At 44.7% G+C, this 144,179-nt stretch overlaps 7 protein-coding genes and 4 pseudogenes across 9 annotated transcripts; 2 read left to right on the top strand and 9 right to left on the bottom strand.

Annotated features, from left to right (window-relative positions):
• The first annotated feature begins 8,444 nt into the window (after positions 1-8,444).
• On the top strand, positions 8,445-11,607 carry LOC123043420 (transcription factor RAX2). Of its 2 annotated transcripts, XM_044465871.1 has the most exons (3): positions 8,452-9,002; positions 9,749-9,878; positions 10,416-11,607. In XM_044465871.1, exons 1-3 carry the CDS (start codon positions 8,867-8,869, stop codon positions 11,203-11,205), a joined length of 1,056 nt encoding a protein of 351 aa, XP_044321806.1. In that variant the 5' UTR covers positions 8,452-8,866; the 3' UTR covers positions 11,206-11,607. The 2 variants fall into 2 exon arrangements, with proteins under 2 accessions (XP_044321807.1, XP_044321806.1); XM_044465872.1 differs by lacking the exon at positions 9,749-9,878 and having other exon boundaries at positions 8,445-9,002.
• Positions 11,608-42,951: 31,344 nt separating this feature from the next.
• LOC123038928 (LRR receptor-like serine/threonine-protein kinase SIK1) lies at positions 42,952-45,102 on the bottom strand. The gene has a single exon (XM_044462306.1). The coding sequence runs from the start codon at positions 45,100-45,102 to the stop codon at positions 42,952-42,954; it is 2,151 nt and encodes a 716-aa protein (XP_044318241.1).
• Positions 45,103-47,454: 2,352 nt separating this feature from the next.
• On the bottom strand, positions 47,455-50,979 carry LOC123040354 (probable LRR receptor-like serine/threonine-protein kinase At3g47570; annotated as a pseudogene).
• An 844-nt stretch (positions 50,980-51,823) lies between these two features.
• LOC123043419 (probable LRR receptor-like serine/threonine-protein kinase At3g47570) lies at positions 51,824-57,664 on the bottom strand. Its single transcript, XM_044465870.1, has 3 exons — positions 54,656-57,664; positions 52,481-53,273; positions 51,824-52,407 (listed from the first exon to the last, which is right to left on the bottom strand). The coding sequence occupies exons 1-3, from the start codon at positions 56,609-56,611 to the stop codon at positions 52,037-52,039; spliced, it is 3,120 nt and encodes a 1,039-aa protein (XP_044321805.1). The 5' UTR covers positions 56,612-57,664; the 3' UTR covers positions 51,824-52,036.
• A 5,418-nt stretch (positions 57,665-63,082) lies between these two features.
• LOC123043418 (probable LRR receptor-like serine/threonine-protein kinase At3g47570) lies at positions 63,083-67,125 on the bottom strand. 2 transcript variants are annotated; one of them, XM_044465869.1, is made up of 5 exons: positions 66,752-67,125; positions 66,610-66,668; positions 66,109-66,501; positions 63,527-66,029; positions 63,083-63,431 (listed from the first exon to the last, which is right to left on the bottom strand). In XM_044465869.1, exons 4-5 carry the CDS (start codon positions 65,838-65,840, stop codon positions 63,085-63,087), a joined length of 2,661 nt encoding a protein of 886 aa, XP_044321804.1. In that variant the 5' UTR covers positions 65,841-66,029; positions 66,109-66,501; positions 66,610-66,668; positions 66,752-67,125; the 3' UTR covers positions 63,083-63,084. The 2 variants fall into 2 exon arrangements, with proteins under 2 accessions (XP_044321804.1, XP_044321803.1); XM_044465868.1 differs by having other exon boundaries at positions 66,109-66,668.
• Positions 67,126-68,467: 1,342 nt separating this feature from the next.
• On the bottom strand, positions 68,468-73,480 carry LOC123043417 (probable LRR receptor-like serine/threonine-protein kinase At3g47570; annotated as a pseudogene).
• Positions 73,481-74,629: 1,149 nt separating this feature from the next.
• On the bottom strand, positions 74,630-114,352 carry LOC123038927 (probable LRR receptor-like serine/threonine-protein kinase At3g47570; annotated as a pseudogene).
• LOC123040353 (UDP-glycosyltransferase 73C4-like) lies at positions 102,116-103,591 on the top strand (annotated as a pseudogene).
• A 3,188-nt stretch (positions 114,353-117,540) lies between the features above and the next one.
• Positions 117,541-121,472, bottom strand: LOC123043416 (probable LRR receptor-like serine/threonine-protein kinase At3g47570). The gene is made up of 2 exons (XM_044465867.1): positions 118,112-121,472; positions 117,541-118,027 (listed from the first exon to the last, which is right to left on the bottom strand). Exons 1-2 carry the CDS (start codon positions 120,744-120,746, stop codon positions 117,675-117,677), a joined length of 2,988 nt encoding a protein of 995 aa, XP_044321802.1. The 5' UTR covers positions 120,747-121,472; the 3' UTR covers positions 117,541-117,674.
• Positions 121,473-123,415: 1,943 nt separating this feature from the next.
• LOC123043415 (uncharacterized) lies at positions 123,416-126,622 on the bottom strand. The gene is made up of 2 exons (XM_044465866.1): positions 126,159-126,622; positions 123,416-124,062 (listed from the first exon to the last, which is right to left on the bottom strand). The coding sequence occupies exon 1, from the start codon at positions 126,516-126,518 to the stop codon at positions 126,168-126,170; it is 351 nt and encodes a 116-aa protein (XP_044321801.1). The 5' UTR covers positions 126,519-126,622; the 3' UTR covers positions 123,416-124,062; positions 126,159-126,167.
• Positions 126,623-133,560: 6,938 nt separating this feature from the next.
• On the bottom strand, positions 133,561-135,352 carry LOC123040352 (UDP-glycosyltransferase 73C4). The gene has a single exon (XM_044463223.1). The coding sequence runs from the start codon at positions 135,340-135,342 to the stop codon at positions 133,879-133,881; it is 1,464 nt and encodes a 487-aa protein (XP_044319158.1). The 5' UTR covers positions 135,343-135,352; the 3' UTR covers positions 133,561-133,878.
• Between the last annotated feature and the right edge of the window lie 8,827 nt (positions 135,353-144,179).

Below are 144,179 nucleotides of genomic sequence, written 5' to 3'. Positions count from 1 at the left end.
AACCATGGACAAGACCCATCCGTTAGCTTAGCATAATGATCATTCAGTTTTATTGCTATTGCTTTCTTCATGTAAAATACATATTCCTTCGACTATGAGATTATGCAACTCCCAGATACTGGACGAATGCCTTGTGTGCAATCAAATGTCACAACGTAACTGGATGATTATAAAGATGCTCTACAGGTATCTCCGAAGGTGTTTGTTGAGTTGGCATATATCGAGATTAGGATTTGTCACTCTAAGTATCGGAGAGGTATCTCTGGGCCCTCTCAATAATACACATCATAAAGCTTGCAAGAAAACGACTAAGGAGTTAGTTGTATTATGGAATGAGTAAAGAGACTTGCCAGTAACAAGATTGAACTAGTTACGAAGATGTCGACGATCGTATCTCGGGCAAGTAACATACCGATGGGCAAAGGGAATTACGTATGTTGTCATTACGGTTCGACCGATAAAGATCTTCATAGAATATGTAGGAGCCAATATGTACATCCAGGTTCCGCTATTGGTTATTGACCGGAGAGGTGTCTCGGTCATGTCTACATAGTTCTCGAACCCGTAGGGTCAGCATGCTTAACGTTCGATGACGATATAGTATTATATGAGTTATGTGATTTGGTGACCGAATGTTGTTCGGAGTCCCGGATGAGATCACGGACATGTCGAGGAGTCTCTAAATGGTCGAGAGGTAAAGATTGATATATAGGACGATGGTATTCGGACACCGGAAGTGTCCTGAAGGGTACCGGGTACATATCGGGTCACCGGAAGGGGTTCCGGGCACCCCCGATAAAAGATATGTGCCTTATGGGCCAAGAGGGGAAACACACCAACCACAAGGGACTGGTAAAGAAAGGGGAGAAGGGAAAGGAAAGTGTGGATTAGGATTCCCGCTTCCTTCCCTCTCCCCCCTCTTTCCTTCTCCCTTGGTTAAATATGGCAGGGGGGCGCCACTTGGGGAGGACCCCAATTAGGATTCGGCTACTTGGGGCGCCTCCTGGCAGCCTCCCCTCTCTCTCCCACCTATACACACACACACACACACACACACACACACATATATATATATATATATATGTGTGTGTGGGGGGGGGGGAGGGGGGGAGGGGGGCGAGCAGCCCCTAGACAATTGCCTAGGCCTGTACAGTGCCCCCTCCACCGTTTACACCCCCAGTCATATTTCGTAGTGTTTAGGCGAAGCCCTACGGAGATCACTGTCACTACGCCGTCGTCCTAACGAAACTCATCTACTACCTAGACATCTTGCTAGATCGAGAAGGCGAGGGACGTCACCGAGCTGAACGTGTGCAGAACGCAGAGGTGCCGTGCATTGTGAAAGAAGTGCGTTGTGAAACGCGAAGAAGTTTGATTGGTTGAAGCGCGAAGAAGTTTGACTACATCAACCGCGTTGTGAAACGCTTCCGCTTACGCTCTACAAGGGAATGTAGACACACTCTCCCCCTTGTTGTTATGCATCTCCATGGATAGATCATTGCGTGTGCATAGATTCCCAATAGCGCGACCATCGCTTGTCCTTCCTTATGACTCCGCCCCCCGCAACTTCTGCAGCTGCTCCCATGGACAGGGCTATGCGCGCGAGCGTACGTGCGGATGGGGAAACCCGGCGGTGCACGTTCGTGCCAAGGCCGCGCTCCCATGGGATCCGTGAAGGACTCGCGGGGGTAGCCATGCCTCTTTCGGCTGGAGCAGCTCTAGTTCTTGTCACGACCGGTTTTTCAATAAAATAATTATTGAGAAAATCGATCTTTAGATCCCAGTATAGGAAAAATTCATCCTCACTGGTAGACAAATACTTGATAAACAGAGGACCAGTAGCATTAATATATTACAGGGTTGAGCTGAGGCTGCTCAACAAATTATTACAAACTCGCCAATATCTTACATAAGGGCGGTTATGACACAGGGGTGTGGTGATATGCTACTAGCTCGAGATAAAAAGTGGTGGTGGATAACTTGACTCCTAACTGGCAGCTCATTGAGTGTCGAGGTGAGGCTCGATGAATTTATTTCTAGGGTGGCGGAAGCGGATATGTTACAGTGACCAAATGCAGGATCGCACGGGACTGACTGGAACTCCTACGGAACGGCCGTACGGTACGTCGATGGCAGAGAGCGCGTTCTGCGCGTGCCAGGCCACGGCGACGGTGCTGCATGCATGCGCTGGCAAGGAGATGGCCACGCAGAGCTCTCAGGAGGTTTGGGTGGTGCCGAACGGCGTTATGCCGCAGTGTGTCCCCCTGTCGGCCGCCACGGGGTTTCTGCCGCCGTGGAACACGCCGGCGCAGACGGGCCAGGGCGCCACCGACGCCAGGAACGAGCCAAGCGCGCGTGTGGTGCTCCGGACAAGGAGGAGGAGCTGCGAGCAACGTGCCAAGTGCACAGTCGACATGTGACTGAATCCCTGACGAAGAAACGACACTGAAATCTGAATTTTACTGAAGAAGCACAGTAACAGTGTAGGCCAGGTGTTCGATAGAATGATTCTGGCATGTAGGGATTTTTCCTTGAGCTGGTTTTTGGTGGAGTGGTCTCTCATTGCAACTGGGGGTTGCCTGAAATTTTGGTGGAATTTTTGGAGAAGTGTAGATATGAATTTCACCAAATTTGACAAATCTGGTCCAAACTTGCAGAGGGTGAAATTCGAAAATTTTGAAAGGGAGAAGAGTGGATCTTGATGGTTCCAGGTTGTGGGTGGTAAGGACCATCCAGGGGAGTTGTGTTGAGATCAAAAATCAAAGGCATTAAGGTACTTGCTTTGCAAAATACCTAGGCTCAAAATAAAGGACAAAATTGTTTTTGGAAAAGAAACAAATGAGATAAAATCCAAAAATGGATTTTATTAGTTGGGACAGAATGTTTGGGTTGATCCAAAGTGGAAGAAGGGTTTTTGGGATTTTTTTTACCATAGGAGGCATGGTAAAAACAAGAGGGATCAAAACCAAAGAAGAGCCCCAAAACCAAAAAGGTTTTCTTTTTAGAAGAAAATAAATCCAAGAAAAGATTTTTAGAGGGAAAACTCAGGTGAGAGGTTTTTAAGAAGGGTTTAAAAGACCTTCTTTAAACCAAGCAAGACTCTTGCTGAAAACAAAACCACAAATTTTTTTGGAGTGTCACAGTTCTACCTGCAGGTTTTTCCCTTCTCCGCGGCAGATAACCTCCTCACTGGCGCCATGGGTGCCTTGGCAAGACGGCGGCGCGGTGAAGCAGAAGAAGGAGCAAGCAGCGAGAAGATGAAGATGAGCTGGGGGGCTCCGCTCCCTCTCCCATTTATAGCTGGAGGAAGGCTAACTGCCGGCCTCTCACGTCCCAGGCAATGATGGCCTTTCTGCATGCGACAGGCAGTTGTCAAGTCGGGCAGTTGCCGAGACGGCATGGGGAAGTGTAGACGCCCACATCCCATCAAGCGCCACGCGTCAGCCTGGCCCGTAGGCGATTGGGGCCCGTGGCACTTCGCCCTTGCCCTCTGGCTTCGCTTCGAAGCCAAGTTCGAGCGCGCCTTGGGCCCCGGGGCTACGAGATGTCGGATTCAGGGCTCCGCAGACCCAAGAAAGGTTCGAACTCTCGGACGTGTGCGAAGAACTCAACTCTGCGGCCAACTGACCCGTCGCCCCATGACCTAGCTCGATGAACAAGGAAGTAGATGACGCGGCAGTTTACCCAGGTTCGGGCCACCTTGCAGTGTAAGGGGCTGTTTGGATTGATGCCGTGGAGTGCCCAGCCAAAAGATTGGCGTTGACTGTGCCCTGCGCAGCTGTTTGGATGGACACCAAAAATTTGGTGCACCCAGCCCTCCCCACCTCTGCTAGTTCACTTCTGCGCCAACTTTTTGGCAAGATGGGGGCGGCCAAATTGTCCGCCAATTATTTGGCGTGCCAACGATTGGTAGGGCCAGCTCGGGCGCAAGCCAAACAACCCTTAAGACCCTACTCCTACTTTGGGGTGGACTTGCCTTCCGGGGGGCTGAGGATGAACAAGTACAAGGGATGAACAACCTAGCGTGGTCTACTCTGGTGAGGGAAAGAGTCGAGGGGTTCGGTGGATCTGGCCCTCGGTGGCGGCTAACCTATACTTATAGTGGCCTCGGTCCTCTTCCCCTAAAACGAAGGAGGGAAGGGATCCCACAATGGCCCATTTGAAAGGGGACAAAGTAGTACATCTTATCCTGACAAAAGGTGGTCTTCTCCTGCAAAGCTTCTGGTCGTCACGCCGCTGTGGGCTCGGCGATGCCATCCGTCCTGCCGTCCTGGTAGTCTTGGTCTCGTTGCACCAGAATGGAAACCTTTGCCTGATTCCTCGGGAACCCACGCCTGTGCTTGCCTCCTTAGCACCAAGAGGAAAATGTCTTCTCTGCGCCCGCTGGCGCCCGCCTGGCCTTGATCATCATGGCTTGCGTCATCGCAACCTCATGAGGTTGGGCACCTGCATAGGAATCTCCGCTCGTCAGGAGCAGCCTGGGGAGGAGGCCGCTCCCTCAGGAGGTCCTGGCGTCGTTTCCCTCGCGAGGCTTGGCCCCTCGCGAGGGTCTTGTCTTGGTGGTGTCGTAGATGGGCCGTACCAGATCGTCGATGGAGCCACGCCGTGGACCACAGACAGGCAAGTTTGGGCATCCTGGTTCCCAGAACGCTGACAGCTTTCGTGGTGGCTGAGGTGGTGTTTTGGACGTTCAGAGGAGGCAACGGGCTTGGTACATGGCGCGCAGTCTGTAAGAGCGAGAAGAAAATATTGTTGATTTCTCCAAGGACCTATGTGTAATTTTTAGTTTCTATAAGGATGGCCTTGTAAGGGTTGGTCTGACTTTAATATAGAACTCCACTAGAAATGTAATGTCAGATTTTCGAGCATGGCAAATCGAACGTTTTTCATGGCAAATTATGTTCGTCGAGGATGAGAAGTTTAGTTGGCGAGCATGGCAAATCCATGTTAGTTCATTTTTCTGCCAAAAAATTGCCGTGCTTGCAAACTAAATTTGCCATCATCGTGCCAATATAAATTGCCATGAAAAACATCAGATTTGCCATGCATAAAAAACCGATGTCAGATTTTTAGCGTTTCTGTTAATACATATGGCAAATTGCAGTGTTCACACAAAAAAGTCCAACCAAATAATTTCACACGCACAAGTGGTCATAAATCTGAAAAGTTAACTGCAAGCATGGTTTTTACTCGCCGAAGCTCTTTCTAGCTAACGTTGCTCGCTCGTCCTCGTGTATAGTCCTCTGGATCTCAAATTTCCCGACTTAATTAATTAGAGGGTCCATTGCCGACCTGTGAACACGACGAGACAAAGACTCTGTGTTCCCGCACCCCATGGAGAAACCAAGCTTAATTAACCGTCCTTGCGCACACATCTTGCCAAAAGAAGACCTTTACTTTACCTCGTCCGTGCATGGACGCGTCCAACGGCACATGCATGCATGCACAAACGAGGTAGTACTCCTCATGCTCCTTTGTAGTGCAGCGTGCGTAAGCCCGTGTAAATGCACGAAGATTACACACGACAAATTAGGCAGGTACGGGCCTGCCGAGATTAGCTATCACTTTCAGGACAATGGAGCCTTGCTAGGCTGCTAAATGTTTGCGAGAACTTTTCTCATGCATAACGCGTGAGAGCGAGAGGTACGTACGTAGGAGTACTATATACGTATGAGGTATGACCACTTGTCTCATTGTCTCCTGCCCGCGTTTAATTTGCTGGGTTTTTAGTCTGCCGTCCATGCAGGAAAAAACGCACAGGGCGGCCAGGGTTTTCAGAGCCTGCTACCTACCTGCTGCCCACTGATGATTTGCACCACCAGGCTGTTCATTACTTTGCCCAGGTCGGATGATCTTGATTTTTGTTTACGGCTTGAGAATAAATCACCTTGGATTTTACAAAAATATCGAGTACGTAAGCAATGTACTTTGGATTGATTAGTTTACCCCTCTTTTTTTCTGCTGCCATGAAAGAAAAACTCGTTGGAATCTCAAGAATTAATGCCGCAACTGTGTGGACATATTTGTTAACCCTGGAGATTTAGTTGGCATAAAAAAGGCCACTCATTCATGCTGCAACTGCGTGGACATATTTGTATACTTTCGCTCTTTGATTATATTCACTCATGATTTTCTATACTTTTTTTGCTCACACGTTTGCAGCATGAATCAGTGGCCTTATTACCGAAGAAAAAATTTGGACCATTTTGCACTATAAAGAGGTCTATTGTGCAATTTGTAGGCGCAAGGGTCTACAATTTTGCTGATGGTTCAACAAAAATTCTGAAGTTACGGGGCAATTTTACAATCTTTTTTATCTAAAAACATTTGATTAACTCGTTACATATATTTACAAACTAATCTTACAATTTCTTTTAATCATAACTGAACGTTTCTCCCCAGTGGATGTCTCACAAATTTTGAAATCAATTTGCACTCTCCTTGTTTTACTATATTTATTTTCAACCGAGCATACGCATAGGGACAGTGGAGCACTAAATATAGGAACAATTTAATTAAAAATAATTTTAAATAAGTTATCAAAATCAGTAGTTATACCAAAAAATTAGATAAGGGAAAACTTTGGAAATATTTACGATGTTAACTTTCTCAATATATTAATTTATCATAACTGAATTTCTCGAGTCTAAGAAAAATTAAACTATTGAAGCAGTTAATTAATAATAGTAAAATATAAATTAATTAATAAAATTGAAATATTAAATATCTCTCATCATGATTAAAATGTTTAATGTTAAGCTTTGTTTAGATAATTGACAATTTTAACATTTCATAACCAACATCAACATGTTGGAGCAAATATCTACTGTGTATTTTACCACTGTCTTTAGCACGTTTGCCAAAATGAAATATGATTAAAATTTCTTTTTCAACATTGCGTAAAATATTTTCAATCACGACCCATAATAAAAGGACTAATGTACAATCCGAACATATTATTGGACGAATTGCGAAAACATAAATTTTTATACTAAAATTTAATACTTTATTAAACTTATTTTTTATTTAAATTAAACCGTAAACTATAAAATTTAATTATTTAGTTGATACATTTATTAAAAAATTAGCACAACATTATTGGTAAACATTACTAAAAACTGTTTTGCCAAATTTAAGTTATACGTAACAAGAGATTATTTTTTAATTATATTTTGACAATTGCATAAGTTATATATGTTGTACATATATGTTTCTGGTGTGACTAGTTTATTTAACCTATCATAATAGATATTTGTAAAATGTATTGTGTAACTAATATATCTTAATTGTAGTTCTAGACATTCTAGTGTATTACTTCCTATCTGTTCCCTATTAGTTGACGCTCAGACAGATGTATCAGATATACAATCGTTTTTTCTCTTAAAAAAAGATGTACATCCGTTTGATCATTAATTAATATGGAATGGAGGGTGTATTAGGTAAGTATATATATATATATATATATATATGGAAATTTACACCATGTAAATTTAACTTTTGGTAAATAGGTCTTGCGAGTTAGTTCAGTAATAGGTTGACAACATGTGCATATTATTTGGTACTCCCTCCGTCCCAAAATTCTTGTTGTAGCTTTGTCTAGATACGGATGTATCTAATACAAAAACGTGACTTGATACATTCGTCTTTAGACAAATTTAAGACAAGAATTTCAGGACGGAGCGAGTACTATAGTAGTTTTGCTTATGAGAACATAGAAATAATGGCAATTGTACTTTTTTCTTTGCATGTATGATTTTTTATTTGATATGACTATGCTTGGAATTATCTGTTGTATACATTAGCTCCTATTAGTCTCTCAAATAAAAAGTTCTGCATGAAATTTAGACTTATAAATCTAGTTAATATAGATTTCCATACAACTTGTAAGAAGATGTCCAACGGAAGAGAGACTACATCCTAACCATACCCAATGATGCCGATTTGATTGGATTGTTTCTAGATGATACATGCTACAAATTTAGTTAACCCGAACGAACGATGAAATATAAATGATATTTCTACAATTTATTGATATTGACCGTCTACTAGCTAGTAGTGATCTTCTCCGCGATTTACTACGTTGGTGTGAAAATTTCCATGGCACTACTAGACCAAAACATACAAATGTTGTTACGAAGAAGCTACCTAGCTACAACAACTCTCCTCTTAAACAATTTTCCACAATCAGTTACTATTTACTTTACGCGTGCAGGAGCTGGAGCTGGACTAGCACATCAAAGTAATCAACGAGCAGGCACGAAGGATTCCATGTGCAAGTGTACTTTGTTTACAGAAAGGGAGAGGCGGTGTGGGGGCAGCAGTACCCCGCTAGGCTACGAAATTTCGATTTGAAGCGGCCAACCAGCAAAGCGGAGGTGATTGAAACCAAACAAGCGCAAGCCAACACTTTGACTTCTTAGAGCATCCACATCGTCGTCTCTCTCATCTCTCTCTGATCGATCAACTGTCTGCTGTCAGTGTTATATATTTTTCTGCCCTCCTTTGTTGCCTTGTGCTGGCTTAGCTCTGGCCTCTCTTCCCCTCCCCTCAAGCTTAGCCATAGCCACAGCCATAGCCCTCCTCTCCCCCTTGCTTTCTGTGCCCTCCAACAATATATCTTCTCTCAGAGGCAGTGTTGCTCTGTCTTCTAGCTAGCCAAAGCTCAGAGCTGCCTGCCTCGACGCTTCGGCTGCTAGCTAGCTCAGGCTCGGAGAGTGTTTAACAAAGGACGGTTAGGAGGAGCAGCTAGCTAGCAGCAGTGGGATTCGGTAGCGCGCGGCTGCTAGGTGTCGCCGCTGCCTTGTATCTACCTTTGTTTCTTCCTCCTCATCTTCTTCTTCTTCGATATATCAATCGATCTCACCTGATGGGGAGGGCGCCGTGCTGCGACAAGAACAACGTGAAGAAAGGGCCATGGTCGCCGGAGGAGGACGCCAAGCTCAAGGAGTTCATGGACAAGCACGGCACCGGCGGCAACTGGATCGCCCTCCCGCAGAAAGCAGGTGTGTATGATCGAGCTTCCTGCCTTGTAGATTTATGATGCATGTGTGTGCTGGTTTTGGTACTTTGGTTTGTGTAAGGATATGGGTCTGGCCTGTCTTAACTTCTTTTGATTTATTTGCAGATGAGATTTCTTCTTCCTCTCTTGAATTTGTCCTTGATTTGCTTCCGTCTATTTTTCTTGACTTGGGGATGATCAGTTGAAATTTGGATGGATTTTTTTCTCACGCGTCTAGAACAAATGGTCCCTAATTAAGCATGTCATCATTGTCATGACCCATGAGTCTCTCTACTCTAGTAGTCTGGATAGAGACATCTCTCTCTAAGTCGAAATGCCGTCGTCTTTTGTGGCAACTTCTTCTTATCCAATGTATTCGACTTATCATTTCCCCCCTTAATCAATTAGAAGTGCATTCACTACATAATAGGATCACCAAACACTTGTTCCATGCTTGAGGAACCAAACAGGCATGAGTTAATCATTCTTTCTCTTTGTTTGTCTCTCCCACAAAACCGAGTTCTCCTTGAACTAATTAGCATACAATTTGCCAATTTGATGCACCTACAACAACTAATGCTATGACTCGCTGGATTCCCTTCCTCACACGCCTAATTTTATGTTCTTCCTGATATCTCTGGCTAATCATATGCTACCTATTGTTTCTTTTCCCCATTTTTCTAGTATTGAACAATGAACTTCTAGTTCAATTAGATATTTCCAATGGCCTTAATTTGTTATCACAATTAGGGTTGAGAAGATGTGGCAAAAGTTGTAGGCTTAGATGGCTAAACTACCTGAGGCCTAACATTAAGCATGGGGAGTTCACTGAGCATGAAGATAGGGTCATCTGCAGCATGTATGCAAGCATTGGAAGCAGGTACCCGAGACTGTTCTTCTTCTCTCTCTTAAGGGCGTGCATGTTCTCTCACATTGTTATGAGGCACACCCAATTTGGAAAACAATTATGAGAAAATCATGAATATAAAGCTATGCTAGTCCTCAAATTTTCAGCCGAAAATATGAATATCCATGGCCTGCTTAAAAGAATTGTTCCTGTCAATGTTTTCTTTTGTGCAGGAGGCAACAAAATGTTTTCTGGATGAAATTTTGCAGATTTGCATGTTAGAGGAAAAAATTATTTACCAAAATGTCCCTAACACATGCATGGCAGTTTCTGCTCCCTAGAAGAATCTTCCACAAAAAGGATATGTTTTCCCTATCTTGTGCTCAGAGCTGAAGATCCAAAACTACCATAGATCTAGGTAGAAGCATATACCCATTAACACTAGTAATGTGCGTCCTGTATGGAGAGAAGTAACCTCTTCCATTATCCTCAAGAAAGAAAGAAAACCTAGCACAGCTCATGCACGCAGCCACAAGCATTACTCATCATGTTAATGTGATTCAATTTCAGGTGGTCGATCATCGCGTCGCAGCTCCCCGGCCGGACTGACAATGACATCAAGAACTACTGGAACACCAAGCTGAAGAAGAAGCTCATGGGCTCCACCACCATGGCCGGTGCCGGCCCTCCGCCGCGCGCGCCACGGCAGAACCACCACCAACACCGGCCGGTCCTGCTGCCCTACTCATCGTCGCCCCACTCCAACTACAGCAACTTCTTCCCCGGCGCCAGGGCCCTCCTCCAGCAGTCCGCGGAACCTCTAACCTTACAACCACAGGACCACTACATGCTCGGTAGCTCAGGCTCCCTGAATCCCATGGCTAACAACAACGGCGCCTCCGCGGTACAGCTACAGATGCTGCACGCAACGGCGGCCCACCGGCAGCTGCAGGTGAAGGAGGAATGCGGCAGCGGCGGCGCCATGATCGCGTTCGGCTGCGGCGACCAGCAGAGCTGCAGCTCGTCGGACGCGACGCAGTACGCCGGCGGCCATTACGTGCACGGCGGCCGCCACCACGGGAAGGAGATGAGCTTCGACAACAACAACGGGTACAGCGCGTACGGAATGTACGGCGCCGGCGCCGGCGCCGTGGAGCAGGAGCACAAGCTGTCGTTTCAGCTTCAGCACCAGCAGGAGCAGCAGCAGCAGGCGCAGCTGGACTACAGCTACGAGGAGATCAAGCAGCTGCTCATGACAGCGGCGGCGAGCGGTGGCGACGGGAGCGGCGGCCTGATCCACGACCCGGAGCTGATCGGCGCCCACGCGGCGGCCGCCGCCGGGAAGCTGACGATGATGTAAAAACCAGAGTAATTAAGGATCAGGACGTACGTACGCACGTAAAGAAGGTCATCAATCAATCAAGATCGAATTGAAGAAGGTGTGTGTTAATTTCTACTGCCGCGCGCGCGATCTTTTTTCCTCGTTTCTTTTATGTTTTGCTTTGATCTGTGTAGTGAAGTGGATTAAAACGCTCCCGTGTCACGGCTGCATGCATGCAGATGCACGTGGCTGACAGCCTAGCTGCGCTGTGCCGCTGTGTGTGTATGTGGGTGTGACATGGGATCAAGATTCTCTCTCTCTCTCTATCTCTCTCCTTTCTCAATCTCTCTCTTACTTGCTGTTACTGTTGTTGTACCTCTCTCTCTCTCTCTCATCTTTGTCAGCAAAAGGTATAGTGTTATGAAGTTCATAAAAGTACTGTGAAAAACTGACAGTGTTTGTTTGGCCAGACCTTGACTCTCATAGCTTGGTGTGGTACCAACCTAGCTACTCCATCATGTGTGTGTCCATTTCTTCTCCATGCATGCATCCATGTGTGTGTGATAGCTTCGATGTGATGTGTCTGACACCCTGAATGTACTATATGACACGATCTCCCCCGGTCTCTCTCATTCACTCACTCACTCACTCACACACACTTGTTTGATGCTGCAATGCAATGCATAGGAGTACGTAGGAGTAGGACAGCGAGAGCGCATCTGAAGGCTCACAAGCTGCAAAGCATACACCGATTAAAGTTTGTCGAGAACGTCGGTTTGTGGTCTCGTGGAGTTTTCTTCTCTTACCGTTCGTCTTGTAGCCAAGATTCCATCAAACTTTGCCATGAATGTGGCAGTGCTTACTTGTTTCGTTTCACAGTGTTTGTTTGGCCATGAATATGGAACATCCATATTTTGTTCTAGCATCTTCTCTGACCTAGACATGTTTTTTCTAGTACCTCCGTTCCTAAATATAAGTCTTTTTAGAGATTCCATTATGAACTACATACGGAGCAAGATGAGTGAATCTACACTCTAAAATATGTCTATATACATCTGTATGTAGTTTGTAATGAAATTTCTAGAAAGACTTATATTTAGGAACGGAGGGAGTAGTTATTATAAAAAGGCTACATGAAATCACATGTTACTCGGTCGGTGGATTATGGTCCACCGCATATATAGAGTTTATACACAAGATTTTGGGATGTTGCCGCGAGAGACATCCTATGTGGATGCCACTTGGATCTGGAACCTACATGCTGATGCTCACGATTTCGATAGTCATACTGGCGATTTGGAGGAGATTTCTCGAAAATACTTTAGTGCTCATTTCAGGCAACTTTCCATTATCTTTCTTTGGTTGGGTGGCATGTTCATGTACTTTCATGGCACCCTTTTTCCAATTATGAAGCATGGCTAAGTGATCCTACTCACAGTCTTGGGTTTTTCTTTTCTATTTTTTGATTAAAGACGAAATGGCCACAAGAAGGTATCTATTGCCAAACCGGAGACAGCGGGAGCAGCCAATCGAACTAGATAGTGACAAAAACTCAGCGCAAAGTTTTCGCCTGTTCTAAAAAATTATGGAGATGCCATGAAAAATATGAAAATGAAAATTTACAAAACGGGAGCGGATTCAGAAAGTTTTTGTTTAAGTAGCACACGCCAAATCCACCCATATACACCTTTGGACCTACTCAGTCCTATCACCCAAAAACATAATCTTTCCCCAGCTCTGACTTCTCGAGATCCAGTTCTTCCCTAACAATTTTCTTTATTATGTTCAAAAAACTGGAAATATATGCACAATACTAACTCATTATATACCCATGATATATCATAGTATTTGTAGTCGTAAGTATTAGCATTGGAATCTGTTGGTTGGTTTTATTTTATTTTTGGTTCAAGAGGTTTTTGAGTTCCGACGAATTTAATTTGTTTCATATTTATTTGCACATCATATTCTTTTCCGCCACTACCCGCTTCCCTATTTTATCTGGGACTTTAGTGTTCTTTTCCAGCTCCGCTCAAAATGTGGAAGCAAATGTGGCAACACACAATTACATCTGTTTCTGCTCTCATTTTCATCCCGAAGTCATCCCATCGAATTTACCATGTGAAGCTAAAAAAGAAGACAAGTGTAGAAGAGAAAATAAAATAAGGAAAACACTCCCAAAGCTCTAGGAGAATGGGAGGGCTCCAGTTTTAGATGTCCTTTTGAGTTTTGTTAGGTTTGTGTCCTGCTTAGGAGGACGAGGCGGTGACGCCTCCCTTAAGATGGAATAAGATTTTTCTCACCTAGCCCCCGTCCCAATGGTGCGGCTAACATCCTCGATGGGCGTGTGGAGTGGTGTATCTGGTGGATCCATCCTTGGTGGATTTGCTCGGATTTGGTCATTGTTCATCTACGTCCGTGTGTCTTTAGGTTGGATCCTTCTAATCTACGCTGCTCTTCAACAATGGTGGTTGTTGTTCTGGTGTGCTAGTCCTCTGGAGCCTTAGCAAGACGACTTTCTGACGGTCTACTACAACAAGTTTTGCCCGGCTCCGGCAAGGGAAGGGCGATGATGATGGCGCGCCTTTGGCTCGTTTCAGTGCTTGTGGTCGTCGCTGGATGGTCTATGGATCTAGATGTATTTTTATTATTTCTGGTGTTTGTTGTACCGCTATTATTGAATTTGAATATCCCTGAAAATCCGTTTTTACTGCTCCTCACATACTGCAAGGACAAACTCTTTTGCCACGTTCTTTTATGCTGTCGTCACTGTTCTCTAGGGAGTACCTACCTATAGCGGAATAGCGCGCGCGTGGACCGGGCCGTACGTGGACAGGGCAGCGAAAGGCGTCTCCTATAGACTGTAGTAGTACTCGTATACTGTCTATCTGAAGCCTGGACTACTCGCCGCGAGAAACACGGCTGGGTGTGTCGTGTAAGCGTACGTCAGTGTCAGTGTCAGGCAGGCGCCCCATTGTTTTGTGGCACTTGCAGGCGCAGAAGCTGGCATGCATGGGCGCATGGCCATGCGAGCCTATTGCTTGCTTGCTTGCTAGGGCAGAGCGATCGATGAAAGATTCCGCGTGAGATCGGAGGCGGAAAAGATTCCCCATGCGTGAATGTTTGATTAGTATGCGCGCGCGGACAGGGTGACAGACATCGCGGAACGACGCGAGGGATATCCGCCTCACTGTCGTCGTCGTCGGTTCATGTGAATAAAACGTTTCTTATGGTTGAAACCTGTGTATAAAATTGTGTAAATCTCTTCACTCTGGCTGTCACTGTAATAGGTTCCCTATAATATCATGTCCACTTGTGATGTGTATGCTGGTTACCTCTGTCTGGAATTGATTTTTCCATGTCGATCAGGGCAGCAAAATACTCCAATGATTTCGGGTCCAGTGTACTCTCTTAGACTACCCATAGTGGGGAGTACCTTAGACTAGTAACATGCATATGTTACTAGTCTATGTTACTGCCTCTATAGTGGGGAGTAACATATGTGACTCATTTTGTTTTGATTTGTGTGATGTTACCCATAGTATGAGTGACTAGCCATGTTACTCAATTCGTCGATCTCCCTCCTCATTAAATCATTGTCACATAAGCAAATTTGCTGACTTGGACCATATATATTACCGCTGAAGTTGTTTCCACTATGGATAGTCTTACTAAAATATAGCAAAAAAAACCCGCATTTCTAGGTTTTATAAAATTTCATACTTACCAATATAAAATTCATGAAAAATATGCCAATCTGTGACCTGTGTAAAAATAGTGATATAGTTCATTCTCATCTTTTCATTTTGATACGGGTCATAAATGGTCATATGATTTCATGGAATTTTTTTAGATGGGCTTATGGAATTTACACAAGTACATTGCTAAGCAATACATATGTGCATGATTTTTTTTCCTGGAGCTTTTCCCAACACTTAACCTGCTTCCCCTCTCAAGGGTGCCCTTGACACACATCAAGTACCCTCCACAAGCCGACACACACGTCTCCCGTGAAGCGAGTGGTCGAGGTATGCCGATAGAAATATCCATGGTGATAGAGAGAGATTATATGTGTGGAAATTGATAGAGCTCAAAGCTCTTCTAGTCATGATCCTACCATGGTCTGGCTGGGGTCCTATCCAGCAAAACTTGAGCCGGCCAAATTATACTGGTTCATCCCACCTAGTCTGCCAAACTTCATAAAGGGGGTGTACCCAAGCAAACTAAACATCTCTATTTCCCCTAACAAAAACTAAAACAATAATTGCACATGACATCTCTAAGTAAGTCTTCCGAACAGCTATTACATGAAATTTTCCATGGGTACCACTGAAAACGTACGTTTTGCTGTCAAAAGCCATGCATGCAGAAACCAAGAAGGATCCGTAGGCACATGCTTGCAAGCGAGCCAATCAATCATTCCAAGAAGAAGGCATCAACTTTGCTAGTGCTACGGATGTAAAAGAGATCCCTGTCATTTGTCGGGTACGATCGAGCTGTGGGACGGAAGAGCACGTAATAACATTTTATAAAAAGGTTGGCACTGACAGTTCATGAATTGGATATAGCTGGTGTCGTCGTGCATCGTCCTAGCAGTCTCAAATTGGTCAACTTGCACATCAGTCATTCTAGAGTATCTTATCCATTGGAAAAAGGTCCCCTGTGATATAGTAGTAGCAAAGTTTGGTGAAAGGAAGAACTGTCGTCTTGGTAACTGAGCACTATTTTACTTGGTAGTACTAGATCTAGGTAAATATATTGAAAATAGTTTGAAAAAGTGCTATACTAGGCTAGTAGGCAAAGTTTGAAAATGGTAGTACTCCCTCCGGTTTTTATTTACTTCGCATATTAGCTTTGTTTCAAGTCAAACTTTGTAAACTTTGATCAAGTTTATACAAAAAATTATTAACATCCACAATACCTAATCAATACCATTAGAATCATCATTCAATATATTTTCATACCATATATATTTGTTATTGTGAAAGTTTAGATTGTTTTCGATAAACTTGGGCAAACTTTATAAAGTTTGACTTAGATCAAAGCTAATACACGGAGTAAATAAAAACGGACTAGTAACATTGGCAGTGTTTATAGAAAGAATCACTCATATCCACAACATCAAATATATATATAGGATGAAAATATATGCTATGATAAATATATTGAAACTCATTTGGCGTTTTAGATGATGGCATATTTTCTTATAGATATGGTCAAACTTAAAATAGCTTGACCAAGGACAAACCTAAAACTCAAGAATTTTAGAATGGAGGGAATATCAAGCAAATGTCTCATCTTATTTGAAAATGATAGTATTGAATAGTGCAGGTGTACATAATTTTATCCAATTGCCGCAATAAAATAAACTAATCCAAACTATAGTACAACTGTAAATCGGATCTATTTGGTCAAAAGGAAAATTGTAAATCGGATCTCACGTTTTGGGTCCCTACTATTGCATCTCTGATAAATATGTACCTCTTTTCCTTATTAACGAGACTAGAATAACTTCTCACAAGCTAATCAACAACATTTTTACAAATGTCTTGTAGGAGTAGGACTTAATAAGAGCCGTGAAATGGATTATTGTCAATCCAGGACCTTAGCTATTTCAAAATGTTAAACGCTCCAAAAGTAAATGATAGTACAATAATTTATACTCTAATTTTTATAGACTAAGTTGGACATTCATTTATCAGATCGTAGCAAACCATGTGCCATATGGGCTGCTAATTAAACTTCCTTCGTCGTGGCAATTACTAAATCACAGCTGCAATGGGCACGTGCTATACCAGTTCATCGCTGTCGCGTGTTTCCTCATTATCAATTTATCATGCTGCGTAAGTACGCTCTCTGACTGCTAGGCACAAACAAAGGTCACGTACAAGAGGTACAAAATGATGACTATCACTAGCTAGTTCTGGCCGTCTTGATGTTCCTTGGCTTCAATACCAACGTGGTACAACGCATGCATGTAAGGTAACTAAAGCTATGACACATGGGAAGAGAGGGAACCAGGGATTCTTGATACTAATATGGATGGAAGTCTTTTTGCCTGCTGTGGTACGTGACAATTCGAAGTCACTAGAGTGCAACTAATGATGCTCTGGCTCACATTTTCGAGGGTCGGGTGGCGAGGGGGACACCAATATATAGCTTTTACCTAATTGGGTCATAGTTTTTACCTCTCACAATATAATGCAACCTCGTGTAATACAAACTAGGCATATTACCGCGTAAAAAGAAAACTAGGCATATTGTTGACATGCCATAATATTAATTAATTGATAAAAGAGAATATACTAGTATCATATCATGGTACCGTAAATAAATAAGGTATTATATTCCATACAAAATTTTGAGAGATTTTACCTTCTGGAAAAATGTATGTACCTCTACAGATCGCGTGCAGATAATTATTGTTCCTATATCCAAGGAATAACCAACAAAACTCCAACGTTCCATAAATTTTTGGCTTTTTACTGTGTTGCATGTTAGCTAATTGCCTAATATGCTTACATGCGGATGCCGCAGGTTAAACTCTATTGCAATTGTATCATCCTAATGCAACGAGATTAGACAAATAAAAGCTTAATTATCTAGAAATAATGCGGTATTGAGTGCCAAAAATTTCATGAACAATGGCACCGATGCACTCCCAGATATGTTTTCCTTTCCTGGGAAATTCTTATGTTCCTTTACTTTTTCTGAAATCGAGTCAAAAGAAAACATTTTAGAAGAATGTGAAAGCTAGCTGCCTAGTTAATTAGGGAAAAACCGGATGAAACTGTTACAAACTCATCCACATGTACATCGCTGCCATGGATTACAACAGCAAAACAGGGCACCATCGGCCAACCTGACTGCCGAGAGGGACACCACAAAGTTGTTGAGAAGAAAAAAAGACCCGCCAAACATGTTTCCTTACCCACGCCCGAACAAACGGCTTCAGCTTCAAGGAAGTGCTCCCGGCAAACAACTACACGAAGCCCATGACTGCCCATGCCAGCAGCCGGCCACACACGCCAACAAGAGACATCTTCGACTTTGACACTGATCTTTGCTAGAGAGATAAGCAGGACCTGCGCCGACCGAGCCTGCTTCCACAAACGACCACCGAGAGCAATGCCATCATCACTGCATGGACTCACTCCTCCGCAGCTCCGACTCGCTCCACCGGCAGTATGTTCCTCTAAATGTATGAAAATAATAGGATTGCAATATACGGTGGCTGATGCTCTGATGTACACTCGCTCGAAGAGTTTGTTACAGGTTCCACCTAACCTAAATTTAGTTTGGCGGTGTGTTGCCGTCAGATACCAACCATACATATTCAGCCCGAACATGCACAAGCTTCTGTGAGCAACGCCGCATGTACGAACAGGTCAATATGCGTTGGCATATTGGAACCATCCAACTTAGACATCGGTGATTTTCAATGTGAACTGGTTTATATGCTTGTTTAGGACGACAGCCAACGGCAAACGATAGGTAATGTGCTTAATTAAGTTGTTAGATTAGACTGAGATCGCATTAAGAAGCTAAGTAACGACGACAAATTCCGAACAAATGAAAACAAAAAGATTATGATGACACGGCTACTCTACCTATACAACATACTGTAGTTGTTGGACAACTCTAATCCTCGAAAGAGACCCGGCTCAACGACGCATATGCATGAACCCATTCATGCCAATTTGCCAACAACATGATTACTAGCTAGTTGCACAACACACTTACATAGCCAGGTTCGTGCTTTAATTACATTTTTGTATATTAGACTGTGTATTTTTTCTTCCCATATTTTCATTTTTGCATGGTTGATCTTCTGACTTGGAGCAAGAGTCAAGGCATCTGGCCAAGGGCTTATACACAGCAACGAATGCAGCTAACCAAGCACTCCTCATGGCATAGGACAATGAGCAGATCTATTTGTGAAATTTTGTGCGAAACCATGCATGTTGGCTTTTGGCATTATTGTTGTGGGTGTCACCAATATACTCAGTTCCAAATTAAGGAAGAAGGAGAGAAGAACCTTGTGGTTGTTGCAGCGACAGCGACAGTGTTTTTGCAAGAGAAACCAAATAATATTTTACAAATGCTGTTTGCATTGACCTCTGACCTTTCCACATGTGCTTCGAGACTGTTGCCGGCCGTCAGCATTTGATTTAGTCTATGATCGATCAGCACTACTGTACATTATGCAACATCAAGTCCTGTCCAGAGGATTACTCAATTGATTCGATTCTCGGATGAATAGCTGATGACATCATAATAATATGATGTAGTCCCTGGTTTGGCATTTGTAGACGAAAAAAAACAGTCGCATGCAGAGCGTAAACATAAATCGTAGGCTTTTCTCCAAATTTGTGCTTCATGAGGATTCTTGCAATGGACATGCATATGCAATTCGGGGTTGGGGTTATTGCATCATACAGGTGCCAACTTTGTTTGACCATCCTTGAAACCGCAACCCACCTATGCAAGGATTGTTTTTTCCTCATATGCACTAAAGGGTTAGGTTTTTGCTTGGTCAACTGATATGACCTTCGGGAGCTCGTTATCCGCGTTGTTCCTGATTGTCTCTAACTTGCGTTGTTCCTGATTGTCTCCAACTGATGTGTGCCAACATGCTCAAGGCTACCACAAAGATTATGAGGCATCGACGAGGTGGTCTTTTTTTTTTGAAACGGAGGCAAAAAACTTTGCGCCGTCTCATTAACTAAGGAGTAAGACATAGTTTTAAGGTTACAGAACAACCCAGGCCCGAAAAAAAGGGATCACTCTCCCAGAATTAAGTTTCCCAATAATCTAGCCCCTGCGATAACCCAAGTTTTTGCCTCATCCTTAATCGTCGCAACCACCCTGGAAGGAAGTGTTGCTTTGGAGCGAAAGACCGTAGCATTCCTTTCGTTCCAAATTTCCCAGCATATGAGCATCTACAGAGAATTGTTGGCCTTCCTGGAGTTCCTTAGCATTCCATCATTTGGGATTACTCCAGCCCGGAGTCGCCGATTGTATTCCCAACCAGTCAAAGACCATGTTCCAAACTCTAATAGTGGGCATTCCTTGCCATTTTAAGACATCAACCAATGCAATTCAGCTTATAGCGGTGTGGGTTGGAGTTTTGTCCATGTTATTCTACATATAGTAAATCAAAAATTTATACAAGAGACACATCCACCACATTGAAGTTTCATTCGGGTTGCATGGACGTTGGATACATTCTCTTCTTTATATAAATAGCAACATATTAATATAAGCTAATATCCACACATTTGGACTCTACAATAACACAATGTCGAGAGTCCATTAAGACATAAATAATGCATATAATGAAATCCTAAATACCTAAAGAGTGATTCCCACTATTCTATTTATCTTGACAATGCAGTTTATCCACATCATTAAATAGGTCACTGATACATCCATTTTGCATCATGTTTTCCTACTAATATTTATAATGTTTTTGATCATTATTACATTTTGTGATGCAATTTGTAACATCCCAATTTTCGATTTGGATGTTTATAAATAGATCATTCATATGCAATCCATGATTTATGCATTTTTGCCTTCATTTGTTTTATTTGAATTTGGATCCAAGGAACTTTGAGCAACTCAAGGACCAAAAGAGAGAGTTGGAAGTTTCCCTAAAATCCATTTTGATATTTTCAAAGTTGGGAATTTGGATCAAATTTGGTTTCACCAAAGTTCATTGCAACTATTTCAAAAAAAATAAGAAAAATAAAGAGGGAAGATAAAATGACTTCTTCAAAAACAGAGGGGAAATATCAGAAATTGAATATGAAATGAAAATATTTGTATTGGGATTTATTTGCAAAATTATTTTGATGCAAATTTTATTAGCATAGCAAAAATGCTTGTTTTAAAAATTGCATTTTAGGCCATAAAAGTTCACAAGGTCATATATAAGACCATATAGCAATGTGATTTTTTCTGGGATTTTTAGAATTTATTTTTATTGTATTTTTTGCCTTAATGCTTCTGTAGAAAAAGGCAAAAACAATAGAAAACATTTGTATATATTAAAAAAGCCACGGGCCGCCAACTCCCGCCGAGGCCACGGCCCATCCCCGCCAAAGCGGTACGCCCCACCGCGTCTCTCTCTCTCGCCCGCCCCACAGCCACCAACGGGTGGGACCCACCTGTTCGGTTCTTCATTCCCAAGCCGACGCCGAGTCCTGCTCCAGTACGCCGACGCCGAGTCCGCTCGGGACTCTCTTCTTTCCTTGCCCCTCCTCCACGAAGCCCCTCTTTATATAGCCCTCAACCCCGGCCTCTTTTTCCCTCAAACACCATCGCCCGAAACGCACCGCAGCTACCGCACGAGCATCGCCGGAGATCCGCCGCCTTGTTCCATCCATCCTCGACACCCTCAACCGACGCAGCCTCCACCATCGGACGCGCCACCCTGCGCCACACCTCCCCATCTACTCAGACGTTGTCATCGACCCCGGAGCAGCCGTCGCCCTCGACGTCCGAGCCGCCGCGTCCATCTTCTCCGCCGTCATCGACTTCCACCGCCGCAGTATGTCATCCGGTCGACCCCATCTGTCCGGTCTCACTTCTACGGTTTGCATTAGACTAGTTTCGTTATTTTATTTTGAAACGGTACTCCGTTTTTTTGTCCGGTTCAACTAAATAGAGTCGCCTTGGTTTTTCTCGCCTAGCCGCCGCAGCCGCAGAAATCGCTACGGATCGTCCATCCGCCCACAGCAGTCAGCTGTAGCCTCTCTCAGCACACCACGTGGCACCTCAGCCACGGTTGGCCGAGACCTAATTTTTTTAGTTTTTCTTTTATTTTCAAATTTGTCCTGATTTATTTTTATCATATCTTTAAATCTATATATCCAATTTAATTGGTTCTTTTTCCTACAATTTCATGAAAATCCCATCTAACCAGAGTACCAAACAAAAAATATTTTTTGAAAATTTTCAAATTTGAATTCAAATAGATTTGTTTTCAAACTTTCATAATTTGAGTTTCATAACTCCCTTTTGAGTGATTCTTTTTGCAAATCGAAGCACATGACGTCTACTTTCTGTTAAGATCAAAATCACACGATTTTACTACTGTTAAAATTCCGTTCTGTACAAAAGTTTTATTTGGTTGTTTTTGGAGTTTTCTGAAGTCTTTTCTTCATTTTCTTTTGATCTGTTGCTTGATTACTTATGTGTGTCAATGTTTGCTTCGTTAGATCATCCGGAGTGCGAAGCTTGCTACTACAAATCCCTAGAGTTTAACGAGCGTCAGCAAGGCAAGTTCACACTTTGATCATACTTTTCTATACCCAGTTTTTACTATGCATTAGTTTCACCCTTACAAATTTGCATGAGTAGGATTGGGGGGGGGGGGCATTGCTATGTAGTTCATGAGGTAGGAACTTATGACTTTTGATCACCCCGGGAATATTCGTTATGTCATATATTGCTTAGCCATGCTCGTAGATGGGGATTGGTATGTGTGATTCATGCAAGTTATGAGAGACAAATAATAATTTTGGGTTAACCTTAAGGTGGCAACATTAGCACAACTCTGGGTGGAATGGTTTGGGTACCTGGAGAATCCAGTGCTTTCCCTTGGGGATCTCGGAGGACCCATTTGATCACCCTATGGAATGCCACCCAGGCTCAAAGGGATCATACGATACTTCATGCCTAGAAACTTCCGTGTGCAGCCACAAGCCAATATGGTCTCTGGCATAGTTGAGTAAGTTTGTGTGATCCTTTCCGGGTAGGCTAGCAGATGTAGGGGAAAGTAGGTGTACCGGCCTATCCAGGGTTAAGGGGAACACATTCAGAAAGACTATTTCTCGATCTTCCGATCATGGAGGTGGTTGAGTCTTGTGGGGAAAAGTATGTGCAAACCTCTGCAGAGTGTATAAACTAATCATGACTAGCCGTGTCCCCGGTTAGGGACAAATTTGAGTATCTAAAAGTGAATTATTGGTTGATCTCATCACTTTATTCCATTAATGCATTGGGTTATTAATAACATGGGAATTTTGGGATTGAGTTGTAGGAACCTTCTCAATAATGGCATGAACTTGGTACTAAATAAAGAAATTATTCTTTTGTTGTAGGGAACAATTAGTTTTATGCAAAATTAAACTTAGATCCTCCACTAGCCAAAATTTGCATATGGAGATAGCTATTTTCATTATTCTTCTATAGTGTAACATTGCTAGCATATTCCATGTGCTGACCTACACGGTTGCAACATCTCATGTTGAAGAGTTTTCCGACGAGGATTAAGGTGCGATAGGTCATTGTTCTGCACTCAGTTTTGTCGTGGAGTCAAATGGATTCATTTACCTTTGAAGCTTCCGCAGTTATTTTATTTAGATGACCTTCATCCATATTTATGTAATAAATACTCTTCTGAGGACCTCGATGTAATAAAGTGTGTGATTGAACTCTTTATAACTCCCCGAGTACTGTGTTTATCAGCATACCGATCCGGGGATGACACTTAAGCATAGAGACTGCGATCAGATTGCTACACAATCCTAATGCATTTTCTCTCTTAATTTGCAAGATTTACATGGAGAGGGAGATTACATGCAACTGGAATTCTGGACGTAAAAATGCTACAACAGATATACATATTCTACATAGCTCCAAATGACTTGAAACTTCATGGAGATTTTTTTTAAATATATAGAAAATACATGAGCAAAGAAATACCAGAGGAGACCCACCAGTTACCCACAAGGCAACAGAGCGCGCCCCCCTGGCGCGCCCTGATGCCTTGTGGGGCCCATAGCTGGTCTCCGGTGCCCATCTTCTGCTATATCAGATGTTCTGACCTAGAAAAAAAGGAGATAAGAATTTCAAGATGAAGTGCCGCCATCTCGAGATGAAACCTGGGCATGCAGGAGCACTTTTGCTCTCCGGCAGAGCGATTCTGTCAAAGATACTTCCCTTCGAGAGGGTGAAATCGAAGCCATTGACATCACCAACGATATTCTCATCGTGGGAGGACCAATCTTCACCAACATCTTCACCAGCACCATCTCATCTCAAACACTACTCCATCTCTTGTATTCAATCATTGTATTAAAATCTCAGATTGGTACCCGTGGATTGCTAGTAGCGTTGATTACATCTCGTGGTTTATGCTAATTGATTTATTTGGTGGAAGATTATATGTTCAGATCCTTAGTGATATTCAATACTTCTTTGATCTTGAACATGAATATGATTTGTGAGTAGTTACTTTTGTTCTTGAGGACATGGGAGAAGTCTTGTTATAAGTAATCATGTGAATTTGGTATTTGTTTGATATTTTGAAGATATGTATGTTGTTGCTTCCTTTAGTGGTGTCATGTGAACGTCCACTACATGACACTTCACCATACTTGGGCTTAAGGAAGACATTGTGGACTCATAAGTCTAGAGTGACAGAAGCTTAAAGCTTAGTTTATGCGTTATTCTGTAAGGGGCTGATTTGGATCTTTATGTTTCATGCTATGGTTAGATTTATCTTAATTCTTCTTTCATAGTTGCAGATGCTTGCGAGAGGGGGTAATCATAAGTGGGATGCTTGTTCAAGTTAGAACAACACCTAAGCACCGGTCCACCCACATATCAAATTATGAAAGTAACGAATGCTAATCAACTAAACATGATGAACGTGACTAGATGATAATTCTCATGTATCCTCAAGAACACTTTGCTTATTATAATAGAACGTTCCGGCTTATGCTTTGCTATAAAAGGGATTGGGCCACCTTGCTGCACCTTTGTTACTATTGCTACTTTTTACGTGCTATGAACTATCTTGCTACCAAACTATCTGCCGCCGCTATTTTTAGTACTTGCAGAGGTTACCTTGCTGAAAACCACTTATTGTTTCTTTCTGCTCCTCGTTGAGCTCGACACCCTTACTTATCGAAAGGACTGCAATTGATCCCTATACTTGTGGGTCATCAGTCACGCATGTAAAAAATCCTCCCACTAATCCTTCATGCCCATGCAACTTGCCACAACATCAGTTTTATTTTCGTTTTAACCACCATTTAAATCTCCTAGTTTACCACATAATAACATATACTTTTCAGGTCTAAGTGTGTAATTCCACATGCAGCCCAGGCGTCCCTAATAATCGATGAATTGCATGCGTCATCAAACCTTCCACATGCAACCCAAGCATCCCTATGCACCAACAGAATTGCATGCCTCCTAGCCTCCTCAGGCCTCTTCCAATGCACATGTGCTAAGATGGGGTACTAGATGCATTAAAAAGTTTAGCAACTAAAGTCTCCAATGCGTAGTTGCTTAGTTTATTGTTGCTAAGCTTCCTACATTTAATTGTCTAGCAACTAAACTCTTTCATGCATAGGCCAAACTTCTTTCATTTAAGTGTTTTGCATAGGTCCATGTGCTTGGCATTGGTTCTTCGTAGGGTAATCACACTCTTCTCTCACTTCTTAGTTACCTTGTCACATCAAAAAAATTGTCTATGTGGCATGTTTAGTACCTATACACCATGGAACATTGGGAAGAGCCTCAATATTCACTACATATTCTCCTCTTAATGAAAGTATTAAGTGCTCCTTTTGGCTTTTTTCGGAAACACGTAAGCTTTATTCATTGGAAATAACAGTTACACCATTAATGAGGATGGGTACAATTTTGATCACGGGCCCCTCAAAACAATCAAAAGTCAAAGAAACTCTAGCCAACCTAGCAAGTCGATGAGCAACTTTATTTGCTTCTCAATAACAATGTTCAAACCTACAAATAGGAAAATCACAAGCAATATGATAACAATGGTCGAACATTGCCGTCGGCCCGCCGCTGCTCCTGCCGATTGTCCATAGCCGCCGCCTCCATCTCTTCTCCATAGCTGCGGCCTCCGTCATCACCATAATCATCCATCTTTAACTAGTCATACTTGTAACCGGTGTATCGAATTCGACAACTATTGTAAGACATATATCAATCAATCGTTCATCTTTATATTCTCTTCAATGAGTTCATCTTGCGATCCGATCCCCATGTGTGAGTAATTCAGTAAGGCAGTGGGTTGAGGCACTGCCTTGCAACCCGCACTAGTGCAGAACCGGGCAATAGCACCGGTTCGTAAGGCCCTGTAGTGCCGGTTCCATAACCGGCACTAAATTGTGGTCACTAAAGGCCCCTCCCCTTTAGTACCGGTTCAGCACGAACCGGTGCTAAAGGGCAACCACGTGGCACGGGCCAGCTCCGGGGGCCTGGAGCCCTTTAGTACCGGTTGGTAAGACCAACCGGTACTATAACGTTTGGGGGGTTTTTAGTTTTATGATTTCTTTTTCATTTAATTTTGTGTTTCCATTTTAATTCTTTTTCGTTTGCTGGTATTTTACGATACTACACATTGTACACGTTATGCATATATATATATATATATATATATATATATATATATATATATATATATATATAGAATTTCTAGTAGAACCAATCATGCATATATATATCATCAATGTCTCACAAACCACCATATTAATTAATTCACACATACACACATGTATAGCTATATACAATTTCTCCTACATATGCATGTTGCCTTCGGAGCCAGTGGCATTAGCCTAATTGGTGCCTTCGGAGCACGATGACAATTGGAAGTGGTTTTCATGGGGGCGGTAGCGGGTAATAGAATTCTCCCTTCGGATTTATGACCTGGTCGAGCAAAAATCCCGCTATTTCCTCTTGAAGTGCTTCTACGCGCTCCGTTTCTAGGAGCTTCTTCCGCACCTCTTTGAACTGTTAAGAAGGAGATCAATATGCATGTGTATTAGTTGTGTGACTAGATATCGATAATGGTGTAAAAATTGTGAATAGTGTTCTGACAAGCATACCCATTCCTGTCTTTGAGATCTGCTTCTTTCGGACGCCATCATGCGAATGTTCTCGCAAACGCAGAATGCACACAGATCAGTCCCCTGCGCCTGCTTCGGGGCCTTTACGAGAATGGAATTTGATTAGATAATAATTAATCAAGCATGATAATTAAAGAGATGGCAGCTAGCTAGCTAGCTAGTACTACTTAATTACTTACCTTGGGTCGAAACCATTTAAGCTTTTTTTCCATTCGCCGGGTGTGACGCTGATGAACCTTGCCCAAGCCCTGCCCGCCGACAAAGAAAATGAATAAAGGGGTTATTAAATAGTTCATATCATGAAATGACGAACTAAATATAGGCTGAGATATATAGTTAATAATGATTGAAATTACCTGTTGACTATCCCAAACAAGATGTTATAGTCAGTTTTTTCTGAGAGTAGTGAGTCCAGTACTTCAACTGTTCCGGCGTCAACTTTAATGATACACAAGACCCAGTGAAATCTGCATGCACACACGTTTGCATGTCTTAATTAAGCAGGCATATGTAAGCAAAAACATGTAGCTAGCTAGTAGGCAAAAATAGAGAATTTGTAGTACAAGACAGTGTGACTCACTGGAAGTTGTAAGGAAGTAGCATATCTTTATTGTATTTGAGGCGCTTCAAGAACTCTAGCATGTTGTCCTCTACGTTCTTTTGTTGACGTTGATTTATCTTCCATGTGTATTCATTAACGGTGTTTGGGTCAATGAACCCAATGCCAAAGCGTCCACCTTTTCTCATTTCATACATCTTCATCCTGCATAATACCATAGAAAAGAATATAGTGAGGATAATTACAGGTAATGATTGATCAAAAGGATCACTACAGCTAGCTTGAGACTTAAATTACAGAAAGAAATCACTTACAGACAATAGAAACTGACGATAGATTTGTCGAGTGCGTCTTGATTGTATAACTGAAACAGTTCTAAATACTCAACGGACACAGCTTTCTCATGGAAGTAATGATCCTCCTTGACATTCACCATGAGGGACAATCGATCTGAAATCTTGGTAATGTTCATGTACCATTGATGCAATTCATACATTCTCGTTAGGAGGTTCTTGACCTTGTCTGGCTCGACCAAAGGTTGGCCCCGGACATATTTTCGTTTTATTTCATCCTCTCTAAGCAAAGGCATGGGCTCGATCTCGAGGAGTTGTCCAACAGTGATGTTGAGAACTTCAGCCTGCACTATATGCTCCTCCATTATTACCACATTGCCCACCTCAGGAACGTGCACTGTTTGCCTACAATAATATTGGGCGCGCGTACTGTCATGTGTTGTTGGCACAACAAGCGAGGGGATCGATTGCGCCGCCTATTCTCCCAGCTGGGGAATGGTTTTCCCGCATTTTTTTGCAGCTGCTTCTTGTTTGCTCGATCCCGATGTAGACGTGCTCGCCTCCCTTTGTAGACGTGCTCGATTTAACTTCCTGATGTGGCGCTCATAGCCTGTGTCAACAGGCTTGGGAGCTGGTGGTTGAGCCATACGAATGAAGTGGTCAATCGTTTCCTCAGGCACTTTCTCCCTTGGCGGCGGTGGCGGTTTCAGTGCAAAATGGGCTTCCACCTCGGCCTTCGATATGGCTGCGATTTCCTCCTCGGACCTGTCATAAGACCTCTACGGAAGAGGCGTGAGGCTTGGACCATATTTATATCGATTGCCTCTTCCTGTACTTCCTGTACTACCTCGACTCGTTTCTCTTCTGCGATTGCTGAGGCGGCGGAGACGGCTGACGGGGCTGAGTTGGACGAGGAGGTGTGGCCTGAGGTTGTGCCGGACTTGGAGGAGGAGTGGACGTCCGACGCTGTGGCGGACTTGGAGGAGGAGGAGTGGCCTGAAACTTTGCCGGACTTGGAGGAGGAGTGGCCTGACACTTTGCCGGACTTGGTGGACTTGCAGGAGCGGGAGTCTGCTGACTCGGTGGCGGACTTTGACGAGGAGTCGGCTGACGCGGTGTCGGTGGCCTTCGAAAGATGATGCAATCCTTTTTCCATAGGATGATACGATGTTTGGCCTCTCCGAGAAAGCGCTCGCCGTCACCTCCAGCAATGTCAAGCTGTAGCTCCGAATATGGTGGGTCCACCACCTCATCAACCAAGACACGAGCATAGCCCGCTGGAATCGGGTTGCAATGGAAGGTTGCCTCGGGGGGATTTGTAAAAGCAAAGCCGTCCGCCACCTTCATGGATATGTTCTTCATTTTGACGTGTAGCTCGCAGTTAGTGTTCTCCGTGATGTCATCCACGGGGTATCTACCCAGCATTGCGTCGTCCGGGACGGAACCCACGCTGTTTCTTGGCATGGATGGGCCGGTGCTATCCAATGTTGGATCATCCGCTAGCTGCCGCAGCTGTTGAGACCCCCTTTGCTGGGTAAGTGAGTCGATCTGCTCCTGCTGCCGCTGGAATTTGACTGCCAATTCCGCTTGACTTGCTTCTAGGCCTTGAAGGCGTTCATAGTCCTGCTTCCTCTGCTCCTCCTCCATCTTCCTCTTCTTCTCCTCCGCAATCTTCTTTCTCGCACGGGTTCTGTAGTCGGTGTTCCATTCTGAAAACCCCTCATACGACGGAATAGCGCCCTTGCCTCATGTTCTTCCCGGGTTTTCAGGATTTCCCAGGGTACGCGTAAGCTCGTCGTTCTCTCTGTTGGGCTAGAACACCCCCGATCGTGCCTCTTCTATTGCAACAAGTATCGCATCGTCGGCTCCCTTCAGACTTGCCCTCGTCGAAGCATTGCCTGTCTCCGGGTCCAACTCCCCCCCATGCGCATAGAACCAAGTCCTGACCCTGGGGAGCCAGCTCTTAGTAACCGGAGTGACACCTGCATCCTCCATCTCTTTCTCAGGCTTATCCCACTTAGGCATTGCCACCGCATAGCCACCTGGCCCCAGCTTATGGAACTTATCCTTTTTTCGGCATTCTTCTTGTTTATTCTCGACCATTCCTTAGCTAATTCTGAATCCTTGAATTTCACGAAATCGTCCCAATGAGCACGTTGGTTCTCTAGTGTTCCCTCGAATACTGGAGTCTTCCTTCCTCCCTTGATGTACTTGTTCCATTCACGATTCTTGTGGTTCTTGAATGCAATCGCCATCTTTCTAAGAGCTGCCTCCTTGACTTTCTGAACATCTGCTTCTGTGAAATGATCTGGTAGGGTGAAATGTTCCATGAGAGTATCCCAAAGCAGATATTTTTGATTCTTGTCGACAAAAGTAACATCTGGATGTGGCTTTGCTGGCTCTCTCCATTCTTGAAGTTTGATCAGGAGTTGGTCCTTCACAAGAACTCCGCACTGACGAACGAACTTGTCCGCAATCTTCTTAGGTGCTAATGGTTCGCCAGTGGGGCTGCATGCCTCGATATTGTACTTTACGCACTAGTTCAACTTTTTGTTCGGGCCTCGTTTCGTCATTTTGCCTGAAGATTTGCTCGATCCGGATGGCTGAAAGAACAAAGATCGATTCGTTAATATATCTTCAAGTCATTTAAAACATGTGATGATCGATCACCAGATGCCTGCTTATATAAATACATATACCTCGCCGGTCTTTGTTGTTTCAGGATCAACATGTTCTTCGTCATCGTCATAATCGTAGTTCATGACTTCATCAATTCGGTCGTCCCGATCGAATATCATATCACCCTCTCCGGTGTTGTTTAGAAATTCGAAGCCGTCATATTCTTGTTCATTCTGATCATCATCTGGCCCGCGTATCATATCGAACATGGTCTGTTCTCCCTCTCTATCGGTATTGTCTGTCATAGCTTTTATTGAACTAATCCAAAAGAAATTTAAAACAATTTAGTATTCAAATTACATCGTCTCGAATAATAGATATAATCTCGAATACATCGTCTAGAATAATAGATATAATCTCGAATACATCGTCTCGAATAATATATAATATTGAATAGTACATCACTGGCTAGGTAGCTAATAAAGATCGAATACTACAAAAGAATCTAGGACACTCGCGGTTCCTGCGGCGCGGGCAGTGGACACCCAAAGAGAAGGAACCCTCACAGAATCATAGCTGAAGTGAGATCCCCGAAGAAACTGTCAGGTATTGGAGAACCTGCCGCCCTCTAACGCAACCATGTAGCGATGGACGTGCTCGTCCTCCTCCCTGACACGGCGACGTACCACCTCCAGCGGGGCCGGGTCCCTCCACACCGAAACTGGCCCACGCGAACGCCACCAAACGAGATCAGGGTCGACGACGGGACCCGGGGCCGGGTTCCTCATCAAGCGGCGCGCCCCTCCAGGCAGCACCTCCCAGTGCCAGCCCGGCGGAGCCCAGTCCCGGACATGGGTCGGCTGGACGTCGTCGCGGACGGGTCGACGGTGAGGATGCGTGCCGGGCATCGTCGAGAACAAATACTAGCTATATGCCCGCAAAAAGTAACATTTTTTAATGATTGGATTTGGATAACTAAAATTTCTAACATTTCTATATAACACAAATTATGCTATCATTGCATATGTCAAAAATCTATATATTATTTCATACTAATTAAGCATCTCACACTAAAAACAGAAAACACAACTTCTATACATCCATTAAAAAACTGAAAAACAACATTATATAAAAAAATTCCATACTAATTAAACACTAATTATATCCATCTAACATGCATTCATACATATATAATAGTGAAAAAATAATAATCTAAATAATCTAAACTAATTAAACATACAAAATACGTGTGTGTGTACTAATTAAACACTAATTATCTAAACTAATTAAACATACAAAATAATAATCTAAATAATCTAAACTAATTAAACACTAATTATATCCATCTAACATGCATGCTTGTGTGTGTGTGTGTATGGGCTCGGGGACGGGCGGCGCCCATGGTGGCCGCCGGGGGCGAGGGAGAGGGGTTAGAGGGGGAGAGCTCACAGCAGGCGACGGCGACGGCGAGGCGACGGCGGGAACGGCGCAACGGGGACGGGTACGGCGCGACGGGGATGGGGACGGCGTGACGGGGACGGGCCCGGGGCGGCGACGGAGACGAGGGCGGCGACGGGGACGGGGGCGGCGACGGAGACGAGCGGTGACGGAGACGATCGAGGGCGGCGGCGACGGCGACGGAGACGGAAACAGAGGAATGAACAGAGAGGGAAAACAAAATTTTCGCACTCTAGCATATATAGAGGGCACCTTTAGTACCGGTTGGAGCCACCAACCGGTACTAAAGGCCTGTTTTGGCCAGGCCAAGCGGCGGGAAGCGACCCCCTTTAGTACCGGGTGGTGGCACAAACCGGTACTAAAGGCCCCCCCTTTAGTACCGGTTTGTGCCACGACCCGGTACTAAAGAGGGTGCGCTGGCGCAGGTGCGGTGCGGTAAGTTTAGTCCCACCTCGCTAGTCGAGGGGCTACCGCACTGGTTTATAAGCCCCAGTGCGGTAGCTCTCTCGAGCTCCTCTCCTAACCAGGCCTACTGGGCCTACCTGTCCTCTTCGCCTAGTGGGCCTACTGGGCCATTGCGGGCCTGCATCCTGGCCCAACGAAAGGTTGTGTCGCTAGTCATATGCAGGCCGCTTTGGCCCAGTAGGCGGGCTTTTTTTTCTTAATTTTTTCGCTTTATTTATTTTTTATTTTATTTATTTTGAGTTGTTTTTTGCTACATTTAGAGTTTCTTTGTGAATATTTTTGCTTTAGGTATAAAAAATTACAAACTTTCTGTTAGTGCCGGTAGATTTCAAACTTGAATAGTTTAAATTTTGAATTGTTTGAAATTTGTGTGAATCACTAGTTTGTGAATAACTTAACTTTGAAAAAAGTTTTTTCAGTGATTCTTTTTTCTTATGTTTAATATTAGTGTGTTTTATCATTATATTCAATTTAGTAATGCTTAGGTTATTTAAAAAAATGAAATGCCTTTGTAACAGTTCAGTTTTCGTCGGAAACCCTGATACTTCGAAAGAGATTGTCCATTTTGTATACGAAGTGCATCCAGTTTTTGCCGTGACCCTTTCTACTTTCTTGCACATGTTATTTGTATGAAATTATGATACCATGCCAACTTTCAATCTTTTCTGAGTTCATTTGAATTGCTTTTCAATTTCAGGGTCATTTAGCTGGAAAAAAATCAGTAAATGCATGAAAAGAATTTGTTTGCACATAAAATTTCTTCGCGTTTCAAATGCCAAAACACATAACTACCCTAACTATTACAGACATTCCCTCCTGGATGTGAAACACAGAAGAAAGTGATGATAGTGAAGCCGATCACATCCTAGATCTTTGGGTGTGAAACTTTTTCTTCGCGTGTGTCCCTTTGCGCCGTAACCATGGAAAATCTTCATATTTAACGGGATGCTCGGGTCAATATTGACTATGAATGGAGCAATTTCATCAAACTTTTCATAATCTTCTGACTTGTCTGTCTTGTCATCCACTCCCACGATGTTTCTCTTCCCAGAAAGAACTATGTGCCGCTTTGGCTCATCGTACGATGCATTCGCTTCCTTATCTTTTCTTTTTCTTGGCTTGGTAGACATGTCCTTCACATAGAAAACCTGTGCCACATCATTGGCTAGGACGAATGGTTCGTCTGCATACGCAAGATTGTTGAGATCCACTGTTGTCATTCCGTACTGCGGGTCTTCCGTTACCCCGCCTCGTGTCATATTGACCCATTTGCACCGAAACAAAGGGACCTTTAAACCACGTCGATAGTCAAGTTCCCATATGTCCTGTATATAACCATAATATGTTTCCTTTCCCGTCTTGGTTTCTGCATCAAAGCGGACACCACTGTTTTGGTTGGTGCTCTTCTTATCTTGGGCGATCGTGTAAAATGTATTACCATTTATCTCGTACCCTTTGAAAGTCATTATATTCGAAGATGGTAACTGGGACAGCAAGTACAGGTCATCTTCAATAGAGGTGTCATGCATGGTACGTGTCTGCAACCAGCTGGCGAAACTCCTGGTTTGTTCACGTGTAATCCAGTCATCAGACCGCTCCGGGTGTTTGGAGCGTAGCAAATTCTTGTGTTCATCCATATACGGAGCCACCAAGGTGGAATTCTGTAGAACTGTGTAGTGTGCTTCAGTGAGAGAATGTCCGTCCATACATATTATTTGTTCCCCTCCGAGCGTGCCTTTTCCATCCAGTCTGCCCTTATGCCGCGATTTAGGAACACCAATCGACTTAAGGTCAGGAATAAAGTCAATACAAAACTCAATGACCTCCTCATTTTGATGGCCCTTGGAGATGCTTTCTTCTGGCCTAGCACGGTTATGAACATATTTCTTTAAGACTCCCATGAACCTCTCAAAGGGGAACATATTGTGTAGAAGTACAGGACCCAAAATGTTAATCTCTTCGCATAGGTGAACTAGGACGTGCGTCATGATGTTGAAGAAGGATGGTGGGAACACCAACTCGAAACTGACAAGACATTGCACCAAATCATTCTGTAACCTTGGTATGATTTCTGGATTGATTACCTTCTGAGAGATTGCATTGAGAAATGCACATAGCTTCACAACGGCTAATCGAACGTTTTCCGGTAGAAGCCCCTTCAATGCAACCGGAAGCAGTTGCGTCATAATCACGTGGCAATCATGAGACTTTAGGTTCTGGAACTTTTTCTCTGCCATGTTTATTATTCCCTTTATATTCGACGAGAAGCCAAACGGTACCTTAATACTGAGCAGGCATTCAAAGAAGATTTCCTTCTCTTCTTTGGTAAGAGCGTAGCTTGCATGACCCTGATGTATGTTGTCTTCTCCGTGCATACGTTGCTGGTCCTCCCATGCCTCAGGTGTATCTTTTGTCTTCCCATACACGCCCAAGAAGCCAAGCAGGGTCACGCAAAGATTCTTCATCACGTGCATCACGTCGATTTCGGAGCGGACCTCTAGGTCTTTCCAATATGGCAGGTCCCAAAATATAGATTTCTTCTTCCACATGGGTGCGCGTCCGTCAGCGTCCTTCGGAACAGGTTGTCCGCCAGGACCCTTTCCAAATATCACCTTCAAATCCTTGACCATATCATGTACATCAGCACCAGTACGGTGGCGAGGCTTCGTTCGGTGATCCGCCTCACCTTTGAAATGCTTGCCTTTCTTTCTTACGGGATGCCTGCTCGTAAGAAATCGACAATGTCCCAGGTACACATTCTTCTTACAACTATTCAAATATATACTGTCGGTATCATCCAAACAGTGCGTGCATCCGCGTTATCCCTTGTTTGTCTGTCCTGAAAGGTTACTGAGAGCAGGCCAATCATTGATGGTCACGAATAGCAACGCCTTTAGGTCAAATTCTTCCCCCATGTGCTCATCCCACGCACGTACACCTGTTCCATTCCACAGTTGTAAGAGTTCTTCAACTAATGGCCTTAGGTACACATCAATGTCGTTGCCGGGTTGCTTAGGGCCTTGGATGAGCACTGGCATCATAATGAACTTCCGCTTCATGCACAACCAAGGAGGAAGGTTATACAAACATAGGGTCACAGGCCAGGTGCTATGGTTGCTGCTCTGCTCCCCAAAAGGATTAATGCCATCTGCGCTTAGACCAAACCATACGCTCCTTGTGTCATCTGCAAACTCCTTCCCGTACTTTCTTTTGATTTTTCTCCACTACGACCCGTCAGCGGGTACTCTCAACTTTCCGTCTTTCTTACGGTCTTCTCTGTGCCATCGCATCGCCTTGGCATGCTCTTTGTTTTGGAACAAACGTTTCAACCGTGGTATTATAGGAGAATACCACATCACCTTGGCAGGAATCTTCTTCCTGGGGCGCTCGCCCTCGACATCACCAGGCTCATCGCGGCTGATCTTATAGCGCAATGCACCACATACCGGGTAAGCGTTCAAATCCTCGTACTCACCGCGGTAGAGGATGCAATCATTAGGGCATGCATGTATCTTCTGCACCTCTAACCCTAGAGGGCAGACAGCCTTCTTTGCTTTGTACGTACTCTCGGGCAATTCGTTGTCCTTTGGAAGCATATCCTTTATCATTACCAGCAACTTTCCAAATCCCTTGTCAGATACACCATTCTCTGCCTTCCATTGCAGCAATTCCAGTGTGGTGCCCAGCTTTTTCTTGTCACCTACGCAATTCGGGTACAACAATTTTTTGTGATCCTCTAACATGCGCTGCAACTTCTTCTTCTCCAAATCACTTGCGCAGTTTCTCTTTGCATCGGCAATGACCCGACCTAGATCATCAACGGGCTCATCTGATGCCTCTTCTTCAGCTTCTTCCCGCATTGCCGGCTCAGCTTCTTCCCGCATTACCGGCTCAGCTTCTTCCCCCATTGTTGTATCATCGTATTCAGGGAACCCATGGCCAGGATAGCTGTCGTCGTCCTCTTCTTCTTCATTGTCTTCCATCATAACCCCTCTTTCTCCGTGCTTGGTCCAAACATTATAGTGGCGCATGAAACCGGACTCGAATAGGTGGACGTGAATGGTTCTTGACGTAGAGTAATTGCGACCATTCTTACAGCCAGCACATGGACAAGGCATAAAACCATCCGCCCGCTTGTTTGCCTCAGCCGCAAGCAGAAAAGTATGCACGCCCTCAACGAACTGGGGAGAGCATCGGTCATCGTACATCCATTGCCGGCTCATCTTCATTACACAACACCGAATAGACCAAATTAATACAAGTTCATACATAAAGTTCATACAACACTTAAATGCAACAAACAAATAACTCTCTAGCTAAAGCATTTAAATGCAACAACAAATGCGATCAAGATCGCAACTAAGGTAACAATTGATCCAACAGCATAATGATACCAAGCCTCACTATCGATGGCATATTTTCTAATCTTTCTAATCTTCAAGCGCATTTTCTCCATCTTGATCTTGTGATCATCGACGACATCGGCAACATGCAACTCCAATTCCATCTTCTCCCCCTCAATTCTTTTCAATTTTTCTTTCAAGTACTCGTTTTCTCTTTCAACTAAATTTAACCTCTCGACAATAGGGTCGGTTGGAATTTCCGGTTCACATACCTCCTAGATAAAAATATCTATGTCAACTTGATGGGCATAATTTGTCATAAACACGAAATGCAACAAATAGTTTTAAAAGAGAATATACCACATCCGAATCATAATAAGGACGAGGGCCGACGGGGACGGATATCAAAACCATGGCACTATGTATAACAAACAACGTACGGGTAAGATAATTATTATATGAGTAACTATATATCCAAATCACACAAACATCAATTTTTTATATAAAATTTCATGAACAAGAGGCTCACCACAAGGTGGTGCCGGCGACGGGACGGTGCGGGCGATCGACGGTGGTTACGACGGAGATTTAGAAGGCACTAAGTAAACCACACCTACATATGCAAACTAAGTGTTATTTTTGACCTCAAATTGCATATAAATCAAATACTAGCACATATATATATTTCCTCCCAAATTACTAAACTCACAAATTAATAACTATATAAAGCATTGCAAGAGCTAATCTAGCAATGAGAGATGAAAGGACAAAGTTGCTAACCTTTGTGATCACTTGAATGGATGGGGGCCTTCAAATCTTGACAAATTTTGGGCAAAATGTGTGATGAGCTCGAGGGGAGAAGAGGAAGAACAGAGAGGAGAGGAGAGGGGAAAGGGGGAAGAACAGAGCGAGCTGGACGAAGGGTTTATATGCAGGAGGACCTATAGTACCGGTTCGTGGCACGAACCGGTACTAAAGGTGCTGGAGGGGGCCCAGACTGACAACATCCTGCCACCACCCTCATTAGTACCGGTTCGTGGCATGAACCGGTGCTAAAGGTTAGCCACGAACCGGTACTAATGAGAGCGGCCCGGCTAGCCGTTGGAACCGGCACTAATGTATACATTTGTGCCGGCTCTAATACAAACCGGCACTAATGTGCTTCACGTTTGACCCTTTTTCTACTAGTGCCGATGTATTTGTGAAAGGGATCGTTGGAATGGCTTTGTATATTAGATATTATTTGTATGGGTCCAATTGCAATGAAACTGTCTCTTATCCTGTTCTTGATCTAAGGCACTGCGGGTACCCAGGATACCGTAGATCGATCAAGGAGAAGGTAAAGAGCGAGGAGGACATGGAACGCTATCTGTAATGGCAGTGAAAGAATGGGTTAGTACGGTAGTAGAAAGCTATTCCTTGGGGAAGAATGAGGTGTAGTCTTAAACATCCAATGCTTTTGTCTGAATATTTATTCTTAATTAACCGAGGTAACCCCATGCGACGGTAAGGACAATTTGTTGAACAACTAACTCTTGATGCAGTTCGTACACCAATCAAGTCATACTTTGGACACATCCCCCACATCTTTGCATCCCAAGCACATCATAGAAGGTGTCTTCCAAAGCACAAATTAATATCATTAAGATTCCGATCACAAATATAAGGTTGTGATAGTAAGCCCTCATGCTCATGCCTATTTTTAATACTAGTGTTTACACCCAAAAGGTTGTAAAGGTCCGGTTGTTAAACTATAATTTAATTCGTTAGCAATAACTTGTCAGAATCTTTGCCATAGTGCACATCGTCTCGCGGATTCGATAACTCAGGATCAAGTGAGCGAGAGTGAGCAAGTGAACGAGAGTGAGCAGCCACTGTTTCCTTTAGGGGAACGGGCCGACTGGCTTGGTCGGTATGACCATTAACGCCCGATAGTGGTGCGGTGTCATTGTTGTCGGCCCGCGAGTGATGGGCCACGTCAAAACACGCTAAAAAATGGTTCAGTGTTTTTGCCATTGTCAAATCTTCGGTGCAGTGCAAAGTGTCAGTTTTGTAAAGTGGTGGTTTTCTGAGAGCTATGATGTGAAAGTGGTGGTTTTATGCATTTTACTTGCGGTGATTAGATCATGTCGGAAGTGATTCAGACTTGCCTCGATCTACTCTTCTTCTGTCACTTGCCCCCGGCTCAACAAAATTATAACCGTCGAAGTCGGATGTCTTTGGTCCTCAGGGAAAATCGATGTATCACTATCGATAGCGTGGATACGATTATTATCCTTGTGTCCCAAGAATAATCAAGAAAACTCCAACGCACCATATAATTCTGGCCTTTCGCTGTGTGCATGCATGTTACTATGTTAGCAAATATGCTTACATGCAGATGCCATAGGAACTCTATTGCAATTGTATTGCCCTGATGCAACGAGACGAGATTAGAAAAATAAAAGCTTCATTATCCGAAAAAAATGCAGTATTGAGTGCCCAAAATTTCATGATCAGTTGCACTGTTTCACCTAACCAAATTTTAGTTAGGTGAGGTGTTGTTGTCAGATTCCAACCATACATATTCAGCCCGAACATGCACAGTTTTTTCGCAAGGCCGTACCTACGAACAGGTCAACATGCGTTGGCATATTGGAAGCATCGATCTTAGACGCCGGTGATTTTCAATGTGAACTGGTTTATATACTTGTTTAGGACGACAGATAACGGCAAATGATATATAATGTCTGTGTTTACTTTTTTTTAGAAAAGGAGGATGACCTCGGCTTCTACATCTGGGCGATGCATACGGCATGTCCGTGTTTACTTAAGCTTAATTAAGTTGTTAGACTGAGATTACATCAAGAAGTAAAGTAACGTCCACAAGCTCTTGGGACAAATGAAAGAAAACATGATGACACGTCTACTCTACCTATACACATACCGTAGTTGTTGGCCAACTCTAATGTTGGAAAGAGATCCGACTAAGACAAGCGTATATCCATGAGCCCATTCATTCCAAGTTGCCAACTAGCTAGTTACACGACACACTTATAGTCAGGTATGTGCTTTAATTGCATTTCTGTATAGTTTTGCCTTCCCATTTTCATTTTCTGCAAGGTTGATCTTCTGACTTGGAGCAAGAGTCCAAGCAGACGACTAGGGCTTATGCACTACTAACTACTAAGCACATCTATTTGTCAAATTCTGTGCGTAACCATGCAGGTTTGCTTTGGCATTATTGTTGTGGGTGTCACCAATATACTCAGTTCCAAATTAAGGAAGAAGGAGAGAAGAACCTTGTGGTTGTTGCAGCGACAGCGACAGTGTTTTGGCAAGAGGAACCAAATAATATTTCACAAATGCTGTTTGCATTGACCTCTGACCTTTCCGCATATGCTTCGAGACTGTTGCCGGCTGTCAGCATTTGATTTAGTCTATGATCGATCAGCACTACTGTATATTATGCAACAGCAAGTCCAATCCAAGGGATTACTCTACTGATCCGATCCATGGATGATTAGCTGGTGGCATCATAATAATATTTTGTAGCACCTGGTTTGGCATTTGTAGCATTGAGAGGCAAAGAGTGAACAAACGACAAATGAAAAGAAAAACAGTTGGATGCAGAGCCTAAACACATAAACCATAGACTTTTCTCCTAATTCGTGCTTTATGAGGATTCTCCCGGTGCACATGCTTGCAATTAAGGGTTGGGATTGCCGCATCATGAAGGTTCCCACTTTGTTCTAACATCTTTGAAACTGCAACCCATTTCTACAAGGATTGCCCTTTCATCATCCACACTCTAGCGGTAGGCTTTTGCGTCGTCACCTGACACGGCCTTTGGGAGCTTGTTATCCCTGTGTCGTCCCCGATTGTCTCTAACTAATGCGGGCATGCGGCGACATTCTCGAGAGAACGACAAAGATCATGAGGCGTTGACAAGGTGATCTTCTGTTATAAATGTTATATAATCTATGGAATTCTTTTTCTTTCTTTGGACATTATTGTTGTAGGTGTTAGTTGTGTAATTTGTTCCTATTTCATAAAGAATGGAAGTGTTGAGTTGTGGCCCAAATACATATAAAGGCTAACTTCCGACGGGGCGAAGCAGAGGCCCGTCACCAGGAGGCTTGGGCCGTAGCGGACCAGTTTTGACCTAGGTCACCACTGCTATATGCACCCCTTGCAAGCCGTCGTGCGGGAAAAGATCATCATTGTAAATCCTTGCCGTTTGTAAACTCTCCATATATAGTGAATTTCGTTGGCCGGTGCCTGCGGTTTTTTATCCTTCTAATTGGAGGGGGGTTTCATGTTAAAATCTCGTGGTCTCTTGTTGATTTGATTTGATCTTCCTTGTTTTCTATTGCTAGTCGTATCTCTAACAAGAAGACCCCCTGGTTGTTGCAGCAATAATTTCGACATTTATGCAAGAAGAGCCAAATAATATTTACGAATGATGCCTGCATTGACCTATTACCTTTCACATATGATTTGAGAATGTTGACAAATGATTTGTTTTTTTATAAAATGATCACTATTATATAAGCAAAAGTTATAGATAATAAATCCATGCCAAAGACTTATTCTATTGATTTGGACGAGAATGGAGCATCACTCTATTGGCAAGGTGTGCGAGTGCGTAGCAAATCTTCCAGCATTCCAGTCTCGACTCCACGAGGTGCTCAAGATCGTATCCTCTAAGGCCAATACACCTTTTAAAATTTCTCCAAGAAAACCCAGTGAGAAATTTGATACGAAAAATTATAATGGAGTACTTCAATTATATGCACTTAGTAAACAAGTACGGCCTTGCTCTAACTTTCCTCTGATATCATGTATATGTTCACATATGAAGACTAAATATCTCCTTTTTAAGCATCATGAAATATCTCCTTGAAGACTAGAAATATCGTGTCTTATGCATGTGGATTATTTTTGTGGAATTAAATGTGTATTTGACATGATTTGCAAAGCTCAAACATTTGTTAAGCCGTTTTGGGTAGTAGTCGACGATATTTTCACTAGCAGAATTTCCGCGACGGTATTGAACAAGAAAAATATTTTGGGCTTGTTGTATTTTTCGCTCGTGCAATGGTCAATCTGCGAAGTCGGCCCAAATATTTTCTGCTTTATTTTGCTCGACCTTCGTATAGCTCATCTTAGTAGTAACACCATTTCGTCGCTAAATCCAAGCTAACTAGTCAACCCTTCCCATTCTGGCAGAACAGAGGCTTAGGTTCCGGTCATCAGAGGAAATCCCACCACACAGAGAGAGCTAGATCCGGAAGGTAGATGAGCGGGAGTCATATTAATGGTACTTCAAAACGATGCGATTAATCATGTCATATCAATTTTCTTGTGTTCTCTTTATTATGTGATGATGTCCAATCTTTGTAAGATTTTTCATTTATATGGTGCATGTCTTAGCATGTCATTGTGTATTTATTAATTTTTTTGTAGATTTCCTATTACTCTTGTTTTTTCTAAAATCTACTAAGAATATGTAATATTCTTATCCCCCCCCCCCAAAGAATTGTAAGTTTTTAATTTAATATGAATTATTTATGATGTTCTTGAATTTATTATTTTAATGGGTACTTTTTAGTGTAATTTTTTGAATTTCATGTGTGTGAGCGGGATTGTTGCGAAACCCCCACATTGATAATAAAAAAAAAGATTTGCCCCATTGAGAGCGAGGGTCCCGTGTACACCTAGCAAAAATCCTCTATGGTTTTGTGCCCTAGTGTTTTGTATCCTAGAATTCAAATATATCTTTATATGGCATTTGTAACTATTACTAATAGTAACCTTTTATATTGGATCTTATTAACCTTGCTAGTTCGATTGTTTTGTAGCAACCCCATCACACATTGTAAGGCCAACACGCCATTTAAAACTGCTCCAAGAAAACCCAGTGAGAAAAGTGGTATGCAAAATTACCAAGGACATACTTAAATTGTATGAACTTAGCATACAAGTGTGCCCTCGCTACAACTTTGTTTTTAGTAGGCCATAGATATATCGAAGATATTCATGTATAAAGATAAAATATCTCTTTTTAAGCACCATAAATATCTCATTGAAGACTGAAACTATCGTGTCTAATGCTGCTTTTGACATGATTGGCAGGGTTGAAATTCATTAAGGCACACTTGCCACCATGAACTGGATTAGTATCGACAATGACTGAGCCTAACCCTTTGTCGACGTGGAATGAAGCATTGACCTTGAATTTTACAAACCCTAAATATCGGCTTGGTCCACTTTCTTGCTCCTTGGGCACCGGAGGAGGCCGATATTTTCGCCAGCAGTATTTTGCAGGAGTATTCAACAGGAAAAAATAGATGCCATCTTTCTGGAATCTGTCCATGAAACTTGTTTCCTTCCATGTGAAGGGATACTGGACCACCACTGCTATGTGTACCAACTACCAATGGTAGTTCCCCTGTGAGATTGTTGTGTGAGAAGTCCAGAACCAAGGAGAGTGGAGGATAAGCAAACAGTTCGTCTGGTACTGACCCGTCAAGATTGTTCCGAGACAAGTTTAGTTCAAGAAGTCCCTTGCACTGACCTAAACTACCAGGTATGTTTCCACTCAAGTTGTTATCATCAAGATAAAGTTTGCCCAGTTGAGTAATGCCACCCACTGAGGGAGGGATCTGACCTGATAATTTGTTCTTTGATAGATTCAGGATGTATAGGTTCTGTAGCTTCCCGATGGTAGAAGGTATGCTTCCAGAAAGAAAATTACTCTCCATCCCAAGTGAAGTGAGATTAACAAAATTGCTAATCTCAACAGGTATGGAGCCCAAAATTTGGTTTGACCCAAGCGATAAATGTTCTAGCCTCCTGGAAAGATTAACAGTTGATATAGGTAGGCTGCCATTTAGAAGATTCCCTTCCAAGGACAACTTTGTCAGCTGGGTGCAATTTGCTAGAGATGTAAGGAATGACCAGTTATGTGCTTCTAGCAAGTTCATTCCTAAATCCAACCGACGTAAGTTTGCCAAAGAACCAAGATATGGCACAGAGCCATGTAACAAGTTGTTTGAAAGATCAAGTGTTTGGAGATTTAACATGTTGGATAGTGAAGCAGGGATCAGGCCCTCCAACCTGTTGCTTCCCATGACAAGGATCTGGAGGTTTGGTAGTGAGAAACCAATGTGAGATGGCATCTGTCCAACAAGGGCATTGCTGCCCGCATTGAAGAATTCGAGTGATGTCATGTTGTAAAAAGACAACGGGACACTCCCTGATAAGCCGTTGAAACTTAGATCAAGCTCAAGCAGTTTTGCAGTGTGACTCAAAGTCTCTGGAATTAATCCCGATAACCTATTTCGGCCGAGCAATATAGAAGTGAGGGAAGAAACATTTCCTATTGAAGGAGGTATGCTCCTAGAGAGGAAGTTGTCTGTCAGACGAAGAAATTTGAGTGTTGTGACCTTATGGAAATGTGGGATGGGACCAGTGAAAAAATTCATCTGGAGATCAACGACGGTAAGCTTGGATGAATTACCAAACAAAGTAGAAGGGATCTCCCCAGAGAGGTTATTACGTGACAGTATAAGTGTGCTGAGTGAGGCGCTATTGGCCAGTGAGAGAGGGATGCCACCAGTAAGAGTGTTGTTTGCAAGATTGACGTAGGTAAGAAAACTGCTAGTGCCTAGTGAATCAGGGATGTTACCTTGAAAATTGCTGCCGGCAAGATTCAGTGTATGGAGGTTTGGAAGCTTACCCAGCTCTCCAGGGATGGTTCCTGACAGATGATTATCAGCAAGGTTCATCCGAGAAAGAAATGTCAGGTTGCCGACGCATCCAGATAACTGCCCACCAAGACGAGCGGCGGTGAGGTTAAGAGAGACCACCCGGGGTGGAAACTTGGTGCCGCAAGCGACCGCTTTCCAGCTGCAAAAGTCAAGCGAGCCATTGCTCCATGAGCGTAGGATGCCAAGGGGATCAGAGCTGATGCCGGACTTGAAGCAGAGGAGGGCATGGCGATCAATCTCGGACATGGTTGCTTGTGATGCAGCTAATGCCGATGTGTCGAAGGAGAAAAGGCTGAGCAAAATACAGAGTAGAGACAAGAGAGGTTGAAGGTTGGATGATCTTGGGTGAAGATGACTTTTGAAGGATTTGTGTACCAGACATGGACGTGAAGGCATGCTTGACTGGACACGGCAGGTCAATGTGAACGTGTGTGCAAGGGAAACAAAGACCTCTGAATGAGAACGTGTGTGGACTGCTGCAGACTGCGACCGGTGGAGCTGTGGTAGGTGCAGAGGACTGCCAACAGCACAAGCGGCAGGTTTTGACAGCAGCATCGAACTAGACGCTGGAGAGGTGAGATGAGAGGTTTTGACAGCAGCCAAATCTCGTCCATTTCAGCATGGCGGATTGGGAATCTGCTGTAGGACTTACCGGATGCTGCGAGATGCTGCTCACTCGTCTTTCGTCTTCCGCGCGCCCGGGGTGGCGGCGAAGCTCGCCGTAGGGAGCCGCCGCAGCAGCGAGGGATAGCCCCGCTAACTGAACTGCGGATCGAATCCGACGAGCTGCGGCTGCGGGCCCGGAAAGAAGGAACCCCGGGGGAGGCGCGGCGACGATGGGTAGGTGGCGGCCGGTGGTGGCGTCGTCAGCGCGGTGCGGCGACCCGCACGGACTCGGGAGGCGGCGACCGCTCGTTGATTCGGCGAGGACTGGTGGAGGCGTTGGACGCCGGGAAGGAAGGCAACGGACGAACGGCCGGCGGTGAGTCCGCTGTCGGATGAGGAGGGGAGCACGAGCGTCAAGATCAGACGGCTGAGGTCTCACCGTAAGGCCAGCTCCAACGCGCGTCGTTCGATTTGGGTTCCAAGCCCACAGAAAAACTGAACCAAATCCGCGTTCGTTTGCGTCGCCGCTTTGAAATCGGCCTCAGTGTCTCGCGCCGCAACTAAAACTAAGAGCATCTCCGGCTCAACATATGTGGTGAACAGTAGAATCAAATAAAATAGCAAAAAGAAAATTGATTTTTTTGGCATCTAAAGATGCTCTAGCGTGTGATGTCGTTGGCAACATTCGTGGTGTTTCGACATTCCATGACGTCGTGACAAAAAAAATATTGACCGTGAAAAAAACTTTGAAAATGAACACTATTTAGACCTGATTTGGTTTTTTTTGCAGGTCCTTAAATGTCCAAACCTCATAAAATTTTGCACAACTGAGCATCTTTACCCCCCCCCCCCCCGTGTCGCTCCCAGGGGGCGACACGGGTGGCGGAACCCTAGCCGCCGCCCCAAGCCCCCCTCCTCCCCTCTCTTCCCTCGCCGTCGCCGGAGGATGCTGGCGGGCGAAGCCCTCGCCGGTGGACGGCGGCGGCGGGGCCCTTGTTCGTGGGCTCGCGCACTGCTCTTTGGTGTGCTGGAGCGGCGGGAGCGCGCGGTGGCGAGGCAGGCGGTTGTCTGTGCTCAGGGGAGGTCGTGATGATGCGGATCGCGCGCGCGGTGGCGCTGCTGAGGTGGCCGCCTGCCGCTGCTACGAGCGGCAGAGATGAGGGCGCCCAGATCTGGGCCGCGCGGGCCCGCCCTGGCCTGCGATTCTCTTTCTGCCCCAACCCACCCGTCCCCCTCCTTCCACCCCTCCCGGCCGTCGCCGGTGGTAGCCGCTGGGTGGGTGTGCACGCGCGCGGCGGTCCTTGATGGCTGATGTTTGTTGTGCCCCGGCGGTTCCTGGCGGCGGATGCTGCGGGCCGGCGCGGCGGCGGTGCGGTGCAGGTGGCTGCTGTTGCCTGCTCGTCGCGCTCCCGGCGGTGGCCGGCCTGCTGGCGTCGCGCCGGTCGGTGCTCCTCCTGTGACGACAACGTTCCTAGGCATCCCTCCATGTGTGCTGGTCTTCTCCGACGTTCTTCGCCAAGTCCGGTCTGCCATTGCATCTGAGGTCTTTGTTCATGGGTCGGGGCGAAATCCCCGCGCGGCGACGGCCTCCGCTGTCAACGGCGACGCCTGAGGGTGTCGTCACCTCCTTGGAGGCGTTGGCATGACCCTGACCAGATCTCCTCCTCGAGCACCAGGAGAAATCCCAGGTCCGGCCTCCCGGACCGGGCAGCGGCGGCGTCTCAGCGCCGTTCCCCTCTTGAAGGCGCTGCTTTGGCTGCAAGTGGAGTTTCATGCGGCAGATGGAGGCTGGTGATGCATCGCTCTGGCGTAGACAGCTACACAGGGAGCAGATCGCAACGTATGCCAGCACCCACGCTTCCCCAATGATTGTTTCACCCGTTCCTATCAGGCCCTGCCCTTCGCCCGCCGACTCTCTAGGCACATGGGTGCGAGGTACGTTGGCCTGAGCAGTTCTGGAGCTGCAATCGTCCCTGGAGGCGTTTGGCAATGGCGCTGACGCTGGCCTGCTGGGCGAGGCCTAATGTCGTTGCGTGTCTGTAGTTGAGGGCACCTCCTCACCTAGTTGTAGTCGCTTGGTGAGGACGGTCGTGTTTGTGTGTGTGTGTCCCTCCTTTCTGGAGGTTGTACCCTCGATGTCTTCCAGTTCAATGAAATGAAACGCAAAGTCTCTTGCGTTTTCTCAAAAAAAATACAATTTTTTTATATTTTAAATATTTTTAAATTTAGTTTCAACGGGCGTAGATGAGCATGAGCTCAGACAACGTGAATTACCGCGGCTCCTAATTGGGATCACATGAACTCAGCTTCTAAAATATCATGTCTAATAGAATACAGATACTAGTTTTTCCAACATAGGGAGCTCCAATACTGAACATGTACTCTTTCTAGGAATTCAATATTTCGATAACTAGATTTCTGATGATCTTCCCACACTAAAATGTGGTCTGTAGAACCAATTTTTACAGCAAAGATATTCACACCTTATACAAAGAACATGTAGATCTGCAGATTAATCAGCAGAACTCAAAGAACGCCTCTTTCAGAGACAAAATTCTGGCACAGACTTCTCCCATTCCCGGTCGATCTTTAGGCGATTCCATGGAACACAGGAGGCCAACTTCAACCAAGGGTACCATATATCTCCGCATAAACACTCTGTCACACGGATGTGTGTGACCGTGGGACAAATGGGGATCTAAAACCTCTCCAAGTCTGCCTGGAAATGCTGAGCTCACAAGCTTGTGCAGGCTCAGGCCATCGGTGAATATTGCATCCGTCGGTCGCCTTCCGGTGAGCATTTCTAGAATGAGGATTCCAAAAGCAAATACATCACATCCTGGCGAGACTTTGTATCCCATACAATACTCTGTAAAATCAGTTATGGCATTATTACTACAGGAGAAAAAAAACAATAAGAAAATACTTGAAACAAAGTTGAACTCACCAGGTGCGATGTATCCAATTGTTCCTTCCACACCAACCAAGTCTTCTGGACTACCAGGAACTGAAGAGAGAAACCTCGCTGACCCAAAATCACCAACTCTCACGGTCATGTCGTAGTCCAAAAGAACATTGCCTGGCTTCAAATCGCAGTGGACTAGAGGGGGCGTCAACTGGTTGTGCATATAATCCAAAGCCAACGCAACGTCCATCGCTATTCTTAACCTCTGGCCCAAACTCAGTACTCTCTTGGGGCTATTGTTGTGTAGCTTCGGGTGCACCCACATGTCCAAGCTTCCATTGGCCATGAAGTCAAAAACTATAGCTTTGAATTCATTTTCTCTAGGTCCACTGTCGAGCATACGGTGACAGCTTTGACAAGATTGCGATGGCGGGTGTTTCGCAACACCTCGCACTCGGTAGCGAAGCTGTCATGCGCACCATTCTCTTCGAGATGGAATAACTTGATGGCAACCAAGTCCGTGTCAAACTCAAACCTTCCAATGTAAATCGAACCGGTGCGACTTGAGCTGATCTTGTTAATCGGAGAGAGCCAGTTGGTAGCTTTGACGATGTCACCATAAGAAATCTTCTTCATTGTCTCCTTGTAGCATGTAGTTGTTTCTGCTTGACTTCTCGTCAGAAGAGTGACCACAAAGCATATGAAAGAGATCAGGGCAATGGCAACAGGAGGAATTACTTTTACCAATAAGAGTGCATTCTTCTTGATCCCAACAGCTGACGTTGTGGTGCAAACTGGGAATTGATATAAGGTGGTGGTTGCACCTGTGCAAAGCTCTTCATTGCCATCCAACGCTACCACACTATGATTCTGAAAGATGCCACCAGTTGGAATCGGCCCTTCAAAGTAGTTCATAGACAGATCAAGTTGCTGCAAATAATCCATGTTTGCAAAGAACTCCGGAATTTTTCCAACAAGGGAATTCTGGAAAAGATCGATCTGCTCGATGGACCTCAGGTTACTGAATGATCGAGGTATGCTTCCATTAAGCATGTTACTTCTCAATCTGAGAGAAGATAGTTGGACGCATTCGCCAAATGTAAGTGGAACTTGACCAGACAATTGGTTGAAGGAAATATAGAGTCGGAGAAGTTGAAGCAATGCACCAATTTGTAGTGGTATTGATCCTGTAAGGTAGTTGTTTGACAAATCCAAACCGACCAGGGTTGTGCCACTGAAGAGTTCGCTTGGTATTGGTCCTTCAAGGCTGTTAAAAGATAATTCTAGCATATACAGTTGATTGCAATTTCCTAAAGTTGCTGGGATGTTCCCACTCAACTCATTGTTCTGTAGATAAAGCTTGTTCAGCCGAGAAAGATTACCTATTGTAGATGGGATCTGGCCAGAAAATTTGTTTCCTGATAGGTTTAGGACAATCAGATGGCCTAGATTCCCAATAAGAGGGGGAATAACACCGGAAAGCAAGTTTTGGCCCATAGCAAGCATTTGGAGGTTTCGAAGGTTAAAAATCCCAACTGGTATTGTGCCGACAATTTGATTGTTTCCAAGAATTAAACGCACTAAACTTCTAGAAAGATTTCCAACTGATATAGGGATATTTCCATTCAGGGCATTTCCATTCATATCCAATGTTTCAAGTTGCGCACAGTTTGTCAGAGAGACAAGGAATTCCCAATCTTCAGCTTGTAGGAAGTTATTTCCTAAATTTAGAAAGGTTAAGTTACATAGAGATCCTAGAGATGGGATCCGCCCCTCTAGTAAGTTGTGTCCAAGATCAATATATTGGAGGTTCGACGCATTTGCTAGTGATGATGGAATTAATCCCTCAAATTTGTTACCCGACATGGACAGCAATTCAAGGTTCTGTAACGTGTTTCCAATGCAAGATGGTACTCGTCCAGTAAGGTTATTCTGGTCTAGTCCAAGATAAATGAGTGACGACATGTTACAGAGTTTGGTGGAGATGTGCCCCGACAGGTAGTTGTTACTTAAATTGAGCATACTAAGGTTCTGAATAAGGCTCAAAGTCTCTGGAACTGAACCCGATAACCTGTTTGTGTCAAGCCGTATATCTGTGAGAGAAGAAACATTTCCCAGTGATGAAGGTATGCTTCCAGAAAGGTTGTTACTTGAAAGATCAAGAAATTGAAGGGTTGACATCTTATGGAAATCTAGGATAGGGCCGACAAGCTGGTTTAATGAGAGATCGACACTTTTAAGAGATCTACTAGTGCCTAACTCCTCTGGAATGCTTCCAGAGAAGCGATTTTCTGAAAGGTCTAGCCGTTCTAGTGACGTAAGGTTAGCTATCCAAGGAGATAACTGACCACTGAGCTGTGCAGAGTTCAAGTTTAGCAAGACCACACGAGTTGGAAGAGTAATACCGCAGGTGACACCTCTCCAGCTGCAGAAGCTGATCGAGGTGCTCCATGATGACAGGACACCACGCGGATCACTGGAGATGCTGGACTTGAAGGAGAGGAGGGCCTGTCGGTCGACCTCGGACCCGTTGCTGATGGATTGTGCGATGGTGTTGGACGAGAACAATATGAGAAGATGGGTGAAGAGAATGAGGATGCCATGTGGAGAAAGAGAGCGCAGAGTTGTTGCAGGTGCCATGTCTAATTCAGTGCATCTAGTGCGAATTCATTGTGTTATATGTGTCTCCCTAAGTAGACTTGGACACTTGACTAGTTGACCGGGTGTTTTCTTTTCTGGGACCTTTACTTGACTTGGTGTTGCCTTGCCTGTAATCTTGGTCACGCGTCACAGACCAACACTCCTCAGTGGCAGAACAGAAAGTGGATGAGAAATGAGACGGCGACTCGACGAAAAAGCAGAGAGAAAAACGCGTGCAGAGACTGGTACGTCAGCACTTGGTACTATGCTAGGTTATGATGCGCTACTGCCAACCCCAGACCAGTTTTCGGTTCAGTGGAGGGCCTGATACACGTTTACTGCAGATATACCAGGTTACTCCTCTACTGAATGCTTTAGAGGAGGCCACGTTTACGGTGAATGTTTGGTTGAGACCATGGTGTATAGCTGCAAAACAAGTTAGAGGAGGCCAGGGAGTAAAAGTAGACCTTGATTCAGGGCAGCCGTGTTCAGGCGTCATCTCCGCTTCTCCGCCGCCCCAGGCGTGCACCTCCTCTGGCCCGGCCTTGACGACCAACGAGAGGAAGGAAAAGAGAAAAGTGACGAAGCTTTAAGCAGGCCCTTTGTTGAATTCTACCAAGAACATGGGCAGGGCATTACAACAAGCAGGTGATGTGCAGCACCAGCTTCCTCCTCAGAAATGGGCGAAGGAGACGGTTGTCAGGTGGTACAGTACATGGTTTGCTTGAGATGTGCTGGACTGGACTCTTTTTTGTATCTGGACCGACTGAAGAAAGAGGGGCAGAAAGCCGGTGCGGAAAGCCAGAGACGGACGGCGAGGGGAGGGACAGAGAGGTCCCTGCCGCTAGTTCAGGCTGCAAAGAGGTGTTCAGAAGAACACCTGTGACCAGATTTATTAGTAAATTCAACATATCAGTTCATTCAAAAACACCTTTATGTACGACACATTTACAAATTACTCCCTCCGTCCCAAAATTCTTGTCTTAGATTAGTGTAGATACGGATGTATCTAATACTAAAACGTGACTTGATACATCCGTATTTAGACAAATCTAAGACAAGAATTTTGGGACAGAGCGAGTACTAATTAGTACAACAATTTCACAATACATACATGTCAATATAAATATTATTAAAAAAACAAATCTACAACAAAGCATGGTTGGTGATGCTTCCAATATCCAACTATGCCTAGTTGCAAATCACATATTTGTCCACACAGTTTGTTTTAGTTTTGTCAAATAGATAGGGTACAGGACGCAAACACACTCTGGTAATTACAAAAATACATCCTTAACAATAACAATTTAGTACACCCTAACAGAATTGATATATTCATCAATCATCACGGCGTTCCAGAAAAGAGCTTCTGATAACAGATAGTTTTGCATAAACATCCTTCATTCCAGGCCTATCATTGGGAGATTCCACGGTACATGACAGCCCTAGGGCAACCAGCGGGACAATATATCGCTGCATCCATGCTTCCGCGTCCACTTCTTCGCACCGCTGATGCTCCTCATGCGCCACATGAGGATCTAGAATCTCTGCAACTCTGTCTGGGAACATGGATTGACAAAACTTACAAAGGCTAAGCCCATCCACGAACATATCATCGGTTGGTCGTTTTCCGGTAAGCAACTCCAGTAGAATCACTCCAAAACTATAGACATCACCTCCTGCTGAGATCTGGCAACCCATTCCGTACTCTGCAAAAGCAACATGATGTACTTAAATACAAGATAAACCATGGACAAGTGCATTAATGAAAAATAAACTTACCAGGTGCCATGTATCCAATTGTTCCTCGGAAACTGATCAAGTGTTCTAGGCTACCCAAAACTGGCGACAGAAACTTTGCTGAACCAAAGTCTCCAATACGTGCAGTCATATCATAATCTAAAAGAATGTTGCTTGGCTTCAAATCACAATGCATCAAAGACGGCGTCAGTTCGTTGTGAAGATAATCGAGAGCAGAGGCCACATCCACGGCTATGCATATCCTCAGCCGTAAGCTTAGGGTTCTATTTGGTGTGCCATTGTGTTGCTTAGGGTGAAGCCATCTTTCAAGGCTGCCATTAGCCATGAATTGGTAGACTAGTGCTTTGAGCTCATTGCGTTCTGTGTCCGTCGTCGAGCATGAAGTCACACACTTCAGAATGTTTCGATGGCGTGTGCTCCGTAGCACCTGACACTCAGTAAAGAAACTTTCATTAGCGCCAGGTTCATTCAGGTTGAATACTTTGATAGCCACCAGATCATTTTCAAACTTGAACCTCCCAACATAGACCGACCCAGTACAGCTTGAGCTTATTTTGTGTCCCGACGAAAACCAATCAGTAGCTTCAAGGATGTCACTGTATGACACTCTTTTCAGCTTCTCCTCATGGGACGGAACTGTATGCACTTCCCTTCGCTTGAGATGGCCAAAAAGGCGAAAAATCTTGGACAAAACGTCCGATGGTGAAAATGATAAAATCAAATTCTTGCAATGAGTGAATAATACCCCTCTATCCCAAAGAGTGAACAGAAGCCACAGCAATACTAGGGAAGAAATAGTAAGTGGTGGTAGTACCTATGTTTTTAAGGCGGTAAGGCGAGGCGAGGCGCTGGGGGGGCGCCTCACCGCCTAAGCGCTAAAGCGTAAGGCGAGGCGACGCCTTAGACACGTGCATATATAATATATGGCAGCCAATTAGGAGATTTAACAACTAGCATTAACTTAATAAATTGTACATACATATATAATAGATGGCCACCAATTAGGAGATTTAACAACTAACATTAACATATAAACTGTTACCAAAGCATAGGCCTCAAATCATCTTGTGTATATGACAGAACGGCGCCTTTGAAGTTCAGCTTCATCCTCCTCATCAATATATCGCTCCATAGCTTTAAACTTTCTAGTGTTTAAGGAATTGTGCATCTCTATCCTAATCTCCATGGATGCCTCGGGACACTTATCCGCATCACTGGAACCCCCAGAAAAGTGCTGCTTTAGCCTTCTCACTCCACCATGGACTATCTTGCCACACAATGTACACTGGAGTAAATCTTTCCTCTCTAAATCTGGCCAGAACCCATACTTCCAGGCTGGATCATCTGATGTAGCTCTTCTCCTAGGATCATTGGCTAGATCCATCAGAGCAGGTACACCTGGCTACTGTCAAAGAAAAAGAGAGAAGAGCCAAATCACTAGAGCAGCCAGATCAAGCATGGGGAAGGAGAGAAGCAGTGGTGGGGCTGCTGCCTTGTGGGTGGAGAAGCAGATCTGGGAAGAAACAGATGCAGATGAGGAGCGGGCAAGCACATCTAGCTACACTGCTGTGCATAAGAGAGGCAGCACCTAACAGTTAGTAGAGGAGCTGTGCATAACAGAGCAGGCAAGCATGGCAAGCTACACTGCTGGATGGAAGAAAGAGGAGAGGGGGAAAGGGGGGAGAAGAGAGGGCTGAATTCATACCTTGATGTGGTGCTGATCTGCTGGAAGAGGGTTGCGCCAGAGGAGGATGGGGAGGAGCTGCAGCCAGAGAGGAGGGGGAGGAACTGTGGCCGGAGGGAGGAGGTTGGCGGCTGCCGCAGATCTGAGGAGGAAGCCTCCGTCAATGGTCCAGAGAGGAGACAGGAGAGACCTCTCACGTCGATTCACTCTCTCTTTCCCCTTCTCATAACTGGTCGCACCTGAACCAATGTTTCCCGCGCCTGTGTTCCCGCCCAGGTCAGTTTTCCCGCCTGCAATCTCTGTTTCCCTGCCTGACAAGCTAAGGCGTCCGATTTGGTCTGAGGCGTGCAAGGTGGCGCTAAGGCGGACGCTTCAGACGCCTTACAGCCTAAGGCGGACGCCTTACACGACTGTCTAAGGCAAGGCCGACGCCCTGAGCCTGGAGGGCGCCCTGACGCCTAGGCGTCGCCTAAGCGACGCCTTACGGACGCCTTAAAAACAGAGGGTAGTACAATTAGCAGCAAGGTCGCCAGCAAGGACCGATGGTGCTTGGACTTATGGTGCTTTGTTTTATTTGCTGCTGAGATGCCAGGACAAATTGGTAATGCTAGCCTCGAGGAATTCGAACAGAGTCCCTTGTTTCCATCCAAAACTACTGCGGCAGAATTCTCAAAGATCCCACTTGTAGGAACAGCCCCTTCCAAGTTGTTGTAAGACAGATCAAGTTGCTCCAGCATACTAAGGTGCTCAAAGAATTCAGGCACAGTACCAGATAAGTCATTGTGAGAAAGATTAATCTGCTGGGTTGATAATAGTGAGTTCCAGCTTGCTGGGATTTGTCCACGAAACTTGTTTCCTTCCATGTGAAGGGATGTTGGACCATAACCAGCACCATGTGTACCAAAAGGCAGTTCCCCAGTGAGATTGTTATGTGAGAAGTCTAGACCGAAGGAAAATGGAGGATTATCAAACAGTTTGGCTGGTACTGACCCATTGAGATTGTTCCGAGACAAGTTTAGTTCAAGAAGTCCCTTGCACTGACCTAAATTACCAGGTATGTTTCCACTCAAGTTGTTATCATCAAGATAAAGCTTGCCCAATTGAGTGATGTCACCAACTGAGGGAGGGATCTGACCTGATAATTTGTTGTTCGATAGACTTAGGATATATAGGTATTGCAGTTTCCCAATGGTAGATGGTATCCTTCCCGAAAGAAAATTGCTTTCCATCCTAAGCGAAGTGAGATTAACAAGATTGCTAATCTCAACAGGTATGGAGCCCGAAATTTGGTTTGATGCAAGCGATAACTCTTCTAGCGTTGTGGAAAGATTAACAACTGCTATAGGTAAGCTGCCATTCAGAGCATTCCCTTCCAAGGACAATTTTGTCAGCTGGGTGCAACTTGCCAGAGATGTAAGAAATGACCAGTCATGTGCTTCTAGCAAGTTCCTCCCTAAAACTAACTGACGCAAGTTTGTCAACGAACCAAGAGATGGCACAGAGCCATGTAACGAGTTGTTTGAAAGATCAAGTATTTGAAGATTTAACATGTTGGCTAGTGAAGCAGGGATCAGGCCCTCCAGCCTGTTGCTTCCCAGGATTAGGGACTGGAGGTTTGGTAGCGAGTAACCAATGTTAGATGGTAACTGTCCAACAAGGGCATTGCTGCCAACACTAAAGTTTTTGAGTGATGACATGTTATAAAGAGAAACCGGGACATTACCTGATAAACTGTTGAAACTTAGGTCAAGCTCAAGTAGTTTTGTAGTGTGACCTATAGTTTCTGGAATTAATCCTGATAGCTTATTTTGGCCGAGCAATATAGATGTCAGGGAAGAAACATTTCCTATTGAAGGAGGTATGCTTCCAGAGAGGAAGTTCTCTGTCAGGCAAAGAAGTTTGAGTGCTGTGACCTTATGGAAACGTGGGATGAGTCCCGTGAAAGAATTCTTCTGGAGATCAACCTTAGTAAGCTTAGATAAGTTATCAAACAAAGTACGAGACAGTATAAGTGTGCTGAGTGAGGAACAATTGGTCAATGAGAGAGGGATACCACCGGTCAGACTATTATTGGCAAGATTCAGCGTATGGAGGTTTGGGAGCTTACCCAACTCTTCAGGGATGGTTCCCGACAGATCATTATCGGCAAGGTTCATCGATGATAGAAAGGTCAAGTTGCCTACACATCCAGAAATTTTCCCACTGAGACGAGTAGAGGTGAGGTTAAGAGAGACCACCCGGGGTGGAAACTTTGTGCTGCAAGTGACCCCTTTCCAGCTGCAAAAGTGAAGTGAGTCATCACTCCATGAATTTAGGATGCCATGGGGATAAGAATTGATGCCGGACTTGAAGCAAAGGAGGGCTTGCCGATCAATCTCGGACTTGTTTCCTTGTGCTGCTTCGATTGTTGTAGTGTTGAAGGAGAAAAGGATGAGAAAAATACAGAGTAGAGACAAAAATGAGGGCATGATGTTCAGAGCTTACAGGATGTGGAAGAACCAGGAAGTTGGGAGAACTTTAGGTTGGAGCTTCGGAGATCTTGTGTGTAGAATGTGGATGCCATTTAAAGGATTTGTCTGCCAGAAGGAATGGGCCTGGAGTTATGCTACACTATTGACTTGACTTAACAAACAATGGTGGGCTGTCTCGCCCTGAACGTGTTGCAAGGGTAAAGAAAAGTAGAAGAATGAAACAAATATCTGTCGAAGAAAACGTGTGCAGGCCGAGTAATGGATTGTGACTAGTAGAATCACAGTAATAGCAAAATAAAAACTGGAAGAGGAAAGATGAATTATTTTGACAGCGACACAAGGATGTTGTAAGACTTACCGTGACTGTAACCTTCCGAGCACACATCAAACAAACAGGATGGACAAGCCAAGAGGTGACACTATGGCAAACCAAGCCATTGACGCTTGACGGCCACTGAAGTCAGTTGTGAGGTTTGGTAGCATCGACCCAAGACCAGATAGGCAGATACAGAAACCTGAACCACTCAAAGTGATTACACATTTCTTCATAGAACAAACTGGTTCAGAATTGCGATTTCGCGTTGCGCCAGCATGCTTCATAACTGAATCTGAATGTGGCAACGCAGCATGGAACAATGGAATTCCGACTAGATAACTGCAGTTCATCCAATTTAGGATGGAAAGTTGGGAACCTAACTGCTGGACTTACCTCATACAAGGCGCTGCTACTTACACTAGTTCCACGCCGCCGACGCGAGGGTTGCTGCTGGGATTTGAGACTCCGAGGTTTCTGAAGGCGGAGGGGGCCGCGGGCGAGAGCGAATCCGACGGGCCGCGGGCTGCGCATCCCAACGGAGGCTCGCGCGGCGACGGCCAATGGTGGCCTTGTTACCGCGGCGCAACGAGCCGCGCGGACTGCTGGAGGTGGCGAGGAATGGATGGAGAGGAACAGCTGGAGGCTTCGATGCCGGCCGGAGAGAAGGCAAGCGAGCGCGGCGGCGGGGAAGTCGCCGGAGGGTCAGAGTCACCTCACGCCGTGAAGTAACGGAGTCCGAGCACGAGGATCCAACGGCTGAGACTGCATCTTCGAGTTCACTGCTCTTTTTTTTTTTTTGAGGAAGAGTTTACTGCTACGTTGCGTGGCTACAGTTACATTCTGACAACTACCAGCCAGAAATCGATCAGATTAGATTTATATTACTAAATTCTAAAATAAAAATTGATACACAGGTGAACTGAGAGTGAGCATATAATCAAATCTATCCCCTTCATCTCATTAATATAAGAGCGCTTTTGACACTACACTAGTGCACCAATAATAAGGAAGGACCATTTTACCTTTTTTTTCTGACAAAAACAATGCACCAATAGGTGCCCTATATGTAAACAAAATTTATTTCAATTTTTTTCGAAACAGAGGCAAAGATTGCCTCATCTATTAATTACGCAGAAGAGAATTGCCCAGTTAAAATTATGGAAAAATCAGGCGAAAACCGAAACAACAAAGGCCAAGCCCACACCCAAAGACTGAAACACACAGGGCGAGGCTCGTGCGGCGCAACGAGCCGCGCGGACTCTGGAGGTGGCGAGGAATGGATGGAGAGGAACAGCTGGAGGCGTTCGATGCCGGCAGGGGAGAAGGCAAGCGAGCGCAGCAGCGGCGGCGGCGGGGAAGTCGCCGGAGGGTCAGAGTCTCTTCTCACGCCGTGAAGTAACGGAGTCCGAGCACGAGGATCCAACGGCTGAGGATCTTCGAGTTTACTGCTACGTTGCGTGGCTACCGTTACATTTCTAACAATTATTACCGGCCAGAAATCGATCAGATTAGATTTATATTGCTAAATTCTAAAAAAAATTGTTAATCAAATCTACCCTCTTCATCTCATTAATATAAGAGCGCTTTTGACACTACACTAGTGCACCAATAATAAGGAAGGACCATTTTACCTTTTTTTTTCCGACAAAAACAATGCACCAATAGGTGCCCTATATGCAAACAAAATTTATTTTAAATTTGTAACACCTCCAAAATAGGATGCAAAGTAAAACAAAAAGCGGCTGCACCCCGCCCCATCCCCATCCCCCCTTGTGTCGCCACCAAATCGGCCGAATTCCCACGCCCCCGCACTTCTATATACACCTTTGTCTCTATGGCAAGGCTTACATATTTTGAAAGTGCATTTCTAATCTCGACCTCAAATGCTCTTGGGGTGAACAGTAAAATTAAAAATGAAAAAAAAATCTTATTTTTGTGGCAAACTTTAAGGAATGTCGGGAGTGCATGTAAAATTTCATCACGAATTCACATTTGTTATGCCATGGCCCAACCCAAGAAGGAGGCCCAAGGCCTGTCGCCGCTCACGCCTGCTGGACCGGGCCTGGAGGGCAGGAGGAACCCAGTGCGGCATCACGGCAGCGAGAGATAAAGAGCAGCAGAGGGAGACGGGAAGGGTTGTCGATTAGCATAAGCAATTCCCCACTTTCCCCTTCCTCCTGTAACCCTAGCTACCTCCTCCAGGATTCGAGATTATAAGCAGAGATTGTAAGCAGAGACTTAACAATTGGTATCAGAGGTCGTTCGATCCATCGCGGTGACGCGGGCTCCATCAGTCCGTAGTGCGGTAAGCGGAGGATTCGTCCACCGCTGTAATTCCAATCACTCGGCAGGAACCGCTGATCTGGTTGGTTGATCGGGAGTCGGAGCTGGCGCCGAAGAAGCGTGGGCCGACGGCGGTAGAGCAACAAATCTCGGCGGTGATGGGGTCGGTGGAGCAACAGAACATAGAGACCAACGCCAAGCTTGCTGACATCGCCGAGCAGCTGAAGGGCATGGCGGCGTGGATGAAATCCATGGACTCCACGACCAAGAGCCTCTCCGAGTCTGCGGCGCTTCTCCAGCTCCATGCCGAGGACGCGGCAGCCCGACTGGAGGCGCTCGAGGCACCTCCGGCGCGGCCCCAAGGTCCGGCCGCGGCGAGCCTGACACCACCGTCCGTGGTGGTGCGCACGCAAGGCGAGGACCGCCCAAATGGGCACGGCGGGCATCACCAACCACGGGGGTCAGTTCTGGGAGATCCTCGGTTCCCTGATCTGCCTCCGGGCAACGGTATGCCCCTATTTGCACCTTCACATCATTCCCTTCGTCCGCACATGGGCAGCACGCCCAAAATGGACTTTCCCAAGTTCGATGGGGAAGATCACCAGGTGTGGTTGGACAATTGTGAACTGTATTTTGAGATATATGGGGTTTCTGAGCACATGAAAGTTAGATTTGCTTCTCTCAATTGTGTTGGGAATGCGGCGCTGTGGCTCAAGATGGCCCAGAAACGCCGACAATTTGTGCACTGGCACGAATTGCGCACTGCGGAGGGAGACGGGAAGGGTTGTCGATTAGCATAAGCAATTCCCCACTTTCCCCTTCCTCCTGTAACCCTAGCTACCTCCTCCAGGATTCGAGATTATAAGCAGAGATTGTAAGCAGAGACTTAACAACATTGGTGGAAGGCATGGCCAAAAAAAATCAGCGCTCCAAAATGAGTTTGAAAGTACCATTTCTATAGCATCGTTGTTGTTTTTTTGCTATGCCTTCCACCACTGTGGTTTTGTGATGAATTTTCCCGTGCACTTCAAACATTCCTTCAAGTTTGCCACAAAAAAAATCAGATTTGTTTGAATTTGTTTTCTAATTTTGCGAATTTACTATTCATCTAGGAGCATATGAGCTCGCGAGTAGATACTCCGTGTCCCATATATTCTTGCGTCTATCCAGGTTGCGCTACGCTATTCCTATCCTCTCCTTTCCTTTCCTTTTGGCACAACCAGTCGAGCCCTCTTTTTCTTTTCCATCCCTCATCCTCCTCTTTTCCTCTCTTCGTCGGCATTCCATGCTTCTGAATGAACCGCCCCTTTTGACCTTTCACATTTTCTTTCTCGAATTCTTTGTTTGCGGAGTTGAGGAGACAACCTGAATCCTACGAAAGCCGAATTTCATGGCCTTCCTATTTTTTCTTCCAAATTCCTAACTTGCCGACTTGAGGAAACAACCTGAATTTAAGAAAAACCGCAAAAGCGAAAGCCGCAGACGTTGGGTTTCCTGGTGCTCCTGTTTCGAGTCCTCAATGTTTACAGAGAAAAATGTTTAGATTTGAATACCTGCAAAACATTTGACATCCTTGGCTCCAAATACAGGATCAAAACTGACGATGCTTGCCTGAAAAATGTGTAACTGACTAGTAGCATTTCAGCCAAGGTGAGTCGCTTCTTCGCATCGCCTTTCCCTTTTCGAAAGTCCTAACTTGCCGAGTCGAGGAAGCAACCTGAGTCCTATGAAACCCCAGAAAGCCAAAGCCACAGCCTTCCTTTTCCTAATTCTTAATAACTTGCCGAGTCAAGGAAACAAACCTGAATTCAAGGAAAAGCTTGAGTTATATAAACTCCTTTTACCCCCGCAAAAAAAAGAATTCAAGGAAAAGCTGGAAAGCACAAGTCACAGCCACTACTGGGTTTACTGATGATCTGTTTTCCAATGTACATACCTGCAATGTTTGACACTCATGGGCTCATGGATCCAATCCAAGGAAAGAACCAAAACTGACAGCCGCTAATGTGAAAAATGCCTAACTAGTAGCATTTCAGGCAGGAAACTGCAGCTCTATAACTCAGCGAAACAAAATTTAAAAAGAGCTTCACTATTCACTTTTAGATGCTAAACAAAAAATTCACTTCGACGTGAGATAGTAAGATCTGCACCGCTAATTTGGGTGCGTACATAGCATCAACGGTGGATATTAATCAGGTACATAAAATAAAAACTGTTACAATTATATTATACAAGTGAATAAGTGATACATCTATAATTTTGTATATAAGCATTAGAGTAGTGTAGTAACTGTACTACCGAATTCGTACATGGTCTTTAACATCTACTCCCTGGACCGAGATATCACTCCCCTCCCCTCCCGCGACGCTCCCGCGGGCGTCCGGGGGGCAACCCTAGCGCCGCCGCCGCCACCCTCCCCTTCTCTCTCTCCTCCCTCGCCGCCGCCAAGGGGCACGAGCGGGCGAAGCCAGGTCGTCGCCGGCGGCGGCGGGGCCATCTCGTCTCCTTGCGTGGGGGGTGCGGCGCGGGCCGGATCTCGCCGGTGGGGATGCTGCGCTCGTGCCGGGCGTAGCGGTGCGGCGGCGCTCCGGAGTAGGCCAGCGACGGCGGCGTGGCGTCGGGCGACAGGCGGCATGGTGGTGGTGCAGGCCGGCGGGTGGTGGCGGCGGCGGCTGCTTCGCAACAGCGCCTCGGCGCCTCGTCTGGCGCTGCGGGTCGCGGGCGACCGGGTCGCGGGCGGCCCTTCTCGCCGTGGTTCTCAGGTGGAGGGGCGGCGCGGCAGCGGTGGAGGTGGGCGGCCCTTGTCCAGCCGGGCCCCTGCGGCTGGACGGCGGCGCTCGGCGCGGGAAGGCCTCCCCGGTGGCCTCTCATGGATGCAGCTCGGCGGATTCGTGTGCCCTCCTCCTCGGCAGCGGGCGGTGGCCGGCGCTCTCTTGCGGATCTGGGCCATAGGCCACTCCTCCTCCTCCCCCTTCCCCCGGCCATCTGGGCTCGGGTCCCCTTGAGGCAGTGGTCGCCGACGGTTCTGAGGTGGTTGGGCTCATGGATCTTGTCCAAGACGTGACCTTTGGGGCTTCTCGGGGTGGTCCGGTGGCGGGGCGGCGGCCCTGGCGGTGGGAGTCGCGTGGGTCGTAGGCGGACGGCGCGACTCGGATGCGGGCGTGCAACCACGGCCGCTTGGGTGGCATGGTTGCAGGTGGTTGGCCGACCGGGGATGCAGCAGAAGGGTGGAGCACCGGGGTTCATCACTTACCTGTCCGTTCACGGGTCGACGGTGGCGGCATCCGCGGATGTCGTGTTCCTCCCTGCAGGCTCCGTCGTGGTGCTCTCACTCCTCCCGTCGTGTTCCGGGTGAAAACCTGATCTTTTGATCGGACGATGGCGACGGTCCGTGGTCGTGCCCTTCTTGGAGGCATCGTCTTGGAACCTTCGGTCCGGCGTGGTCCGTTGCACTTCTTCCCGGACGATCTCTCATCTTGATGGTGGTCTCCGTCGGCTACAAGCGGTTCTTTTTGCTCATTTCTGTTGATTCTTGGTAGTCGTTGAAGTTGTGTGTCGGTGCCCGGCATTCTTGTTTCTTGCCTTGGGTTGTGTGGCGTGCGTTTGTATCGGTTACTTGGATGTAAGTGTTGGTTCTTTATTTATAAAGCGGGGGGAAACCCTTTTTCGGTAACATCTACTCCCTCCGTTTCCAAATATTTGTCTTTCTAGGCATTTCAAATGGACACAACATACGGATGTATGTAGACTTATTTTAGAGTGTAGGTTCACTCATTTTGCTCCGTATGTAGTCACTGTTGAAATCTCTAGAAAGACAAATATTTAGGAACGGAGGGAGTAGTTGCATGCATATCCAATTAGTTGCCATAGATCACAAGGCAACTGCCTCTTTGATGGCAACAATTCTGGCACAAACATCATGCATTCCTGGTCTATCATTCGGCGATTCCATGGTACACATCAGGCCAATACCGACCAAAGGTATAACGTATTTCTGCATCCGTTCAGAAGCAGCCATCTGATCCTCCTCGGATGGCATGTGGGGATCTAGAACTTCAGCGATTCTGTCGGGGAAGGCTAGGTTGACATACTTGTGAAGGCTGAGAGCGTCGCCGCATAGTGCGTCCGTTGGTCGAATTGCCGTGAGCATCTCCAGTAGCAGCACCCCGAAGCTGTACACATCATAGTCTGTCGATATTTTGCATCCCATCCCATATTCTGTAAAACAGGAGCAGGGCACATAAATGCTTGGGAAACTAACGAAAACAAATGGGCAGAGTTGAACTCGGCAGTCGTTTGAAAGTATAACTTACCAGGTGCAATATATCCAATCGTTCCTCCGACGCCAACCAAGCCTGCTGGTCCGCCAATACCTGAAGAGAGAAACTGGGCGGACCCAAAGTCACCGATGCGTGATGTCATGTCATAGTCCAGCAGCACATTGCCTGGCTTCAGATCGCAGTGGATCAAAGGAGGTGTCAGATGGTTGTGCATATAGTCCAGAGCAGAAGCCACATCAGCAGCAATACGTATCCGCTGACCCAAGCTCAGCAGCCTCCTTGGGCTGCCTCCATGAACCCTTGGGTGTATCCACATGTCCAGGCTACCGTTTGCCATGAACTCGTATGCTATAGCCTTGAATTCATCGCCCTCAAAATCTATGGTTGAGCATAAGGTGATGGCTTGAACCAGATTGCGGTGGCGGGTGTTTTTCAGCACTTCACACTCGGTGGAAAAGCTAGTTCTCGAACCTTGCTTGCTAAGATGGAACACCTTGATGGCCACTAGATCTGTTTCGGACTCAAACCGACCAATGTAGACTGATGCTGTGTGACTCAAGCTGATCCGGTTGACCAGAGAGAACCAATTGGTGGCTTTAAGGATATCCCCATATGACACCCTCTTCATTGTCTCCTTGAAGTCTTCAGGTGGTTGAGTTCTGGGCCCCTTCATAATAGTGACAACAACAAATATAACCGAAGCAATAGTAATCAGTGCAGTTATTATCAGCAGCAGAGGTGCATTGATCTTCCTTTTTGTTGCTGAGGTGGCGGGGCAAATGGGCAGTCCAAATATGGCAGCAGCTGTTTCACATAACCCTGTGTTACCTTGCAGGAATACTGCAGTTGAATTTCCAAATATACCACCTGTCGGTACTGGCCCATCAAATTTGTTGTACGATATATTAATATAATTCAAGCTGCTGAAGTTCCCGAAAAACTGTGAAACTTGACCAGTTAAATTGTTCTCGGACAGATCTATCTGCTGCATGACCTTCAGTGCACTGAGAGACTGAGGAATCTGCCCACTAAGCATGTTGTTTTCCATTTGAAGGGATAATAATTGGACACACCAGCCAAGTTCAAAAGGAAGGCCACCAATTAATTTGTTGTTGGAAACATTAAGGAGGCCAAGATTGATCAGGTTACCAACTTCCTGTGGTATCCGCCCAGTCAGGTTGTTGTTTGACAAGTCCAAACCCAGTGAAAGGGTGGGAATACTGAATAGTTCTCTTGGTATGAATCCATCAAGGCGGTTAACTGATAAGTTCAGCATAAGCAGCCTTTTGAATTTTCCTATATTTGCTGGTATGTTTCCAGACAATTCATTGTCATCAAGATAAAACATTCCGAGTTGAGCTAGATTACTAACCGTTGATGGAATTTTACCTGACAACCTATTCATGGAAAGTTTCAGGACAAACAAGTTGCTCAAGTTCCAAACTGTCAGGGGAATTTGTCCAGAGAGCATGTTCTGGCCCATGTCAAGCTCAGTGAGGCTTACAAGGTTGTCTATCTCAGCTGGTATGTTTCCAGAGAGCATGTTTTGTCCTAGCATGAGGGAACGCAAGGACGAAACATTTCCCAAAGATGCTGGTATATTACCAGAAAGTAAATTCCCTTCAAGACATAAATATTTCAGAGCATCCATCTTTTGGAAATGTGGGATTGCCCCTGAGAGAGCATTCCACTGGAGATCAACATAGGAAAGTTTGGATGACATGAGCAGATTAGCCGGGATCACCCCAGATAAGTTGTTCCATGAGAGCATTATCACACTGAGTGACGAACTATTTGATAAGGAATGAGGGATAACTCCACTAAGAGAATTGTCTGCGAGGTTGACATAGCTAAGGGATGCAGATGCACCTAACGACAGAGGGATGTTACCTGCAAACTTGTTTCCCGCAAGATCCAGAGTTCGGAGGCTCCCAAGCTCACCTATCTCTTCAGGCACGCTTCCAGACAATCCATTGTACCCAAGGTCCATCTGCTCTAGAGAACTAAGGCCTGCTATGCATCTGGATAGTGTTCCTGTGAGCCGTGCAGACCTGATTTGTATGACCACAACACGGACTGGGAGGGCAATGCTGCAGAAGACCCCGCTCCAGCTGCAGAAGTCAAGCGAGTCGTTGCGCCATGATTCAAGAGCACTGAGAGGGTCCACGGAGATGCCAGATTTGAAGCAGAGAAGGGCTTGCCGGTCACTCTCGGATCTGTTGCTAGCTTGTGCTGATGTGAACACCATTGTGTTGGAGGACAGAAATACAAGGATGGCGCAGAGAAGAGAGAGTGCATGGTGGGAATGGACAATCAGAGATTGGGTGCGAAAAACTTGAGGAGCCATGTCCTAATGGAGTATGTTCGTTAAATGCTCTGTGTGCGTGCTTTGATATATGTTGGAAGGGTATGGGAGTTGAAACTTCTTCAGTACCGGCTGCCGGCTTGTTTGGCCTGGTTCTATTAACATCATGCCCCAGATGATCTATTTTTTTTTCTTTTTCCCGCAGAGATATCCCAGATGATTGAAAAAAACCTGAGCACAAAAGGAACTTGTGAGGTTCATGTGGGTAAAGCATACTCGTGCATAAACCAGTCTATCGAAGTACAAATACCATTCTCCGTTTGTTATGCAGTCTACAGCTTGTGCACACCAGGATCCGCCAAATGGAAGTACTAAGTGAGCTGAATATCAGGAAAAGTGGACAAGCTGGCTCATCCCCACTGACTATTATTTCTTTGCCGCCATCCAAGTAACGAAGAAAGAAAGAAAGAAAGAAATTGCACATGACATATGTTACAGTTGGATGAAGTATCCTATTGTAAGCCCAGGCACAAGTTAGCTGACTCTGCAAAGTGCCAGCAGGTTAGTTATCAAGGAAAAGAAATGGACATGGCATGATACCAAAGACTAAGTCTGTCTTGGTCGCACTCGCACTTGCAGGCAAGTTGGTCAATGATCCACAACAACCTATCCCCATCATCAGACTTCCTCGGACATGAACTATCTGAGAATCTTGAAAGAGATGCAGATGCTCGACATAATTAAATCCATGGCATGATAATACTAATGAGGAATTGAGGATATACCCTCAGACGGGACATCTATCACTTACAGTACAGTTATTTGGCAAATGACTGCTGCATCCAATCAAACCAAACCACGAGCTGGCACCTAAATAGATAGATGAATTAAGGCCTAGCACTACACAGATTTGTAATTAATTAAGAAAAAAGTCGGAGCACAAACTGTACTACCTGGGGCTAGGGCACGGGAGCATGTCGAGGATGTAGCGCTGAGGTTGGGGCTTGGCGTTGCCGAGGCCGTTGCCGATGCCCGGGACTCGAATGGATCCCTACGGCGTACGGGCACCTCTTCCTCGCCCGCGCGGCGTCGGCGGGCGGGAGGCGGAGGCCTGACGGGAGGGAGTCGGCGCTTGCGTCGTGAGGGGTTATAGGGTTGGAGCGGGAGAGGAGTGAGAGCTCCCATTTGGCTCGCGCGCTCGCTCGCTCGCTGCAGCCGCGTGGTGGGGGCGGGCTGAGCCGGAGAAATGCCGGAGTGCGGCGACGCATGGGGAGGGGTCGCGAGGAAGAAGAAGAGGGGTTAAGTGGTAAATATTTGTTCTGTCGAGTTTTTTTTTGGGGGGGGGGGGGGGGGACTCTCGAGTTGGTTAACTGTGGAAAATATGATGATGGTCAGTGTCAAAATACATTTGATAATACGTATTCCCTTCGTAAAGAAATATAAGAGCGTTTAGATCACTAAAGTAGTGATCTAAACGTTTTTATATTTCTTCACAGAGGGAGTAACATTTTTAATGCTCAATGATATAAGAAAAAAATCTTAACGGAAGAAAGCTGTGACAGTGCAATGATGAAAGTTTATGTCAATGTCTACATTTTGCATGAAAAAGATGATTCAGAGAGCAAAAGAGGATTATAGCTTGTGTTATTATCTATCCCCAAATTGACATTTCATATGCATATCCTTCTTTGCTTTTAAATCGAGTACTTATGCAGGATGCGTCCTTAAGACACCTCCTTATAACAAGCCGTCAACAGGTGCTTAGAAAGATGCTTAATAAAAAAAACCATTTTTTAAGCATCAGTGCTTATCTCTATAAAAAAGGATAGCTAATTAAGCATCTGTCATGAACAAATAAGCATCAATGCTTAAGAAAAACTGATTAATTTCTCTAAGCACGTTGTATCGTACAAGGCCTAAAAAACATCGTTGATATTTTCAATGTGCTCAAAGTTTCTTCCAGTTTGTTAAATACAGGATGCACTCTACTATTAAAAAAATATTCTTTTCCTTAAATACCGCATCAACATGCTGCAACAGAAGTGAAATAATATTTCTCATTTCAAACATGTTTTCCTTTTTTTTCCTTTATATTTCCTCATTTTCTCTATGTTTATTGCTTACAACTCTCTTTTTTTGGAACTTCACAAACATGTTTGGAACTTCATAAGTCTTGTATGAGCATTCATGAAAAACATCATGTTTCTTGATTTTTAATAAACATTTCTAAACGTTCCTCTTTATGTTGCCTATTCTTTTTAGTTTTCCCAGTATTTTATCTTCAACTAATCAACTTTTTGTTTAACCCCCACTATTTCATTGTTTTTTGAAACAAATAGTCCTTTTGAACACATTTCTATTGTTCACATTTCCTAGGTTTATCTGTTATTAATTGCTTTTTTCTTACTACCATCGTGCCGTCCGTTAAACCGCTTTGAGCCTGGTTAGTGGTCAAATTATCTGGTTTGAAAGTTGAGTGTCCTTCAGTATTTGACATTCATGGCTCCAAAAGAAGAATAAAATCGGCAACACTTATTCAAAACATGAACTAATCAGCATCTTAGAAAATCACACCTTCGTTGTTTAGTGAAACAAAGTTTTAACAGAGCTTCAACTTTCGCTCCCAAATGCTAAAAAAACAACTTCAATCTGAGATAAAAAGAGAAATCTTTACCCTGCTTATTTTGGCGGGCACATAGCATAATGGTTCATATTTACCAGATACATACAAAAAACTGTTGGAATTATTCTACAAGTGATACAGCTACTGTAATAATGTATATAGGCATCACAGTAGTGTAGTAACCGTACTGTTCTTCTGAATGTATATACATGATCTTTAAACATCTCACTGCTCAACCCACTAGTTGCCGTAATCACAAGGTCTCGACAAATGCCTCTTTCATGGCAACAATTCTGGCACAGACATCATGCATACCTGGTCTATCTTGCGGCGAATCCATGGTACACATCAGGCCAATACTGACCAAAGGTATAATGTAGTTTTGCATACGCAGAGAAGCAGCCGCCTCGTCCTCCTCGGAAGGCATATGGGGATCTAGAATCTCAGCGATCCTCTCGGGGAAGGCTTGATCGACATACTTGTGGAGGCCGAGGGCGTTGCTGCATTGTGCCTCCGTAGGTCGCACCGCCGTGAGCATCTCCAGTAGCAGCACCCCGAAGCCGTACACGTCGCCGACTGTCGAGACTTTGCATCCCATCCCGTATTCTGTAAAACAGGAGCAATGTGCATAAGTACTTGTGAAACTAACAAAACAAAGATAGTTCAGCATCAAACTCAACAGTCATCTCAAAGAAAGAAAAAAGTGCAACTTACCAGGAGCGATATATCCGATTGTTCCTCCTACACCGATCAAGCCTTCTGGTCTGCCGATACTTGAAGAGAGAAACTTGGCGGACCCAAAGTCGCCAATGCTGAGGTCATGTCGTAGTCCAGCAGAACATTGCTCGGCTTCAGATCACAGTGAATTAAAGGAGGTGTCAGCTGGTTGTGCATATAGTCCAGAGCAGAAGCTACATCAGCAGCAATACTTATCCGCTGGCCCAAGCTCAACAGCCTCCTTGAGCTGCCAACCCTTGGGTGTATCCACATGTCCAGGCTACCGTTTGCCATGAACTCATATACTATAGCCTTGAATTCATCGCCCTCGAAATCTACGGTTGAGCACATGGTGATAGCTTGAACCAGATTGCGGTGGCGGGTGTTTTTCAGAACTTCGCACTTGGTGAAAAAGCTAGTTCTCGAACCCTGCTCACTGAGATGGAACACCTTGATGGCCACGAGATCTGTCTCGAACTCAAATCGACCAATGTAGACTGATGCTGTATGACTTGAGCTTATCCGGTTAACTACAGAGAACCAATTGGTGGCTTTAAGGATGTTCCCATATGACACCCTCTTCATTGTTTCCTTGAAGTTTTCAGATGGTTGAGTTTTGGTCCTCTTCATAACAGTGACAACAACACATATAATAGAGAACAAAGCAACAGTAATCAATGCAGTTATTATCAGCAGCAGGCGTGCATTTATCTTCTTTTTTGTTGCTGGGGTGGTGGGGCAAATGGGCAGTCCAAATATGGCAATAACTGCACATAACCCTGTGTTGCCTTGCAGGAATACTGCAGTTGAATTTCCAAATATGCCACCAGTCGGGATTGGCCCTTCCAATTTGTTGTATGATATATTAATATAATTTAAGCTGCTGAAGTTCCCAAAATACTGTGGAACTTGACCAATTAAATTGTTCTCGGACAGATCTATCTGCTGTATGACCTTCAGTGCACTGAAAGACTGAGGAATATACCCGCTGAGCATGTTGCGTTCTATTTGAAGGGATAGCAGTTGAACACACTGGCCAAGTTCATAAGGAAGGCCACCAGATAATTTGTTATTGGAAATATTTAGGAGGCCAAGATTGATCAGGTTACCAACTTCCTGTGGTATAGGCCCAGTCAGGTGGTTGTTTGACAAGTCCAAACCCAATGAAAGGGAAGAAATACCAAAGAGTTCTATTGGTATGGATCCATCAAGGCGGTTAACTGACATGTTCAGCATAGCAAGCCTTTTGCACTGTCCTATATTTGCTGGTATGTTTCCAGACAATTCATTGCCATCAAGATCAAGCTGGTTGAGTTGAACAAGATTACCAACTGTTGATGGAATCTGACGTGACAACCTATTCATGGAAAGTTTTAGGACAACCAAGTTTCTCAAGTTCCAAACTGTCAGGGGAATTGGTCCAGAGAGCATGTTCTGGCCCATGTCAAGCAGAGTGAGACTTACAAGCTTGCCTATCTCAGCTGGTATGTTTCCAGAAATTTGGTTTCTTCCAAAGCTTAACCGCTGAAGCTTTGTTGAAAGTTTGCCTACTGCTTTTGGCAAACTTCCATTCAGGATATTTCCATCCATTGATAATATTAACAACTGAGTGCAATTGGTCAGAGAGGTAAGGAAGGCCCAGTCGCCAGCTTCGAGTTTATTATTACGTAAAATCAGTTGACTCATGTCTGCCAAGGATCCTAGGGATGGCACCATGCCAGTCAGCAAGTTGCTTGAAAGATCAAGCACTTGGAGCTTTGACATGTTGGTCAGAGAATCTGGGATTGGTCCACGAAATCCGTTGCCTCCCATTACCAATGTTTGAAGATTTGGAAGTGAGTGGCCAATTTCAGAAGGTATGTGTCCAATAAAATTGTTGGTGCCTAAGCTAAAGAGTGTGAGTGATGACACATTGTACAGTGTAACTGGGACATACCCCGTGAACATGTTATTACTTAGATCTAGCACTGTTAGGTTTGGAATTTGACCCAAAGTTTCTGGAACTGATCCTGCTAAGTTGTTTTGTGCTAGCAGGAGGGAACGCAATGATGAAACATTGCCCAAAGATGCTGGTATAGTACCAGAAAGTGAATTCCCTGTAAGATTAAGAAATTGCAGAGCATCCATCTTTTGGAAATGTGGGATAGGCCCGGAGAGAGCATTCGACCGGAGGTCAACAGCAACAAGTTTGGATGAGTTGAATAAATTAGCTGGGATCACCCCAGATATGTTATTACGTGAGAGGATTATCTCACTGAGTGACAAACTATTTGCTAAGGAATCAGGGATAGCTCCACTAAGAGAATTGTTTGCAAGGTTGACATATCTAAGAGATGCAGCTGTACCTAATGACAGAGGGATGTTACCTGAAAGCCTGTTGCCAGCAAGCATCAGGGTTTGGAGGCTCCGAAGCTCACCTATGTCTTCAGGTACGCTTCCAGATAACTTATTATTCCAAAGGTTCAACTGAAATAGAGAAGTAAGGGCAGCTGTACAGCTGGATAGTGTTCCTGTGAGCTGAGCAGACCTCAATTGGAGGGACACGACACGGATCGGGAGGGTGGTGCTGCAGTTGACCCCTCGCCAGCTGCAGAAGTTAAGCGAGTCATTGCGCCATGATCCAAGAACACCGGCAGGGTCCTTGGAGATGCCAGCTTTGAAGCAGAGAAGGGCTTGCCGGTCATCTTCGGTTTTGTTGGTAGCCTGTGCCGATGAGAATATGATTGTGTTGGAGGATAGAAATATGAGGATGGTGCAAAGAAGGAAGAGTGCATGGTGGGGAATCAGAGATTGGGTGCGGAAAACTTGAGGAGACATGTCTCTCTTCTTGTCCTAATGGAGTGTGCTTATTAAAATATTTGTGTGTGTGTGTGTGTGCGTGTGTGCTTAGATATATGTGGAAGTGAGGGTAGGGAAGTTGAAACTTCTATACTTTGACTTGAGCGTGTCTTGGTTAGCTTGGTAGTAGCTCACGCCGCCGGATGATTGAAAAATAGCCTGAGCAGGAAGGAACTTGTGAGAAAACGTGTGCATAAACCAGTCTATAGAAGTACAAATACTATTCTCTGCTTGCTATACAACCTACAGCTTCTAACGGAGTGTGTTTGTTAAATATTGTGTGTGTGTATGTGTGTGTGTGTGTGTGTGCTCAGATATATGTTAGAGGAATAGGGGAGTTGAAACTTCTTCTTGACTTCAGTGCCACTTATTTATGACTGAAAAAGGCCTGAGCACAAAAGGAACTTGTGAGAGGTCTATGTGGATGAAGAAAATGTGTGCTTGAACCAGTCTATCAAAGTAGAAATACTATTCTCTGCTTACTATACAACCTACAGCTTCTGCAACCCAAAATCCACACAATCATGGAAACATTGACTGGGATGAATAGTAGAAAAGGGGAGCATCAGTTACCATTATTTCTTTGCCACCATCAAGTAACACAGAATAAATATTTGCATACAGTTGGCTCTGTGGTTGAGGAAGTATCCTACTGTAAAGCCCAAGCAGAGTTTTTGCTTGAGTCTGCAAAGTGCCAATTCAGTCATCAAGGAGAAGAAACGGGGCAAGCCGGAGACTTGTCCGTCCATCTTTGTCGCGCTGCGGGAAAATCAATTATTAGTCCACAACATTTTGTAGTCAGGATCCAGCTATCCACATCGTCGAACTTGCTCCACACGAAGTACCAGATAGATTCAAAAGAGATGGCTGCCAAGATGAAATGTTCCAAACATTCCTCTCCACATGATAATACCTGATTGAATTGTACTAGGTGCCAGGTATACCGTATACGGCAGGCAGGCATTGCTAGCATCACCTCTCCCCCCTTCTTCTTCATCTCAAATCCACCTTCTCTCCTTCACCGGCTATGGCAGTCCTAACAGTAACAGGACGAGCACAAATTACAGTATCACGCACCCACTGCTGCAGTAACGAATTCGAGCACAAATTTCGTGTGGAGAGAATGACAGATGCAGGTACAGTATACCTGGGGTAGGGGAACATGCCGAGGATGTGGCCCTTGGGCGTGTGGATGCCGACCTCCGGCCGGCCGTGGGCTCAAGACGCTGCTCCTCGCATTGCATCTGCCGTGGTTCCACCTCGGCCGGCCCTGTCCCGGCGTGCGGGTACCTCCTCCTCGCCTGCGCCTTCCGCGTGGCGGGAGGCATGCGGCGGCGGTGGGCGGCGGGCGATTGCGGGTGGCGCTCGCGTTGTTAAGGGCCATCGGTTTGGGGTGGGGAAGGGAGGAAGGGGAGTTTCACTTCGCGCGGCTGCTTCTCATCCCCGAGCGCAGAGCGGGCTGCCGGAGCCGGTGACCGGAGAGGAGAGGAGTGGATTTGGGAGGAAGACGGGTGGGGGTAAAGTAGTCATTTTCGTAGATATCTACTTACTCCTGTTTATTTATATTAATATTAGTATAAAGAAAAGCAAAAAAGATCCCTATCATTATAACAAGCAAAATACCATGTTGACTCTTTATTTTATCTTCTACTCCCTCTGTTCAATATGAAAGATATATAAACTAAAATAAGTGAACAAACACACTAAAACGTGGATATATACATTCAATTCCGAGAAAAAGTTAGTAAAAGACCTGCACATGGCAAAAAGAACGTTTCTTATGACAATTTTAGTGACGCGAGGATGGCAATTTTGACAAGTACGGCAATTTTCAGGCAAAAAACATTCATTTTTCCATGTGCACGTACCTGACGTTCGGTAGTTATCAGCGTCCTAAAATTATTGTTGCCGTTAACCTTCTTATAAGTATGTCACATGAATTCTTGCTTTGAAGAAGAGAGACTATGAGGTGGTTTGGAGCATGAAAAAAAACCCTGATTATTCATGTACGGAACTTCACAAATCTATATTTATGAGCATTCATAAAAAAACATCATGTTTCCTGATTCTCCAAAAATGTTTCTAAACTTTTTTACTCTCTCCGTTCCATATTATTTGTCGCTGATTTAGTACAACTTTCTTTTCGGTTTGTCCTTTCTTTGTCTCCCTTTCTTTTCGCTTTATCAAATATTCTATCACATTTTTTGCAATCTTTCATGATTTTTGAAAATTGATGTCCCCTTTTCAAAATACATTTTCCTTTTTCCGATAATATCTATTTTCTCTCTTTTCTATAGCTTTCGGTTTCATAACTAATACAACAACACATCATCAATCAAACCTCTTTGAGGCATAGGCAAGGGGGCAAATTGATCTGGTTTTGAAAATTGAGTGTCAACTTTGTCTCATTTTTTCACGGACCAAAAGTTAACCGAAAAATAATGCTTTGCTTTATTAAGTGGGCATAAGATTTTATGGGAGGAAAACACATTCATATATACAGTACCCTTTACAAAATTAACTAGTACAAGAATTTCGCCATACACACAGCTCAAGGTCAAAATAAAAATAATTCAACAAATATACAACAAAGAACAGTTGATTCTTTTTGTAGCCAATTATTGCCAGCAAATCATATCATTGTGGTCAAGCCTCAAGGTTTCTTCCAGTTTGTCAAATAGACAGGGTACAATGAAGAATGAACTTTACTTGTTACTACATTCTTAATAATAAAGAATCGGCGTGCTCTAACAGAGCAGAAATATTCATCAATCGTCATCACGGTGTTCAAGAAAAGCGTCTCTTATAGCAGAAAGTTTTGCACAAACATCTTTCATTCCAGGTAGTCCTGGCCATCTCAGGCCCGGCCCTGTGGGCCCACCCAGGCCCAGCCCTAAAATCCAGGGCCTAGGCCCGATGGGCTTGCCCGTGGGCCGGGCTTGGGCCTGAGTTTTGAGCCCACCAGCAGGGCCTGGATGGACTTGGGCTTGGCATATTGGCATTTTAAGAAAGAGGCCCGGCCCACGGCCCTAAGCCATAAGGGCTTTTCAGGGCTTTTTACCAGATGGGCCGGGCTTGGGCTTGAAAAGTAGGCCGGATGGTAGGGCCTGGGAGGGCTTGGGCCTCGGTTTTCTATCATGGGCTTTTTCAGGCCCGGACTGGCCCATGGCCAGATATAATTCCATGTCTGTCCTTCGGAGATTTCACAGTACATGACAGCCCAAGAGCAACCAGGGGTACAATATATCTTTGCGTCCATACTTCTGCACACCCTTGATACTCCTCATGTCCCATACGAGGATCTAAAATCTCCGCGACTCTTTCAGGGAACATGGATTCAGAGAAAATGGGAAGGGTAAGTCCATCAACAAACATATCATCGGTTGGTCGTTTTCCGGTAAGCAATTCCAGTAGAAGCACACCAAAACTATATGCATCAGCTCCTACAGAGATCTCATAACCCGTCCAGTTCTCTGCGAAGAAGCAATGCTTTAGAATAATGCACAGACATTAAAGACAAAGTATAATTAAGTGGAAATGGAAAAGCAAAATTCACCAGGTGCCATGTATCCAACTGTTCCACCAACATCATCCAGGCTTTCAAGAATAAACATATCCGGCGACAAAAACTTTGCTGAGCCAAAATCACTGCCGTGCGGTCATGTCATCGTCCAAAAGGATGTTCTCTGGCTTCAAATCACAATGGATCAAAGGAGGCGTTAGTTGGTTGTGGACATAATCAAGAGCAGAAGCCACATCTGCCGCTATGCATATCCTCTTGCCAAAGTTTAGCACTCTGCCTGGGATTCCATTGTGTTGCTCAGAATGTAACCATCTGTCAAGGCTGCCATTAACCATGAACTTGAATATCAGCGCTTTGAACTCATGATTTTGTGAATCAAGTGTCGAGCATACGGTCACAGGACACATTATATTTCTATGGCGGGTGTTTCATAGCACTTCACACTCAATAAAGTAACTATCACTTCCGCTAGGTTCACTCAAGTTGAAAACTTTGATGGCAACCAATCTCCTGTCGGACTTGAACCTACCAACATAAACTGACCCAGTAGAGGTTGAGCTAATAGTATGAAGCAAAGAAAACCAGTTGGTAGCTTTAAGAATGTCCTGATATGACACCCTCTTCAGCTTCTTCTCATCGTTGCGCGGAACTGTATGCACTTCTTTTCTCTTGTGATGGGTAACAAAACGAAACATCTTCTTGGACACAACAGCCAATTGTAAAAATGAGAATACCGCTCTCTTCCAAAGAGTGGGTAGAAACCATAGCAAGACTACGAAAGCAATAGTAAGTGGTGGTAGTACAACTAGCAGCAAGGTTGCCAGCGAGGACATATGATGCTTTGTTTTATTTGCTGAAGCTGAGATGCCAGGACAAATTGGTAATGCCAGCCTGGAGAAATTCGAACAGAGTCCCTTGTTATTATCCAGAAGTACTGCGGTAGAATTCTCAAAGATCCCACTTGTAGGAACAGCCCCTTCCAAGTTGTTATAAGATACATCAAGCTGCTCCAGCATATGAAGGTGCTCAAAGAATTCAGGCACGGCACCGGATAAGTCATTGTGAGAAAGATTAACATGCACGGTTGATACTAACTGCCATCATGCACGGTTGATACTAACTGCCATCTTGCTGGAATTTGTCCATGAAACTTGTTTCCTTCCATGTGAAGGGATGTTGGACTAGCACCAGCACCAACTGTACCAAGTTCCAGTGGCAGTTCCCCAGTGAGATTGTCGTGTGAGAAGTCCAGACCGAGGGAGAATGGAGGGTTAGCAAAGAGTTCGACTAGTATTGACCCATTAAGGCTGTTTCGAGACAAGTTTAGTTCAAGAAGTCCCTTGCACTGACCTAAACTACCAGGTACGTTACCAGTCAACTTGTTATCACTAAGATAAAGGTTGCCCAGTTGAGTAATGTCACCAACTGAAGAAGGTATCTGACCTGATAATTTATTCTTTGATAGATTTAGGATATATAGGTTTTGCAGCTTACCAATGGTAGAGGGTATGCTTCCAGAAAGAAAATTGCTTTCCATCATAAGTGAAGTGAGATTAACAAGATTGCTGATCTCAACAGGTATGGAGCCCGAAATTCTGTTTGACGCAAGTGATAAATCTTCTAGCATTGTGGAAAGATTAACAACTGCTACAGGTAAGCTGCCATTCAGAGCATTCCCTTCCAAGGACAACGCTAGATTAACACTGTACCAAGTTCCAGTGGCAGTTCCCCAGTGAGATTGTTGTGTGAGAAGTCCAGATTGAGGGAGAATGGAGGGTTAGCAAAGAGTTCGACTAGTATTGACCCATTAAGGCTGTTTCGAGACAAGTTTAGTTCAAGAAGTCCCTTGCACTGACCTAAACTACCAGGTATGTTACCAGTCAACTTGTTATCACTAAGATAAAGCTTGCCCAGTTGAGTAATCTCACCAACTGAAGAAGGTATCTGACCTGATAATTTGTTCTTTGATAGATTTAGGATATATAGGTTTTGTAGCTTACCAATGGTAGAGGGTATGCTTCCAGAAAGAAAATTGCTTTCCATCATAAGTGAAGTGAGATTAACAAGATTGCTGATCTCAACAGGTATGGAGCCCGAAATTCTGTTTGACGCAAGTGATAAATCTTCTAGCGTTGTGGAAATATTAACAACTGCTACAGGTAAGCTGCCATTCAGAGCATTCCCTTCCAAGGACAACTTTGTCAGCTGGGAGCAATTTGCTAGAGATGTAAGAAATGACCAGTCATGTGCTTCTAGCAAGTTCCCCCCTAAAACTAACTGACGCAAGTTTGCCAACGAACCAAGAGATGGCACAGAGCCATGTAACAAGTACTTCTTCTTCGGCACAACCCCCCTAAAGGGTAGGATGGTCCTTTTATTAAATAAGTACATCACCCCTATTGTACACGACGCAGTAAACTGGGCCAGCCCATCAACGATCTATCTCAAGTGGTTTGAAAGAGCGAAAAATAACACAAAATTTTAGCCTACGGCAGGAATCGAACATGGACCTCCCGCGAACAAACCAACGAGCAAAACCACTACGATGAGCCAGCTTTCTTGCCTAACTAACAGCGCGGAGGTTTAAGAACTATGAGCAGCGACATATTTGAACATTTTTGTGGAAATTTGAACGTGACCTCTTTTTAAACGCGGATATTTTTCAAAATTGGAAAGAAAACTATGAAAGTGGAAACAAAATTTCCCAAACGTGGAACACATTTTTAAACTCCGAACAATTTTTTTATAAAATGTGATTTTAGAATTCCGAATTTCTTTTGGAAACAACAACAATTTTGAAACTCTAAAGCTTTTTTAAATCCGGCCATTTTTCATATTTTTGAAATTTTTCAAAAAATAAAAATAAATATGTTGAACATTTTTTGAGCTTTGCGATTTTGAAAATGAAAAAGAAAACAATTCATGAACCTTCTTAAACACTCCCAAACCGGTAAAAACTGGCCTAGAACAATCTAGAGGTTCCCAAAACCGGCATCTACGGAGGCAACAAACAGATTAAATGGGTTGACGCATGTTCACTCGTAAGAATTGCGTATGTGGGAAATAACGACTGTTTGACGTAATAAGGGTCAAATAGGGTTTCCCCCCGATTGATGATGTCGCCTAGTTAGGCCAACACCTAAACAGTTTTTCTCTATTTTATTTTATTTTCACTTTTTTGATAATTCATTTTTCCTTTTCAAACTTTATTGTTCTTTTTGAAACTTGTTCAAAAATTTGGATTTTTTTGGAATACCCTAAATGTTCTTGTTTTCAAATATTTTTAGAATTTTAAAATATTCTGGAATTCAAAAGAAATCACGCTTTCGAATATATTGTTCATTGATTAAAGAAATATTTGTGCTTCAAAAAAAGTTGATAATTTCTTAAAATAGAACATTTTTCCAATTTTTGTTCAAAATTTTCATCAATTGTTGGAAATTTGTTACCAATTTTGGAAAAGGTGTTCAAACTTGTCAAATTTTCATGCGCAATTTATCGGTTTTTTTCATCGAGAAAACTCCAGAAAATGCAAAATCTGTTGGAAGCTCAATCAACTTGACATAGTGCCTTGAATTGACCATATAAGCTCATGGAATAAATTTGGGTCATGTGAGAGATGCCGAAAACAAGGTGGTCTCAAACGTACCCTTCTCACCTACGCAAACACTCTCTGTTGAATATGGTCTATTTTTAGACATGCATAAAGATTGTGGTGCCACCGCCGTTGGCGAGAGGGCGGCGGCGACACCAAGCAGCCGACAGGCTTCATCCCGAGTCCTCCTTCTTCCACCCCGTTGCAGAAGTCTTAATCATTACGTCCCTACTTCCTCCAGAACATAGACGATTCTACCTCAACGGAAAAGGTAGACGTGTCAGAGTGGTTCCAACGCATAATGTAGGAATCTCATCATATTTACCGCGCTTCGGCGCCGAGGTGGACGGTGGCCATTGGATATGGAGAGGAGGACAAGGGGAAGGATGTGCCCAAGTGTGAATGCCACAAAATTAGAACATATGACCTTTTGGGAGAGGGGGGGGGGGGTGCAAAAAGTTGTCACATCGAAGTAGTCAACCTCCCACCCGGATGCAAGTCAAAACTGATGCAACGTGGAATGGGTAGGACTGCGAGCAACACATGTGGCAAACTTTTAGGACCCATATATGAATTTACATAGTATTCAGACTAATATGACACACACCAAATATTTTTTAGACTTATGGTGTATTTTTACTCTTAAAACAATGTTGCCATTTACAAAAAAAATCACAATTTTCAAAAAGTTCTAGATTACAAAGTTTTCTCACAAATTCAAAAAGTAAACTAATTTGCAAAATTTATTCACATATTCAAAAAATGTCCGTGGAGTTTCAAATAACGTTTGGACTTTCAAAATTTGTTTGGAATTAAACAAATATTGCTGCGTTCAATTTTTTGTTCACAAATTCAGAAAAGTGTTCGATGAAATCCAATAAACCTTTTTGGTTTCAATTTTTTGTTCGACTTGTTGAAAAAATGTTTGAAAATTCCAATTGTTGTTCGTGTTTTCCAAAAATTATTGGTTTTAAAAATGTTGTTCGTACTTTTAAAAAACTGTTCATGTCTTATCATTCTGAACAATCTTTTAAGGACACGAACATTTTTCAAAAATTCATTTACTTTTTCTGAAAATGTGATTTATTTTTTCAATTTATGAACAAAATTGGAAAAAACGAACATTTTATGAAATTTTGAACAAAATTAAAAGCATTAAAATTTTGTTAAAATAAAAAAAATTGAAATAGGAAAAAGAAACAAAAATTAAAATAGAAAAGAAAAAGAAACAGGGGAAAAATGGTTCGCTACACTAAACCCGTCGCTGTGATCATTCTGATTGCTAGCGTTTCTTTATTAGACACAGGAGGGGGTTGTACCGAAGCGGAACTCGTCTGTTTCGGTAGACCCCCCTTAAACACATCGATTGCTCAGATTATCCCATACCCCTTCATAATTAAGAATAAGATTGTCCTTTTTAAAAGTACGTCGTAAGACCTCGTATACAAATTGCACGGGCCGGCCCATTAAGCCACGTCCAATATAATCAACGTAAAAATATTAAGAAAAAGGACCACATGACGAATTGAACTCAAGACCTCACACTTAGAGCCATACGCTGCTAGCCAGTTAACCCCACAGCCGTTTGTATTATTTTGTAGTGCGAAATATATAAGAAGACACAACAGTGTTCACATATAAGAAATATTTTCTGAAAGAAAAGTTCGAAACTCTAATTGAAAAAATGTGAACAATTTTGAAATGCCGAATATTTATTGAATTTATGAATGGAATTTGACCTAACATTTTTTGAAATTTGAACAAAATTTCAAAACATGAACAATTTCCAAACATCTTTCAAACATGAACAATTTTTAAAATTTGTTGTTTTATTTTTACGGTTATTGTTTGTCCTGTTTTCCTTCTATTTTTTCTCTTTACTTTATTTTATTTTCTTTATTAAAATTCATGAACTATTTTTAAATCATGTACCTTTTCTGGAATCTGTGAGCTTTTCAAATTTGTGAATATTTTCTTAAATTTACAAACTTTGTTTTCAAATCCATGAACTTTTTTGCAAGCAGTGGGCATTCCCATGGTAGGCATCCATATCATATTTGAACGATTTCCGACACAGTATGCAAGTTGCGACACGTCTGGCCATTTATTGGCCTTTTTTTATCGAGAAATCTCCAGAAAATGCAAAATTTGTCGAAAACAAAAACAACTTGGTATGGGGCCTTTAATTGGTCATATAAAAGCATCCAAATGCCATAATTATTTGTTGGGCCTGCCTACATGTTTAATTGTGTTAAGCTAGCATGATAAAAGAAACATGTACTAACACCTACCACTGGTCATTTCTTTTTGTTCATTGTTTTTATATAGCTTACCGCTCATGCGGTCATGCCAAGTGGTCACCTACCACCGGTCACTGTAACATGAGAAAGCAATTTGTCATTATCCTGTAGTGAATGCATGGCCAATTTGATTGTTCGGAAGCAAAATATAACGGAGTACTAGTAGTTTGTTTGCAGCTGGAGTTCGCGGAGCTGCGCGCGGCCCAGAGCAAACGGGAAGCGGTGGATGGAATTTGTGCACAGCTCGAAGCCCTCGACCTGAAGATTTCTGAGCAGTCCGCTAGGCTGGATCAGGTATAGGTCAAGGTTGACCTATCTTGCGACACACTGGGGCAAGTGCAGCAGACGCACTTCCATGCGGTTCAGACGGGGAAGCAGAACGCGATGGGCGAGAGTTCCTCTCCCACAGCATCAGAAGTGTCGGATGGCATATTGGGGTCTGGCCCTGGGTTCACAAATCATGCTCCACCGCGTCCAGTTTAGGTACCGATCAAACCTGTCGAATTTCAGTCCCCTGTGCTACCGGCTGAGGAGGAACATACGGCAAAGCGCCAGTGGATGCCGAAAATGGATTTTCCAAGGTTTGATGGGTCTGATGTGCGAATTTGGCTGGATAAGTGTGAGGCGTTCTTCAGGCTGTACCACATACCTGACAGTTTTAAAGTCACATCAGCCTCGCTCTACCTGACAGACAATGCAGCTCACTGGTACCAGGCATTTAAGCAGATAGGTGCGTTGCACACTTGGGAGCAATTCTGTCAGGCAATTTTGCAAGAGTTTGACGTGAATGTGTATCGCCAAAAGATGAAGGACCTGATGATGCTCAAACAGACAGCTACTGTGGAAGAATTCAAGCAACAGTTCTTACAGTTGGTGTACACAGTCAAGTTATATGAGCCTACAATCAGCGATACATTCTTAGTCACTAGATTTATCATAGGGCTCAAGGAGGAACTCCATCAGCAGTGGAACTGCAAATTTCATCAAATGTGCAACTGACAGCTCTTTATGCATTTGTTCCAGAGGGTTTACTTTTGCAACAAAAATCCACCAAATCCAGTTTTCCCAAGACACAATATGCAAAGACAGAGAACAAGTCCAGTCTGGCTACAGGTGATTTGTGGAAAGCCAAACAACTTAAGGAATATCGTCGAGCGAATGGACTCTGTTATAAATGTGGGGAGAAATTTGCTCCTGGCCATATGTGCAACCAAGCACCAGCACCTGGTGCTCAACTCAAGGCAGCTGAACTAGTAGACCCACATGAAATAATCTCTGATGCTGTACTGGATGCTTTAGTGCAAGGAGGACCAGAGGAGTGTGCCATATTTCAGCTACAGCTATGTCAGGGGCAGCACATCCGAAAACAATACAATTGAGAGCTCTGGTGGGAAACAAAGTGGTGTTGATCTTAGTGGACTCACGCAGCACACACACATTTGTGGATCAGGCATTACCGAGCAAGGTTGCTGTCAAAACTGAAACACTGAAACAACCAATGCAAGTGAGGGTGGCTAATGGAAACATTATTCAGAGCACTGAAGTAGCACCTGGAGTCACTTGGTGGATGCAGAGCCACAGTTTCACCAATGCTATGCAAGTGCTGCCTTTAGGAGGGCATGACATTATACTAGGTATGGATTGGTTGGAACAGTGGGGTGTCATGCAATGTCACTGGGCAGACAAATGGATTCAGTTCCAATATGAAGGACAGACAGTTAGGTTGCAAGGAGTACTGCCTGCCCAACAAGAAGAAATTACTGAAGTTTCTGCTGATCAGTTGCTGAAGTGGGAAAGAGGGAATGAAGTGTGGGCTACTGCCTTACTAAACAGAATATTAATGGCACATGCCACCGAAATTCCAGCTGAAGTCCAACAGGTTTTGGACAGGAACAAGGAAGTGTTTCAAGAATCTCACAGTCTGCCTCCACACAGAGTTATTGACCACAATATCAATTTACTGCCAAATACTGTGCCTGTGAATTGCAGGCCTTACAGATACTCTCCTTTACAGAAGGATGAGATTGAGAGGCAAGTAAAGGAAATGTTGGATAGTGGTCTGATCACACCTAGTATGAGCCCATTTGCTGCTCCTGTGCTCTTGGTAAAGAAAAAAGATGGCACTTGGAGGTTCTGTGTGGACTACAGGAGATTAAATGCAGTGACAGTTAAAAACAAGTTTCCTATGCCAGTAATTGATGAGATTATTGATGAGTTAGGAGGGGCTAAGTGTTGGAAATATGCCCTAGAGGCAATAATAAAAGCATTATTATTATATTTCCTTGTTCATGATAATTGTCTTTATTCATGCTATAATTGTGTTATCCGGAAATCGTAATGCATGTGTGAATAACAGACACCAACATGTCCCTAGTGAGCCTCTAGTTGACTAGCTCGTTGATCAACAGATAGTCATGATTTCCTGACTATGGACACTGGATGTCATTGATAACGAGATCACATCATTGGGAGAATGATGTGATGGACAAGACCCAATCCTAAACATAGCACAAGATCGTATAGTTCGTTTGCTAGAGTTTTGCAATGTCAAAGTATCTTTTCCTTAGACCATGAGATCGTGTAACTCCCGGATACCGTAGGAGTGCTTTGGGTATGCCAAACGTCACAACGTAACTGGGTGACTATAAAGGTAGACTACGGGTATCTCCGAAAGTGTCTGTTGGGTGACATGGATCAAGACTGGGATTTGTCACTCCGTATGACGGAGAGGTATCACTGGGCCCACTCGGTAATGCATCATCATAATGAGCTCAGAGTGACCAAGTGTCTGGTCACGGGATCATGCATTACGGTACGAGTAAAGTGACTTGCCGGTAACGAGATTGAACGAGGTATTGGGATACCGACGATCGAATCTCGGGCAAGTAACATATCGATAGACAAAGGGAATAGCATACGGGGTTGATAGAATCCTCGACATCGTGGTTCATCCGATGAGATCATCGTGGAGCATGTGGGAGCCAACATGGGTATCCAGATCCCGCTGTTGGTTATTGACCGGAGAGTCGTCTCGGTCATGTCTGCTTGTCTCCCGAACCCGTAGGGTCTACACACTTAAGGTTCGGTTACGCTAGGGTTGTAGGGATATGTATATGCAGTAACCCGAATGTTGTTCGGAGTCCCGGATGAGATCCCGGACGTCACGAGGAGTTCCGGAATGGTCCGGAGGTAAAGATTTATATATGGGAAGTCCTGTTTCGGGCATCGGGACAAGTTTCGGGGTTATCGGTATTGTACCGGGACCACCGGAGGGGTCCCGGGGGCCCACCGGGTGGGGCCACCCATCCCCGGGGGCCACATGGGCTGTAGGGGGTGCGCCTTGGCCTGCTTGGGCCAAGGGCACCAGCCCCACTAGGCCCATGCGCCTAGGGTTTCCAAGGGGGAGGAGTCCTACTAGTGGAAGGCACCTCCTAGGTGCCTTGGGGGGGAGGGAAACCCCCCTTGGCCGCCGCACCCCTAGGAGATTGGATCTCCTAGGGCCGGCCACCCCCCTTGGCACCCCTATATATAGTGGGGGAGAGGAGGGACCTCATACCTTGAGTCCTTGGCCTTAGGTTGCCTCCTTCTCCCTCCCCAACACCTCCTCCAACTCCATAGCGCTTAGCGAAGCTCTGCCGGAGTACTGCAGCTCCATCAACACCACGCCGTCGTGCTGCTGCTGGTGCCATCTCCCTCAACCTCTCCTCCCTCCCTTGCTGGATCAAGAAGGAGGAGACGTGGCTGTTCCGTACGTGTGTTGAACGCGGAGGTGCCGTCCGTTCGGTGCTAGGATCTCCGGTGATTCGAATCACGTCGTGTTCGACTACATCATCCCCGTTCTTTGAACGCTTCCGCTCGCGATCTACAAGGTACGTAGATGCATCTATTCACTCGTTGCTAGATGAACTCCTAGATGATCTTGGTGAAACGAGTAGGAAAATTTTTGTTTTCTGCAACGTTCCCCAACAGTGGCATCATGAGCTAGGTCTATGCGTAGTTCTTCTTGCGCGAGTAGAACACAATTTGTTGTGGGCGTAGATTTGTCAACTTTCTTGCCGTTACTAGTCCTTTCTTGCTTCAGCGGTATTGTGGGATGAAGCGGCCCGGACCAACCTTACACGTACGCTTACGTGAGACCGGTTCCACCGACTAACATGCACTAGTTGCATAAGGTGGCTGGCGGGTGTCTGTCTCTCCTACTTTAGTTGGAGCGGAATCGATGAACAGGGTCCTTATGAAGGGTAAATAGAAGTTGACAAATCACGTTGTGGCTTTAACGTAGGTAAGAAAACGTTCTTGCTAGAACCCTAATTCAGCCACGTAAAACTTGCAACAACAATTAGAGGACGTCTAACTTGTTTTTGCAGCAAGTGGTTTGTGATATGATATGGCCAAAGTTGTGATGAATGATGAATGATCTATATGTGATGTATGAGATGTTCATGCTATTGTAATAGGATTCACGACTTGCATGTCGATGAGTATGACAACCGGCAGGAGCCATAGGAGTTGTCTTTATTCTTTTATATGACCTGCGTGTCATCAAGAAACGCCATGTAAATTACTTTACTTTATTGCTAAACGCGTTAGCCATAGTAGTAGAAGTAATAGTTGGCGAGCAACTTCATGGAGACACGATGATGGAGATCATGATGATGGAGATCATGGTGTCAAGCCGGTGACAAGATGATCATGGAGCCCCAAGATGGAGATCAAAGGAGCTATGTGATATTGGCCATATCATGTCACGTTTATTATTTGATTGCATGTGATGTTTATCATGTTTTGCATCTTGTTTACTTAGAACGACGGTAGTAAATAAGATGATCCCTCACAATAATTTCAAGAAGTGTTCCCCCTAACTGTGCACCGTTGCGACAGTTCGCTGTTTCAAAACACCACGTGATGATCGGGTGTTTTATTCAGACGTTCACATACAACGGGTGTAAGACAGATTTACACATGCAAACACTTAGGTTGACTTGACGAGCCTAGCATGTACAGACATGGCCTCGGAACACAGAAGACCGAAAGGTCGAGCATGAGTCGTATAGAAGATACGATCAACATGAAGATGTTCACCGATGTTGACTAGTCCGTCTCACGTGATGATCGGACACGGTCTAGTTTAACTCGGATCATGTAATACTTAGATGACTAGAGGGATGTCTAATCTAAGTGGGAGTTCACTAATAATTTGATTAGTTGAACTTAATTATCATGAACTTAGTCTAAAATCTTTGCAATATGTCTTGTAGATCAAATGGCCAACGTAGTCCTCAACTTCAACGCGTTCCTAGAGAAAACTAAGCTGAAAGACGATGGCAGCAACTATACGGACTGGGTCCGGAACCTGAGGATCATCCTCATAGCTGCCAAGAAAGATTATGTCCTACAAGCACCGCTTGGTGACGCACCCGTTCTCCCTGCAGAACAAGATGTTATGAACGCTTGGCAGGCACGTTTCGATGACTACTCCCTCGTTCAGTGCGGCATGCTTTACAGCCTAGAGCCGGGGCTCCAAAAGCGTTTTGAGAGACATGGAGCATATGAGATGTTCGAAGAGCTGAAAATGGTTTTCCAAGCTCATGCCCGGGTCGAGAGATATGAAGTCTCCGACAAATTCTTTAGCTGTAAGATGGAGGAAAACAGTTCTGTCAGTGAGCACATACTCACTATGTCTGGGTTGCATAACCGCTTGACTCAGCTGGGAGTTAATCTCCCGGATGATGCGGTCATTGACAGAATCCTCCAGTCGCTTCCACCAAGCTACAAGAGCTTTGTGATGAACTTCAATATGCAGGGGATGGAAAAGACCATTCCTGAAGTATTTGCTATGCTGAAATCAGCAGAGGTAGAAGTCAGAAAGGAACATCAAGTGTTGATGGTCAATAAAACCACTAAGTTCAAGAAAGGCAAGGGTAAAAAGAACTTCAAGAAGGACGGCAAGGAGGTTGCCGCGCCCGGCAAGCAAGCTGCTGGGAAGAAGCCAAAGAATGGACCCAAGCCCGAGACTGAGTGCTTTTATTGCAAGGGAAGCGGTCACTGGAAGCGGAACTGCCCTAAGTACTTAGCGGATAAGAAGGCCGGCAAAACAAAAGGTATATGTGATATACATGTAATTGATGTGTACCTTACTAGTGCCCGTAGTAGCTCCTGGGTATTTGATACCGGTGCAGTTGCTCACATTTGTAACTCAAAGCAGGGGCTGCGGAATAAGCGGAAACTGGCAAAGGACGAGGTGACGATGCGCGTCGGGAATGGTTCCAAGGTCAATGTGATCGCCGTCGGCACGCTACCTCTGCATCTCCCTTCGGGATTAGTTTTAAACCTTAATAATTGTTATTTAGTGCCAGCTTTGAGCATGAACATTGTATCGGGATCTCGTTTAATTCGAGATGGCTACTCTTTTAAATCTGAGAATAATGGTTGTTCCATTTTTATGAGAGATATGTTTTATGGTCATGCTCCTATGGTGAATGGTTTATTCCTTATGAATCTCGAACGTGATGCTACACATATTCATAATGTGAGTACCAAAAGAAGTAAGGTTGATAATGATAGTCCCACATACTTGTGGCACTGCCGCCTTGGTCACATAGGTGTTAAACGCATGAAGAAGCTCCATGCTGATGGACTTTTAGAGTCTCTTGATTATGAATCATTTGACACGTGCGAACCATGCCTTATGGGTAAAATGACCAAGACTCCGTTCTCAGGAACAATGGAGCGAGCAACCGACTTATTGGAAATCATACATACTGATGTGTGCGGTCCGATGAGTGTTGAGGCTCGCGGTGGCTATCGTTATGTTCTCACCCTCACTGATGATTTAAGTAGGTATGGGTATATCTACTTAATGAAACACAAGTCTGAAACCTTTGAAAAGTTCAAGGAATTTCAGAGTGAGGTTGAAAATCAACGTGACAGGAAAATCAAGTTTCTACGATCAGATCGTGGAGGAGAATACTTGAGTCACGAGTTTGGGGCACACTTAAGAAAATGTGGAATAGTTTCACAACTCACGCCGCCTGGAACACCTCAGCGTAATGGTGTGTCCGAACGTCGTAATCGCACTCTGTTAGATATGGTGCGATCTATGATGTCTCTTACCGATTTACCGCTTTCTTTTTGGGGCTATGCTTTAGAGACTGCCGCATTCACTTTAAATAGGGCTCCGTCGAAATCCGTTGAGACGACACCGTATGAATTATGGTTTGGGAAGAAACCTAAGCTGTCGTTTCTAAAAGTTTGGGGATGCGATGCTTATGTCAAGAAACTTCAACCTGAAAAGCTCGAACCCAAATCGGAAAAATGCGTCTTCATAGGATACCCAAAAGAAACTATTGGGTACACCTTCTACCTCAGATCCGAAGGCAAGATCTTTGTTGCCAAGAATGGGTCCTTTCTGGAGAAAGAGTTTCTCTCGAAAGAAGTAAGTGGGAGGAAAGTAGAGCTTGATGAAGTATTACCTCTTGAACCGGAAAATGGCGCAACTCAAGAAAATGTTCCTGAGGTGCCAGCACCGACTAGAGAGGAAGTTAATGATAATGATCAAGATACTTCTGATCAAGCTCCTACTGAAATTCGAAGGTCCACAAGGACACGTTCCGCACCAGAGTGGTACGGCAACCCTGTCTTGGAAATCATGTTGTTAGACAACGGTGAACCTTCGAACTATGAAGAAGCGATGGCGGGACCAGATTCCGACAAATGGCTAGAAGCCATGAAATCCGAGATAGGATCCATGTATGAAAACAAAGTATGGACTTTGACTGACTTGCCCGTTGAACGGCGAGCCATAGAAAATAAATGGATCTTTAAGAAGAAGACAGACGCGGATGGTAATGTGACCATCTATAAAGCTCGGCTTGTCGCTAAGGGTTATCGACAAGTTCAAGGGGTTGACTACGATGAGACTTTCTCACCGGTAGCGAAGCTGAAGTCCGTCCGAATCATGTTAGCAATTGCCGCATTCTATGATTACGAAATATGGCAAATGGACGTCAAAACGGCATTCCTTAATGGTTTCCTTAAGGAAGAATTGTATATGATGCAGCCGGAAGGTTTTGTCGATCCTAAGAATGCTGACAAAGTGTGCAAGCTCCAACGCTCGATTTATGGGCTGGTGCAAGCATCTCGGAGTTGGAACATTCGCTTTGATGAGATGATCAAAGCGTTTGGGTTTACACAGACTTATGGAGAAGCCTGCGTTTACAAGAAAGTGAGTGGGAGCTCTGTAGCATTTCTCATATTATATGTAGATGACATACTTTTGATGGGAAATGATATAGAACTCTTGGACAGCATCAAGGCCTACTTGAATAAAAGTTTTTCAATGAAGGACCTTGGAGAAGCTGCTTATATATTAGGCATCAAAATCTATAGAGATAGATCAAGACGCCTCATAGGTCTTTCACAAAGCACATACCTTGATAAGATATTGAAGAAGTTCAATATGGATCAATCCAAGAAAGGGTTCTTGCCTGTGTTACAAGGTGTGAAATTGAGCTCAGCTCAATGTCCGACCACGGCAGAAGATATAGAAGAGATGAGCGTCATCCCCTATGCCTCAGCCATAGGTTCTATTATGTATGCCATGCTGTGTACCAGACCTGATGTTAACCTTGCCGTAAGTTTGGTAGGAAGGTACCAAAGTAATCCCGGCAAGGAACACTGGACAGCGGTCAAGAATATCCTGAAGTACCTGAAAAGGACTAAGGAAATGTTTCTCGTTTATGGAGGTGACGAAGAGCTCGTCGTAAAGGGTTACGTCGACGCTAGCTTCGACACAGATCTGGATGACTCTAAGTCACAAACCGGATACGTGTATATTTTGAATGGTGGGGCAGTAAGCTGGTGCAGTTGCAAGCAAAGCGTCGTGGCGGGATCTACATGTGAAGCGGAGTACATGGCAGCCTCGGAGGCAGCACATGAAGCAATATGGGTGAAGGAGTTCATCACCGACCTAGGAGTCATACCCAATGCGTCGGGGCCGATCAAGCTCTTCTGTGACAACTCTGGAGCTATTGCACTTGCCAAGGAGCCCAGGTTTCACAAGAAGACAAGGCACATCAAGCGTCGCTTCAACTCCATTCGTGAAAATGTTCAAGATGGAGACATAGAGATTTGTAAAGTACATACGGACCTGAATGTAGCAGATCCGTTGACTAAACCTCTCCCTAGAGCAAAACATGATCAACACCAGAATTCCATGGGTGTTCGATTCATCACAATGTAACTAGATTATTGACTCTAGTGCAAGTGGGAGACTGTTGGAAATATGCCCTAGAGGCAATAATAAAAGCATTATTATTATATTTCCTTGTTCATGATAATTGTCTTTATTCATGCTATAATTGTGTTATCCGGAAATCGTAATGCATGTGTGAATAACAGACACCAACATGTCCCTAGTGAGCCTCTAGTTGACTAGCTCGTTGATCAACAGATAGTCATGATTTCCTGACTATGGACACTGGATGTCATTGATAACGAGATCACATCATTGGGAGAATGATGTGATGGACAAGACCCAATCCTAAACATAGCACAAGATCGTATAGTTCGTTTGCTAGAGTTTTGCAATGTCAAAGTATCTTTTCCTTAGACCATGAGATCGTGTAACTCCCGGATACCGTAGGAGTGCTTTGGGTATGCCAAACGTCACAACGTAACTGGGTGACTATAAAGGTAGACTACGGGTATCTCCGAAAGTGTCTGTTGGGTGACATGGATCAAGACTGGGATTTGTCACTCCGTATGACGGAGAGGTATCACTGGGCCCACTCGGTAATGCATCATCATAATGAGCTCAGAGTGACCAAGTGTCTGGTCACGGGATCATGCATTACGGTACGAGTAAAGTGACTTGCCGGTAACGAGATTGAACGAGGTATTGGGATACCGACGATCGAATCTCGGGCAAGTAACATATCGATAGACAAAGGGAATAGCATACGGGGTTGATAGAATCCTCGACATCGTGGTTCATCCGATGAGATCATCGTGGAGCATGTGGGAGCCAACATGGGTATCCAGATCCCGCTGTTGGTTATTGACCGGAGAGTCGTCTCGGTCATGTCTGCTTGTCTCCCGAACCCGTAGGGTCTACACACTTAAGGTTCGGTTACGCTAGGGTTGTAGGGATATGTATATGCAGTAACCCGAATGTTGTTCGGAGTCCCGGATGAGATCCCGGACGTCACGAGGAGTTCCGGAATGGTCCGGAGGTAAAGATTTATATATGGGAAGTCCTGTTTCGGGCATCGGGACAAGTTTCGGGATTATCGGTATTGTACCGGGACCACCGGAGGGGTCCCGGGGGCCCACCGGGTGGGGCCACCCATCCCCGGGGGCCACATGGGCTGTAGGGGGTGCGCCTTGGCCTGCTTGGGCCAAGGGCACCAGCCACACTAGGCCTATGCGCCTAGGGTTTCCAAGGGGGAGGAGTCCTACTAGTGGAAGGCACCTCCTAGGTGCCTTGGGGGGGAGGGAAACCCCCTTGGCCGCCGCACCCCCTAGGAGATTGGATCTCCTAGGGCCGGCCACCCCCCTTGGCACCCCTATATATAGTGGGGGAGAGGAGGGACCTCACACCTTGAGTCCTTGGCCTTAGGTTGCCTCCTTCTCCCTCCCCAACACCTCCTCCAACTCCATAGCGCTTAGCGAAGCTCTGCCGGAGTACTGCAGCTCCATCAACACCACGCCGTCGTGCTGCTGCTGGTGCCATCTCCCTCAACCTCTCCTCCCTCCCTTGCTGGATCAAGAAGGAGGAGACGTGGCTGTTCCGTACGTGTGTTGAACGCGGAGGTGCCGTCCGTTCGGTGCTAGGATCTCCGGTGATTCGAATCACGTCGTGTTCGACTACATCATCCCCGTTCTTTGAACGCTTCCGCTCGCGATCTACAAGGTACGTAGATGCATCTATTCACTCGTTGCTAGATGAACTCCTAGATGATCTTGGTGAAACGAGTAGGAAAATTTTTGTTTTCTGCAACGTTCCCCAACACTAAGTGGTTCTATAAATTAGACCTGAGAGCTGGGTATCACCAAATCAGGATGAAAGAGGAGGATGAGTATAAAACTGCTTTTAAAACACACCATGGGCAGTTCCAGTTCAAAGTTATGCCATTTGGTCTTGCTATAGCTCCTGGTACTTTTCAGTGTGTCATGAACTTCATATTTGCTGGAGCAAACAGGAAATTTGTCTTGGTATTCATGGATGACATTCTTGTGTTCAGTTTTACTTTGGAAGAACACTTAGAACATCTTCAGTCAGTTTTTGATATACTGAAGGAACAACAGTTGTTTGTCAAAGAAAGCAAATGTGTTTTAGCACAACAGTCCCTGGAGTATCTAGGCCACATAATCTCTGACAAAGGGGTGGCTACAGATCCTACAAAAACTGAGGCAATGCTACAGTGGCCTGTGCCTACTAATGTGACTGAACTCAGAGGATTTTTGGGTCTAACTGGGTATTACAGAAAGTTTGTGAAGAACTATGGATTGTTGGCAAAACCACTAATAGCACTACTGAAGAAACATGCTTTTGAATGGTCTGATGCAGCTCAACAGGCTTTTCAACTTCTCAAGCAAGCTATGAGTAACACACCTGTGCTGGCTTTACCAAACTTTGAGAAAACATTCACTGTGGAGACAGATGCTTGTAACACTGGTGTAGGAGCTGTGTTATCTCAGGAAGGCCATCCTGTGGCTTATTATAGCAAAGCTCTGGGAGTGACCAGCCAAAAGAAATCCATTTATGAGAAGGAATTTTTGGCAATTATGATGGCTATTGACAGGTGGAGATCCTACCTGACCAGAGCACCTTTTGTTATAAAAACAGATCATCAAAGCCTATGTCATTTGAGTGATCAAAATCTGACATCTGATCTGCAGAGGAAAGCAATGACCAAGTTGGTGGGCTTACAATTCTCCATATAGTACAGAAAAGGGGTGGAAAATACTGCTGATGATGCCTTGTCCAGGGTTGCACATCTGTTTGCTACTCAGAATGTGACCATAAGCAAACCTATATGGGTGCAGGAAGTTCTCAATTCTTATTCTGTAGATCATGTGGCTCTCTCATGTTGCAAAAGCTTGCAGTGGATCCTAATGCTTGCCCTGGATTCCAGTTACAGGAAGGTTTGATAAAACAGGATCACAAGATATGGGTGGGGGCCAACACTGGACTGCAAACTAAATTGATCTAGGCCTTCCATTCTACTCCTGTGGGCGGTCACTCTGGAATTTTGCCAACATATCACAGGGTTAAACAACTGTTCAGTTGGGCAAATATGAAGACTGATGTGGAAAATTTTGTCAAACAATGTGGAACTTGTCAACAAGCAAAGCATGAATTATGCAAATACCAGGTTTGTTACAGCCTTTGCCTGTGCCTGATAGTCCTTGGCCGTCCATCAGTATGGATTTCATTGAAGGACTACCAAAATTTGAGGGCTTCTCTGCTATTTTAGTGGTGGTGAATCGTTTCACCAAAGTGGGACACTTTCTGCCTTTGAAACATCCGTTCACTGCAGCCTCTGTTGCCAAGGTGTTTTTGAACAATATAATGAAGTTGCATGGTCTGCCTTTGACTATTGTGTCTGACAGGGACAAAATTTTTACTAGTGCATTCTGGAAGGAGCTCTTTCGAGTATGGGGCACTGAACTGCAAATGAGTACAACATACCATTCCCAAACAGATGGTCAAACAGAACGAGTCAATCAGTGCGTTGAGATGTACCTAAGATGTGCAGTGCATGAGTTTCCAGCAAAGTGGGCATTGTGGCTTCCTCAGGCTGAATTTTGGTATAACACCTCATATCATTCATCACTGGGGTGTACACCTTACAAAGTCCTCTATGGGTGTGCTCCTAACATGGGACAGCTACTGGGACACCGAACCTCTCTCAACTCAGATGTGAATACTTGGCTGGCAGATCATACTCAACACACTACAGCACTCAAAGAGCACTTGACTAGAGCTCAGTGTAAATACAAGCACTTTGCTGACAAAAAACGCTCTGAGAGAGAATTTTCTGTCGGAGAGATGGTGTACTTACGGTTACAGCCTTACACTCAGTCTACAGTAGTGAACCGGCCTTGCCGCAAGCTGGCACTGAAGTATTTTGGGCCCTACAAAATACTGGACAGGATTGGAACAGTAGCTTATCGTCTAGAATTACTGCGAGGCAGTCAAGTGCACCCTGTTTTTCATGTGTCACAACTGAAGAACCATGTGCCAGATCATACACCAGTGTTTTCGTTGTTGCCTGTTCCGATCGATCTGTCTGCTCCTGGTGTTTTTCCTGAAGAGATTCTGGATCGCTGTCTGGTCAAGAAGGGCAAGACCTCTCACTTGCAAGTGCTAATTAAGTGGGCTACCATACCGGCAACTTCGGCTACGTGGGAAGATTACGAGGTGCTCAAGCAAAGGTTTCCAGCTGCACCAGCATGGGGACACGCTGGTTCTTCAGGGGCGGGTACTGTAAGTGCCGAGGCGATGGCATCAGGTTCAGACATTGCTGACAGACATAGGAAGAGGCGAGGGAGCCCTGGTGGAAGCGGGAAGACTTGAACGGGAGGGGCATACCGTGCGGTGGGCCGTGTCGGGCCTGGATAGGGATGGCAATGGGTACCCATTACCCATGTACCCTGCGGGTAAAAACCCTATTAGGGTAAGGGTATGAGAAAAAATGTTACCCATGGGTATATAAATAGAAAAATCTCAAACCCATCGAGTAGAGCGGGTACGGGTATGGGATCACATAACCCATACCCGCGTACCCATGTACCTTTATAAAATTTAACAAATATGGACAAATTACCTCTGCACTTTTGTCGTGAGTTTGTCAACTTAAAATTTATGACTATGTGCTACTATTTATGACTATTTGTTGAAGTTTTGATGTGTCGTTGTTTACAAGAAAGTGTTGATTTTTATAGAATGTATTGTTGGATGTGTTGTTGTTTATAAGTATGTATTTGTGTTATTATGTGTTGTTGTTTACAAAATATGATTAATTGTTTGTTGTTGTTTATAATTATGTGATGCTCAAATTAATGTTATTCAAACATGGGTATTTTTACCCACGGGTACCCATTTACCCCGTCGGATGATGGGTATGGGAAAAAATTGTACCCACTAACGGGTATGGGTACGGGTGATGGGTAAGCTCAAATGGGCAAGGTAAGGGTATGGGGTGGCTTCACCCGTACCCAAACCCTGCGGGTGCCATCCCTAGGCCTGGAGCCAGTGGGCCGTGTGGCGTTGCGTAGACTTGCGGGTTTATAAGCAAGCGAGTGTCGCTGTAACAGACAAGTTTGAAAAATTGAATCATTATGAGCCTCTCGTCTATCTTTCCCCTCTCCTGCTCTTATCTTCTCCCGAGCTGCTCTCCTCCCTCCTTCCTCTCGCCATGAGCCCCCTAACCTGCTCCGGTCGCTAGCTACCTCACCACCGGCGATTCTCTCCTACCCACGGTCGTGACAGCGTTGTGACCGCGCGTCGAGGCGGCGAGGGAGGGAACTGCTGGAGGCGTTCGATGCCGGCCGGGGAGAAGGCAAGTGGCGTTCGAGGCGGCGGGCGGCGGGGGAGCCGCCGGAGGCTCAGAGCCTCACACCGCCGTCAGGTAACGGAGTCCGAGCACGAAAATCCAACGGCTTCGAGTTCACTGTTTCTTTTATTCTTGAACACCAGTTCACTGTTACGTTGTGTAGCCATCGTTACATTTCGGACAAGTGCCACAGTCAGAACTCAGAAATGAACGCGGGTACAAAAAGATGGAATAAACCGATCAGATTAGTGCTATATAATTCCCACCACATTATATCGCTACAGTATTTTTTGTTGGGCATTGTAGCAATTATTTGGTTGAATTAGTTGATTTTTCACTTTTATATCGTGAGATACTATATAGGTAACGGTACTTGGCTGCTGTAAACACCCTCAAGCCTATATTTCCAGAACTCCAACTAGGATCATGCATCTAATAATTGCACGTTCTACATCGATAGACTATCTTTGCTAATCTGTCAGCGCCTTTCGATCCTGTCTGGTTCAGACAATGGGCGTTCTCGAGACTCCAACTAGGATCATGTTCGAGGCCATCCTGAACGAACTGCCCCTTCTTAAGGGGAGACTTGTGTGAGGTCTCGCATTAGATGAGATCAATGAGATTGAGATCCTTATAAATTTATTATATGTTGACGTGGCATATTTGTATGTTGAGTTGAATGGTAGTAGCAATTTCATAGGATTTTTAGAGGATTGAGATCCTTATAAATTTATTCTATGGTGGTTGTTTAATTCGTGGGACTGGAATCCTTAAGACTAAATTTCCAGTAGGAATCATTTGCACCATATCTTAGAGGAAGTAGTTCTATACTCTTCATGTAAGTTCACGTAGTTTTATAATCATGGAGGATACAATAGGGCGTGTTACTCTATTTCTGGGTTTTAAAATCCTACTCAAAAAGGCCCAAAACATATGCAACTAGCAAATGAGTCTTTGTATAGTGGTTTGTTGAGACTTGAGATGCACGCCGTCTGAGCATCTACATCTTTCTTGGAGCATCTTCAGCCGTTTGGCCCCTCAGCGCGTCCGGTAAATGCCTTTTGGCGTTTGCACCGTCTGGGCGATCGAGTTTCCAGCCGCCCATAAATTCGAACTTGACTTTTTCACTGTAAGAAAACGCCACATGTTCGGGGATCATCATGCCACAGGTCGGCAATGGAACATACCCAAAAGTTAGGCGATCAAAAGGAAGCAATCATAGACATGGAACGCATCAAATGACGGCTCCTCTGCCGTGGGACTGGCCGAGGTCGACGTCAGCGTCGGCGTAGCTTCAGTGCTTGTGCTGGGCGTCAGCGTCAGCACAACTTCATTGCTCGAGCTAGGCTTCGGCGTGGTCACAGCTTCATTACTCGGGCTCGACGTCGGCGTTGGCATCATCGTGGGCGTAGGGGCAATGGTCGCCCCCGGTCCCGGCATCTGATTCAAGATGAGGCCGCGCTCCGCCAGGTACCATGCCTTCTCACCTGCTCGTCCATCGTCGACATGCCGTCATCAAGAACGTCAGGTCGGTGTTCCTCTTCTTTGCGGCGACGTTGGCCCTGAGAAGGTCGAGCTTGACGTCCTGCTTCGTCATCAATGCCGACCACCTCGTTTCTGATTTCTCCTTCCTCTTGGCTGCGTTGTTCTTGGTGTCGGCGATGCACTGCTCGATCGATGATTGCAGCCATTCGGAAGCGGGTGCCGCGTCCCTCTCTGCCTTGGCTCTTTTGTTGCCATCAGGGCGCCCTTCTGCCGCCGCCGGGGCAGGCGCGTCCGGCTTGTATGTCTCCTTGGCCTTGGTGAGAGAGAGCCGTCACTCTCTCCACTTCTCGCATGACTCGATCCTGGAGAACACGTGAAAGGAACTTGAACTCTTCGTCGATGTTGTCCTCGCGAAACATGTTGAACATCCGAACCATCTGCATAGCCGAAGAACAAGTGTCGACGAAGTACACGGCGAAAAAACTGAGTCGGCGACTGGACATACCTGACCCTCAACGTTGGCGCCGCTTTCCGGGAGAGCCGCGACCTCCTCTAGGATCCCATGCCACTTGTTGCTGGCCTCCTCTAGGATCCTACGGGAGAGCCACTTGTTGGATGGTCGCCCAATGGTTCGCCATGGCCTTCTCGCCGCGATCCATTTGGATGATGGCAAAGTCGGGGTTGACCAACTTGCGATCATCGAACACCGTCTTGATCCTTCTCCGGTATGTGTCGGCATTATGATTCGAGCCGGTGATCAGGTCGATGCTGACGGTCTTCCATGCTTCAGCAAGGCACTCATCTTCCTTGGACGTCCACTTGACACGAGGCTCGCCCGGCCTGGCGTTGGCCGCCCGCTTCTTCTTTCTCCCTTTCGGCGCCGGCTCCGGCTCCGCCTGTTCTTCCTCCTCCACCACCTCCTCCTCGGCATCGTTGAGCTCATCCTCCGTGTCGACGACGATGTCCATCGTTTTGTCTTGCACGCGGAACCCAGGGCACGAAGCGGCGGTGACCGAGCCGCTCATGATGATCTCGTCCATGTCGGCGTCGGTGTTACTGAACTGTGGCGCCGAGCCATGTGCGAAGGGTACTGAGCAGTGTTGGCCGGCGACGCGATGCTCTGCTAGCTCCCCCACGCGGCTTGTGGGCAGTGGCCAGCCTGAGGCAGAAGGTTCATCATCCCCGCGCGAGATGCCTCTCCCTGCTCCGCCGCCGCCACCGCGTCCTTGGCCCTCTTCATGATGAGCCTATTCCGCGGATTGGCGGTGACCGCCTCCCGACGCTCAACGCCCGCCTTCCACTAGGCGTTCGACAAGCCCGGTGGCCTTGCCATCGGCGCCCTCGGCTTCCTCTGCTTTGGTTGGGCGGTATCGGTGGCTAGGCGAGGGGGCGCATACTTCTTCGGCGGCATGGTGGCGGGATTTGATGAGGAGAATGGTGGGAGCAACGGGGGAGAAGGGGGGAAGCACTAGGGAAATGGAGGGAAAGGGGGGGGGGACGGCGGGAATAGGCCGGTGTGTTACCGACAACGTGGGCTCACGCGTCATTTTGCTTCAGCCGGTGCCCCAGGCGCCCCCCGGTGCAGTGGGTTCGGCTTGGGTTCGCCAGTTGTTATTTCGGCCCAAACCGGCGATAAACGACGATCTGGAGGCACGACTGGGCCGATTTTACACGCTAAAAAAGGCGCCCTGGGGGCCTATTGGGGGGGGTGGAGGCTATAGATAGCGGTGTTTCTAGATTGACAATCGTGCGAGGATTCCAGCACCTGCAATCGTGGGTGGTGTTTCACGAGATAATTGCATCTATAGTCCTCGTACTCGCTGGTCACGTCCAACTCAGTCCTGGAACTTGCGTATTGCTTCAATACGGTCCCGGTACATGAAAATACGTTATCAATACGGTCCCTGAGGTTGAAACGCCAGTCCTGACTCTACATGCCACATAAGTATCTCGTATTTCTGTAGTGGAGGCCACGTCCATATGCGGCCCATATGTGAGTGGGCCGAGAAATAAAATGAAAAAAAACGCAAGGGGGATTCAAACCCACGAGCTCTGCCCAGCCACTGCCCAAGCGCCGGCAGGCCACCAGGCCAAGTGTATGATCTTGTTCAACATGGGAATGCACTACATATTATAAGCATATCACTGTCTCTTTAAAAATTTACGTGAACTTTAAAATATTCATGGGTTTTTTATTTAAAAAACGTTCGTCCATTCACAAAATGTTCGTGATTAAACTGTAAAACGTTGTGTCTACAACAAATGTACGTAACTTTTTTAAAAATAATCAAAACAATGCTTGGGAATTTTAAAAAATATACCAAAATTTTAAAAGATGTTCACGGATTCAAAAATGTATTGTTGGATTAAAAAATGTTCGTCACAAAAAAATGTTTCTGAATTTCAAAAGTTTTTCACGAATTTCAAGAAATATTTGCCTATGAAAATTAAACTTGTTGACGAGTTCCAAAAAACATGTGCGCAGTTTCAAAAAATATTCACTAACTCGTAAAAAGTTCATGAATTTAGAAAATGTTCGCAACTTCAAAAATATGGTGAACATTTTGGGAGTGCATCTCCTCACACACACACATATATATATAGGGAGTGCAATTTAGAAAATTCCAAAAGAAATGTTCGCAACTTGTATAATAGGCTAAATATATACGGCATGCATCTCGTCGCATATCGCACACACACACAATTAGTATTCATGAATTGATTTTTTTATGTTCACTAATTCAAAAAAATGCTCATGATTCAAAGTAAAAGTTTGTGTATACAAAAATGTCCTTGAATATATGAAAATATTCAAGAAAATGCTTGGGATTTAGAAAAATATATTTCATAAATTTTGAAAAAAATGTTCAGTGATCAAAAAAATATTGATGAATTCAAAAAATGTTCATCACAAACAGAATGTTTCTGAATTTCAAAAGTTATTCATGAATTAAACAAAAATGTTCGCCTATGCAAAAAAAAACTTGTTGACGAGTTCCAAAAAACATGTAAGCCATTTCAAAAAATATTCACGGATTTGTAAAAAGTTCAAGAATTAATAAAATTTTCGCAACTTCAAAAATATGCTGAACATTTTTTTTCAAATCGATAAACAAATTTTAAATACGAAAAATGTTCAGCCCATTTTTTTTAAAAGATTGACCGCCTTTGGAAAAAATTATGAATTGAAAAATATTTGCAATTTTAAAAATTCTGCATATTTCTTTTCACTCAAGGAAACAGGCCAAAGAAAGACTGTGTATACCTAATTATATTTCTTTTCACTCAAAGAAACCTAAATGGATTTCTTATAAAAAGAACTACATATATAGGGTGTGCATCTCATGCGTGCACACTTGGTCTGGTGGCTTAGCGTGCGCTTCCCCGGCCCACGTGTTGCGGGTTCGAATCCCCGCACCACATATAGTAATTATCTCGTGTTTCACTGATTGGATTTCCAGCACCACATATAGTAATTTAAGATGTCAAGATTTGCTACTACTCCTACATGAGATGGAATATATAGTAATTTACTCATTAAAAATTTCACCATGCGGTAGGCGTGCATTGAGCAACTAGCAGTAGTTTATTCTTTCAATCGACACTGAGCAATAGGAGGCCGAAATCACTGTTCTGACCTCTTCAGCAATCTTTGCCACAAAATGAACTCGACATGAAAGTATTTCACGATCTGACCCTTTTAGCAACGCCACAGTCCGTGACGTTTCTTCTTCATATAGAAACGCCGAGATAGCTCGCGTTTCAACTCCACATTAAAACGCCGAGCTAGCTAGCGTTTTTGCTCCACATGCAAACGCCATTGTTGCTGGCGTTGCTGCCCTGGCGGAAACGCCATCAGCTTTGGCGTTTCTAGCTGGTAGCTAGCTGAGTTTAGTGGTAGCTAGCTGAGTTTAGTGTGTCCTATGCATGCATACGTTTCTATCCCAAATAAATGACACGTATCTGCTCCTATTCAAGAACTAGGATCGTAGCCCATGCAGCTCAGCAAAGCTAAATCACCTCATGCAAGAATATCTACTGTCCTATATGGTACTAGTAGTACAGTGTAGTAGAGCTAGCCGGCCTGTGGTTAAAGAAAATGCAGCTAACCATGAGCTAGTACTGCAGGCTACATGCACTGACGCAATGAGTAGACAAGACGTATTCTGTATGCATGCCATGCCTCGATTCATGCATGTAAGGGTTCGTGAGCACTTAAAATAAATTTAGTACTCCACGATCTCCTAAGCTAGCATGCAAAGAAAGCCTACTAATAATTAGAGTACTATTAAAAGAGAGTACTATTTGCATGCACTCGAGAGTTTCAGCTAGAAACGCCAAAGCTGATGGCGTTTCCGCCAGGGCAGCAACGCCAGCAACCATGGCGTTTGCATGTGGAGCAAAAATGCTAGCTAGCTCGGCGTTTGAATGTGGAGCTGAAACGCGAGCTATCTCGGCGTTTCTATATGGAAAAGAAACGTCACGGACTGTGGCGTTGTTAAAAGGGTCAGATCGTGAAATACTTTTATATCGAGTTCATTTTATGGCAAAGATTGCTAAAAAGATCAGAACAGTGATTTCGGCCGCAATAGGGCAAGTCCAACATCTACTCCTACTTATACCGTTCACACGCAGGTAATTAACCTTCCCCTAACAGTAGTAATTCGCAAAGAAAATGGCCTCTACGGAAACCACTGGCAGCAGCAAGAAGCTGCGTGTGCTCCTCATCCCCTTCTTCGCCTCCAGCCACATCGGACCCTTCACCGAGCTCGCCGTTAGCCTTGCGACGGCCAGACCACAGGCCGTAGAGGCCACCATCGCGGTGACGCCGGCGAACGTGCCGTTCGTCCAGTCGTTGCTCCAGCGGCACGAGAACAGCAGTGGCATACCGGTGAAGGTGGCGACGTACCCGTTCCCGGCCGTGGACGGCCTCCCGAGGGGCGTCGAGAACCTCGGCGTGGCCGCGTAGGCCGACGCATGGCGCATCGACGTGGCGGCGTTGAGCGATACGCTGGTGCGCCCCGTACAGGAAACGCTCATCAGGGCGCAGTCACCGGACGCGCTCGTCACCGACGTGCACTTCATGTGGAACGCCGGCGTCTGCGACGGGCTCGGCGTGCCATGCGTCACGTTCAACTTCATTGGTGCCTTCTCGACGCTCGCGATGCGCCATCTATTGGGCCGCGTTTCCAACGGCGAGCCGGAGGTGGTGACTACCATCCCTCGGTTTCCGGCCCCCGAGATACGAGTGCCGACGGTGGAGCTGCCGGAGTACTTGAGGAGCCAAGGGAAGGGTGACCAATCCACCTTCGACCGGCTCTACGCCGTGCAAGGTGACTGCTTCGGGCTGGCCGTCAACACATCATCAGATCTGGAGGAGCACTACTGCGGGATGTACGTGGGCAATGGCTACGCGAAGCGTGCGTACATGCTAGCTAGGCCCCCTGTCACTGCGACTGCCGTCGTCACGGGAAGCCGGCGACTCACGGTACACCGACTGGCTTGACTCGAAGCCAAGCCGGTCGGTGGTGTACGTGTGCTTCGGCAGCCTCGCCCACGTCTCCGACGCTCAGCTGGACGAGCTCGCCCTCGGGCTCGAGGCCTCAGGGATGGCGTTCCTGTGGGTGGTGAGGACGGATAAGTGGTCTCCCCCGGAGCGGTGGCACGGGCGTGTTGGAGGCAGGGGCATGGTGGCCACCGCCTGGGCTCCCCAAAGGGCTATCCTGGGGCACCGGGCGGTGGGGGCCTTCGTGACACACTGCGGGTGGAAGTCCGTCCCGGAGACGGTGGCGGCGGGCGTGCCGGTGCTCACATGGCCAATAGTGTTCGAGCAGTTCATCACCGAGAGGCTGCTGACGGAGGTCCTAGGGATCGGGGAGCGGCTGTGGCCGGCCGGCGCCGGTGTTCGGAGCACGAGGTATGAAGAGAAGGAGGTGATCCCCGCCCAAGATGTGGCACGGGCATTGACGACATTCATGCAGCCTGGAGGGCCGGGGGATGCGGCGAGGAGCAGAGTTATGGGCCTGGCCTCCAAGGTTCACGCCGCGGTGGCGGAAGGAGGATCCTCCGACCGTGATCTGCACCGCTTGATAGATGACCTCATGGAAGCTGTCGGTGCCGCTGCCGGAAGGACGACGATATGAAGTGAGACTTGCTCAAAATCCTTTCTTTTGCTGCTTTATGATTGATGAATGATGGTCGGTCAGTCTCACCAACTATCTTATCTCACCTGTATGCCCGAGTTCGTCTATTTTTGAAAGTTGTTTGCTTTTCTTCTTTTCTTTTCTTTACAATCACCTTTTTCCTTGTAACAAATCCGAACGAAACCTTAATAAATGATGTGTCTGCCGGAATGAATTGATCGTGAACCAACCTGTGATTTGATGGTTATAAGGATAGTGGTGCTTGTATTTTTCTAGATTATAGGTAAGTTGCCATCCAAAGAATTCCCTTCCAAGGACAACTTTGAACAATTTGCTAAAGATGTAAGGAATAACCAGTTGTGTTCCTCCCTAATACTAACTGGCGCAAGTTTAACAAGGACCCAAAAGATGGAATGAGGCCATGAAGCGAGTTGTTTGGAAGATCAAGCACTTGAACATTTGACATATTGGCCAGCGAAGCAAGGATCAGGCCCTCTAGTCTGTTGCTTCCCGTAACCAATGTGAGATGGTATCTGTCCAAAAATGCCATTGCTACCAACACTAAAGTTTTTGAGTAATGACATGTTGTAAAGAGGAAACAGAACATTACCTGATAAACTGTTGAAACTTAGGTCAAGGTCAAGCAGTTTTGTAATGCCACTCAAACTTTCCAGAATTAATTCTGATATCCTATTTTGGCCGAGCAATATAGAAGTGAGGGAATAAATATTTCCTATTGATGGAGGTATGCTTCCAGACAGGAAGTTCTAAAACGCCCGAGCCTCCCACATGTCGCTCCTGAGCTACTCTGGAGGCGCACCCGGCCGCCACCTAAAGAACTGTCGGCCACCAGCAGAATCCTCGCCGCCCCGGAGGAGGCCGTCCAACGGTAGACAGCGGTGGCGGGGTGCTGTCCCACCCCCCTCTCCCCCCTCCCAACCTTCCTTGGCTTCTGGTCTTGTTCATCAGCATGCTCAGGATTTTTTGTCGAAAGAAACCACCTGTGCAGCCGAATTGCCAGAAAAGACCCCCTTTAAGACAATTTGACAAAAAGGACCCCCTTGGCCGTGGCGGCAGGCGCGTCAAGCGACACGTGTCACCTGCTGCCACTGTGCGAGGCGGCAGCCCCTGCCGCCACGGCGTCAGGCGGCAGGCTGCCTGGAACGGGAATCAGCTACTGCGATGAAACGGGCTGGTGCTGTGGGCCCCAACCGCCTGAGGGGCTGGCGGCAGGACTGTAGCAGCCGGGCCCGGCCGCCTCATGGACTGGCGGCAGGTCCCCATGCGGTACTCGCCAGCGCCAATGATGTAGCTACAAGTTTTTTTTTGCATGGTATGTAGCTACAAGGTTTAGGCAGGCAGTGGTACCTTGCTACTTCATTATACGCGTGCGTGCTTCCATTTATGCTATGGCGGCAGGGGCTGCCGCCTCGCACCGTGGCGGCAGGTGCCACGTGTTGCCTGGCGCGCCTGCCGCCATGGCCGAGGGGGTCTTTTTTGTCAAATTATTTCAGAGGGGGTCTTTTCTAACAATTCAATTGCGCAGGTGGTCTTTTTCGACAAAAATTCCATGCTCAGATCCAGATCGAGTGGACAGGTCCCTGCTCATGGTAACCTTAGTGGCAGCCGCGAGAGGCCGACTAGATCCCATCCCCAGAGGCATCTTCTCGTGAGGTTTGGGCTGGAGATTGCTCCATCACGTGTTGGTGGCTGGCCACGTCCTACCAGATCTGGCAACAGCCGGTTGGGATTAGTCCACAAAGGTCAGAGTGGCAGCTGCCATCCCATGACGCAGAAGCCTTGCGACGAAACAACGATGCTTAGTCCGTGTTGGTCCCTGTGGTGAAAACTTCAGGCTGCGGCAACGGCCTCTCGTTCTGCATTGCGATGGCCACCGAAAGGTCTTTGTGAGATTTCTTCATCCAGATCCGGTGGTTGATTCCGGCGATGTGTAAACTACAGACAACGGCCTGACACAAAGGAATGGTTGTGCAGCGATGGCGGTTGCACATCGCATGTAGCTGCCGGGATCGTGGAAAAGTGATGGTGAAAACACATGAGCGGCATCGTTGGTGGTGCTACTTGAGCACCCCGTCTCGAGCTCCGGGGCAAAAGTCTTGGTCTGACCCGAGTTGGTTGTACCAGGCAATGACGACGTCTTAACGTCGTTACCTTCTTGGAGGCATTGTTCGGAGATGATCGGACTGGTTCTTCAGTGTGAAAACCTAGATTCTGACCTTGCATGCTTGGATCCGGTGACAACAGTGCTTGAGTGTCGCTCCCTTCCTGAAGGCGTTGTTGTTAAAGAACTTCGTCCTATGTGTGGTGTCATGAGATGGTTGGTGCGGATATTATCATTGTTGCAGTTTACCAATCATCATGGATCTAATAGCTTTGGGTTTATTTTTATTTTTTCCCTCGCCTACTCATAACTTTGGTCTTATATGACTATGCTATTTTTGGCGTGTTTTTGTGTGCGTGCGTTGGTATTGGTTGTGTGCATCCTAGCTATACAGAGGCCAGGTGTATACTCATTGTGTTTGTATCCTCTTGATGCTTCATTTTGAGCCAATAAAATTCATTCTTTTTTGAAAAAAGAGAGAAAATTCTCCGTCAGGCAAAGAAATTTGAGAATCTGTATTCTCGTTGAGATAGCGCTTCCACGAGAAGTCAGAGAAAACATCAGGTTGAAGCAAATAATGATTTTGTTAAATCAATGACGATGACAACATTCTACACATGTTTGCACGTTGTTTTACTAGACGTAACTGCACCATGTACCATCATAATAACAAATTCAAATACTGATGCATCTATGTTCACGTAGAATCATATGTTGAGACAAATGAAGAATGTCGGCACAACACTAGCAAAGATCAATACTAAGGATCGCCTACCACATCTAACTGGCGGAAAGATGGTCATGAAACAAATCTATAAAGTTATTCAAGGGTGGTTATATTTCATCCTGTTATTCTTAAGATTCTTCAGAACGTATATATAGTTAAGTATTTAGATGGATAGGTTGGTGTTCCTACACTCACATTTTCACCGACATTGCTATTCGTACTTACAAAGAAAAGCAAACTATGCCCTTTATTGCCCAACAAAACCACTATTGACTGCTTCCACATATTTTTGCAAGATAACAAAAGAGAAAAAATTCATCTATGGTCACTGGATTCGAGTCAGTGTCTCACTTTGGTCACTGTACTTCAGAGTACCCTAAATACAACTAAAGTAGCTTAAGCGCCTCAATATGGTCGCTAGTATGACTTGACATACACATTTCACTTAGTTGGCATACAGTTGCCCCGTCCAACTGCCATGTGGGCAACAACTATGTGGACAACATGGCCGGGCGACATGACATTTTGAAAAATAAGCCTGACGGGCCACACCTATCAGATGGGGTGAGAAACAAAAATCAGAACTTATGTGCCCGTGGGGATTTGTGCTGGAATTTTGTCTATTTGGGCCTAGCCCAATAACAGTTTCAGAAATTCCTAATAAATCCTAGAGGCCCATGCAGCCCATTTGTGCAAGGCAAGAGGTAGAACTAAAGTTTAGTCCCACATTGCTAGTTTAGAGGGAGTTGGACCTTTTTATAAGGGAGACTCCTTCCCCACTTGTATGAGCATGAGAACAAGAGGGACATCCACGCGCGCTCCTCCTCCGCCGCCCGCCTCGTCACGAATTTTTGCCACGCACTACGGGTATACGAAAGGTCACTCGGGAGCTGAAAAGTTTTGCTGTAGTGGACATTGAATACGAACGCTACACCCTTCGGCTGCTGTCTGTTCGTTTTGTCTCCCTCGTTCCCTTCAGTTCCCGGCGCTGCCCTCTCGCCTCCTTCTCTTGCGCCTATAAAATGGAGGTCGCTCCTCTCAGCGAGACGCACCAGAACTTCTCCTTCCTCTCGCCACCGGTTCCAATCTCTGCGCTGCTGCTGTCTTCCTCATCCCGGCTTGCGGCGTGCACCGCGAGTCGGGACAGTAGGCCTCCGAAACCGCACCTTTTGAGTCCTGTACGGGAGAAGGGTGATAAGGTTTTTGGGGAGCGTTCTGCGCGACTACTGACTTCTACGTAACGGACGCCCCGGACTCCGACGACTACTTCCCCGACGTCGACAACCTCCTCGACGACATGGAGGACACCGACCCCAAGTCCAGTGCCTCTGCTCCCGCTGTTGTCACGTACGTGTTTCTCCCCTTTCTATTGGAGGTTCTGCTACAGTTTCTTGTTCTAGTGTTTGCCCTACACATGTTAGGATCTACCTCACATATGCATCTTGATCTATTGTCTGCTCGAGAGATGATCGGTTCTAGCTCATATATGCAGATGTTATTTACCTTCACTTTGTCAAATCGCATTATTTGTTTTATCACTGCTATACTAGTCATGCTTTATCTAGTATTTCTGTTAATAAAATAATTCGGTAAATTGCTCATATTTCCAACAATCCAAAAACCTTATTATAGGCAATTTACCCCGAGTGGTTTTGCTGCTTCCATGAGACCTCCTATGTTTGAGGGTATCCACTATAAGAGGTGGCGTGTGAGAGCAGTCTTATGGTTTCAAACCATGAGTTGTTATGACGTCACTCTTGGCAAACCTGAAGGAGAGCAAGATGCCCAACAGGCACAAGCTTTTCAGAAAATGGATACTCAGTTTAAGGCTACTCTCTTGAGTGTTCTTAGTGAGAACATAGTTGATGCTTATGCGTCGATTGACAATGGAAAAGATATGTGGGACGCACTCGAGGCCAAGTTCGGGGTCTCGGATGCCGGCACTGAGCTGTACATCATGGAGCAATTCTATGATTACAGGATGACTGAAGAGCGCTCCGTGGTTGAGCAGGCTCATGAGATACAGTCATTTGCTAGAGAACTTGAGCACTTCAATTGCATGCTATCGGACAAGTTTGTTGCCGGGGTTATCATCACTAAGCTTCCTCCTTCATGGAGGAACTTTGCTACCTTACTGAAGCATAAGAGACAGGAGTTTTTCGTTCCGGATATCATTGGTACTCTTGATGTGGAAGAAAAGGCGAGAGCAAAGGACACACATGCTCGAGGTATTGAGGGAGGATCTAGTGCCAATCTGGTATAGAAGAAAAACTTCCAGTCCCACAAGTTCAAGAACAAGGGCAAGCTTGATGAGCAAAGTTTGATGGGAAGAACAAGGTTGTGCAGCACACGAACTTCAAGAAGAAGAATGACAAGAAGAAAGGTGTTTGTCATGTGTGTGGGGATCTTGATCATTGGGCTCCAAGTTGCCCTAATCGCTATGACAAGCGTCATCCTGGGAAAGGCGGCAAGACCGCTAATGTTGTCATTGGAGACACTGACATGAAGGATGTTGGGTTTGGTATATTTCCCACTATTCTTTTAGTATGTCATTCTCCTGATTGGTTGATTGACACGGGTGCTAATGTGCATGTATGCGGTGATATTTCCATGTTTTCGTCTTATCAGACCGCAGGAACTTTAACCGTGCTGATGGGCAACGGTTCAAGTGCTTCTGTTCGTGGTGTTGGCACGGTCGATCTGAAGTTTACTTCGGGGAAGATCGTGCGGCTGAAGAACGTGCATTATGTCCCCTCCGTCAATAAAAATCTTGTTAGCGGATCTCTTCTGTGTAGAGATGGCTATAAGCTTGTCTTTGAGTCGAATAAATTTGTAATATCCAAGTATGGAACCTTTGTTGGTAAAGGCTATGAGTCAAGAGGCCTGTTTCGTTTATCCTTGTCAGACGTTTGCAATAAAGTTGTTAATCATATTTGCAACAATAGTGAATCAAATGTGTGGCATTCACGTCTTTGTCATGTTAACTTTGGTTGCATGTCGCGACTAGCGAAGTTGAACTTAATCCCTAGTTTCACCACTGTCAAGGGATCTAAGTGTCAAGTGTGTGTGCAATCTAAGCAACCTCGTAAGTATCACGTGACTACGGAGACGAGAAATCTTGCACCACTAGAACTTATACATTCAGATCTATGTGAAATGAATGGTGTTTTGACAAAAGGTGGAAAGAAATATTTCATGACGTTAATTGACGACTCCACTAGATACTGCCGTGTGTATCTTCTGAAATCTAAGGATGAGGCTTTGAACTTTTTCAAGATCTATAAAGCTGAAGTGAAAAACCAACTTGATCAAAAAAATCAAGAGGCTTAGGTCCAACCGTGGTGGAGAGTATTTTTCCAATGAATTTGATGCTTTTTGTGCGGAACATGGTATAATCCATGAGAGGATGCCTCCCTACTCACCTCAGTCAAATGGGGTGGCCGAAAGAAAGAACCGTACTCTAACTGATTTGGTTAACGCCATGTTAGACACATCGGGTCTCTCCAAGGCATGGTGGGGGGAGGCGATATTGACAGCATGTCATGTCCTAAATCAAGTCCCCACAAAGAACAAAGAGATAACTCCATTCGAGGAATGGGAGAAGAAAAGGTTAAAACTCTCTTATCTATGAACATGGGGTTGTTTGGCGAAAGTCAATGTTCCAATTCCAAAGAAGCGGAAGCTTGGACCAAAGACTGTGGATTGTGTTTTCCTGGGATATGCTTTTCATAGCATTGGCTATAGATTCTTGGTTGTAAAATCTGAGGTACCTGACATGCATGTCGGTACGATCATGGAGTTGAATGATGCGACTTTCTTTGAAGATATCTTTCCCATGAAGGATATGGCTACCTCATCTAATCAGGAGATGCCAAGTTCATCGAATCAGGAACCAGTTACAATTACCAAACCTGCCATTTCAATGGAACACTTTGAAAGTCCTCTGGAGGAGAACAACGAAGTTCCTACTAGGAGCAAGAGACAGAGGATAGCAAAGTCCTTTGGTGATGATTTTCTTGTGTATCTCATAGATGATACTCCCAGTTCTATTTCGGAGGCCTATGCATCGGAAGATGCTGACTACTGGAAGGAAGCGGTTCGTAGCGAGATGGATTCCATCTTGGCGAATGAAAGTTGGGAGATAACTGATCGTCCTTATGGGTGCAAACCTATAGGATGCAAATGGGTATTCAAGAAGAAGCTTAGGCCTGATGGTACTATCGAAAAGTACAAGGCTCGGCTCGTGGCTAAGGGTTATACCCAAAAGGAAGGTGAAGACTTTTTTGATACTTACTCACCTGTGGCTCGACTGACCACTATTCGAGTTCTACTTTCACTAGCTGCCTCACATGGTCTTCTTGTTCATCAAATGGATGTTAAGACTGCTTTCCTAAATGGAGAGTTGGATGAGGAAATTTATATGGAACAACCAGATGGGTTTGTAATAGATGGTCAGGAAGGGAAAGTGTGCAAGTTGCTGAAGTCTTTGTATGGACTCAAGCAAGCACCCAAACAGTGGCATGAGATGTTCGAAAGAACTTTAACAGCTACAGGCTTTGTTGTGAACGAAGCTGACAAATGTGTGTACTATCGCCATGGTGGGGGCGAGGGAGTTATGCTTTGCTTGTATGTTGATGACATACTGATTTTTGGAACAAATCTGAATGTTATTAAGGAGGTCAAGGATTTCCTATCTCGCTGTTTTGAGATGAAGGATTTAGGAGTGGCTGATGTCATTCTGAACATCAAGTTGTTGAGAGATGATGATGGTGGGATTACATTGCTTCAATCTCACTACGTGGAAAAGATTTTCAGTTGCTTTGGCTACAGTGACTGCAAGCCCTCTCCAACACCATATGATGCTAGTGTGTTGCTTCGAAAGAATCGAAAAATTGCTAGAGATCAATTGAAATATTCTCAGATTATAGGCTCGCTTATGTACTTAGCCAGTGCTACAAGACCTGACATCTATTTTGCTGTTAGCAAACTGAGTCGGTTTGTCTCAAAACCAGGATATGTGCATTGGAAAGCTCTAAAGAGAGTTTTGCGTTATTTGAAAGGCACGGCGAATTATGGAATTCACTACACCGGGCACCCAAAGGTGCTTGAAGGGTATAGTGACTCAAACTGGATCTCATATGCTGATGAGATAAAGGCCACGAGCGGATATGTATTCACTCATGGAGGTGGCGCTGTTTCTTGGAAGTCTTGCAAGCAGACCATCTTAACAAGGTCAACAATGGAAGCAGAACTCACAGCACTAGATACAGCTACGGTCGAAGTAGATTGGCTTCGTCGACTCTTGAATGACTTGCCGGTAGTTGAGAAACATGTACCGGGTATCCTTATGAACTGTGACAATCAAACTGTGATCACTAAAGTGAGCAGCTCAAAGGATAACATGAAGTCATCAAGACACGTTCAGAGAAGGTTAAAGTCTGTCAGAAAAATGAAAAACTCCCGAGTTATTGCAGTGAATTATATCCAAACGTCTAAAAATCTGGCAGATCCTTTTACTAAGGGTCTATCACGTAATGTGATAGATAATGCATCGAGGGAGATGGATATGAGACCCACGATATGAGTTGTTCACAGTGGTAACCTATTCTTTGTGATCGGAGATCCCGTGAATTAGATGTGGAAGACAAGCTGTTGGTCAACTGGGAGGAGAGTACCCTTACTGTTTAAATACCACTCCATGAAGATGCAATACTCTCCTAATCTGCATGGCAGGTTGATGTATATCTTAATGTGTTCTAAGTGGCTCTTTGAAGCAGAGATGTTGTCCTGCAGAACATCTTTTGAAGAACGCACCTATATGAGTCTGATTGTTAAACATCGCAATCTATGAGAGTAGGGTTCTCTCTAGTAAACTCATGAAAGGTCTCGGAGTATGACGCATAAGCTCCATCCGTGGGGAAGACCCACGGTAGCCACGTATCGGTCAAGGCTTTATGTGAAGCTAGATTCGCAGAAAACTTGCAGTTCAAGGCCCAGTCCACTGTTCAAGTTGCTTACTAGTGTAGCATAAGATTCTAGGTGGAAGTTCAACTTAACAGTGTCCACTGCAGTACCGGTATATAAAACAGTGTTTTGGAACCAAATGCAAATTTTTTTGTGCCTCTGGGATCTGGTGGGGGATTGCTGGAATTTTGTCAATTTGGGCCTAGCCCAATAACAGTTTCAGAAATTCCTAATAAATCCTAGAGGCCCACGCAGCCCATTTGTGCAAGGCAAGAGGTGGAACTAAAGTTTAGTCTCACATTGCTAGTTTAGAGGGAGTTGGACCTCTTTATAAGGGAGGCTCCTTCCCCACTTGTATGAGCATGAGAACAAGAGGGACATCCACGCGCGCTCCTCTTCCGCCGCCCGCCTCGCCACGCCACGCCTCGTCACGCCGCGCCGGGCCGCGCCAAGGGTTGCGGGTTGCGGGAATGAGCCGAGCCGATGTCTAAATTTTTGCCACGCACTACGGGTATACGAAAGGTCACTCGGGAGCTGAAAAGTTTTGCTGTAGTGGACATTGAATACGAAGGCTGCACCCTTCGGCTGCTGTCTATTCGTTTTGTCTCCCTCATTCCCTTCAGCTCCCGGCGCTGCCCTCTCGCCTCCTTCTCTTGCGACTATAAAATGGAGGTCGCTCCTCTTAGCGAGACGCACCAGAACTTCTCCTTCCTCTCGCCACCGGTTCCAATCTCTGCGCTGCTGCTGTCTTCCTCATCCCGGCTTGCGGCGTGCACCGCGAGTCGGGAGGGTAGGCCTATGAAACCGCACCTTTTGAGTCCTGTACGGGAGAAGGGTGATAAGGTTTTTGGGGAGCGTTCTGCGTGACTACTGACTTCTACGTCACGGACGCCCCGGACTTCGACGACTACTTCCCCGACGACGACTACTTCCCCGACGTCGACAACCTCCTCGACGACATGGAGGACACCACCCCCAAGTCCAGTGCCTCTGCTCCTGCTGTTGTCACGTACGTGTTTCTCCCCTTTCTATTGGAGGTTCTGCTACAGTTTCTTGTTCTAGTGTTTGCCCTACACATGTTAGGATCTACCTCACATATGCATCTTGATCTATTGTCTGCTCGAGAGATGATCGGTTCTAGCTCATATATGCATATGTTATTTACCTTCACTTTGTCAAATCGCATGATTTGTTTTATCACTGATGTACTAGTCATGCTTTACCTAGTATTTCTGTTAATAAAATCATTCGGTAAATTGCTCGTATTTCCAACAATTTGATCCCACCCCACCCCACACCTATTCATGTCCACATAGTGGAGCGTTATGTTATCATACGAATTTAGGATGGATCGATGCATGCATGTAGTGCATGAGATATATGCGATCATCCGCATACCGACGTACTCCCTCCATTCTGAATTATAAGATGTTCTATTTTTTAAATCGAATGTATATAGATACATTTTACTGTGTTTGTTCGCTCATTTCAGTCCATATATAATTTATATTAAAATATTCAAGTGTCTTATAATTCGGAGCAGGTTGTGCTAGTCACTTGACTACTGAGCGATCGAGCCAGTTAGCTACTTGCAGGTTTGAAGAAGACCTGGCGGTCAGGCAGCCACTGGTTTCCGGTGATGAAGCGCTCGGCGGTGTACTTGGCGGCATCGCGCGCATGAATGACGCGGTGATAGCCACTCCACTTGACGCAACGCTTCACCTTGGAGGTAGCCAGGGGCCATAGCTGCTATATTCCATGTATTACAGGTGAGCGTCACAGCGACCAACTTCACCTGATTGTCCTTGTTCAAGGACGCCCAGCCCTTCCAGTCCACCCAGCCCTTACCCTCCACGTGCTCGCCGAGGTAACTCTGCATAAACATGATGTGGGAGTGGTTCATCCACGGGCAATCAAGCTACGTCTCAATATTGTTGAGGTCCTCACTGTCGCCATGCCCTCACGCTGCAATTTTAGACGAGAAACCAATGTCACGGTCTAGTTAGTTGCAACCCTATAGGTCGTCACCACATTTTGGTTCACAAGCATCAGCTTGAGAACTAAAATGTGACAACCCTGGAGAACAGCTTGTTGTTGCCCCAAATGATGTCGGTGGTGTCATGTACCTCATAGTCTTGTCAAATTGCATCTTGCTCTTCACCAGCAGCGCGTCCTGAAAGCCAACAAACTTGTATCGGTAGAAAAAAAATGAACTTTTAGCCCGCGCTTTAGAATTTCGAGGGGGGGGGGGGGCATAGGCCCCCTAGTAGCCAAATAATCTGGTTAATCTATACTCTCTCTGTAAGTAAATATAAGACATTTTAAATTACTATTAAAACATCTTAAAGTGCGGCCTACTTTCACACGTTGTAATCAACGGGGCCAGCTCACTTTTTGTACCTAGTTACTTCTTTTATTCTTCTTGTTGGCATCTTCTAATTCTGGTTTTTTTTTCGCCTTTTGTTCTTCGTGTTTTTTTTTCTATTTTTTCTTTTTATTAAATTCGTGAAGTTTTTTTTCTTCCTTTTTTTGAATTTGTGAAGTTTTTTTAAATCTGTGAACTATTTTTCGAATGAATACATGTTCTGAATTTCACAAACTTCTATCAACAAATGTTGATAAACTGTTTTGAAATGTTTGCACAATTTTAGAAAAAATTCACAAGATTTTGAGAAAAGTTCAACCTGTGTTTAATAATGTTCATTGGGTACTAGAAAAAGTTCAGCTTTTCCCAAATGGTCAACATGTATTCAGATAAATATTCGTCATGTATTTGAAAAAATATTTAGGATGTGTCTAGAAAATGTCCAACCTATATAGAGAAAATGATTAACTTGAATTTAGAAAAGTTGACATGTATTTGAAAATTTGAATAAAAGAAAAGAGAAAACTGAAAAAAAAAGTAATTCATTATAATCTGATAAAAACATAAATAAAAATTAAACTTGCAAAACCTTCCCAATACTGGGCGGAAGGTTCCTACACCAGTCTGTGCCGGTCCAGGGAAGCTTCGAACAAACCCCACCGTGCACAGCTCCTAATGGACTAGCCCACTCGGGCGAACTCTATAGGCGAGCGCTAGTACCGTCTCACGGTAACTAGACATAGCATTTACTTCATTTAAAAAAAAATCACGGTGAATTAAAAAAAGTGTAGTGCAAATTTGTTAACTTAATTTTAAAAATAGTTCATATCATCTAACAAAAAAAACCCGTATATTTTCAAAAATGTTCACACATTTAAATATTTTGTGAAATTTTATAAAAAATGTTCATGAAAATATAAAACAATGTTCGAATTATTTGAAGAAAAGTCCATAGCATTTAAAAAATTGATCGTGACATTTGAAAAACACTCACATGTTCAAAATTTGTTCATGTTTTTTTAGAAAAATGTTTATGAAATGTAAGAGGCGACTGCATCACTCCCGTTGGGAGCCTGTGGGGGCCACCCAAGCATTCATGGATTTAAAAGAAGTTCATCAATTTTCAGAAAAACAATTCTTGAATTTGAAAAAAAAGCGCAGCCTTTAAAGGAAAGTTTGTAAAAGCTGAAAAGAGTTCATGTATTTGAAAAAAAGTTGATGGATTTGGAAAAAAGTTCACGGATTTGAAAACAAAGTTCACGAATTTGAAAAGTACACATATTTAAGGAAAAATTCATGACTTTTAAAAAAGATAAAAATATAAAGAAAGAGAAAAATAAAAATAGAAGAAAATTGGACAAACAAAAACCGAAAAAGCCCAAGTAGACTCGTGTTGGTTAGTGTTATAATTAAAGAAGAAAAAAAGAAGGTGACAAGACACAACAAGAAAATAGTCTGGTTGGTTACCGCGGTTGTACTAAGGGTATAGGTGCTGGGTTTGAATCTCGTTGGGCACTTATTTTTTGAAGGTTTTACATAAGAGGGAAAAAATGTAAAATGGGTTGGCTCAGATGTTACCTATCTTTTTGGCAAAGTAGCATTTCTTGTGTAAAAAAATCACCGTGTCCTTTTTTTGCAGTGCAAATCTGAAATGGTTGGCATTCAAGCTTCTATTCACTATATGGATCTTTTTGGCCAACTCATGCTTATTGGAACTGCCCACAGTAAGTAATCAACCAATACACATTTTTTCCAACTATAACTACATCATATCATTATAAATATTTTTTCCTAATCATGTTTGCATATATGTTGTGTATCTTTGTAAATAAACGTAACTACAGTTTGGATACTCAATGCAAGACTCTTTAACTCATGGATGAATTACAGGAAATTTATGGAAGTGTATATTGAGGGCGCTTCCACAAGAAGCCGGAGTAAACAACAGGTTGAAAACAGAACATGTTATGCACTTGCACAGTATCCCCCCCCCCCCCCCCCCCGGGCATGGCTTGCGTTAATTAAAACTTTGGTAGGGAAAAGGTCGTTTCATATGGTTTTGGAAAACAGCGATTATAAGTGCACACACTCACGCTTCGCCTACTGAAGAACAATGTCATGGAGACTCAAGATTGACTTAAATGAATGCCTTGGCAGTGCAATGATGGATCATACAGCATTAGTTTATGTTACTATCCTTTTTTTGTCAACAGTCTTTGTTGTCATCTCCACCTAAAAAAAAAGTTTTATTTGTCTTGCCCATACTTGTCTACCTATTCAGTAATTTCATCCCTTTCAAGTAACACCATCATGGGCCTCTTTAGTGTTCCTCTCCTGACGTAAAAAACTTATTCAGGAATTTCATTCCTTCCAATATTTAACAATAATGGCTAGAGGCCATGGATAACTCAAGCATATGCAACCTCATTCATGCAAGGAAATAACAGTTTGAGAGGAAAAGAGTATTGTTCGTCATGTCATATGAATATCTTTCTTTGGCTACTGATGCAGGATGCAACCTTAAGACATATCCTTCGAATAATACCCATCAGGCTGTTAAGAATTGTTTAAAGAACAATACACATATCCTTCGAATATTACCCATCAGGCTATAAATTAAACATATTATTTCATCGGAAAACACCTTTACATACACCCTTTGCAAATAAATTAGTGCAAGAATTTGACAATACATACACGTCAATATCAAAATAAAAAATAATCAACAACTCTAGAACAAAGAGTTGTTGATATTTCTTATATCCAACTAACTGCAAATCACATCTCTGTCCCCACAGTTTGTTTCAGTTTGTCAAATAGATTGGGTACAATATGCACTGTACTAGTTAAAAAAACACATTCTTAATATAATTAATCAGTATGCTCTAACATAATTGATATATTCGTTAATCATCATGACAGTTCCAGAAAAGAGGCTCTAATATCAGAAAGTTTTGCACAAACATCTTTCATTCCGGGCCTATCCTTCGGAGATTCCAAGGTACATGACAGCCCAAGGGCAACCAAGGGGACAATATATCTCTGCATCCACGCTTCTGCGCACCCTTGATGCTCCTCATGTGCCATATGAGGATCAAGAATCTCTGCAACTCTGTCTGGGAACATAGATTCACAGAACTTACAAAGGCTAAGTCCATCCACAAACATATCATCAGTAGGTCGTTTTCCAGTAAGCAATTCCAGTAGAAGCACTCCAAAACTATACACATCGTCGGCTACGGAGATCTCGCAACCCATTCCATACTCTGTGAAGACGTAATGTGTTTAGATAATACACACTCATATGATACAAACTATAATTAAGTGGAAACGGAAAAGGTAAAACTCACCAGGTGCCACATATCCAATTGTCCCTCCAACATCATCCAGGCTTTTAGGAATTAGCAGACCTGGTGATAGAAACTTCCCTGAGCCAAAGTCACTGAGCCGTGCAGTCATGTCATCATCCAAAAGGACATTGTTTGGCTTCAAATCACAATGGATCAGAGGAGGCGTCAGTTCGTTGTGGGCATAATCAAGAGCAGAAGCCACATCTGCTGCTATGCATATCCTGTGGGCAAAGCTTAGCCCTTTATCTGCGATTCCATTGTGTTGGTCAGAATGCAACCATTTCTCTAGGCTGCCATTAACCATGAACTCGAAGATTAGTGCTTTGAACTCATGGTTTTGTGAATCCAGTGTTGAGCATAGGGTCACAGGTCGCATTATATTTCTATGGCGGGTGCTTCGTAGCACTTCACACTCAATAAGGTAACTATTGTATCCACCAGGTTCATTCAAGTTGAATACTTTGATGGCAACTAGGCTCTTGTCGGACTTGAACCTACCAACATAAACTGAACCAGTACAAGTTGAGCTGATAGTATGGACCAAAGAAAACCAGTTGGTAGCTTTAAGAATGTCCTCGTATGACACTCTCTTGAGCTTCTTCTCGTCATGGCATGGGACTGTAGGCACTTCTCTTCTATTAGGAAACAACTTGGACACAAGATCCCATCGTGAAGACGAAAACAACCCTTTCTTCCAAAGAGTGAGCAGAAACCATAACAACACCAGGGAACCAATACTGAGTGTTGGTAGTACAATTAGCAGCGAGGTCGCCAGGAATGACAGGTGGTGTTTTGATTTAGTCACTAAAGCTGAGATGCGAGGACAAACTGGTAATGCTGGCCTGAAGGAATTTCTTATTTTTATCAACTTGGAGGAATTTAAACAGAGTCCCTTGTTGCCACCCAGAACTACTGCAGCATATTTCTTAAAGATCCCACTAGTAGGAACAGACCCTTCCAAGTTATTGTAAGACAGATCAAGTTGCTTCAGCATATCAAATCGCTCAAAGAATTCAGGCACGGCACCGGATAAGTCATTATGAGAAAGATTAATCTGCTGGGTTGATACTAGTAGATGCCATCTTTCTGGAATCTGTCCATGAAACTTGTTTCCTTCCATGTGAAGGGATACTGGACCACCACTGCTATGTGTACCAACTACCAATGGTAGTTCCCCTGTGAGATTGTTGTGTGAGAAGTCCAGAACCAAGGAGAGTGGAGGATAAGCAAACAGTTCGTCTGGTACTGACCCGTCAAGATTGTTCCGAGACAAGTTTAGTTCAAGAAGTCCCTTGCACTGACCTAAACTACCAGGTATGTTTCCACTCAAGTTGTTATCATCAAGATAAAGTTTGCCCAGTTGAGCAATGCCACCCACTGAGGGAGGGATCTGACCTGATAATTTGTTCTTTGATAGATTCAGGATGTATAAGTTCTGTAGCTTCCCGATGGTAGAAGGTATGCTTCCAGAAAGAAAATTACTCTCCATCCCAAGTGAAGTGAGATTAACAAATTTGCTAATCTCAGCAGGTATGGAGCCCAAAATTTGGTTTGACCCAAGCGATAAATGTTCTAGCCTCCTGGAAAGATTAACAATTGATATAGGTAGGCTGCCATTTAGAAGATTCCCTTCCAAGGACAACTTTGTCAGCTGGGTGCAATTTGCTAGAGATGTAAGGAATGACCAGTCATGTGCTTCTAGCAAGTTAATTCCTAAATCCAACAGATGCAAGTTTGCCAAAGAACCAAGATATGGCACAGAGCCATGTAACAAGTTGTTTGAAAGATCAAGTGTTTGGAGATTTAACATGTTGGATAGTGAAGCAGGGATCAGGCCCTCCAACCTGTTGCTTCCCATGATAAGGAACTGGAGGTTTGGTAGTGAGAAACCAATGTGAGATGGCATCTGTCCAACAAGGGCATTGCTGCCCACATTGAAGAATTCGAGTGATGTCATGTTGTAAAAAGACAACGGGACACTCCCTGATAAACTGTTGAAACTTAGATCAAGCTCCAGCAGTTTTGTAATGTGACTCAAAGTCTCTGGAATTAATCCCGATAACCTATTTCGGACGAGGGATATAGAAGCGAGGGAAGAAAAATTTCCTATTGAAGGAGGTATGCTCCCAGAGAGGAAGTTGTCTGTCAGACAAAGAAATTTGAGTGTTGTGACCTTATGGAAATGTGGGATGGGACCAGTGAAAAAATTCATCTGGAGATCAACGACGGTAAGCTTGGATGAATTACCAAACAAAGTAGAAGGGATCTCTCCAGAGAGGCGATTACGTGACAGTATAAGTGTGCTGAGTGAGGAGCTACTGGCTAATGAGAGAGGGATATTGCCGGTAAGTGTGTTGTTTGCAAGGTCGACATAGCTAAGAAAACTGCTAGTGCCTAGTGAATCAGGGATTGATGCCTGACTTGAAGCAGAGGAGGGCATGGCGATCGATCTCGGACATGTTTGCTTGTGCTGCGGCTGGTATTGAGGTGTTGAAACAGAGAAGGCTGAGCAAAATACAGAGTGAAGACAAGACAATGGGCATGATGTCGATGTGAAAGAACAGGGAGTGCTAAGGTTGGAGGTTGGATGATCTTGGGTGAAGGCTGACTTTTGAAGGATTTGTGTACCAGACATGGACGAAAAGGCATGCTTGACTGGACACGGCAGGTCAGTGTGGACGTGTGCGCAAGGGAAACAAAGACCTCTGAATGAGAACGTGTGTGGACTGCTGCAGACTGCGACCGGTGGAGCTGTGGTAGGTGCAGAGGACTGCCAACAGCACAAGCGGCAGGTTTTGACAGCAGCATCGAACTAGACGCTGGAGAGGTGAGATGAGAGGTTTTGACAGCAGCCAAATCTCGTCCATTTCAGCATGGCGGATTGGGAATCTGCTGTAGGACTTACCGGATGCTGCGAGATGCTGCTCACTCGTCTTTCGTCTTCCGCGCGCCCGGGGTGGCGGCGAAGCTCGCCGTAGGGAGCCGCCGCAGCAGCGAGGGCTGGCCCCGCTAACTGAACTGCGGATCGAATCCGACGAGCTGCCCGGAAAGAAGGAACCCCGGGGGAGGCGCGGCGACGGTGGGTAGGTGGCGGCCGGTGGTGGCGTCGTCAGCGCGGTGCGGCGACCCGCCCGGACTCGGGAGGCGGCGACCGCTCGTTGATTCGGCGAGGACTGGTGGAGGCGTTGGAGGCCGGCGGTGAGTCCGCTCGCTTGTCGGATGAGGAGGGGAGCACGAGCGTCAAGATCAGACGGCTGAGGTCTCACCGTAAGGCCAGCTCCAACGCGCGTCGTTCGATTTGGGTTCCAAGCCCACAGAATGACAGAACCAAATCCGCGTTCCTTTGCGTCGCCGCGTTGAAATTGGCCTCAGTATCTCTCGCTGTAACTAAAAATAGCATAAGGAAACTGAATATTTTTTTTGGCATCGAAAGATGCTCTAGTGTGTCATGCGGACATTCGTGGTGTTTGGACATTCTACAATGTCGACAAAAAACAAATTTGACCGTGAAAGAAACTTTGTAAATGAGCACTATTTGGACCTTATTTGGTTTTTTTGCAGGTCTATAAATGTTCAAAAAATCACAAAAATTTGCGCAGCCGAGCATCTTTTGTGTCAAAAAAATTCATATTTTTTGTTCTTTTAAAGAATTTTTACTTTACTGTTCATCGGGCGTAGGAGAGCACAAGCACGAGCTTAGACGTGAATTACCGCGACTCCTATTTCCTCCCCATATGTTCGATGGACGAAAATTGCTTGGAAAAGAGAGAAAGAAAAACGCCATCCAACTAGAGCTATCAAATCATACATCCGGACACACAGCCACATCGGATGCAGCTCACCCCGGACCACTTTCTCTTTCCTTCCCCACCAATGATATGCATGTGTCCACCAATCTACGAGGATACAACTGCATGCACACCAACAAATAGGGGTACAAAGCGGGCGCTGTAGAAAGTGTCCGCGGACAAGTAGGTCCAGTTGGAGCTACTCTAACACACTGCAACCATATGAAAGTTAACAGGTGTATCAGTTCAAAAGACAGGTTAACAGGTGTACTGTTTAAAGTTATTTTTTTGTCAAGAACCAAAAATCATTTCTCAGAAATCCAAGGCAATGAATTATTAATAATACGATCTTACCAAAACTGCGCATATGTACTGCAATATACTTCTATGAATACGCAGATTAATAATTGGGATCACATGAACTCAGCTTCTAAAATATCATGTCTAATAGAATACAGATACTAGTTTTTCCAACATAGGGAGCTCCAATACTGAACATGTACTCTTTCTAGGAATTCAATATTTCGATAACTAGATTTCTGATGATCTTCCCACACTAAAATGTGGTCTGTAGAACCAATTTTTACAGCAAAGATATTCACACCTTATACTCTTATTCAAAGAACATGTAGATGCTTGCGGCGATGATAGGAGGGGGCTCATGTTAACAGACAAGCCAGTGGAAATTGTTAAGGATGCAGAGTCGGATCTAGATTTTGTCAAGAAGATGGGCTGGGCATTCCAACAAGCATGTGACGTGCACCAACAGCTCCTCCTCGGCGGAGGGAGCGGTGGTAACATGCTCTGCTTTAGATGCGGTGGACTGGACTCTTGTGTGGTTGGACCGACGGAGGAAGAGGACGGGAGTGCGCATGCTTGCACGGCGGCGACCTCGATTTTCGGCGGGCGTCGGCTCCACCGCCGCAGGCATGGCCTCCACCAACAAGAGAGACAGAGGCGTGGCGAAGGTGTGCGCAGGCAGAAGCGAAGGTCTAGCGCGATGACGGGAGGGGAAGAGAGGTCCCTGCGGCGTTCCCTTCGCAGCTGGGCTGCTCGCCGGAAGGGCTCTCCATCTCTAGACCAGAACGACGAAAACAGAGCGAGAGAGAACAGCAGTTCTGCCGTGCGCGGGCGCGGATCCACCGTGGTTGCTTTGAGATTCGCAATACCTTTTTTCTTTATCGCTTTTAAATTTTTTTTGCCTTGTTTCAGAGTGTTATTCCCCCGTTCACTTTTGTAAAACCGTTTAGACATTTAAGATAACACCCGAAACAATTCGATTTCAACTGTCTAAAACGTCTTATAAAAGTAAACAGACGGAGTAACATTAGATTTGTTTTCTCTCGCTCCATAGTGAATGTTGGTGTTCGTATCGTTGTGTTATCCAAAATAATTGTATACTTACACATTGAAACAAGAAAAAGAAAACTAACGAAACATTTTGAAACAAGATAAATGTTGACAGCAACCATAAAAGGTAGCATGAATTTTAAAGCAATCACGGACGATGGATGCATACACGGAATATCATTTGCATTGTGGACAAACCACTCTTAGAACAGAGTGCATTCTGCAACCACTGAAATTGTCTCGTGAGCGCAATTTCGGCATTGTACATTAAAAATGTTGATTTACGACCAAAGACTCAAAGAGCAGACAGATAATAATGTCAAAATAAAAATTCTGTTTCTGTGGTGTTTAGCCAGAAAACGTCGGTCTGTTTTCACAGGAAAATTTTCCAGTGACTAACGATGATCCTGACTCCCTACTACTCCCACCATCTGTCTATCATCAACATCAGTTGCCAATCCCACGACTAATGTTACCAAATTGTTGTGATTTTAATAAGCCAGACAGTTGTTGCGACCCTGGCAATAAAACAAAAAATAAAATCCAAGCTAGTAATCCCTCTGGTGAGGAGGGAACCAACAAATCAACAGTATTCCATGTTGGACCTAAGCTGTAACAATTTTCTGCTCCGATTAAGGCTGCTTCGCTAATCAAAAAATGAACAGATCACAAGAACTGAGAAGAAGACATAATCTTTGGAGCAAGACGACACAAAGAGGAACTAGAAATCAGAGGCCAAGAGGCTGCCCCCAGCAAATGAAACGCCCGGCTCCGTTGATCAACGCGACCAGAGCTTGTGATGACTATGATGCCCTACAACCAAAGGTAAGGAGTGCAGACATCAGTTTAACTGGCTCCTAGATATATGCACTTCAAGATCCCAAGTATTCACAACAGGCAAATATGGGTCCTTTATCAACTAATATTGCTTAAGTTAAAAGATGAATTAAAGTGGCTATATCATAACCATCTCTAAACCAAGAGAAATTCCCATTTCCTTGATGCTACAGATACATAGATGATGAAAGCACCTGATCAAGCCAAAAAAGCTCACAAAAGTACACATGGCAGAAAAGCTAAGAGGAACTCAAATAGCAAGTTAAGTCAGCCATGCACTGTGAGGCAGCATTAGAGCTTGACGTGTCTTCTACCTTTCAATCAATTGAATTCCAGTTAACACATCATGGGGATTCAGAGCTGATGACAATAGAGCAGGTGATGAAATAACTCTGTGCGCTGTATATGCATTTCCTGCTTCATTAGATAAGCTACGCCAGTGATGGGCGGATGAATATACCTCATAGAACTAATTATGCTACTTCAGTGTAGAAGCATAGCATGTATACTCGGAAGTTTATTTACTTGCAGTTAGGACATCATTATAGAATCTAGCGCCATTCACCTTCAGTGTATAAACACCATTCAGTAAAATGGTAGAAATGTAATATCCTGGAAGTATATTTCCCAACTGATAACAAATACTCCCAGTACTTAAGATGTAACCACTATATAGTTGGACGTATATAGAAGCTTCCATTTCCTTGATGTTACAGATACATAGACCACGAAACCATCTGAATTGGTCAAGCTAAAAGCTCACAAAAAGTACACATGGCAGAAAAGCTAAGAACTAAAAAGGTGGATCTGATATCAAGCTAAGTTAGCCTTAGCCATGCACTACCAGGTCAGCTTCTACTACCTTTCAACCAATTGAATTCCAGTCAACATGTCATGGGGATTTAGAGTTCGATGACTATAAACAGGTGATAAAATAGATTTCTTTGTTGTGTGTGAATTTCCTGCTACAGCCGGGTTAGATAAGCTACATCAGTCATGGGACTGATGAATATACCTAATTGATATAATTCAGCGACTTCTGTGTAGAACCATAGGCACTCTACATTCTACAACACGCTTCCTAAGTTAGATTTAGAATCAGAAACCACACCTCCACCAAGTGTTCCAAGGAATTTTCTAGGCATTACTTCAAACATCTCACACAAAAATTTACAAGGGAATTTTCACATATAGTGCAAAACACATTCTAGATGAACTTCTTGTAATTTGTTAGGCACGGCTGCATTTCCCAAATCAAAATATAGCATAAAGCCATGAAGTATAGGCAAAAGCCATAACAGCCAGTCTGCAACTTTTATCGAACTGGACATCAAAAACAGGGCAGCTGCAACAGTTACAACAGACTTAGACCTTACATTTCAGTAAAATGTCAAAACAATCAGTAGTCGTAAAATTGAACGATCACAGGAAATCTTCACTTATTCCTATTAAGTCAAGACATCACAGATTACTGCTCCGGAATGAGTAACAACTTCTTGTATTGGAACGAGGGTGCTAAAATCAATCTAAAATTTATAAGAGATTTTTTCATATATAGTGCAAAATGCATTCTAGACAAACTTCTTGAAAATAGTAAAGCATGTCTTGATAGCTGCATTTCCCAAATCTAAATATAGCATAAAGTATAGCCAAAAGACCTATCATACGAACAGTACCTAAATGAAATCTGCTTAAACTTTTATCGAACTGGGCCTCAAAATCAAGATAGCTGCAACAGTTACAACAGCTTGCAGTATCATCGGTCGTGGGAATCACATTTAGAGAGTCCTTCCAACGTGTATTACAGGCATATCTATATTCAACATTCAAAGCATCACGCAACATCAACTGATTTGAATTAGGCCTTACATTTCAATAAAACAATCAGTAGTAAAATTGAACGATCCCAGGAAATTCTTCACTTATTCCCATTAATTCAAGTTGCTACAGACCACTACAGCATTTCTATTAAAAAGGAGGGCGCCAACCCTTCCGAGGCATTGCGTCGAACACCTGACGCGCGGGCAGGCAAAAGCAAACAAATCGAAGCATCACCGGGGGTGGGAACTAACCGGAGGCGACTACTGGCCCGCGCCCTCCGGCGCGGCGGCGGCCGGCTTGGGCGGCGGGGCGTGCGAGACGACGAGCGGGGGCCTGAGGGCGCGGCGCTGCTCGTCGGCCTGCTTCCGCGCGTTGTACATCTCCTCGGTCTCGACGACGACGAGGCGCTTGACCTGGGTGAGCATCCCGAGGAGGGAGGGCGTGGTGCGGTGCTCGACGGTGCGGTGGCAGCGGCGGAGGCGCATGGCCTCCAGGGTGCGGCGGTGGAGCTTGCGCGTCCCGGGGAGCCCGCGCACCAGCGTGATGTACAGCTTCGGGCTCCACGCCACCGGCACCCGCGACTTGAACGCGTTGAACGCGCTCCCGCTCATCTCCCCTCTGGCGGCTCTGCTCCTCCGTGTGGTGCGATCTGCTCCGGCGGCCGGAACCCTAGACCTCTGTTGCCTTTTGCCGGAGTGGGGAGAGTTGGGCTGGTCAGCTCGGAGATCTATCGAGAAATGGGCTATAAGAAGGCCGACTAAAGTAAAGTGGAAATGTTCGGCTAAGTGGGCCGGCCGCAGATTGACCTTCTAACAGCCCATCTGCTAAGTGGAAATGTTCGGCAAATGAGCGGCACCTACAACCCCAATACATTTTCTCCAAAACAAAACCCCCAATATACTAGTATCAACCCAGCAGATTAATCTTTCTCATAATGACTTATCCGGTGCCGTGCCTGAATTCTTTGAGCGATTTGATATGCTGAAGCAACTTGATCTGTCTTACAATAACTTGGAAGGGTCTGTTCCTACTAGTGGGATCTTTGAGAAATATGCTGCAGTAGTTCTGGGTGGCAACAAGGGACTCTGTTTAAATTCCTCCAAGTTGATAAAAATAAGAAATTCCTTCAGGCCAGCATTACCAGTTTGTCCTCGCATCTCAGCTTTAGTGACTAAATCAAAACACCATCTGTCATTCCTGGCGACCTCGCTGCTAATTGTACTACCAACACTTAGTATTGGTTCCCTGGTGTTGTTATGGTTTCTGCTCACTCTTTGGAAGAAAGGGTTGTTTTCGTCTTCACGATGGGATCTTGTGTCCAAGGTGTTTCCTAATAGAAGAGAAGTGCATACAGCCCCGTGCCATGATGAGAAGAAGCTGAAGAGAGTGTCATACCAGGACATTCTTAAAGCTACCAACTAGTTTTCTTCGGTCCATACAATCAGCACAACCTATACTGGTTTAGTTTATGTTGGTAGGTTCAAATCCGACAAGAGCCTAGTTGCCATCAAAGTATTCAACTTGGGTGAACCTGGTGGATATGATAGTTACCTTATTGAGTGTGAAGTGCTACGAAGCACCCGCCATAGAAATATAATGTGACCTGTGACCCTATGCTCAACACTGGATTCACAAAACCATGAGTTCAAAGCATTAATCTTCGAGTTCATGGTTAATGGCAGCCTAGAGAAATGGTTGCATTCTGACCAATACAATGGAATCGCAGATAAAGGGCTAAGCTTTGCCCAGAGGATATGCATAGCAGCAGATGTGGCTTCTGCTCTTGATTATGCCCACAACGAACTGACGCCTCCTCTGATCCATTGTGATTTGAAGCCAAACAATGTCCTTTTGGATGATGACATGACTGCGCGGCTCAGTGACTTTGGCTCAGCGAAGTTTCTATCACCAAGTCTGCTAATTCCTAAAAGCCTGGATGATGTTGGAGGGACAATTGGATATGTGGCACCTGGTGAGTTTTACCTTTTCCGTTTCCACTTAATTATAGTTTGTATCGTATGTGTGTGTATAATCTAAACACATTACATCTTCACAGAGTATGGAATGGGTTGCGAGATCTCCGTAGCCGGTGATGTGTATAGTTTTGGAGTGCTTCTACTGGAATTGCTTACTGGAAAACGACCTACTGATGATATGTTTGTGGATGGACTTAGCCTTTGTAAGTTTTGTGAATCTATGTTCCCAGACAGAGTTTCTGAGATTCTTGATCCTCGTATGGCACATGAGGAGCATCAAGGGTGCACAGAAGGATGGATTCAGAGATATATTGTCCCCTTGGTTGCCCTTGGGCTGTCATGTACCGTGGAATCTCCAAAGGATAGGCCCGGAATGAAAGATGTTTGTGCAAAACTTTCTGATATTAGAGCCTCTTTTCTTTAACCGTCATGATGATTAATGAATATATCAATTATGTTAGAGCATACTGATTCATTGTATTAAGAATGTGTTTTTTTACTGGTACATCGCATATTGTACCCAATATTTTTGACAATCTGAAACGAACTGTGGAGACAGAGATGTGATTTGCAGTTCGTCATAGTAGGGTATTGGAAATATCAACCATTCTTTGTTCTAGATTTGTTGATTATTTTTTATTTTGATATTGACGTGTATGTATTGTCAAATTCTTGCACTAATTTATTTGCAAAGGGTGTATGTAAAGGTGTTTTTCTGATGAAATGATATGTTTAATTTACAGCCTGATGGGTAATATTCGAAGGATATGTCTTAAGGCATTGCATCCTTCATCAGTAGCCAATTATAAAGTAAAGAAAGATATTCATATGACATAACGAACGATCCTCTTTTGCTCTCAAACTGTTATCTCCTTGCATGAATGAGGTTGCATATGCTTGAGTTGTCCACGGCCCATTATTGTTAAATATTGAAAGGAATGAAATTCCTGAATAAGTTTTTTAGTCAGGAGAGGAACACTAAAGAGGCCCATGATGGTGTTACTTGGAAGGGATGAAATTACTGAATAGGTAGACAAGTATGGGCAAGACAAATAAAACTTTTTTTTAGGTGGAGATGACAACAAAGACTGTTGACAAAAAAAAGATAGCAACATAAACTAATACTGTATGATCCATCATTGCACTGCCAAGGCATTCATTTAAGTCAATCTTGAGTCTCCATGACATTGTTCTTCGGTAGGCGAAGTGTGAGTGTGTGCACTTGTACTCGCTGTTTTTTCCAAAACCATATGAAATGACCTTTTTCCTACCAAAGTTTTAATTAACGGAAGCCGCGCCGCGGGGGGGGGGGGGGGGGGGATACTGTACAAGTGCATAACATGTTGTTATGTTTCAACTTGTTGTTTACTCCGGCTTCTTGTGGAAGCGCCCTCTCAATATACACTTCCATAAATTTCCTGTAATTCATCCATGAGTTAAAGACTCTTGCATTGAGCATGCAAACCTGTAGTTACGTTTATTTACAAAGCTACACAACATATATGCAAACATGATTAGGATAAAATATTTATAATGATATGATGTAATTATAGTTGGAAAAAAATGTGTATTGGTTGATTACTTACTGTGGGCAGTTCCAATAAGCATGAGTTGGCCAAAAAGATCCATATAGTGAATAGAAGCTTGAATGCCAACCATTTCAGATTTGCACTGCAAAAAAAAGGACACGGTGATTTCTTTACACAAGAAATGCTACTTTGCCAAAAAGATAGGTAACATCTGAGCCAACCCATTTTACATTTTTTCCCTCTTATGTAAAACCTTCAAAAAATAAGTGCCCAACGAGATTCAAACCCAGCACCTATACCCTTAGTACAACCGCGGCAACCAACCAGACTATTTTCTTGTTGTGTCTTGTCACCTTCTTTTTTTCTTCTTTAATTATAACACTAACCAACACGAGTCTACTTGGGCTTTTTCGGTTTTTGTTTGTCCAATTTTCTTCTATTTTTATTTTTCTCTTTCTTTATATTTTTATCTTTTTTAAAAGTCATGAATTTTTCCTTAAGTATGTGTACTTTTCAAATTCGTGAACTTTGTTTTCAAATCCGTGAACTTTTTTCCAAATCCATCAACTTTTTTTCAAATACATGAACTCTTTTCAGCTTTTACAAACTTTCCTTTAAAGGCTGCGCTTTTTTTTCAAATTCAAGAATTGTTTTTCTGAAAATTGATGAACTTCTTTTAAATCCATGAATGCTTGGGTGGCCCCCACAGGCGCCCAACGGGAGTGATGCAGTCGCCTCTTACATTTCATAAACATTTTTCTAAAAAAACATGAACAAATTTTGAACATGTGAGTGTTTTTCAAATGTCACGATCAATTTTTTAAATGCTATGAACTTTTCTTCAAATAATTCGAACATTGTTTTATATTTTCATGAACATTTTTTATAAAATTTCACAAAATATTTAAATGTGTGAACATTTTTGAAAATATACGGGTTTTTTTGTTAGATGATATGAACTATTTTTAAAATTAAGTTAACAAATTTGCACTACACTTTTTTTAATTCACCGTGATTTTTTTTAAATGAAGTAAATGCTATGTCTAGTTACCGTGAGACGGTACTAGCGCTCGCCTATAGAGTTCGCCCGAGTGGGCTAGTCTATTAGGAGCTGCACACGTGAGGGTTTTTCAAAGCTTCCCTGGACCGGCACAAACCGGTGTAGGAACCTTCCGCCCAGTTTTGGGAAGGTTTTGCATCTTTAATTTTTATTTATGTTTTTATCAGTTTATAATGAATTACTTTTTTTTCAGTTTTCTCTTTTCTTTTTTTTCAAATTTTCAAATACATGTCAACTTTTCTAAAATTCAAGTTAATCATTTTCTCTATATAGGCTGGACATTTTCTAGACACATGTTAAATATTTTTTCAAATAAATGATGAATATTTATCTGAACACATGTTGACCATTTGGGAAAAGCTTAACTTTTTCTAATACCCAATGAACATTATTAAACACATGTTGAACTTTTTCCAAAATCTTGTGAATTTTTTTCTAAAATTGCGCAAGCATTTCAAAACAGTTTATCAACATTTATTGGTAGAAGTTTGCGAAATTCAGAACATGTATTCGTTTGAAAAACAGTTCACGGATTTAAAAAAACTTCATGAGTTCAAAAAAAGGAAGAAAAAAAACTTCACGAATTTAATAAAAGAAAAATAAAATAGAAAAAACACGAAGAACAAAAGGCGAAAAAAAAACAGACTGAGAAGATGCCAACAAGAAGAATAAAAGAAGTAACTAGGCACAAAAAGTGAGCTGTCCCAGTTGATTACAGCGGGTGAAAATAGGCCGCACTTTAAGATGTTTTAATAGTAATATAAAATGTCTTATATTTATTTACAGAGGGAGTATAGATTAACCAGATTATTTGGCTACTAGGGGACCTATGCCCCCCCCCCCCCGATTTCTAAAGCGGCCTAAAAGTTCTTTTTTTTTCTACCGGTACAAGTTCACAAGACTATGAAGTACATGACACCACCGACATCATTTGGGGCAACACCAAGCTGTTCTCCAGGGTTGTCACATTTTAGTTCTCAAGCTGATGCTTGTGAACCAAAATGTGGGTGACGACCTATAGGGTTGCAACTGACTAGACCGTGACATTGGTTTCTCGTCCAAAATTGCAGCATGAGGGCATGGCGACAGCGAGGACCTCAACAATATTGAGACGTAACTTGATCGCCCGTGGATGAACCACTCCCACGTCATGTTTATGCAGAGTTACCTCGGCGAGCTCGTGGAGGGTAGGGGCTGGGTGGACTGGAAGGGTTGGCCCCCCTTGAACAAGGACCATGAGGTGAAGTTGGCCGCCGTGACGTTCAGCTGTAATACATGGAATACAACAGCTATGGTCCATGGCTACCTCCAAGGTGAAGCGTTGCCTCAAGTGGAGTGGCTATCACCGCGTCATCCATGCGCGCGATGGCGCCAGGTACACCGTCAAGCGCTTCATCACCGGAAACCAGTGGCTGCCTGACCGCCAGGTCTTCTTCAAACCTGCAAGTAGCTAACTGGCTCGATCGCTCAGCAGCCAAGTGACTAGTACAACCTGCTCCGAATTATAAGACATTTGAATATTTTAATATAAATTATATATGGACTGAAATGAGCGAACAAACACACTAAAATGTGTCTATATACATCCGATTTAGAAAATAAAACATCTTATAATTCAGAATGGAGGGAGTATGTTGGTATGCGGATGATCATATATATCTCATGCACATGTATCGATCGATCCTATTTTCGTATGATAACATAACGCTCCACTATATGGACATGGATAAGGTGTGGGGTGAGGTGGGATCAAATCCCCACGGGCACATAAGTTCTGATTTTTGTTTCTCACTCCATCTGATAGGTGTGGCCCGTCAGACTTATTTTTCAAAATGTCACGTCGCCCGGCCATGTTGTTCACATAGTTGTTGCCCACGTAGCAGTTGGACGGGTCAACTGTATGCCAACTAAGTGAAATGTGCATGTCAAGTCATACTAGCGACCATATTGAGGCGCTTAAGCTACTTTAGTAATTGTATTTAGGGTACTCTGAAGTACAGACACTGACTCGAATCCAGTGACCACAGATGAATTTTTTTCTCTTTTGTTATCTTGCAAAAATATGTGGAAGCAGTCAATAGTGGTTTTGTTGGGCAATAATGGGCATAGTTTGCTTTTCTTTGTAAGTACGAATAGGAATGTCAGTGAAAATGTGAGTGTAGGAACACCAACCTATCGATCTAAATACTTAACTATATATACGTTCTTAAGAATCTTAAGAATAACAGGATGAAATAATTACCACTCCTGAATAACTTTATAGATTTGTTTCATGACCATCTTTCCGCCAGTTAGATGTGGTAGGCGATCCTTAGTATTGATCTTTGCTAGTGTTGTGCCGACATTCTTCATTTGTTTCAACATATGATTCTACGTGAACGCAGATGCATCAGTATTTGAATTTGTTATTGTGATGGTACATGGTGTAGTTACGTCTAGTAAAACAACGTGCAAACATGTGTAGAATGTTTTTATCGTCATTGATTTAACAAAATCAGGAGGGTCACACTGCACAACTTGTTATTTGCTTCAACCTGGTGTTTTCTCTGACTTCTCGTGGAAGCGCTATCTCAATGAGAGAAGAGATTCTCAAATTTCTTTGCCTGACAAAGAACTTTCTCTCTGGAAGCATACCTAATTCAATAGAAAATGTTTCTTCCCTCACTTCTATATTGCTCGGCCAAAATAGGTTATCGGGATTAATCCCGAAAAGTTTGAGTCGCATTACAAATTGCTTGACCTTGACCTAAGTTTCAACAGTTTATCAGGTAATGTTCCATTTCCTCTTTACAACATGTCATTACTCAAAAACTTTAGTATTGGTAGCAACAGGCTGGACGGTCTGATCCTTGCTTCACTAGCAATATGTCAAATCTTCAAGCACTTGATCTTTCAAACACTCGTTTCATGGCTCCATTCCATCTCTTGGATCCTGGTTAAACTTGCGTCTTTACCAAGGCAAAGTTGTCCTTGTAAGGGAATGCTTTGGATGATAGCTTACCTATAAATATAGAAAGATATGAGACCAATGTCAAGTGTAGGACTTGAATCCTTCTAAATATCCAATCACAGATTGGTTCACGACCAATTCATTCCGGCAGACAAATCATTTATTAAGGCTTCGTTGGATTTCTTACAAGGAAAAAAATGATTGTAAAGAAAAGAAAAGAAAACCCACGGGCACTAGCACCCACGACATATTTTTATAGAAGAAGCCCACCCAGATGATATCGCGAAAATTCGCTTTCGATGGTATTCGAACCCCAGTTTGTAAGGATGCACAACTGTGTCCTTGCCACCGGGCTACAGCATAGAAAAAAAGATGAAAAGCAAACAACTTACAAAAATATACGAACTCGGGCATACAGGTGAGATAAGAAAGAAGCAAAAGAAAGGATTTTGAGCTTCACATCGTCGTCCTTCTGGCAGCGGCAGCGGCAGCTTCCATGAGGTCATCTATCAAGCGGTGCAGATCACGGTCGGAGGATCCTCCTTCCGCCACTGCGGCGTGAACCCTGGCGGACAGGTCCATGACTCTGCTCCTCGCTGCATCCCCCGGCCCTCCAGGCTGCATGAAGGTCGTCAATGCCCGTACCACATATTGGGCGGGGATTACCTCCTGCTCTTCGTGCCTCGTGCTTCGAACGCCGGCGCCGTCCGGCCACAGCCGCTCCCCGATCCCAAGGACCTCCGTCAGCAGCCTCTCGTTGATGAACTGCTCGAACACTATGGGCCATGTGAGCACCGGCACACCCGCCGCCACCGTCTCCAGGACGGAGTTCCATCCGCAGTGCGTCACGAAGGCCCCCACCGCCCGGTGCCCCAGGATAGCCCTTTGCGGAGCCCAGGCGGTGGCCACCATGCCCCTGCCTGCAACACGCTCATGCCACCGCTCCGGGGGAGACCACTTGTCCGTCCTCACCACCCACAGGAACGCCATCCCTGAGGCCTCAAGCCCGAGAGCGAGCTCGTCCAGCTGAGCGTCGGAGACGTGGGCGAGGCTGCCGAAGCACACGTACACCACCGACCGGCTTGGCTTCGAGTCAAGCCAGTCGGTGTACCGTGAGTCGTCGGCTTCCGGTGACGACGGCAGTCGTAGTGACACGGGGCCTAGCATGTACGCACGCTTCGCGTAGCCATTGCCCACGTACATCCCGCAGTAATGCTCCTCCAGGTCTGGCGATGTGTTGACGGCCAGCCCGAAGCAGTCACCTTGCACCGCATAGAGCCGGTCGAAGGTGGATTGGTCACCCTTCCGTTGGCTCCTCAAGTACTCCGGCAGCTCCACCGTGGGCACTCGTATCTCGGGGTCTGGAAACCGAGGGATGGTAGTCACCACCTCTGGCTCCCTGCTTGAAACGCGGCCCAATAGATGGCGCATCGCGAGCGTTGAGAAGGCGCCGATGACGTTGAACGTGACGCATGGCACGCCGAGCCCGTCGCAGACGCCGGCGTTCCACATGAAGTGCACGTCGGTGACGAGTGTGTCCGGTGACTGCGCCCTGATGAGCGTTTCCTGGACGGGGCGCATCAGCGCATCGCTCAACGCAGCCACGTCGATGCGCCATGCGTCGGCCTGCGCGGCCGCGCCGAGGTTCTCGACGCCCTTCGGGAGGCCGTCCACGGCCGGGAACGGGTACGTCGCCACCTTCACCGGTATGCCACTGCCGTTCTCGTACCGCTGGAGCAACGACCGGACGAACGACACGTTCGCCGGCGTCACCGCGATGGTGGCCTCTACGGCCTGTGGTCTGGCCGTCGCAAGGCTAACGGCGAGCTCGGTGAAGGGCCCGATGTGGCTGGAGGCGAAGAAGGGGATGAGGAGCACACGCAGCTTCTTGCTGCTGCTAGTGGTTTCCGTAGAGGCCATTTTCTTTGCAAATTACTACTGCTAGCGGAAAGTTAATTACCTGCGTGTGAACGGTATAAGTAGGAGTAGATGTTCGACTTGCTCAGTGGCGATTGATTGAAAGAATAAACTACTACTAGCTCAATGCACGCCTATCACGTGGTGAATTTTTAATGAGTAAATTACTATATATTCCATCTCACGTACGTAGCAAATCTTGAGATTTTGAAACAACCATATATGGTGCTGAAAATCCAATCAGTGACACACCACCCAAGTCCCAACAACCTTTTTTTTTTGAAAAAGAAGGTCAGAAAAAAAGAAATCCAGAATATTATTGTTTACACCTGACACTTTCATGTTCCGACCTCGCACGATTGTGCATCTAAAAACACCGCTATCTATATGAAGTAACATTGGTGAGGGCATCTCTAACCGGTTCCTTAAAAAAAATAAAAGAGTAAACCTTAGTGAAGTATATTTACCCCACAAAGTTTTTGCCGGACCTAATCAATCCCCTATTGAGCCTTATCCCTTATATATAATGGAGTAAACTTAAATTTGGCACACATATTTCGCCATGTTCACCGGTATGCCACTGCGGTTCTCATGCCGATTGAGCAACGACCGGACAAACGGCACTCGCCGGCGTCACCGCGATGGTTGCCTCGACAGCCTGTGGTCTGCCCTTAGCAAGGCTAACGGCGAGCTCGGTGAAGGGTCTGATGTGGCTACAGGCAAAGAAGGGAATGAGGAGCACACGTAGCTTCTTGCTGCTGCTAGTGGTAGAGGCTATTTTCTCTCGAATTAGGGGCTGTTTGATTCCTAGCCACATCTTGCTACACCTAACCTTAGGCAAGTTTGACCAAGTTAGATCGGTGTTTAGTTCTAGCCACACCTAAGGAATTTTTTTTATGAGCAGTGAAGCCCACATGTCATAGACACAAAAAGTGTGGCAAGATTTCCTTACACAAGTCAAAGTGTGGCTAACAATTTGAGCAACTCAACTAAGGCAAGTGTGGCAAAAATCATGTGACAATATATGACAATGATAGTCACAATCCAAACAACCCCTTAGAGTATGAGCGCAAGGTTTACGATCAACCTGCGTGTGGACGGTATATGTAGAAGAAGCTGTTGGACTTGCCTTACAATAATACTCCCTGCATTCTTTTTTACTTCGCATATAAGATTTGTGTCAAGTTAAATTTATAAAATTTGAACAAATTTACATTAAAAATATCAACATATACAATGCAAATGTATATAATATGGAACTACATTCCATAGTGAATCAAATGAAATTGATTTGATATTGTGAATGTTCATATCTCTTTTTTATAAGTTTGGTTAAATTAAAGATACTTTGACTTCGTACAAAACTTATATGCGACTAAAAAGGAATTGAGGCAAAAGCCCCGGTTACGTACGTCTCCAGGCCTCGTCTCGTGCGCTCGCGCTAGGGCGACCAGGAACCGACGCCTCCTGCTGGCGCCATCGTAGATTGCTTTGCCTTCCGTGGTGTCAGGCCATGGAAACGCTGTGGATCTCGGCTCTTGCCGGTGGGAGGGCTCCTACATCGTTTTTAGGTGCTTTTTCGTGTTCGTCTAAGGTTTGTGTTCTGTTCAGAAAGACAACACGGCAATAGCTTTCTGATGTTGGAATAAGTTTCTTCCCGCCAATGCCCCGTTCTGGTGATGAGGGCGTGTGGAGATTTGTCTCCGACGGATCTCGCATGATTCGGCCGGCGTTTGTCTTTGGTGGATTCATTTGGATCCGGTCTTCGTTCGTATATGTTCATGTGTCTTTAGGTTAGATCTTTCTGGTCTATGCTTCTCTTCATCGGCGGCGGCTGTTGTTCTGGTGTGCTGGTCCTTTTAGGCCTTAGCACGACGACTTCCCGACTGTCAATTACAACAAGGTCTGCCCGACTCCGATGATGAAGGGGCGATGACGACCGCGTGTCTTCGGCTGGCTCTAGAACTTTTGCATTTGCTTCGTTGGCTCTAATGGCTACAGCGCGCAAGCCTCAAGCGCGAGGCCCATGTTCGACTCCCATCACTGCAGCGTCTGCGTTTTTTTTTATTATTTCTTCCCGCTACTGACAGACGGGCCTAGTGCAATATTTGCCACATAGGCTGCTATTTGACAGTCAATTGAATGTCATGTAGATTGTTTAACCGGTCAACAGATTGCTATACAGTGCTCTACGGTGTGACGGTGACCGTATAATCATCACTTTGTGTATATAGTGACCGTAACGAGTGTATCTTAAAGTGACCATATAATCATCACTTTGCGTATATAGTGACCGTAACGAGTGTATCTTAAAGTTCAGTAACCGTATTGTGATTTTGACTCAACTTCAATGACCCTTAGTGTACTTATCTCTTATCTTTATGCATCCAATCAAGCCAAATCACGCCCTGCTATCCAAATAGTTGAATTAATTAAGAAAAATCCGAGCACAAACTATACCTTGGGGGGGGGGGGGGGGGGGAGGGTACGGAGACATGTGGAGGATGAACCGGGGCTCGGCTGGATCCCGTCGCCGTACGAGCACCTCCTCCTTGCCCGTGTGGCGTCGGCGGGCGGGAGGCGGAGTTGGCGCTTGCGTCCTGAAGAGATATCGGGTTGGAGCGGGAGAGGAATGGGAGCTCCCATTGCCTAGCGCGCTCGCTGCAGGCGCGTGGCTGGGAATGAGCGGGAGAATGACGGAGTGCTGAGTGCGGTGACGGAGGGGAGGGGTCGCGAGGAAGAAGAAGGAAAGGGGTAAAGTGGTACTAAGTATTCTTTTTACCCTTCGAGTTTTTTTTTGCAGAGAATTTAGAGAGCTTTATTATGCAAAAGCCTTCGCCGAACAATCAGCCACAAGGCTGCTCATCAGAAATCTGGGAGTCTCATTAAGCCAACTCTCGGTCACAGGCAATGTGCAAACTCGCTTGGCACACAAAAAGCGTTGGTCCATTAGCTGACCTATTTACATGTTGAATTACAAAATGTGTAAAACTAAGAGCTAGTTCTTCTATTTCTGATAAGATAGGTGCCACAACTGAACAAGAGTTGATGCGAGTTTTCCAGAGGTTCACTACCCCAAGCAATCAATCTTCATCACCACATGCATATATCCCCGTAGATTTGCAAAAATGACACCATCGCGAAGAGCTAAAGCTTCTGCGATCATTAGGTCTGCTACTCCCGGATATGGTTTACACCATACACCTAGGAATCATGGAAAATATGATGGTCAATTTCTTTTAATACGGTATCGCAGACTATCCCTATCCATATGAATGCATATCACCGAAAGACCTGAAATATATTCAGAAAAATACGACAACCAATATCAAGTATAGGACTTGAACCCTGATGGATTGGTTTCAAGGAATGCAGATACGATGGTCAATGATAATACCCTTTGATATCAATTTTTAAATGCTTAAAAAATAATGAAAGATATTAATATAATGTTTTATGGGCCGAAATAGACCATATATTAAATAAAATTATCCCTTACAAGAATTAAAAAATGCAGACAAGTCCTTAAAGAAACCAATATCGTCTTCCTTCCGAATCCCCAGGGTCACATCGTAATCAGAGCTTGTTGCAGCCTCTAGGCCTCCATCTTACCAGAGCAATCTTGTTAAAACCCATAACCATGTAGGACTATCAGCCAAGAAGTCGTTGATGTAGACCAAAAAATGTCGGCGCCCATGAGCTGAATAGATCGTCGTTCCGAAGAAGAGATGCTTGGAAGGACCAAAAGATAATCCCAACCTCGGCCAGACAGAGGACACAAACCTCACAAGTTCCATGATGGAGTTGTATGGCTAAGCTTCGTCGTACGGAGATGGAACTAGAGAACAAAAATGCACCGCAATGTCATCCCTTCCACGTGATGCCGTTATTGTGGACAAATGCTAATCAATCCAGACTGGGTACCCGAAATCGACACATCGATTCCACTCAAAGAAAGAACATTGACGTGAGGAAAGCTAATGAACCATTATTCGCATCACCGCCGCTACCCCAAGTTCATCGACGACAAATCAAAGACTCTACAAGACATGGGTCGCGACACTCAGATATGTGGTTCCCCCATCCTCCTACAACCGCAGTGGCCGACGGGTCAAGAGAAACGGTGTCGGCGTCGGCTGGTCGAGGGTAGAGATAGCCGCCTCCTATCATTTGCTCTCTAGGAAAACGAGAAAAAATGATCCATCTTCCTACAGCCTTAATATAAGGCTTTGGCAGTGCAATTACGAAAGTTTATGTCACAATCTGCATTTTGCATGAAAAAAGGCATGCAATAGTGGCATCTGTATGATCCCTTAGAGACAAAATACCCAACTATTTTTGTACTAGTAAAAGTAACCATCACTAGCTATAAGAATACCCACAACGATGATCTGGTGATAATATTAGGAGTTTAGTCCTAAGATTATTGGTTACTCCATAGATAAATGTAAAATGAGATCCAAGGTAGAGATCATCATATCAAACAAGAAAAACACAGATAAGTGCTACAACAAACTTATTCAAGATAGAATACTTACCAATAAATGGCTAGAGGCCATGGAGAATTCAAGCAATATACAACCTCATCCATGCGAGGAGAGAGAACTAATAGAGCAAAAGAGAATTATATATCATGTTACTATCTAGCCCCAAATTTACATTGCATATGCATACCCTTCTTTTACTTTAAACTAGTATAATGCCCGTGCATTGCCACGGGCCATGTATATTATTTTGCCGGTTGTAATATAAAGATAATGCATGTCAAATTTTGGACATATAGAAATAATGCCCGCAAAAATGAAAAAGTAACGGAAATCCAATCACTTACGATGTGAGTTGATAAAAATCTAATAGAATGATGTGTACATACAGATCAATGAGCCATCTAATTATTTGTCACAAAAGATCTACTTGTGTTTAAGACATTTTCATACAATCTGAGGAATGTTGTCTTTAACTTCACTTGCATGGTATAATGTGAGTCACATCCTGATTTTAGTGAGCTATAAATTGTAAGCTACCTATTGATCATTTGGTTGGTATTTTCTCTAAAAATGACTTGTTAGGCTATGTGACATTTATGTCACCGGATAAGAGCCGCTCCTTTCTCCTTTTCTTGAAGGAAAGAAAGCATCAACTCCTCTCATTCGGCCAACTCACTCATTCACTCACGGTACAACCATCCCCTACTCTCCCAACACAGCAGGCCAACCACCGGGTGTAGCCGCATCTCATCTTCCCTCTATGGCATCGCAGCCGCCATCTCTCCTAGGCACCTCACACACAACTTATCATTGATAAAGCAACGACCACTCAAATCTCATGGTGCGTGCCCCCGCAAGCAACTCTCTCCAGCAAGGTCTTTGATGTCTATGGACACGAGGAGCCCGTTAGATACACACATCCATCCTCGGCTCCTTTCCTTCCTTCATTCCTTCCTCTGAGGCCCCTTGTCACTTGGATCATCATGTGGCCTAAATCAGTAATAGTAGGGTGTGCGCAGATGTTTGATTTGGATTTGGCTCTTACGAAAACTTAACCGACACACAAAAATATGTCATTGTGTCTACTTATCTACATAAATGCAGCACACACCATTATGAGGATGGAACAAACATACAAATTATAATGTAATCTGGCAAAAATCCTAATGTGCAAGTACAATTGTTATGTTGTCGTTATTTAGCTCATATACAAAAAAGTAAAGTACGCAGTCTAAGTGTGGTTAATCCGAAGAAGATGAGCTCGGCCATGCACGTCACACTTGTCACTAAACCACATGTGGTGTTAAGGAATGTTTCAGAACTTAAAAAAAAAACCTAAGCTCATCGAGCTAGATATGAGAGCCACCCTTCACAAGCTACTCCCCGCACCTGTCTATACGTCGCCCCTCGTACTATCGCTCACTTTTGACTTGTATAATGTCGTGGACTTCTTTCATGGAGGTGGAGCGAGGACAAAATCACTGTTATGACCTAAAAGGCTAACAAAATCCCGATTTGACCTCGTTTCAAAAAAAAAATCGTTTCTGACCTTTTTGGGTGACGCCAACATCCCTGGCGTCTGGGTTGCGAAGAGACGTCAGGGGCCCTGGCGTCTGGCCCCTGGCCCGCATTGCCCGCCTGCCCGTTGACCTGCTGACGTGGCAAAGGGGCCAGACGTCAGGGACCCTGGCGTCTGGCCCTGGTAAGTGGATAACCCCACTGGCCCAGCCCACTCATCCCCAACCTCTCTCCCTGGCGGCCGAAGAACAAAGAGCTTTCTCTCTCTCGCCCCTCTTCTCCCTCACACCAAACCCCCCCTTGATCTACTCCATCCTCCACCCAAATTTGTGGATCTGACCCCCCAAGCATCCTTGAGGTATTCTCCCCTATTCCCTCCAATTTGTTTTGGTTTTCCCCTCTCTTGTTGGATGCATTATTCAACACTAGGTGATGTTAGATGAGTAGATGGTTTCTTTGTTTTAGGAAATTGTTTGTAGTTGATAGATGATTTGGTAGGCAGTAGATGATGTGTAGTTGAACATGTAGGCAAAATCAATTCCGTTTTGTGTATATGTTGTCCATAGGTTTTTTTTGAACTAAGAGGGGTGATGAATACATGATTTTTGTATGTAAAATAGACTTGTTTGATAATTTGGTTTGATAGATGATGTGTGTATGTGTAGATAATCCTATTGTTGGCATACTATATTTGCAAAAAATATGGTGAAATTTGGTACTCTAGATGATATGTATTTGCATATGTGACACCATATTATTTGACAAATTTATTTGATTGAGATGATGTTGGTATGTTTGAGAAGAATTATGTGTGCATATGAAGAAGAAGAAAATGATGTGGTTATGTTTGAGAAGAATGGTTTGTTCATATGGCATAACTTGGAGAAGAAAATTGTATTGTTTTATATTGTTCATGTATTCATAGATGTTTGTGATTTGTTTTGTAGGATGGCGGATGATGATGGACCTTGGTATGCCGGATTAATCGATGAGTGGGATAAGGAGCATCGTGCTCGTGCCATTGAGAATGGAAATGTAAGAAGCAAGACTTGTCAAATTTCTTTATTTCTCATTTGTGTTCTTGTATTGATCAAAACATCACTTTATTTGCAGCATGTAGTTGCTATGCGCATGAGGGGTCATTCCGCTGATGGCTTTACTTACGACCCGCGGTACGAGCCTTATATTCGGAGATTGGGTCTTCTCCCATTCGTGTTGCAGTTTAAGCGACGCGCTCCGCCGGTGAACCACGCGGCGTTGACCGCACTTGTGGATCGTTGGAGGCCGGAGACTCACTCGTTCCACCTTCCATGTGGGGAGCTGACGATGACCCTAGAGGACATGGCTATGATAAGCGGCCTTCCTATCGACGGACAAGCTGTTACCGGTCGTGTCAGCGTCGTTAATTGGCGAGAACGGACAGGCATTTTAATTGGTGTTCAGCCCGACGACCCTCAAGAAGGCAAGGCCGATACCGCGAGAGTGAGGCATTCTTGGCTAAAACTAGTCAGAGGAGACACCAATCCGTGCCCTCAGGGTGCCAATGACGTGGTTGTGCAACAGTATGCGTGGGCCTACCTTTGGTATGTACTAACCAAGGTAGTCTTCTCAGATGCAACCGAGAACTCAGCCCTCTGGATGTTCTTGGAGCTACTCAATAACTGGGATACCCAGTATAGCTGGGGTTCGGCCGCACTAGCATATTTGTATCGTCAGGTAAGAGATATTTGCAACCTTTATCTTGCATTTGTCATGCGCCTCCATATCTAACATGTTTGTTTGATTGCAGCTTGACTTGGCATGTCGGAGGAAGGGAGATACATCCTCATTGTCTGGGTTTGTTTGGAGTCTATCCGTGTGGATGTGGGAGCGGATCCCGGTTGGACGACCCGATTTCAAGAACCCCCTCATGGCAAACCCACGGGGTAATCATGACGGGTTGCATGATGATGATCCATATCGGCGCCCTACGCTTGCTTACTATTGGGAACAAGTGACAGTCTACACAGGAAGATCGCATGTGCGATACAAGTGCTATATGAACGAGCTGGACACCTTGACTGCTGAGCAGGTTTTGAGAAGTTCGATGAGATAAAATTTAGTCAATAATGAAACTTATGTAGCTAACAATGTATCTTTTTGTTTTGCAGGTATATTGGTTGCCTTATGTGGAAGATCGTGACTTTGATCTTAATGAGATGTGCACGCGTGATAGCCATCTTTGGCGGGCGAGGTGTCCAATGGTATGCTTCTTCGCAGTCGAGTGGCACTTTGTAGACCATGTGGCAAGACAATTTGGAAGAAGACAAGGTATTCCAATTGAGGAGAGTAAGGAGTAAATGCTATCTCTACATCGGTAAGCAAGCATGCCTTGAGTATGTAGTAGATCATTGAATAAGTCAATGTTTGCTAATGCTTTGTCCCGTGCATCATTTGTAGGTTCGATCGAAGGAACAATTAGGATATATCGGATTGGGCAAACAAACACCGTGCGTGGATAGAAATTTGGAATCAAAGAGACATGTTAGTGCAATCAGAGAATAGACCTCACAATCAGTCAGCATATCAGAAGTATCAAGTGTGGTATGCGGATCATTACCGGTTGAAGCTGAAGCCTGGTTGGACTCATGAGGAGTGGTCGGAGTTGGTGTCTAAAGACCCGGAGACTGCACAAGGTTATCAAACCTTCAACACGGCTGTGAGAGACACCAGAGGGGCTCACGTTGACTATGCACCGATGCATGACGAAATGGTAGTCTGTTTGACCGATTCTAACATACTTGCATCATGTTGTCTTCTTTCAAATACATAAGTTTGGTGTGTTCATGAATTGCA

This window comes from Triticum aestivum, chromosome 2B (assembly GCF_018294505.1).
Source record: "Triticum aestivum cultivar Chinese Spring chromosome 2B, IWGSC CS RefSeq v2.1, whole genome shotgun sequence".
Classification (NCBI taxonomy): domain Eukaryota; kingdom Viridiplantae; phylum Streptophyta; class Magnoliopsida; order Poales; family Poaceae; genus Triticum; species Triticum aestivum.
This window is presented reverse-complemented; position numbering and strand designations above follow the sequence as displayed.

What these genes read in the sequence shown, in the direction of transcription:
- LOC123043420 (XM_044465871.1), top strand. Translation starts at nt 8,867, where the DNA reads ATGGGGAGGGCGCCGTGCTGCGACAAGAACAACGTGAAGAAAGGGCCA. An exon ending in CGCCCTCCCGCAGAAAGCAG is followed by an intron (nt 9,003 to 9,748) that starts GTGTGTATGATC and finishes TATCACAATTAG; the next exon opens with GGTTGAGAAGATGTGGCAAA. An exon ending in TATGCAAGCATTGGAAGCAG is followed by an intron (nt 9,879 to 10,415) that starts GTACCCGAGACT and finishes ATTCAATTTCAG; the next exon opens with GTGGTCGATCATCGCGTCGC.
- LOC123038928 (XM_044462306.1), bottom strand. Translation starts at nt 45,102, where the DNA reads ATGCTGCTGTCAAAACCTGCCGCTTGTGCTGTTGGCAGTCCTCTGCAC.
- LOC123043419 (XM_044465870.1), bottom strand. Translation starts at nt 56,611, where the DNA reads ATGCCCTCATTTTTGTCTCTACTCTGTATTTTTCTCATCCTTTTCTCC. An exon ending in TGGCGACCTTGCTGCTAATT is followed by an intron (nt 53,274 to 54,655) that starts GTACTACCCTCT and finishes TTAAAAACATAG; the next exon opens with GTACTACCACCACTTACTAT. An exon ending in AATTGGATACATGGCACCTG is followed by an intron (nt 52,408 to 52,480) that starts GTAAGTTTATTT and finishes TTGCTTTTGCAG; the next exon opens with AGTACGGAATGGGTTGCCAG.
- LOC123043418 (XM_044465868.1), bottom strand. Translation starts at nt 65,840, where the DNA reads ATGGCTCCTCAAGTTTTTCGCACCCAATCTCTGATTGTCCATTCCCAC. An exon ending in GATTGGATATATTGCACCTG is followed by an intron (nt 63,432 to 63,526) that starts GTAAGTTATACT and finishes CCTGTTTTACAG; the next exon opens with AATATGGGATGGGATGCAAA.
- LOC123043416 (XM_044465867.1), bottom strand. Translation starts at nt 120,746, where the DNA reads ATGTCTGGTACACAAATCCTTCAAAAGTCAGCCTTCACCCAAGATCAT. An exon ending in AATTGGATATGTGGCACCTG is followed by an intron (nt 118,028 to 118,111) that starts GTGAGTTTTACC and finishes ACGTCTTCACAG; the next exon opens with AGTATGGAATGGGTTGCGAG.
- LOC123043415 (XM_044465866.1), bottom strand. Translation starts at nt 126,518, where the DNA reads ATGAGCGGGAGCGCGTTCAACGCGTTCAAGTCGCGGGTGCCGGTGGCG.
- LOC123040352 (XM_044463223.1), bottom strand. Translation starts at nt 135,342, where the DNA reads ATGGCCTCTACGGAAACCACTAGCAGCAGCAAGAAGCTGCGTGTGCTC.